This window comes from Lacerta agilis, chromosome 12 (genome assembly GCF_009819535.1).
Source record: "Lacerta agilis isolate rLacAgi1 chromosome 12, rLacAgi1.pri, whole genome shotgun sequence".
Classification (NCBI taxonomy): domain Eukaryota; kingdom Metazoa; phylum Chordata; class Lepidosauria; order Squamata; family Lacertidae; genus Lacerta; species Lacerta agilis.
In genome coordinates this window covers 13,721,257-13,824,968 of record NC_046323.1, presented here as the reverse complement: position 1 = coordinate 13,824,968, position 103,712 = coordinate 13,721,257, and the positions used below count along the sequence as shown (strand labels likewise).

Genomic DNA, 103,712 nt, shown 5'->3' with positions numbered 1-103,712 from the left:
CCTACCTGTAACTGAGACTAGATCTGGTTATTCAAGAACAGTTACATATGTTGTAGTGGAATTAAGGAATCCTTGAATTTCAAACTTTGGTTCATGCAGGAGTGTGGCATTGTGGGAGAGTTAACACTGTGGCCTTCTGGGGAATGGGTGTCTGGTCCCTTCAAATAAACCTCTCTGTCTCTAAGGGTGTGAGCTAATTGCTTCCTAACTTGGGAGTAGGAAAAGATGTTATCTGATTTACAATGCAAAGTGAGAACCTGGTGCAGCTGGGAGGCTATCAGGCAATTCACGACTAGGGGCCTGTTATGTGTCAAAAGAAAACGAAAAGAGCTGATTGGTTCCTGGCTCGTCCCAAGGTGGGGCTGTCAAGGATAAAGGATTTGGGAATTCAGATGTAAATGGCAGAACATCAGCCAAACTTCTTGCTATGGTACTTCGTCTGCAGGGTTTTGCCAGAGAAGCATCTCTTGATTACCTGCTGTGCTTTAAGCTATTGTTGTGTGAGTATATTTTAGTTAGTTATATTTTACAATTTTTTATTTTCTTGTTTGTACCTCCTAAGAAATGTGCACCCTTTTGAGTTGTCTTTTCAATAAATTCTGAAAAGGATTTTTTGCCTTTTGTGTTTCTGTGCCTTTGACTGGGGAAGCTTAAACTGGTGCCTGACCACTTGGACACTCTACCTGTTGGGTCTCTATTGAGACTCTGTGTAAGTCTGTGTCACGGTATAGTGACTCAGGGCTGAACGAGCCCGGTATTAGAGGGGGGGTTCTCCTCCTTGTACCCCTCGCTCAAGGGTCGCTTAGGTAAAGGAGGTGGTGGCAGTTCTACCTGTTGGCTTGTGTTTCGCGACCGAAAGCGAACTCTTCCCCTTCTTGGGCCAGTTCCTGCCAGTGTCTAGGGGGAATGGATGGGTGGGGTGGAGAATAAGCTTTCACTACATATGTACTATATCTTGATTACCAAATTGACCGTGGAATTGACTACTGACTTTGAATCATAAAATTGCAGAGTTGGAATGGTTATTTAGTCCAACCCCTCTGTGATGCGGGAATCTTTTGTTCAGGGCATGCACACATGTGAGTGCAGTTCTGGAGCTTTTTTTTCACAGTTAGAACACAGGCATTATCTGCTGGAGCGGTATTTGCCAGTGGCGTAAATTTGGAGGGTGAAGGAAGTTCAGGTCCAGCACATGATCTTTTTGTTAGGCTAAGACAGTGGCTGGTTCAAGCTGATCAGCAATATGAACCCAGGTCCCCTCAGCCAAAGTCCAACAAACTAACTAGTACCCCGCACTAAAGCAGGAGTGGGTCAACACAACTGTCTCCATTCTTTCACTGTGCTTGGGGGCATAACTATAAACTCTATGGTGGTGTGACTATGGGGCTGTCATGATGAGCTCCTGTACTTTAAAATGCACCACTCTGCCTCTGGGGATGTATATACATTAATATATCTATTGCCACAGAGAGAACCTTCCTGTCATGTTGAACACAGTACCATTGCACATATATAGCTTGTGCCGCACTGCAAGTTTTAAACTATTCCTTTATTAAAATTGTATTTGTTTAATTAAATTTATATCCCACCCTTCCTTCCAGAGGAGCCTAGGGTAGCAATCTCAAATGGGAACCCCATGTTACTACTTTCAGCAGATAAAAATGACACGGAGAGATGCACAATAAATTTAATCCTCAGTCTGCTCAGGATTGGCCAAAGCAACTCTGTCTGACTTCATGCATAGACAAAGTATTGGAGGGTGAAAGCTGAAAATAATTAGGGATTTGAGAGCAGGGATCCTATTCTCACACATTTTGAAATATGCTGTGATTGTGCACGCTTCAGTATGCTGACTCAGGATTGTCAAGAGATATTATTATTTTTTGGACACATTCCAAAATATGCCAACAAGTTAAGAAATTTATAGTCTCAGCAGCCATTCTGTCCTTCATTATGGAATTGCAACATTGCTAATCCATATTGTAAGATGTTCTTTATATGGTCTTCCCTAAATGAATGTGCATCACAGAAGACTTCTGTGTTTTCAGCTCTAGTTTGAAAATGGTAAGCAATGTTACACATTATTGTAGAGTTTTATAGTTAAAAGCCTCTAATCAAATGGCAGCTCACTATTTCATTCTTTCAATGTATATAAACTGCATGTTATTTCATATACTCTAATCTGGGGGTGGGTGAAAAAATTATACTGAGGGCCACATTCCCTTGGGTAATTTTTCAGGGACCGCATGCTGCCGCTGTGTGATGCCAGAAGTCCACCCCTGCTCTAATCTGAAGCTTATCCTTATTTGTAATGTTTAAAGATAAAATTTCCAGAGGGGTTGCATGTTTGTAGCATGGATAGCTCAGTTGGTTAGAGCGTGGTGCTGACAACGCCAAGGTTGCAGGTGTGATCCCCGTAAGGGACAGCTGCCTATTCCTGCATTGCAGGGAGTTGGACTAGATGGTCCTCAGAGTCCCTTCCAATTCTATGAGTATTCTTCACATCTTAAAGACTAACACATTTATTGTGGGCATAAGGTTTTGTGGATTAGAAACCACTGCATCGGAAGCATTTAAGTCTTAAACTTGATTTACCAGTATATATGCACATGTATGCGTAGTAAAAAAAATGTAAACAACGAGGTGACTAGATGGAAAGGCAGTGCAAAAAATACAGTGACAATTATGCTAATACTTAAAGTACATGCAACATTAATACAGTGACCACTCACAACGGAAGTACAGTGGTACCTCTTGTTAAAAACTTAATACATTCTGGAGGTCCGTTCTTAACCTGAGGTACCACTTTAGCTAATGGGGCCTCCTGCTGCCGCCTTGCGATTTCTGTTCTCATCCTGAAGCAAAGTTCTTAACCCGAGGTACTATTTCTGGGTTAGCGGAGTCTGTAACCTGAAGCGTCTGTAACCCAAGGTACCACTGTAATTGAGGGTAACTGCCTTGCCAAAGGCAAGGTGGTTCTTTTAAAATGAGATTCAGAAGCAATACAAAACACACAAGTGAGAAGATTAAAGATTTTATTCTAAAACAGCAAGCAATGTATACATACCAAGCAAGCATTTCAATCTGCCACTTGGGAGTCCTCAAGAAGCCCTCTAGAAGTGGTGAAGAGACTTCCCCAGGTAGCCTCAGTTTGCACAGCCCTGCAACCAATTAGTCCATGCATGAGCTTCAAAGAAACTCTGCCCAAACTGTCCAATTTTATAGATAGCCTGTGTGGCTTCCAAGACTGGCTACATGCAGATCATCCATTAGCCAAGAATCAAGTCTTCAAAAAAGTTATATGATCTAAGAAAGTCTTTAAAAAGAACTTGAATCCTTCCTTTTGGATTTTTTTCAAAGTTCATTTTAAAGACTTTCTTAGATCATATGACTTTTTTGAAGACTTGATTCTTTTAAGGGAGTTTTTAGGTTTTAAAGAAGAGTCTTTTAAACTATCCTTTTAAAGAATTGTTCCAATTGATTTTGTCTACGGCAGACCAACACAAATTAAAATTAATCACATTTAATTTAATAATGCTACTGCTTCTATTTAAACTGAGCACCCTGACACAGAATGCTGGCAGAAGTGGCCCAGGTCAATATTTATTTGCATCTGTAGTGTTTATTATTTGCAGCATAGTGAGGCCACTATAAGAAGCAACTTTAAAAATAAATGACTAACTAAATCAGGGTGGAGGGAAAGTGTGAGGGATGTAGAAATCTTTGGCAGCCTGAAGTAAACACATATAAATATGCCTGGAACAGCAGATGATGATAATAAAAGAATCACTGGAGGAAAGAGCTGTGCAGAGAAATGCTGTTTCTAGACTCTGTTGTATCTTTACAGGCCATTATTCCTTCCTGAAAATGTATAGCTAGTGACAGACCTGCCAGATTTCATTCGTTTTGCTGGAGGCATCATCCCTATTCTCGCCTTTCCTTCTGCATCTATTTATGCTGTATTTTAAAAGTTATTTTTAATTGCTTGGCCTTTTTGCAATGGAGGATTTTGCTGCGGTTATCACCGATTCCTCTTGGCTATTTATATATCCTGTCACACTGTTGTTCAGATGGTCATAGCCTTGAAATGTCACTGTTTGCCATTAATGCTTCAGCTTCCCACACACAATCTACTCCCAGCAGAAGCCAAAAAGGGAGAAGGTTCGGTCATTTGTGCTGATTTAGGAACCAGCGCACAGGCTCAGAATCAGCAGAAAGCAGTAGAGGAAAGCAGTGCCTTTGCTGCACATACATTTGTGTCAGAGAGAAAAATGATAACAGTACTCATAATCAAAACAAAATAAAATAAAAAATTCCTTCCAGTAGCACTTTAGAGACCAACTAAGTTTGTTCTTGGTGTGAGCTTTCGTGTGCATGCACACTTCTTCAGATACCTTCAGATACTCATGTTTCTTCTTTGTGGTACGGGAGTGCTATACTAAAAAAGCAATGGTGGAGGAGGGCAACCACACTTGGAAAAAAGGCAGGCAACTACATACAGTTTAATCCTTACCTATTCAGCATGTCCACATTTAAAAGAGACCTATTAACCAAGCAATTACATATGTACTTTCCTAAGAGTAACCCCACTGAATACAAGGGGATTTATTTTGAATAAGCATACATAGGATTTTTTCCTTAACAGCACCATCATATATATGCCTACCCAAAGTAAGTGTAAATTGAGCAGGATTGTAGCCTGGTAGTCATTGCATCTCTCTAGAGGCTTTTGGAAACTATAGTTATGTGAGGCGAGGCGTGTCTTCTTTTTTTGTAAGGATCTCTCAAAGAATATATATACTGTATATACTGGTGTATAAGTCTCACAACTCCACAATCTTTCCATGTCCAAGGCTCTGTGTTCAGTCCTTGAACACTCCCAATTGAATCGGGGATTGATGGATTGAGTTTACTTATATGCCACTTTCCCACAAAAGGCTGTGCCCAAAGCGGCTTAAAGCAAACGTTCAAAACTTTGAAATAAAGAGCATTGGAAATACAAATATACAAAATACATAATATGTCAGTAAATTCAGAAATGACAAAAACCAACAATTTGGCAAACACAAAATTCAATATTACTAAAAAAAAGAAAAAAAAGAATCTATGCTTAATTACATAAATACAAAGCAAAACAAGAGTTAGCCAACAACATTTTTGGATGTTGAGCCGCCGGCCCAACCAGGCCTCCCAATTTGGCCTGCAAAGCCATTTCGTCCAAGCCACAGCCACCTGCCTCACACCTCATATGACATCAGATGTTGGGCAGGTAAAGACCTGGCTCAGCCAACTGGTGGCACCTGCAAAACCCTGTACAAAGTGCTTTGCAAAGCCCAGTGATCAGCTGATTGTTGGGTCTTACAATTCCCCTTGCAATGCATCAGTCTCCTGTGTTTTGAAAGGTGCTTCCCAGGCTGCGCCTTCAACCGCAGTGTTTGGTTCCTGTTCATACTAGGGGGCAGGAGGATTACTAGACATCATTGTGACATCAGGTGATGGACAAGTGGCAGCCCCACCCACCTGTCAAATTAGGCTCACGGGGTAGAGTTGGTAAGATAAATGATCTGGTGTGCTGGCCAGATCTAGTTCTCCAGCCCTGAATTAGATCCTGGGTAGCTGTGATGGAAAATACATTGAAAGGCTGTTTCTAGTCAGGAGGAGCCAATATGCTGCTCTCCAGTTGCTGTTGGACTCTGGTTCTGATCAGCCCCAGGCAACATGGTTAATGAGTAGGAATTATGGGAGTTGGAGTCCAGCAGTATTTGGAGGCACCATGTAAACTGCTCTAATGCTAAACTGTACTGGGCTAGGTAGGACCATCTGACTCTGCAAGTGGTTGCTTGCCACCAATTTAATTTAATCAAGAAATATTTATTTTATGGTTTAGTATTGTTTTTATTTAGAGCTACATATGTCGGGGGCACGGCACCACGATATTTTCAGTGCTTAGGGCCTCTAAAGGTCCTAAGATGGCTTTGGGCTAAACAACTACCAGTGGACCAGCCTATCATATGTGTGCCTATCAACTGCAGTCTTCTAATACAGAATATGTGGAAGTGTCTCAGAGACAGCACTATATGAGCACATATAGTGAGTTGGTGTTTCCTGAATCTTTTGATCCTCCCCACCCCTCCCGAGCTTAATCAGAGAATCATAGAGAAGCTTATTTACTAAAGTGCCCTGTAAATAGAGAAGTAAAAGCACAACTCAAGTTTCAGAATCCTACATAAAAGCAAACATTTTAGAAAATTGAGTTATAAATGTGTGTGGCTGACAGCCTTCATAGCTGTCAACTTTTCCCTTTTTTAAGGGAAATTCCCTTATTCTGTGTAGGATTCCTTGCAAGAAAAGGGAAAAGTTGACAGCTATGAGCCTAATACAGAATTTACCCAGGTGATCAGTGCATTCCGCAGTCACATTTTACTACTAGTGCAATATTTCCCAATGTCTTCTATAACAGTGGTGGGCAAATTTTGACCCTGGGGCTGCCACTGCCCAGTTAATGTGGCCCGTTGCCTAATTTCATATGACTACAAGGGGGACGGGACAGCACAGGAAAATGTAGGTGGCAGAAAGAAAATGAGTGAGAAAGATTTTATTTGAGATATATAGCCCACTGTGGGGAAAATAGGTGTTTTGTTAAAATAAAAATAATCAAATTTAAACAACACAACACAGAACAACATAGCAAAATCAGCAACAGTCAACATGTTTTGACAAAATTAGAATTAAGAAATTACAATCAATAAAATCAAGGAAGTCATTGAAACGATTATTGAGTTTCAAATTAGCAACTAATACTCTTCCAAGCAAATAATATCTACTGAAAACCTAAAACAATAGGAAACAATAGGTGGACATTGACTGGTGCCTAAAATAGAGGTGAAACTTGAAAAATTAGAACATCGTGGAAAGGTTCATTTCTTTCAGTAATTCAACTTAAAAGGTGAAACTAATATATGAGATAGACTCATGACATGCAAAGCGAGATATGTCAAGCCTTTATTTGTTATAATTGTGATGATTATGGCGTACAGCTGATGAGAACCCCAAATTAACAATCTCAACTTTGAGGTTTTCATCAGCTGTACACCACAATCATCACAATTATAACAAGCATATCTCGCTTTGCATGTCATGAGTCTATCTCATATTAGCTCCAGTAGCTAATGAAAACAATTGCTTACAAAAATGGACTTTTCCACGATATTCTAATTTTTCAAGTTTCAACTGTATAGTAGCGGGTGGCATCAGGCACATACTACCGAGGGCATCCTAGTATTTGGGTGTCACCACTGAAAAGACCCTTTCTCTGGTTGCCAGAAAATGGATGTACAAAGGAGGTGGATGTACCTCAATAAGTTCACTACATCCCTTCGAGATATAAAATGATATGCATGCTTGCATTGATCAGTCCTAACAGTCCAGTGATTTATTTGCATAGATGAAGAGGTAAATTAACTACTAGACAATACAAAAGCTCAACTTATAAACATGAAGAGTTAAATCAAGGATAAACACATTGAATTTGCACTCTGTCCAGTCTGAATAACTGGTTGTCAGTTAGCTCTTTATAACTTCATATGGTTATATGCCAGTGCAATTAGTCCTCTGTGTTGAGAGCTTTGCTATGTTACACCAATAAGCTCATTCACACACCTCATCCTTAACCTCTCTTATACAAAGCAAGTTCCTAGCCAAAATCAATGACCGAAGGAGCACCAGTTCTATCAGTGTCAGGACACCTGAGGCATATTCTCAGTGCGTTGTAAATAGCATCATGTGCTTGTGTAACACACTCAAGACACACAGCATTGATGAGAAACAGCTTTCCTGACTGCATCAGGATTTTAAAAAGGAAGTGTGAATGACGGTAGCTAAAAGTTGTGTATAAAGAAGGAAGTAACTGAGAAATCTGTTTTATAACAACAGAAACCAAGAGGTTGTGGATGTTAGCTCTTCCTTGCTTGCTCTTCCTCATCCTTTAGTTAGACTAAGGTATTTGAAGCTGAACACAATTACAATAAATTCGCCCAAAGTACTGAAATATCATCCCCACCAACTAGTAGACACCAGCCAAACGTGTTGCGCAAAACATAGACAATTATTTTCTGCTTCAGTCAGCTTTTCTTTCATGACCTCACCTTTTAAAATCCTGACTCCACCCTTGAAAAAAATAGCACTTCTAATTCTATAACTGTGTTTCTGCATGTTACTATTTAATTGGCTGGAAGTACAAAACTGTTTGCAAATCCCAGCTCTTGCTCTTAGGCGTTTTCTCTCTCTCTTCATTTTCTTCTGCACAAACCACATTTGTACAGGACACACACATACACACAAAATGAGATTGTTCAAATGTGCTTCAAAGTGCCACGTATGAAAGTAGCTTTGGAGACTTTGGTCCTAGAGTTCTGTGAGGAGCTCAGAATCCAGGGCCAGTCCACCCATGAGGCTGAGTGAGGCAGTCGCCTTGGGCGGCAGGCTGGGGACAGCTGGGAGAGCTGGTAGATCTGGGGTCCCCAGGAGAACACCCCTCCCTGTCTCCTGCACTTGTCGTTCCCTGCTGCACCATTGTGAAAACAGGATGCTAGACTAGATGGGCCATTGGCCTGATGCAGCATGCTCTTCTTAAATAAATTATTCAGACCAGAAAGGATGCTTCATGTATATTATTTGCATTTTTGCAAATAGATTATTTTCACTCCACTTGTCATTTTACCTACCATTAAAGCATGGCATGTATTTATTAGCCCAGCCGGTTCAGTTTTAGTGAGGGGCAACTTAACAATTGGTGGCGCTGGCATCCCTGTTTGTGTCAAACGATATAGTCAGACATCGGCAGGGATGAGCATCGCAGTGCAAAACGGATGCTCGTGGAGAAGGATGTCTGCCTTCACAGCACACGTTGGAGGCCAGTGACGCACACAGATTTCTCTTGTTTGGTCTGGGTCACTAGGTGTCTGCTGCCAAGAGGACAAAAAAAAAGGCTAAGATAGTTTCGATGGCGTTTGCTCCTGAAGAACGTTTCTTGGAAATGTGAAGAAGATGCAAGTGGAATTGCCTGCTCAAAAAGATAAAAAACATCAAGTGTGTTCGTGTTTTGTTTTGTTTTTAATGTAGAGCAGGCTTCTTTTAAAAGTGTGTCAGTAGAATCAGTCTCCAGCTATTTTTAACAGCCTCTGAAAGCTTATCAGGCAGATACGGTTAATCCATTAAAGGATTTCCAGGTATTCATAGCTTAATAAGTGAGCATGGTGGAATTTAACCAATAGAAGATTGCTTTTACTTTGTGTACACTATAGCAAAAACCTCCATATTTTAATGACTTCTGACAATCAGGTTCATGTCATGGGTGACAACTTAATATTAAAGTGTTATGATTAAATAGGTTTACTATACTTAAGATGTATTTTTAACTGAAAACATTGTCTTCAGTACTAAAATACATTTTATTCCCTCCCCCCCACCAGCTACTTTCCATTCTCCCAAGATGCTAAATGGGGTCTAACTAACAGGAAGAAAAGAAGATTGTAAATAAGTTGAATGGATACTTTGCATCTGTCTTCATTCACTATGGAAGAGGTAGGGCAAGATACCTTTTCCTGAGCAAACTCCCTCAGGAAGGGAGCCTGACAAATGGAAGCAGACAGGGGTGACTGTTTGTTTATAAGTATTTTCCAGGCTTTGACATGCACGCTGCACTTTAGTGTGTTTAACTGAGTAAAACTGTTCTGTATATTTGCAAGCTGGTTTGGTGTTTTGGTTTTGTTGTATTTGATCCTCAAGCAACAGCAATGGATCACTTCAGGTCCAATTCCCTGCATGTAGGAAACATTATTATTATTATTATTATTTGCAGCTGAATCCTTTGTGATGCGATAGTGATTTCTGATTAGTAGTCCCATTTCACGTGGAGATATTATTTCCCTGTTGCCTCACTGTTACAATGAGCCCCAACACGGTGGAGATCATGCTTGGGGAGAGGATAAAGGAACAACTATTTCAGGGCTCCAGATCCTAAGCTGGATGCCATTTTAATGTTATTCTTAAACTCGTGATACAGTACTTGCTATTTTATAGAACAGTCATGCCCCTTAGCATGATAGCCCTAAAACGTTATAAAAGTAGTGTTGTTGAGAGAGAAGAAGCCTTATTTATTTTTAGCCTAAGGATAAAATACCACCATTTGGTAAATCTTATGAATATTTTGTTTGATGACATATGTACAATGCAACAAGGAATGAAAAATTTTACTATCTGAATATCTTTGGATTCTTAACTAGGGTAGAGCGGGGGGTGGGGGAAGAGAAATCTCTGGCTGGACTCTCGTGGTCATAGCTGATGCCCAACAGGTTCTCCTTGTGACTAGAGCTTCTATTAAAAGTTGTTGACTCCTCCGGCCAGAAGCTACCAGCTTAGTCATAATGATTGTGTTCCGTAATTTGATTAACCATTATTGAGAAAGAGGTATTTGTTATTTCTTATGGCATGAAAATACAACTGAGGAAGCCAGTTTGATATTTAATATTGTAAATTTGTGGGTAGCTCTACAATCCCATAATCAAATCACACTGGCTGATGAGCTATACTATAGGATTTGCACCAGCAGCTACACCCTCACTATAATGACCTATAGGGAGCAAGTTCAGGATTCTCCAAATGGTGTGTTTCTTCTCCCATCCTGGGCTGAGGGAGCATAGGATATGGCAGCCATTCTGCTGGTGTAGAGGTATTATGTCTCCCAACCTGCTCCCAGTGTAACTGGTGTATAGGGTCTTCTGTAACCCTTTTATTGGAATAAGTGGAACACAAGCATGCTTAATGGGGTGGGATTGTGCTGTTTGTCTTTTTTATATATGTTAGCAAGTTTATTTTAGAGCCGTATAAAATTTTACACTCATATAAATATAGTTTTATAGGGCTACATTTATTAATATGGGCTGGAGCAGAACAACTTTAGGCTTTTATATCCAGGTTTTTCATTACATTTCTGTCCAGTGTTATTCGAGCAATAAACAGCCTGTTTTGTAGGCTTTTCAAATAAGGTGAGCAGAAGGGTCTCTCTCTCTCTCTCTCTCTCACACACACACACACACACACACACACAAACACACAAACACGCACACACACGTGCCCCAATACATTACTTCTCAATTTCTACATTTATTTGCTTGCCCCTTCAGCAGGCCTGCAAGTACTGAATAAAGTCACATTTTGTCCTACAACATTTCCAGTATTTATCGCTGACATTTCCAGAAGAGTGTTGAAAGCTGATACCCGTATTATACCATTGGGCAGGGGGCAGCAAACTTTTTCAGCAGGGGGCCGGTCCACTGTCCCTCAGACCTTGTGGGGGCCGGACTATATTTTGAAGGAAAAAAAATGAACGAATTCCTATGCCCCACAAATAACCCAGAGATGCATTTTAAATAAAAACACACATTCTACTCATGTAAAAATACCAGGCAGGCCCCACAAATAACCCAGAGATCCATTTTAAATAAAAGGACACATTCTACTCATGTAAAAACAGGCTGATTCCCGGACCCAGGGCCGTCTCATCCATAGGGGCTAGTGGCGCGGCGTGCCAGGGTGCCGCCCCCCCCGGGGCGCCCCCGCGAGCCCGCCGGCATACCGGGCGCCCCCCTCCCCAACCTGCCCCTTTTTTCATTTCTGCATGCTGATATCACGAATTTTATGGTCTGTTTTAGCGCTGTGTGATTTTCAATATATTGGCCAAAATCGGTTTTGAAATCACACCACGATAACGATTTAGACCTGGCAATATGCAGCAATATATCACTCCTCTTGTGAGGGAGAACAGGGCAGCCGATTTCAAGGCACCGCTAATATCAGCTGATAACGCTGCTGATCTGAGCTGCCTTCCCTTGTGCTGAGGGAGACCAGGGTAGCTGATTGTTCTCACTTCAAAGCACTGTGGCAGTACCTTCCCTTGGCACTGAGGCAGAGCAGCTTTTCCTCTCCTCCCTCCACCCATCCGATCTCTGATCTCTGTGGATGCTTCTTCCCTCATCCCTACACCTGATCTCCATGGTGAGGGGAAGTGGGCATAGCTAAGCCTGGCAGGACAGCTTACTCTATAGTATTAAACCCTTCATGTGTTAATTAGACTTAAGCATGTTGTTTATATGAGGCGGGTTATTCCACATTCTCCAGCTGAACAACTTTGACAGTGCCACTGAGCATGTGCAGAGAGACTTTTACTCACCACTGGTGATTTTGAAACCAAACACATCTGGGATTAAGAGATCACAGTGTTCCGCTGTCTGGAGCTTCAGTATATCAAGCAAAAGCTCATGAGCAAAATTTAATTGTCCATTATACCGAAACCTAACCCACATTCTACTCTACTGGCATGCACTGAAAACTTACCATTCAGAAAGTTACTGTGAGGCTTTTTTTTTTTTTTTTTACTCCTTGCTCCAGCTTGCAATGCTTATAAAAAATTAAGGAATTTCATGATTCTGGTGCCTTGTTTCCATCAGTCCTGACATAAGACATCTTTGGGAAAAGGAAGAGGGAAGCTTCTTGGTTGTCTGGTTTTCTGAATCAGACACAGAGCCCAGGAGAATCGCTTCTTCAAGAGCTATTAACTGAGCTTTGCTTAAAGCTGCCTTAAAGCTTTGCTTAGAGCTGTCGTGGTTACTGTTGACTACTACTCAAATGCTAATTGTGCTTTCTGGCTTTTTTGCAACTTGAATAGGTATTTTGCATTTTTGTGATGGCTAGAATTTCCTGCTCTGAAACAGCACCTGAACTGGCAAACTGGTGTCCCAGGCTTCCTATAAAGGGAACCCTGATAAGGAACAGTAAACCAAACAATCTGGTGACCCTCTCTCTTTGTTCAGGTGGTCTCCTGCCTCCTCTTGTGAACTTTGAAGCACAAAGCTGCTTTCAGGCAACATGGCTCAGTAGCTCACTTGACTTTACTACCCTTGTCACAGTTAATGGGATGTTTATTTCTTGACTCCTCTTTCCCGACCCCACCCTTCTGTAATTCAGGAAACCCAGGAGCCTGACACCTCAACACAGGTCTTCTAAGACAACCTACACATGCCACACACAAATATGTGCGAACGAGCAATCAAAATACAAGTACAGCTAGCTGCATATTTGATATGTTATGTTCAGCTATAATACTTAGAGGCTTTTATTTACCTACTGATTGTTATAATTTAAATGGTATGTTAGTTATTTTGCAGTCCGAAGCATGCACCTTGACAAAAAAGATTGGAATAAATATGTAAGGGGTAGATATTACATTTTAAGGATATAAAGGTAAAGGTAAAGATACCCCTGACCATTGGGTCCAGTCCAGTCGCGGACGACTTTGGGGTTGCGCACAGTATATATAAAACAGAGGCTTGGCTCACACGCACACACCATCCATTTAAAGCATTTGGCTGTTCCCAGTGAATCCTGGGAATGAATCTTTACTCCTTTCAAAGTTACAGTTCCCAGCACCCTTAACAAATTACTGTTCCAATTATTTTGGGGGAGCCATGTGTGTTAAATGTGCGCTAAATGTATGGTTTAGATGGGAGAGGCGCCATGAGAAAGTGAGAGGAAGGGTAAGGTGGTAAGCCAAAGAGTGACGGTTACTTTAGCACCCTATTCATGCTGGTTATGCACCTCTGTGTTCGGTATGGAGCTAGGAACCAATAACTAGCATTGCATTACAGACTGTGTTTGGTGGAACTGTTGTAAGAATTTTAAGGTATTTTATTTTTATATATAATTGTTATTAATGTACCAAAACAAATAAGGCCACATGTCTGAAAACCAGCACAGACAGGCCTCACTCCATTTTGACTCCCAACTGACCAAGTATTTCTTTGTCTCAGGAACAAAGGGGGGGGGGTTGCCCCTCCAGCTACTCAGCAGCCCTCTGCCTGAGTGATAATCTCTGGCATCCTGATATCTGAGCGTCAGACAAAAAGGTGTGATTAACTTGGCTGGGATATAGGGAAATGTAAATATTTTTTGTTTCACTTGATGGGTTTTTGGTGCACTGCTACCAGACCCTCCCAATTTGTGATGTAATTCTAATGTATGGAGGGGTGGTCTTGAGCTGGAGGGGGGCAATTTCAAAGTCTATATAGGAGCTTGCGCGCCTCTGTTCGGGGTCTTTTGCTTGCAAAACACCCTGCTGCAGCAGTTCTAATAAAGGGCTACCGCCTTGCTTTGGGAGATTTTGTATTGTCTCTATTTATTCAGAACCAATAACTAGCATTGCATTACAGACTGTGTTTGGTGGAACATATCTCCCCTCCCCCATATATTTTACTGTTCACACGGGTGGACTATAAACATGGATTATGACTGATAATCCATTTGGGAGTGGGAAGAAAGATTAGCTACTGGGACCCTGTTGTATAAGTGGTTCTTCACGAATGAGTGGTTCTTCCAGTGTTGGATTGCCAAAACATGTTATGCTCCCACTCTTGCTTAGGTGGCATGGTTTCTATATTGGAAGTGAATTCTGTGTCTACACATGCATGATTTTTCATCAGTCACATGGTATGGGATCTCAACTCTGCAGCAGCCTAGACACCAGTGATCCTGCTCAATTTTATAGACACCAGTTGCTATTGGACACAGAGGGTTGGAGGTTTTTTTGTGCACCTACCCATGTATGTCTTTTAAGACAAGCAGATAAATGTCATTGGCTACAAATAACGTTCCGATAACACTAACATTCAAATAACATTCAAATTCATACGGATGTTAACATTAAAAAGGGTTGTTGAAGTGCATTAAGCTGCAGCACAATGCCACCTAGTGGCAATAGTCTTTAATAAAACATTGCAAATGGACAGTTCAATAATTTATTCATGGTTTTGTAAGCCATGAAGATACAGTGGTACCTCAGGTTACAGACTCCGCTAACCCAGAAATAACGCTTCAGGTTAAGAACTTTGCTTCAGGATAAGAACAGAAATCATGCTCTGGTGGCGCAGTGGCAGCGGGAGATCCCATTAGCTAAAGTGGTGCTTCAGGTTAAGAACAATTTCAGGTTAAGAACAGACCTCCGGAACAAATTAAGTACGTAACCAGAGGTACCACTGTACACTGTACACAGTTTTAGTGTACCAGGCAACACACACTGAGACCATCTCAATGTTGGGGCTCAAACCTGCCTTAAAAGCTATATGCTCTGTTTGGGGTCAGGACTAATACTAATAGTGGGAGGCATCTAAATAAACCGGTGTGGCTGCATAAGGAGCTTAAAGATGAGCCGAGATGTAAGAAGGGTGTGTATAAGAAATGGAAGGGGAAATCACAAAGGAAGAGTATACACGAGTAGCCAACAGTTGCAGGGTGAATGTGAGGTGGACTAAAGCTCAGAATGAGCTCAGGCTTGCAAGAGAGGTTAAAAATAATAAATGTTTCTTTGGCTATGTTCGAGGCAAGAGGAAGAACAAGCAAATCATCTGCATGGAGTAGAGAAATGCTGTTGGATAGAATTGCTCAACACCCACTTTGCCTCTGTCTTCACCCAAAATGAAAGCAACGCCCAATCTGGTGATAACATAATAAAATATGTAAGTTGGGAGCTGCAGCCCAAGGTAGGAAAAGAGGTAGTAAGGTAACACCTAACTACTTTAAATGAATTCAGATCTCCCAAGGCCTGATGAGCTGCACCCAAGGGTGCACTAAAGGAGCTTGTGGATGTAATCTCAGAGCCTGTGTCTATAATCTTTGAGAATTCTAGAACAGGTGACGTCCCTGCAGACTGGGGGCAGACACAATGTCCCCATCTTTTAAGGGGGGGGGAATCGGATGACTACTTGGCATCGATACCAGGAAAGGTCTTAGAACAGATAATTCAACAGTCAGTCTGTGAGCACTTAGAAAAGGATGCTGCGATTACTAAAACCCAGCATCACTGGGCTTCACTGGATGTGCTTGGTCTCACTTGTCCTCTTCTGTCCCAGGTAGGGTTGCCACTTGCCACCTTTGTTCTGGCAAGATACAGGGCAGGGTGGGGCAGTTGGTGGACATTTTTTACCCATCCAGTGCTGAAGTGACTTCAAAGCAACTCATTACAATCTATTGCAGCCTAACAGGATGGTCCCTCCGGAATTTGCTAAGCAAGCACACATACACGACTTGAATTTGTAAATCTGTCTATGCTTGGCCACCCAGAGCTTACCATAAATACCCTTTCAAACACATGCATTTGGAAAGGGTCCCTAACGGACGGCAACCCTAGCTCAGGCGTGAAGAAGTCAGGCTACAATTGTGTGATTGTTACAGGGGAAGAGAGTGAGCTTTTAACGGAAACTCGCGCCTGCCAATGCGTCCCATAGAATCGGGAGGGACCCCAAGAGTCATCTAGTCCATCCCCTTGCCATGGAGGAATCCTGCCCACAGCTGTCCAGGGGTGGACTTGAACTACCACCAACTTCCTGGTTGTGACCCACTGCGTCACAGATGGAGTAATTTAAAGCAAAAGAGAGGCAGTAAGTAGGGCTAAATTCTGGTTTGAATTGCCTGGACACGGCCGCCATATTGACTCTTCCGCGCCCACAACCAGATTAGTCACCGCCCCTCCTCCTCCCGCCCCTCGGCCCCACCCACTTAAGCTCCTGCCCGCCAGGAGACGTCGGAGGCGTGCGTGTCGCCACTAAGCCGCGGCAAACGAGAAGACGCCAACGGCCTAGAAAGGCCTCCCCCTCTGCCTCACCCGGAAGCGGAGAGGAAGAAAGCGAGCGCTGCTCGGCGGAACCTGAGGTGGGGGGTATAAAATCGAGTCGCGCCCTTCCCCCCTCCCCTCCGCTCCTCTTCTTCTATTCCGGCGGTGCTGTCGCAGGAGGCGGTCGCGTCCACCTGAGACCGCGGGGGTGGTGAGAGAGAAAAAAGAGAGAGACACGGCGTCTTTTTTTTTTTTCCTTCCCCGCCTTTTTAATAAGCCGCGCGCGAGTCTTGAGCGACATCCATGGCAGCGGACAAAGGCGGAGGTGAGGACAAAGCGGGCGCTGGCTGCCTCGGCTGTTTGCGGGGCTACTTGTTCTTCCTCAGGCGGAGGGAGGGGGGAGAGAATAACCTCCTTTGGGTGGTCGTGGCGGAATGATCCCCCTTTCAGCCGCGTTTCCCCTGTCTCCATTGGATGGGTCGGGAGGGGTGCCGTGTATACCTCCGCGCGGTTCTGGAATGTAGGGCCGGCGGGCGGGGTGAGGCGTCGCCTTCTCTCAGGAGCGGGGATGCGAGGGGCAGCTTCGCCTAGTGGTCGCTGCAGCCTGGGGAAGAGGCTCAAGTTGCGGCTTATATCCCGCCTTCTCATCCCCAGCCCACAAGGGGAGTAAACAACAACAAAAACATTAGGGTGCCCAACCTGACAGTTGAGGTTCCTGCATTGCGGGGGGGGGGTGGACTAGGCGACCCTCGGGGGTCCCTCTGTGGTTCTGTACTGTTACAGAGGGTCCCTGCTGTGTGGCCTAATGGTTAGAGTGTTGGACTACAGCCTTGGGGGAGGACAAATGCCACACTCTGGGTGAGGTTGGTGGCCTGGCCTACCTGGCAGGGTTGTTGAGAGGATGAAATGGGGAACTGAGGATGAAACGCAGAGGAGGAGCACCGTGCACACCACCTTGAGGTCCTTGGAGGGTAAAGGTGGGGTGTAAACGTAGTAAATAAAACAAAAATAAATGAAAGAGCTCCTTGTGAGAGGGTGGTGGCAGGTGCACTTAATTTCATTTATATTCTGCTTTTCTTCCACTATGGATGTTCAAGGGGCAACTAATAGGGCTTCTCAGGCTCATACTCTGAAAGAACCTGCTGCTACACTGCTGCCCCTTCCCAGTCAGCTGTTGGTCAACAGCTATGTATTTCTGATACATACATACATATATGTGTGTGTGTATAAAACATGTTTGTTTTGAACTGCATTGCGTATCGAATTATGGTTTGTTTTTTCTGCTTCATATGCTCTTGTGTTTTGTATATATTGTATCAGTAGAAATCTTGTCTGCTCATTTTTAATTATTATCATGAGCTGCTTTGAGCTAATGTTGCTGGAAAAGCAGCATGCCGTCATTCCATCAAATCAAATCAAAACATGCCCTGGGAGTCTCCCTGTACATCCTCTGTGCAGTGCGGCATTCTTATACCTTGGAGGGCATAATGTAAGGGACACAAGGAATTAGCCTGGGCTCCCATGCTGATTCTCTTGTGGCTAGCCAGCTCTATCTGAACTGATAAACGTGCCTGAGAATCCTCTGACAGTGCAGTGAGGTCAGTCCCTAGACGCAGTTTGAGGACTCGGTTGAGGTAGTGACAAGATGCAATAGGGAACAGGGTATTCTGGCAGGTGCCACCTTCCAGAGCTATTGTGCCATAATAAAACAATCATTTTTTTTCTAAAAAATCATTGAAAGCATAACAGCCTCTGGGAAACCAGTGCATTGGCATCAAAACCAGTGAAATGGCATCAGCAGCATGGGTTGCTGTATTTTATTTATACCCCAGGTTTCATCACCAAAAGATCCACGAAAAGGTACAATAAGAGGAGGCTTGGGATTCAAGCTTTTTTCCTGCAGGTGAAAGAGATAAAGCTGCAGATAGAATGGGACTGGCCAATATACAGAAGCAGCTGTTTCAATTATCTATAACGGGATGGCCAACTCCCAAGAGACTGCGATCTACTCACAGAGTTAAAAACTGGCAGTGATCTACCCCCTTTTGGGGGGTTCAGGAAGGCCCATTTGGGGGGGGGTTGGGTCAAAGTTGTTGAGTTTTTTTTCAGGGAGGAGGTAAAATGTTGAGCATTTTTTAGGGGAGTCACAGTTGTCCAGCTTCTTTGGGGGGTGTCAGTGATCTACCAGTGATCTACCAGAGATGTCCAGTGATCTACTGGTAGATCACGATCTACCTGTTGGACATGCCTGATCTATAATAAAGAGGGAAGAGTTCTCGGTCACCACACAGTTCAAACAACTTTCAAAACAATAACATATTGATCTGGCACCTACAGGCTGGCATAAGAGGAATCTAGCCAAGTTTTCTTAAAGCCTGGATTGAACCACTGTTACACCACTTTTTATTATTATTAAAGATTTTCTTGGTTTACAAAGTGTGTGTAATGTCTCTCGTATTTTTCTATAAAACATTTTTACAGATCAATTTTAGTTGTTGAGACGTTAGGGAGAGGCGGGGAAGGAAGTGGGTGGGATGGTGGGGTGGGGAGATGATGTTTCTATTTTCCTTAATATATGTAGGATTTGGTATCAGCATCGCTTGTGTTGGTTCTCTGTTGTTTGCTTGTGTTTCTTTGGCGGTGAGAGGTTGCGAGTTACACCACTATTTGAGATGCAATGTGGTAACACAGAGCAGAGCCTCAGCTGAAGACTTAAGTATGCAAGTAGGTCCCAACTAGGATTTGGGAAGATGTGGTCCCTTAGGTATTCATGTCCTAAAACTTGTAGGACTGTAAAGGTCAAAACCAGGGTTTTGTATTGGAAGCTAATGAAGCTGGTATAATATCAGTAAAAAATTTTTTTTTAAAAAAAACAATTGCTAATATGCTTTCCATCAGTTGGAAGTGTCAGAACACTTCAAATGCAGCCCCATATCGAACACATTTAAGTAATCTTACCTGGTTGTAACCAAGGAATGTGTAATAGAGGCCAGAATGGCCTTTTTCATCAGAGTTCAGCCTAAACTGGGCAAAAACGCTTTAAAGGTGAACTTGGATTTTCTTGTGGTCTTTGTAAGGAAAGAAATGTCAGACTTCACTTTTTATTACAACCCTGAGCTCCACGAATTGGAGTCATTTGCGAAATACAGGCTCAGGTGTATGCATGTGTGCTAGGAATTAAGACACAGGGTGCCTCTTTGCACATGCTTACTCCAGAAATTTATTATCCCTACCAGAACCAAGCTGACAAGTGCTTTCACTTCGGGGAAACCAGGAGTGTATTTCTAAGTTTTCATTTTCAGCTGTCTAATGCTGTATGGCAAATAGCTTTTTAGTTGTTTCGGCTGCTAATGTGTTGGGAGTTTGATATGCTTCCCAGCTTAACTGCAAATCACCCAGACATCTCCCAGCAAATCTGATCTTGTTGTTTTGTCGTGTCCGACTCCTCATGACCCCATGGATCAGAGCACGCCAGGCACTCCTGTCTTCCACTGCCTCCCGCAGTTTGGTAAAACTCATGTTACAGTAATACCTCGGGTTCGTTCGCTGTGGGTTGTGTTCGCTACGGGTTATGAACGCGCCGAACCCGGAAGTACTGGAAAGGGTTAATTCCGGGTTTCGGCACATGCGCAGAAGCACAAAATCGCACTGCACACATGTGCAGAAGCAGTGTTTCAGGTTGCGCTCTGCTCATGTTGCGAATGGGCCTCCAGAACGAATCCCGTTTGCAACCAGAGGCACCACTGTAGTAGCTTTGAGAACACTGTCCAACCATCTCGTCCTCTGTCGTCCCCTTCTCCTTGTGCCCTCCATCTTTCCCAGCATCAGGGTCTTTTCCAGGGAATCTTCTCTTCTCATGAGGTGGCCCAAAGTACTGGAGCCTCAGCTTCAGGATCTGTCCTTCCAGTGAGCACTCAGGGCTGATTTCCTTCAGAATGGATAGGTTTGATCTCCTTGCAGTCCATGGGACTCTCAAGAGTCTCCTCCAGCACCATAATTCAAAAGCATCAATTCTTTGGCGATCAGCCTTCTTTATGGTCCAGCTCTCACTTCCATACATCACTAATCTGATCTACATTCCACCAAACTGTTTACCCAAATACTTAAGTTTCGCATTGATTTATTTATTTCAACCTGCTGTTCTTATTGACATATACCTGAACCTTTAAAAGCAAGGATTCAAAATTACAGAATTCAGTATTCTCTCAGAAAAAAATATGCTTGGGGCATGAGCAAGAAGAACACAATATGATTTAAGCAATATGAAACTATGCTTGGAGTTGAACTGTTGTTTGAAACACTTGTGTTGCAGATCAGGGAGCAGAAAAACATGAAGCAGCAGGCACATCATCTGGGATTACTGATCAAGAGAAGGAGCTCTCAAACAGTGCTCTGCAAGCATTCATGGTAAGGCAGTTCTTGAGATAGCAAATACGTATGTCATACACATGTAGTGTGATAGCTAGTTTTTGGAAGCACAATGTTTCCCATAGCAAGCAGAGTGTGGAGCTGATAGGATTTTGAGGAGCCGCTTATTTCATATCATAGGCACTGCTTTTTGTAAAGAATAAAGTCAGACATCCCAATACCTCCAGCCTTTAGTCTGATGTTTTTGTAGGGAAAATGCAATTTGATCTTTCCACTCTAGCAATCCTTTTAATATTTTGGTTTCTGCGAAGTTCAGGCTGCTAGCTAGACAGATATTTCCCACCGAGATAGGAAAAAAAGGGCGGAGGGATTGCACACGTGACTTGTTCCAGATTGGAAAATGTGACATCTGCCTGTGCACCTCTGTAAATTAGAAGCAGTGTTTTGGAATTCTAAGCTGGTTTTTTATTTTAAAAGCGTGTCTATTTAAACATTGCCTTTTCAACTGTGATACTTGCAGGCTGGCAACTATGAATCTTGTCTGCAACACCTTAGCTGCTTGCAAGAAATTAACAAGGATGATTACAAAATAGTTTTGAACATGGCAGTAGCAGAGTTCTGTAAAAGTAATCAGACGACAACTGACAACTTGAAACAAACACTTAATCAGCTGAAAAACCAGGTATTGCTTGTTTGTTGTTTCTGCCCTCCTTTTTGTAAAGAGTTCCTTGTGATTTGCGCAAATATTTCTCATCCCTCCATAATCCTGCAAAAAGTCATTTCCAAAAGGCAATGGAATCTTGAAGACAAAGTAGATATTGCAGGAAGTTCTTTCTGTTCATAAGTAAACTATCTTCTTGTATATGGTACACTCTGGGGTGCTTTGGGAAATGGCAATAGCAAGCTACATTTTCACAAAGACCAGTCAGTAGCACATACTGATTTAATAGTGCTTTTTTATTTGGTCACAATGTAGGAGTGGGTTAAAAAAGTGGGGCTGTGTTTTTATCCCCCAGGTTCATTCAGCTGTTGAGGAAATGGATGGATTAGATGATGTTGAAAACAGCATGCTTTACTACAATCAGGCTGTTATTTTGTACCATCTTCGGCAGTATACTGAAGCAATAATAGTTGGAGAGAAGCTTTATCAATTCATAGAACCTTTTGGTAAGTTGACAAAGGTAAAAGGCTCCTGGTCCTCGTCTCCCCTACCTCAGATTTCATGCAACTTTTGCTTGATAAAGCTAATTTGTATTCATTATATTTAAAATTCCATATCTAGTCAAGATAAATAGTTCAAAAACAATTGAACATATTTTTTCTCTTATGCATATAACAATACTATAATCACAGGAGCAAATATGTAGCTGCCTGTGTTCATATACCTCTTCATATGCACAATTTCAGAAGTTTGCAGAAGCTATTGTCTAATTATGTGCACTTGTATGACTAGCCTTAAACTGAAAGCCTTAACAAAGTCAGCATTTAAATCAGAAAAGTATTGTGGTGGTTGGTTTTCACAAGTAATCCTTAATGTAAGTGTGAAAATCACCTGCATTTGCGACAGAAATTTTGTATCACCTTGAACTAGTTTTAGCGAACACTTATCAAGGAAAGGACTCAATGTTTTTTTTTTTTTTTTAAGAATTTTATTATTTTTCCATAAAACAAAGAAAAAACATAGCATAAACATAAACACCATAAAAACATAATGTATGACACAATAGAAACAATAACAATATAAACAAACATAAAGAAAAAACATATACTAACCTTAACTAACACTTATCTTTGTACTTCTCTTATTACATTCTTCTCCATTCAGGGGACTTCCCCTGTTCCCTCCACTGTCTTCCAAATCATATATACGTTATAGGTAGCTTTGTATCTTATTCTATTAACATTTGCCATGTTTCTTAATATCCTTAACCTTGTTTAAACAAAAATAAATCGTAACTTAGACATAAAAATCTTATAATACTTTCTAACAATTGAATCCTTCATTCAAAAAGAACTTTCTTCTAAACAATTTTAGTTAACATAGTCTTACTAAAGCCATTCTTCTGCTTAACTCTGCTCAAATATTCAATTTTACAGATTTAACTAAATAGTCTTTGAATTTTTTCCAATCCTGTGACACCTTCTCCTCCCTCTGGTCTCGGATTCTGGCGGTCAGTTCTGCGAGTTCCATGTAATCCATTAAGCCAATGTTTGTTATTTTGTCTTCTAGAGGAGAGATTTGCCCAGGCAGTGTGCTTCCTGCTTGTTGACTTGTACCTGCTGACTTGCCAAGCTGAAAAAGCCTTGCATCTGCTTGCTGTATTGGAAAAAATGATTTTACAAGGCGGCAACAACAAAAATGGGAAAAATGAGGTAGGTCTAGGAGAATATAGAGGAAATGTAGTAATTTAAGAATATTTGTCAAGCTAAACACTAAATGGCCTTTTGAAATGATGGTGGAATTTCATATAGTTTGGATTTGGAACTGTTCACTTCACATTAATAAATAAACTTATTTTTAACAGCATAGGTATCCTTTATTGTAGCCAAACTGCTTTCTGGTGGCCTCTTAACAACTGGTGTTGTGTTTTGTTTTATTTTCACACAGGTGTTGCTTTTGAGAGTCACAGCTGCCATTTCATGTGCTTCTTTGTGACTGTTTTTGTGGCAATGCCTTCATTAGGTTGATTAGGGTTGGAGGGCTACTCCTTCATGAGATGCTTCAGAAATTATGAAGTAACACAATCACAATCATCTGCTTTAAAATCTGACAATTGTTTCATCTCTCAATTTGTGATCAGACAGGTAATAACACTAGTAAGGACGCTTCCAATCACAAAGCTGAAAGTGGAATGCTGACAGAAGCTGCTAAGTCTAAAATACATCAGGTAAGACTAAATATAGGGCTTTTTTATTTTATATGACACTTTAGAAGGTACTACATGCTGTTTTTGCATTTTTCAAGTGACCCAAGGTTAGGACATATGTGTAATTATTTCGATTGCACAGTCATTCCAATGTATATACAGTCATACCTCATGTGACAGATGCTTCATGTTACATGTTTTCGGGTTGTGGACCGCGGGAAACCCAGAAGTACCGGAACGGGTTACTTCCGAGTTTTGCCGCTCTGTGCATGCGCAGAAGCACCAAATCACGCAGACGCAGCACTTCAGAATGCGAACGCTGTGGGTTGCAGACGTACCTCTGTCACGGATTACGTCCACAACCCGAGGTTCCACTGTAACTGTAAGAGTAGCTTTGTTGTGTACTGGCCTGTGTTAGATACAGCTCACAGCAACTATTTTTTTCTGGCAAACGTGCTCAATCTAGTCACTCTGATTGTGGAAATAGTTGCTGTCCTTTGTTATCAGTATCCATGTGCCGGGTCAGTTCACAGCAAGTTTCTCCACATAATTATGTACCCAGAAGGTATTATTACGTGGACATAACAGGCAGCCACCTAGATGTGTGAATTAGTCTTTAGTTTCAATATTTCAAATCGTTACCCATATTTTGCAAGCATATAATACAGTTCCTCTAACCTTTTGCTTTGCACATCCTTTACTAATGAAATATACTAAAGTGTAGTATGGATTTTCAGATGACCCTTAAAACAATGTTAGTGTGCTATTTTAATTAGCAACTTAGTTTAGTACACAATTCCTCAACTGTGGTAAGGCTTCAATTTATCTTCAAAGATTCAATTTTGAACATATACATGTTTTAACCTTCGTTCAGCAAATTGTGTAATCGTGGCATGTAACTGTATATTGTTCCCCAAATGCAATAATTAATTGCTGAGTAGCTGTTGTAGTTTTATTTCAGTTTCATGAGATCGCTTATTAATTAACAGTATAAGGTGCGAGCCTATATTCAGATGAAGTCTCTGAAAGCATGCAAGAGGGAGATAAAGTCCGTTATGAACACAGCTGGAAATGTAAGTAACCATAACTGCTGGTTTAAGTCACATGTTTGCATTTAAAAAAAAATAATTTATTCATCATAGCATTCGATGGACAAATCGTAATGTGGAAGGGAGAAATTGAAAATAAAGCTTCTCTTTTAGGATTTGAGAAAAATTGACATACTGTAGTTGGGACTTCTTGAGTCCCAACCTGATTCTGGATTGTTAGATATAAATATTCATCTAGTTTATACATCTGTGATAGGACTTGGCAGTTTAAGGTAGCTTTCTAGGTGATGATTGATTTTGTAGATTCTAATGTTTCATTTTAACATTGGAACTTATACTCAGTTGGGTTTTAGCAGCAGAATAAGAGTTCTAAAAGTCCCCCCCCCCATCACATTTCTTCAAAGAGGTCAGTGCCCCAAATACCTTCCCTGCCAGTTCTTCCATTACTACCAGCCAAGAAGGGGGTGGGGCACCAATACAGGACTGGTCTCCTGGTGGCATTGTCACTGCCGCTTAGCAGGGCACAACAGCAACAAGGTTGGGTGGTATGAGTAAACGAATGAGAGCACCTGATTGGCTCAGCTGGTCCCCCTTCCCTTGCAGCCTCCCTGCCTTGCACCCATAGTGGTGCTGCTTGGGGGATATGGCCTTGCCGCTGTCTCTCCCCACTGGCTGCTCTTGCTTCCAGCTTCACTTCCCTGCACTTCTGAATTCCTTTAGAGTAAGTTTCTCTTTTGTAGCTATTTCTCTTAGGCAGCCTCTCAATTTCATGACCCCCTGCTTATGTCAGCAGTCCTTCAGGCCACACTGCAAGTCCTGCTTGGACTGGTAAGTGATGGCTTTCTGGCTGATGGATGTGTAGTCACTTCTGAGCCTGCTGTTTCTCTCGTGTAGATAACTGCAGTATCCCAACCACACTAAATTTCTCCTTCAAAGTACGAGTAACCATAGATATTGTTTTCTTTACAGTCTGCTCCTTCTCTCTTTCTGAAAAGCAATTTTGAGTATTTAAGAGGCAATTATCGGAAAGCAGTCAAGCTGCTGAACAGCTCAAACATCGCAGAACATCCGGGATTTATGAAAACAGGTACCCTAAACTTGTATGTTTGAAAAAACAGGGCTTCGTTTCACATTTTAATTTCCCTTTCCTTGAATTGGTGTAAAATGCTTGTGTGGACCGGAGAGTCTCTAGTAGATTTCTTTCTATATACATAAAAATGTAAGGCTGTCATCACACAGCTCCCATTGGAAAATTTGCATGAACTCAGAGGGGAGCAAAAGAGAATGAGGGTTTTAAAATGGTAGTTTTGAACAACAGCAGAGGCTTCAATAAAGCAGGAATGGAAGGATACAAAGGAGCTGTGAGGAAAGGAGGGCATTGGCGAGCAAAACGAGCAGGGGTGGCAATCCCTGTGGGCCTTAAAAAAAAAAAGGTCCAGAATTTCATTTATTTATTTTTTTCTTAGGTGAATGCTTACGGTGCATGTTCTGGAATAACCTTGGGTGCATCCATTTTGCTATGGGGAAACACAACTTGGGAATTTTCTATTTCAAAAAGGCTTTGCAGGAGAATGACAATGCCTGTGCACAGCTTGGAACAGGTGGCTCTGACACAGGTAAGATAGACTAGTAATAAAACATGCTGCAGCATTAGAAAATTGTATTTTATGGACCTATAATATAAGCATGAAATGGCTTCCTCCCACAATTGAAATACATCAAGTATCGAAAAACTACTTAATATGTGACTTCTTAATATGTAGGATTGTATTTTCCAACCTATTTTTCCAGCTAGACCACATAATGCAAAAAGTAGAGCCTCAGTTCTTCCAAATGTTTAAATAATAATCAACTTAGTGCATCACCTAAATTTATAAAGGAGGTAGCCAGACTTTACAGGTGAAGCTCGAAAAATTAGAATATCGTGGAACGGTTCATTTCTTTCAGTAATTCAACTTAAAAGGTAAAACTCCGTATTTTTTGCTCCATAAGACGCACTTTTTTCCTCCTAAAAAGTAAGGGGAAATGCCTGTGCGTCTTATGGAGCGAATGGTGGTCCCTGGAGCTGAATTGCCCAGGGGCCAAAAGAGGATCATGCTTTTTATTTTACAAAGGAAAAGGGAGTGTTGAAAGGACCCTGCTCAGCAGCTGATCAGCAAGAGATCGGGAGAGAGATAAGAGTCCCGGCTCCCTTTCAGCCCCGCCCTCCTTTGTTGAATGTGCTGCAGAGGGAGGTTGTTTGTTTCCCCAGGACATGTGACTGGCTGATTAGATTATCTGTCTGGAAACTGTAGAAATGGCTCCCTTAAGATTTTTCAGAAATGTGAGTTAAACCTCATAAAAATGGGGCTTTTCCTCTTTGCTTTTCCCCCTTTGCAAAAGGAGCTTTGCTTTTCCCCCTTTGCAAAAAAAGCTGCAAAACCTTTAGCTGATCCTCGAAAAAAAACCCCAGGGCTTTTCCCTTTGCAAAAAAAGCTGCAAAACTTTTAGCTGATCCTAAAAAAAGCCTTTTGCCTTTGCAAAAACAGCTGCAAAACTTTTAGCTGATCCTCAAAAAAGCCAGGGCTTTTCCCTTTGCAAAAAAAGCTGCAAAACTTTTAGCTGATCCTCAAAAACACACACACACAAGGGCTTTTAGAGGAGGAAAATCAGAAAAATATTTTTTCCCCTTGTTTCCTCCTCTAAAAATGAGGTGCACCCTATGGTCCGGTGCGTTCTATGGAGCGAAAAATACGGTAATATATGAGATAGACCCATGACATGCAAAGCGAGATACGTCAAGCCTTTATTTGTTATAATTGTGATGATTATGGTGTACAGCTGATGAGAACCCCAAATTAACAATTTCAACTTTGGGGTTTTCATCAGCTGCACGCCATAACCATCACAATTATAACAAACAAAGGCTTGACATATCTCGCTTTGCCTGTCATGAGTCTATCTCATATATTAAACTCCAGTAGCTAATGAAAACAATTGCTTACATAAATGAACCTTTCCATGATACTCTAATTTTTCGAGTTTCACCTGTATATGTATTTTAAGTACCAGATAGACTCCTTACAAGAACTGCATGAGAAGGAAAGTGGGAGGGTGCCCTCATTGGCCTTTCCTTCTTTCATATCTCTCTTGCTTGGTTCTATTGCCCTTATCATACAGAGTGAGCCTGGGCTGCACATGGAAGCAGCCCCGTTATTTGTGATCACAAACTCAAGTATGAAATACGCACCGTGTGAAATGATGAGGTTCATATATAGAGCATGTTCTCTGAATGGACTAATTTAGAATAATGCCTCCAGTACCATGGTAGTCTTGGTAGTGCTGCCCGCCCTGTGGAACACCCTCCCATCAGATGTCAAGGAAATACACAACTATTTGACTTTTAGAAGACATCTGAAGGCAACCTTGTATCGGGATATTTTTAATGTCTAATGTTTTACAATTTTCTATGCTCTGTAAGTTGGCCAGAGTGGCTGGGAAAGTCCAGCCAGATGGGCGTGGTATAAATAATAATTTAATTATTATCATTATTTAAGACAAATTGGAAACCATTAGTCCATGCAGATGTTGCTATAACCAGCTGGCCTTCATAAGTAAACTACTTGTGAATACAGTGGTACCTTGGTTCCCGAACGGCTTAGTTGTTGAACAAATTGGCTCCCAAACGCTGCAAACCCGGAAGTGAGTGTTCTGCTTTGCAAACGTTTTTCGGAAGCCAAACATCCGATGCGGCTTCCGCTTGAGTGCAGGAAGCTCCTGCAGCCAATCGGAAGCCACGCCTTGGTATTTGAACCGTTTTGGGAGTCGAACAGACTCCCGGAACGGATTAAGTTCGAGAACCAAGGTACCACTGTAGTCTGCTTCCATGAATGGCTTTTGGAAGGTTACAGGAGGATTGGGATCTATTTCTATGATTCGAAAAGTCAGGAGACAATATTTGAGTATAGCTATTCCAGTATACCATTATAGCCATTCTATTTTCCTTCATGCACTGGAGATATTGTTCTGCAAAGGGCAAGAGAGTGCTATTGCTGCTACTCAAAAACTGGCAAAAAAATGATTCCTTTCCTTCCTTGTTCCCTATCCCCCTTTCTCTGACTTAAGAAATCTGTGCATAATATTTAAAACTCAGAAGGCAATGCAAAAACAGGATGGGAAATGAGGAGTAAAGCACCAATGAGGGGGAGGTAGGAGACATTTGCTCTCCTCCCTTTAATTTTCTTTGCCAGTTTCAGGAGAAATGAACAAATCTCACCCTCCCGTATGTAGATCTGTCTTGACACTTGGGCTGTTACTTCTTTGTTTTTATTGGGAGGGGTCACCAGCAGTATTGGGCACACAGTGCGCTAGAGAGAGGCAAAGTGCTTCAGAGACTGGTGGTCATGCTGCTGTTGCACATGCAAGCTGCTCCCTAACATTTTGAGCCCTTGTCTAAAGTTCTCCCTCCAGCAATCCTGCTTACCATAAGACTTTGAGAGACGCAAAGCTAGTATGTATGGAGTGCACAAGATATTTTGGGTTCCTTGAATTGGAAAATAGTCACGGCATGAAGAATTGACCACATTAGTGCAGCCTCAACTCAAATAAAAAAGAGGGTTTCTTTTTTGGGGTGGGGGGGTGGGGGGAGAATTTGACTTGGTCTTAAGTGACAGGATTCACTATGAAGTAATTTGTGCGTTCAAGTGCAAGTCACTCGTTAAAATATGATTATCTATGTCATGAACAGGTTAGTCCGAACAAAATGGCCGTGGTAAAGCAGTGATTATATCAATTCTAGTTTTGGTTAGCTCCAGTGTGACTTGTCTTTGGATACAGGTTAATTTAACCTATTCCTTTTCCAGCAGTGTCCTTTTTGCACTTAATGTTATCTGATTCTTTTTCGCAGGTAAAAAGTTCTCAGGACGACCAATGTGCACCTTGTTGACTAACAAGCGTTATGAGTTGCTGTATAACTGCGGCATTCAGCTCTTGCACATTGGGAGACCGCTAGCTGCTTTTGAATGCCTGATAGAAGCCGTCCAAGTTTATCATTCGAACCCTCGTCTCTGGTTGAGGATAGCCGAATGCTGTATAGCTGCCAATAAAGGAGTAAGATGAACCCCACAGATATTTTATTTTCTAATCAGAAATAGTTTAATAGCACATACATACAAAAATGCAGTTCTGGGAGTTTAGTTTAGTTTAGTTTTTTTTTAACCCTGCAGTCTTTTGTCACGTTCACAGTATTTTCAGCTGCTTCAATACCTGAAAATTCTAGTGAGGAACCAGGTCTTTAAATGCTCTGGGAAACTATTAAAGAGAGTTATTGCCATTTTCTTCAGATTGTTGAAAGGAGCCATTTTTGATTATAGGAAAACAACTGTACTTCCGTTTTGTTTCTTGTGAGCCTCTTTGGTTGATTTGCATCACCTGCATATTTCAGTTTCTGGTTTTAGAAATAGCTACTGTGTTGTGTTGTATGGTATGCTAGGCTTGGTTTGGACATAATTCTGGACAACTGCTTACCATTACATCCATGAGCAGCAGCAGAGTTTAGTATCGCATGGTTCTCTCTTCCCCTTGCATACCCATGAAGAGATTATAAGCATCCACTTTTAAGCTGACCAGAGTTACTCTTTACATCTGAACTATGGGAATGATGGTTTGGTAACATGCAAGGATAATGGGCTAAGGTTTGGTGTGTTTGAAGAAACCATACTTTAACCTAGTTTGAGTTTCCAAAACTTAGTTTAAATGCAGAAATGTAAGCATTTAATATTGCAACAGTGGTGGAAGAGAGGGAAGTAGAAAGTTCATGAGCCAGCTTGTGCCCACAACACTGAAACGTAGTTTAACATGATGTCGGAAAAGGATGTTGGTGTTAATGCCTAATTAGGTGGGTGTTTAAATCAGAGTGATTGAATTTGGTCAGTGAGCTAGCGATCAATCCTGGAATAATCTTTGTATTCAGGTTTAGATTCTGTGTCTGCAGAGTTAGCTTTCTGAAAGTGGGTGGAGAGCACCTACTGAGATGCAGCCTGACATAAATTGGTTCACAACAGCAGTACTACCATCATACAGTAGCAAATAATAATTGAGAGCAGGGGGTTGAACACTTTTGGTTTTGAGAGATGGAGTGGTGTTCATGCTGTCTTTGAAATGTAGCATGAGGTCAGGGAGAAACAGGGAGTGCCTTTGCCATATCCTCCAGCTGAAAGCTTGTGAGCGTAATAGTGGTGTGCTGGTCCCCCCCCCCCCAGCTCTGGTTTCTGTTGGCTGCCTGCTTTCATTCAACAAGCACAGAGCTAAAACAAATCACAGGCTCCCTCCCATGGCCAGCTCATGTGGAAGGTGGCGATCATGACTGTCGAACCCTGATTAAGGTGGGACCCCAAATATATGTTGAGACTAAAAGTGGCTAGCTGGTGTATATCATACTACCACTTAAGTTAATAGTGTTTCAGGCCCATTAAACACAAAAATATTCTAATAACGCGATGAAACGATTCAGCATGCTCAAAAGAGCCTGGTATAATGATGGCGATATAGGAATACAACTTACAACTTGAGTTGAATCAGGCTGGTGGTGCAAGTGCAAACCAGAGTTTTATGGGCTTAGATTTCCAGGCAGGAAAGGACATTGTTTGCTCTTCCTGGGACAATGTTAAATTGGGTTGGAACTGATTGCTTTTAATGCCAGCGTAGATTCCTGCAGTGAATTCCTGAGTTGAGGTCTGACCTTGGAATTGGCAGTCTTTTTTGTGGCTGTAGTCTGCATATAAACTGGCTTGTAATAAGTATAATTGAAATTGCTACTGTGCCCAGAAAAATGGGAATATAATGCAGAGTATAAAGATGCTGTGGAAAGAAGGAACAGAATACTGAATAGTAGCAGCTACAGAAAATGCCAGCCTTTATCTAATAAATATTCCTCTTGCTGCCTTAAATGTTTGTTCCCTAGAGTTCAGAACAAGAAACAAAAGGACTTCCAAGCAAAAAGGGCATCGTACAGTCCATTGTAGGTCAAGGATATCATCGTAAAATAGTATTGGCATCCCAGTCTGTACAGAACATTGTTTATAAGTAAGTTGTGCAATTTTACGTTGCTGTTATCTGAAAGGGAAGTTGCTGGTTGGCTGAAAACATTTCCAGAGTGCCCTTTCTTGGAGCTCTTCTTTTATTTCTTTAAGTATTAATTTTCAGCCAATCATGTGAATGGAAATGCTTTGCGTTGCAACGTTTACAAGGCTGCTTTGTGTATGAGAAAATATGTCCAGCAGTTATGTTGGCTGGCCCTCTTTGCATGTCACAGGAAACCGCAGTTAATGGTTTCCCATGAATACGCTGGTCCCTCCTACTTCGCTCCCGTAGGGTGAGTGAGAGCAACAAGCAGCGATACCTGTGTTTTGTCCAAACTGGGGGTTGTGATTGAACACTATTGTGTTTTGCTGCTCCCACTTCTTGTGCAGCATGGGTGAAGCAGGAGTTATCTGCATGCTCATGAGAAACCATGAACTATGGTTTGCTGTAGTGTGCAAATGCTGTGCCTCAAGTTTGAGTTCCTCTAGCTTACAGAACACACTTCTTTATAATTGGCTATGTGGCATGAAGTGGGACCTGGACATGGAATCCAGTCAGATGGGTTTAGCAAACACTTTAGCACAATCTGTATAGCTTTGTTCTCAAAGGGCGCAGAAAAAGCAAAATTGCTACTTTGCTAGGTTATGGGATTTAAGGGACCATCTTCTTAAATTTAGTGGTAATATTCCTGTACACCTGTACTGTAAACCTTCCAAAAATGAGCTTGATGCTTTCTTTCTTGACTTTAAAATCATCTGGGAGTTTATTTACACAGGATTCTTGAAACTTCTCTTAAGACAAAATTGTGTTTATTTCTTTATAATATAGTTTATTCAGAAACAACTTAAAACAGGAATACAGTATTTCATGTAAACCAAAGCTGCTGTAGATTAAGAAAAAGATTTTGACTTCCTGACTTATAATCCTTGCCTATATTAATGTAGTACAATATACTTTTTTCTGTTTTCAAGTGATGGCCAGTCTTCAGCTATTCCTGTAGCTAGTATGGAGTTTGCAGCAATTTGTCTAAGAAATGCCTTGCTGCTGCTTCCTGAAGACCAGCAGGAGCCAAAGCAGGAAAATGGATCTAAAATTGGCAACCAGTTGGGAGGGAATAATGAGAACAGCGAGAACAATGAAGCTTGCAGGTGAGTGCTGCGTTAGATGTTTCTATTGCTTGCTTCACTAAATGTCTTGCCCACAACTCTAAAAATAAATTTTGTGGCTGCTAACACGAGTTAGGATAATTGAATACGGAGAAAATTGGGGGTAGTGAAAAGTGGTTTGAAAACGAATGTGTTGCACGTAAATAAAATCTAGCAAACCTAAGGTGCTGCTGAAGGTGTTGTAACTATACCATTACTCTACCTTTTTTAATGTTTCTATTGGTGTGTATTCCAGATATTGGCCTTTTCCCCCTTGGCGGCAGCAACAGCAGCCCCTTTCCTGTTCCTCTTTTTTCCTAAGCAAATGTTACTGGTTGTTAACCTTCCAAGCCTCTCATCATTGCACTTCTCTCAAGCTGTTAACATTGCCACTCACTCTCTGTCTTTGTTTCAGTAGCAAAAGCCACGAAGGAGACAAATTTGTTCCTGCTCCACCATCTTCTCCACTGAAGAAGCAAGAACTAGAAAATTTAAGGTAGGTCCTAAGGTTTCTGGATGTGCTACCAGATACCACAGTTACAGTATTCTGAGGACTTTGTTTCTGAAAGAAAGCAATCTAAGTTTGCTATCCCTAATATAAGAGAAATCTCCAGTACGAATTATTTTAATGACATTTTATATGAACATATGCTAATGATACCTTAATGGAGGTTCTATACTGAATGTAGACCCTTTGTACAGATTCCTAGCTCCACATACATCCACCGTAGAAGTTTTTTCATGTAGCTATTACTAAGCAGGAAGTTGATGAGGGCAGCCTCAGCCTAACTTCATGCTGTGGAAAAGAGGGGGAAGCCTGGGGTGGCCCCCACTATGGACTCTGGCCCGCCAGTATGTGGCCTCTCAACAGATAATCCCACTCTAAAGGAAAAAGCTCAGTAAGTTGTGTCACCTCCTAGAAGTTGGACAGCGCTAATTAAATTTAAACTAATTATAATTGGAAAAAATGTCCTTTTTCTTAGCATGTTCCTATAATGCAGGCATAGGCAAGCTCGGCCCTCCAGATGTTTTGAGACTACAGTTCCCATCATCCCTGACCACTGGTCCTGTTAGCTAGGGATGCAACTGCAGAAACTCCCCTTCTCATTTTGTAATGGGTGTTTGGCAGTATTGATAAAGATGTTAAACCTGGGTCTCCTCCCAACACTAGCATCCTCTCCACTTTCTCCCCAAAATATTTTCATTGTGGTGGGCATGCATCCAGGTGGAATCTAGTAATGTGGAGTACTAGTTTGAATGCTCAGACCCAGATAGTCATTGGGACAAAACTTCTGCATTGCAGGATAATTGGTGACACAAGATTCGCAGGAAAGCAAACGTAGGTTTCCACTGGTGTTCACATGCAGTTAACTATTTCACTGGAAATTGTGATTATCTGAGAGGCGCAAGAGAGAGAGAGTTAAAATTTCATTATGCAATGTAGTACTCCTTTTGTCCTAGATTATTATATAGGCGCAAGTTTCATCAGTATTAATAATGAGCACCCATATATAGGGGAATCATGTATATGCTGTGTTTCCTTCCAAAGAGGTACATCCTCCTACATAAATCCATGCACTTTCCTAAATGTGGGAATAGCTGCATTAGTGTGTTTCAGGTTTGTTTTTTGTTTTGATCCATGCATTTTGGGTACATTTATGGGAATTAACGTCTGCATGTAAATCCCAGGCATGGCCATTCTCACACTACAGCGGATGTGTGCCCTTGAATGAGAATTCAGACTGGCATATCTAGAAATGTAATGTGCATATGAATCCCTATTGCAGCATTTAAAGGAAACTGTATTTGGACTAAGTTTTCTCTCAGTTACTTAAATCAGGGGCGAAACTAGGCTTTATTTGACCCATTTTGGCACCCCCTGGAGGTTTCACCCAGGGCAGAAAAACAGGTTAACCCCCCCCCCTCCTTTGTAGCTACAGCTCTGCTTAAACATTAGTAATTATGGGTGGCATTAAACCAAGTTTTACTCAAGAGTAGGCCTATGGAAATCAGTGAGCCTAGCATAGACGTGTCCATTAATTTTAGTGGGCCCCTGTGAGTGAAACTTAATTGAATCCCACCCCACAATCCCGCAAGTGGAAGGTTTTGGTGTAAAGGAAGTACACAGTGCCAAGGCTGTGAAAACAATCTCACATTTGACATTTCTTGTGCTGTAAAGGAAGGAAAATAATCTTTCACAATCCACTGTTGTTCTCAATTGATGAAACTTGACAGCCTGTCAAGAAAATCCTGTCATTATAACAAAAATGATTGTATTCCTACCAGAAAGGGGGTGGGGAGCATGACAGGAGGGAAGAGAAACATTGATTTTAGCTTCTGTAAGGCTAGCTCCAAATAGCTAGGCTCCCTCTGTTTTGTCTTTATGTCTCACTATTTTTAATCTTCTGCACAAGATGACTGAAAATAGAAGTGTGTTGTTGTTTCATGGGAAATACGAATTTTGTCACTCATGCAGGCTATCCATGTCCTTGGCTACTGAGGGATGGAGCTTTGGCAGAAAGGAGTTTTATCCAAACGTGACCTGTGAACCAAATTTTACCTTCAGTTGCTGCATAGCTGTCAACTTTTCCCTTATTCCGAATAGGATTCCTCGCAAGAAAAGGGAAAAGTTGACAGCTATGAGTTGATGCTGTCAGCGAGTTAAAAATTCTATACAGAGTGGTTGTCATGGCCATACATCAAAAACCTGTAATGGCAGAGAGTAGCAGTCCCCAGTTTAATGGATTCTCTTGTTCCGTATCTTTGAACCCAGCTTAGTGGCTCACCTGCCCTGCCCCATACTTCTCCTAGTCTCTATCCTCAGCAAGTGTCCTTGGAGGGATGGCTGGCAGTCTTATCCCGCGTGAGCAGCATTGCTGGCAAATTATACATTATTATCAGTCATCACTTGCACTTGGGAGTTCTGTTTTGAGCTGTTTTGAAAGCACATTGTTTCGTGGACGGAATATAGGTCATGAAAAATGTTTCGAGTACCCCTTTAGGCTCCTGCAAAGTTTTGATGCATAGTAAAGGGTGCCAATTCTTTGCTTAGTTTATATCTTCAACAGCTGCCAGTCATGCTGAAGTATAGCAACTGTAAAGATTCCCTTGCTGGAAAAGTTTCTCTTAATCCTAGTACACTGGGCTTTCTTATCGCCTCTCCCTTCCTCCTGCAATTGCTGCCCCTGTGGCAACCGTTCCTTGTGCTTTATTGGAGACTACTTCTAATCCAAATTTCTAGAGCTCATAGTTTCTGCTCAGCTGCGTGTGGAATTATAGAAAACACTAGAACTGCAAAGGGCGGGCATTAGAACTGTGAATTTAATTAAGAGTTTAGGTCACATCGAAGTATTCAAACATTTCCCCCCTTTGGTTTTGTTCCTGTTAATTGCCAGAAAAGAATACTTCTATTTTTTTAAAAATAATTTTTATTCATTTTAAAGAAAGCCAAAAAAGACATAACAAAAAAATACAAAAAAGAAATTCTTCTTACAATAACGTAACTTTCTCTATACGATCCCCCCCTTCTGAATTTCAATTCTCTAATCTTCTTTGGCAATTTCAACTGATTTCTTTTTGCCCAATTTAAATTTTAACCTAATTCCTAGGTAAATACTGAAAAAACCTATAGTTACTTCCCTAAGCTTTAAAAACAGAAAAGAATACTTCTAAGGAAAATTGCAGCTTGGTTTCAAAGCTTTATGATAAAACTATTAAACCCCCCCCCCCCGCCGAGCTACTTCAAATTCACAACTGAACTAAATTCACTTTCAGTCTTCCACAGAAAATTGTCAGCTTGGGGGTGCCATTCATTTGCTTTAGGTACCTGCTGCATTTAAAGTTGTACCACAGTGAAACAAAGTGTTACTTCTTAGTAATCGATTACACTGAAAAGTTTCATGTGGTGCAAGCTTAATTCGTTGTCTAGATGAGCGTGAGTAAACTTTGTGGACTAATAGATTTTGTAAGAAAACTGAACTGGCTGGTTGATATAAAATGGCAGCTTTTTCTTTTAAAAGAAAAGCTTTTTCAGACAAAAGGGAGGAAAAGAAGCTCAAGAATAGAGAGTCTCTCTGAAGTCATTAAAGGCAGTCACTGGAGATGTGTCAAAATTCAAGAGTGGGGTTGGGGACAGTTATCTTTCCTTGGGTTTAACTGCAGATTGTCTGAGTAGTTGGCAGCCTTGACAGTGTTTGGAGCAATATTGTAAGCTGGGGGCAACCTACTTGAGTTCAAGTTGCCTATAAGCATATTCTCTTGGTTGCATTAGCATGCAACACTAAGCCTAGTTATGCCTGGGCATGAATGAGCAATGTATAGAGGGAAATGGGGGCTGCTTATCTCCCCCCCCCCCAAAAAAAAATCTGTTCCTGCTGCTGTGGTACCAGGAGCTAAGCCACAGTTTGGTTTGGCTTAGCATTACATCCCAACTCAGGCTCATGGTTTGTGTCCAGCTCCAAACCAGCAGTAAGCAAAAACAAACTTGTGATAAGCATGAGCCCAGGTTCAGATGTAACATGAACACGTGACTTGGGTCACTGGTAGTGCTGCTGCAGCAGCAGGAGAGGGGGGAAGAGGAAAAGTGACTAGTCACAGGAGTGCGAATGGATTTCAGAATGCTTGTAGACATCAAAGCCTTGCTTGTATACTGGGAAATGCGGGCATGATCTCTTTTGCATCAATTAGCAGTGCTTCCCCACTATAAATAAGATAGTGGCAGTGTGATTTGACTGCCCTTGATATGCAGCACCACCCTAACAGTTGCAACTGCAAATGGTGTTTTTTTAAAAAAGCAAAATAGATTTTTGGGCTTGAAAGGATTCCTGCTTTCCTTGGCAAGCTTCCCCCCCTCCCCGTGTGTTGGGATTTGATGTGACATCTGGGCACGGAACAGAGGAAATGGGGAGGGAGCAGCACAGCGATGTCTTACCCTGCTTGTGTGCAATTAAAGGGCATGCCTCCTGGGACACAGGCATAAAGGAACCCCAGGCCCTGCCATGAATTAACGTGGCTTACTGCTGAACCAAAAGTGGGCTTGACAGTTGCCAGAAGGCTGCAGCCGTAATAGCCCACCTACTGGCTAGAGAGTTTAATGGACTCCTCTTGCAGCTCTCAAACACCAGATCTGTCCAAGACAATCCACTCACCCCTCCTTTTCTCTGCCATGCAACAGGGTTGGATCTGTTCTTGTATCAAGGCAAGCAAAGCCTTCTCCTGCCCTGAAGCCAGGAGAGCCTGCCTTGAACTCTGCTTTGTGAAGTGGAAAATATCCCAAAGTGCTGTGTTAAGAAGGGAGGGAGGGGTGGAATTACAAGCTGTAAAAGCCTGACCTAATACTGACATCCTGATGCTGGCCTTTTGTTTGAAGCTGTGGAATGCTTGGCTCAAATTTCAGGGAAAGAATTTCAGGACCTACTTGTGCTTTATTGAGAGGCTGGGGGGACAGGCAAGGCCAAAAAAGCGTTTTTGCTGAGGTGCCCCGAGTGCCAATTGCGCAGAACCCATTTCTCTCTTTAGAGATGCTGGAAAAGCTTGTTTTCAATATTTCCATTTACTGCACATAGTAAAGTATGTAACAACTTTATTTTATGTTCTTTTAAATTTATTTATTAAATTTGTATACCATCCTTCACAGGTGGTTCACAGCATAAAAATGCAAGATTAAAAACACAAAAGAACTACTAAACAATAATCCCCCCCATTTAATAGGATAGTTTGTCTTTCAGCCAAAGGTCTGCTTATGTGGATTTTCTGCATGTATCAACTTACTATGTGTGTTTTCGTTTTTGTTTTCTAGGTGTTCAATACTTGCTTGCAGTGCTTATGTGGCCCTGGCCCTGGGGGACAACCTTATGGCTTTGAATCATGCAGACAAGCTTCTTCAGCAGCCCAAACTGTCTGGATCACTTAAGTAAGATTGTCCTAGTCTTTCTTTTACATTTAATTTCTGTCTATAGAGTGTAGGCATGTATGGCCTCAAGTTACGCCGTAACTGCTCACATAGTATTTGGGATTCTTTTCATCTATGAAGTGCCCAAAAAAATTATTCTCCCCTGATCAGTGGAAAAAATAAAACCACCACATGATAAAGCAAGAGACAATTTATATTTACACCTGGCTTTGAAGATGTTTTGCAATTCTGTATATTATTATAATACTAAATTGATGAAACAGGATCTCAATCCCTTCAGTTTGTCATCTTGCCCCTTCAGATTCCAAGGAGTATGGAATGGCTTTGGAAGTTGGAGAGCTGGAATTAGGCACCTCTAGCTCTAAATGGTCCAAACAATTACTATTTTATACAAGTATCCTCTTAAACTTAATTTTTAATGTGGGGTTTCTTAGCTGCAGTAGGGCAGTCACTCAGAGGGAGACATCCATGTGCTCTGCTCTCCAGCGGGTAGCTTGATGTGACTTGTTGCCAGATTGACCTTTGCAACTGTGCGTGCTCTTGCTTTCTGCAGGTTCCTTGGCCATTTGTATGCTGCAGAGGCTCTCATCTCTCTAGACAGAATCTCTGATGCCATTACTCACTTGAACCCGGAGAATGTCACTGATGTGTCCCTGGGGATTTCTTCAAACGAGCAGGATCAAGGTTAATGAGTCCATACTTGATTAGAACCGGTCATGCTTTCAACTGCCTTCCTGCTGTAACTTGTAACAGCTCTACATTTTAATGCATTGTTATAAAGGCCATAGCCGCTTTATATTTCAGTTTAAGTGCCCCTAGAATGCTGCTTCCTTTTTCTCTAATCTTAATATTGCTAACTTTAATTTGGACTGTGAACTCTTAAAAACATTGGAATCCCCAGCTATGCCTTAATATTTATGCACTGTCCGTAGTGCAAAAACAGATTTCAAAGTATGCCTGTATCTGTATTAGTCATATTTGCACTGTTATTGAATATTTCATCAACATTCATATAACCAGATTGATTGGAATAGGGGTCATGAATGATCTTTAAATTGTTTGTCTGAAGCATATATTGTGTTAAAATGTTGATTTCACTAAACGATGCATTCCTGCTTGTATTCTCCACAGGATCTGAGAAAGGAGAAAATGAAGCAATGGAATCCTGTAAGTACCCACCTCCCTGTTTACTCTGTGTAATTACATATGTGAAATTATGCACTTCCTTTACTGAGGAGCAGGGTGGGCTATAAATCCAGTAAATGCTCATGTGTCCTTTCTGCAGTGTGTTGCATGAACCAGTCAACATCGCTGCTCAAGTCCCTTACCAAATAAAGCAGCTGTTGTACCTAAGAAATAAATTTCGTATTAGAGTGAGAGGGGAACCCTTCCTAGGGCTCCCTTTTTATTTCTGGCATCACCTGATTTGTTACATATTTTAGCCTAAAGATCTTTTATTCCAAATAAGGAGCTACTTTTAAATTAAAACCATGGGGACCATCACTCAGGGCCCATGACTCATGGAAGGGCTTGTATAATGAATGGGAAGTTCATAAATTCAGCTCTGCCACAAAGGAGAAACCATGCATCCATTAGCTCACCATATAACCACCTTCCTCCTTCCGGCCTTTATTATATATTGCAGAAAATGTTTTCAGAGCAGAGTAGCTCCAGCTGTTGCAAGCAAGTGATCCAAACTCCATACCAAAGGAAATGGCTTTGACACACTGCTGCTGAAAATACTGATGGGGCACTGGTGTGCAAACACCTAAACACAATTTTCCTTTCTGCACCGTAAATATGCATCTTGGGTTGGTAATATAGGCTCCACAGACAAGTGGCTGTAAAAATTTGAAGATGCATATCCCCCCATTTCTAGCTTAAGTTTAAAGTTGTACTTGATACACTAAGCATTGTTTTTAGCTAGTTACGTGGTAAGCCAGTGTTGGCTTCCCCCAAAAGTGTAAGCACACAGGCTCCAGTAAAGGAGATTGTAGCAGTTTTACTTCTCCCCAATAGTTCTGCTGTGCTGCAACTTGTCGTCCAAACCCAGACTTGAGGTTTAGCTCCTGGCATGCCAGTCACATGCTATATAACAAAGGTGCATTTGTGCTAAGCCATGTGCAGACTGGGCCATTGGTTAATGGCTAACAATCTTAAATTTAATTATTCATCTTGACAAGTAATGTGTTTTTGCATCTTTTGTAAGCTGGCAAGCAAACCCCACAATGTTACCCCAGTTCTGTCACATCTGCACGGACCATGATGCTGTTCAACCTTGGAAGCGCCTACTGCTTGAGAAGCGAGTATGACAAAGCACGGAAGTGTCTGCACCAGGTGAGTCTTGTGGCATTTTCACTAGGGGAAACCACGGTCCCACAAGTTGTTCTGATAATTTTCCTTGTCGAAGCACAAGGTTTTCTCACCTACGGTGAACAAGCGTTAAGCTGTGACGGACTGGGTGGAAAAACAACACTTTTAATCAGAAAAAAGTATCTGCACCAGGGATTTTAAAGTTGGAAATATCCTTTGTCTCCCAAATGCCAAAGCAATGCTTTGTTCAGAAGATGGGCAGCCACTGCCTCTGGCGAAGTGTTTTTTTTTGCAATACATTTAAGGCACAATCTGAAGTTGAGGGACTCCTTTCATACATTAATTCAACTCTGTTTTTATTTTGGTATAAGGCTGCCTCACTGATTCATCCGAAAGAGATCCCACCCGAGGCCATCTTGCTGGCTGTGTACCTTGAACTTCAGAATGGTAAGTTGCAAACCCAAATCTTCCTGAACATACATTGCTGTTTCTTGATATGTTTTACAGACTTTCTTCCACATGAAGCCATAAGGTTTAGGAGTCTTGTGTGACTTTCAGAACCCCTACCACAGCCTGAGCACCTTGGATTATATTCGCCTGACAGAAAGGCTAGTCTCTGGAAAAGGGAGGGTTGTTTTTGGCACTCGCTCCCCTAACTTTGTGGAAGGCTGTTACCGTATTTTTCGGTCCATAAGGCGCTCTGGACCACAAAACGCACCTGTTTTTTAAAGGGGAAAAACCAGGAAAAAATTTCCTGGTTTTCCTCCTCTAAAAGGCAGGGAGGAGGGCGTACCTCCATTCACAGCGGCTCATCCCTGCTTGCTTTAAAGGGACATGGGGACGAGGGGAGAACGCTCCGTTTCTCCCCTCCTCCCCATGTCCCTTTAAAGCAAGCAGGGATAAGCCTGCTTTTGGCAACGGCGCGCAGGGTGGTGGAGAAAGCAGCAGCATCCCCTACTGTTTTCTCCACCACCCCGTGCCTTGCACCGATCCCAAAAGCCCGCTTTTGGGATCAGCGGGCAGCGCGTGGGGTGGTGGAGGAAATCCTCCACCACCAACCAATCCCAAAAGCAGGCATTGCAGCTGCCTCCCACCTCCCGCCGAATGCGGCGGGGGATGGGGGGAGGCAGCAGGAAGCAAAGGGGATGTTGCTGGATCATGCCAGCAGCTGCTGCCGGCACAATCCAGCAACATCCCCTTCGCTTCCCGCGAATGGGATGAAGGGGATGAAGCTTCTTTCGGCGAACGGAGGTGCTGACACGATCCAGCAACATCACCACTGCCTCCTCCCGCTGAACGTGGCGGGGCATGGGAGGCCGCGGGAGCGAAGCCTTCGCTCCATAAGGCGCACAGGGATTTTCCCTTCCTTTTTAGGAGGGAAAAAGTGCATCTTATGGAGCGTAAAATACAGTATCTATAGATTTTAACACAAAATATATATTTTAAGTCTGCAATTGTTTTCTAGGAAACACACAGCTGGCACTGCAGATCATCAAAAGAAACCAGCTTCTTCCTACAGTGAAAATGCTCTCTGAGATGCGGAAGAAGCCTGTGTTTCAGCCGACACACCTGGTCCAGCCTATTCAGATGCCTGCATTCAGCTCTGCTCAGAGGAAGTGAAGAAGCCGTGGTGAAAATTGACCCTTTGAGGGACCACATGGTCCATTTTGTACTTATATATATATATAAACCTTTGTGGTACCTGCATATGATGTACTGAAGTGTGTTGGTTTGAATTTTTTAATTAAAACAAACAAAAAAAATCATACTAGTAGATTCATTTTATCCCTTTCTCCAGCATTCCTTCTGCTTGTCTGTGAAGGTGCCTGGCTTGGCACTTGTGATGCTGTATAATTAAAAGATACAGAGCAAACATACAGATCTCAAAAGATTTGGCTGCGCTGTATGTATAGAGTCCTTTGGACCTTCTTCATCTACTTAGGAGGTATGAAATGCACCTTTTCATGCTTTTGCTGCATACCTAAGTAGGTTTACCTTGTATATATGGTATGAGCCCACGCAGATCAAGGTGTTAGCATTTGCCTTGTTGCATTCAGGAGGATTAAGTTATGGTATGACCAAACTGTACCTGGATACCCCACCACATTGGTGTCTCTGCTGATAAAACACTTTCCATCATAGAAGTGCAGGGCTTTTCCTGTACAGGATGCATTAAAAGCATATTAACTGGAAGAAAAACATCAGTTCTTCAAGAGTAGGCTGTTAGCAAGAGGTAGCAAGTAATAGGCTAACCTGCTTTCCAGCGTTGAGTCCCTATGAATTTCAGGAGTTAAGAGGGCTGTTGTGAAGCTAACGCTATCCTTGTTGGTTTTTGGTATACATGCATTTGAAAGAGGGGTGGGGAGAAATGGAAGACAAACCACAATTGAAGTGAAACTCACATTTATTTGATTAAACAAAAATAAAATAAACTGCATAGAAACATTTTAAAGTCCAGAGAGAGAATGACTTTGTTTTAAGGCTGCCAGTAGCTGATACATTGTCCCCTTGCTACATCCTTCAGCCTTCTCCATGGACCACAAAGATACATTCAGAAGCCTCCATTAAAAACACGCAGGTTCTAACTTTATTTTTAAGCCCGTTTAAACAAAGCTTGTGCCTCACCTGTTCTGCTGTGCTCTGCAACTTTGGCGTGCAGAACACCGGCTGACCGAATCTTAAAAAGATACGGGGCTTCAGCTGAAGGAAGGAAATAATTATCTCAACCAAATCAAGCTATACACAACGTCCGTATTTGTATTGTGGGACTTTAGCTAGGCTGCTTACCTGGAAGTGGACAGCAGAGATTTATTAAAAAGCAACTGGCTCTAGGACTGGTGTACTTCCCTGCTCTCATTCGGGGGGGGGGTGTTGTTGAATCCCATGTATCCAAAGCCACCTACAGTATGTAATAGCACCGGTGGTTTTTGCACCCACAAAAGGAGATTTTGCAATTCAAAGGTAAGGCCTCCTTCTCGAGCTGAGAGTGAAATCTCTATCCTATGGACCCTGGGGTGCCCTTTAAAGGGACCATAGGACTATTCTAAAATTAAATTTCTTGCTTGAGTAACTTTGATTCACAAAGATCAAGTTGTACTATGCAGCCAATGGAGGAATTTAGTCTGCAGAGGGTGTGTGTCCCTCCCCCCTTCATACTGATTTGTTTTTTAACATGTTCTCTTTGGTCTTAGACCACCCACTTTGTGTTTAGGAATAGAAAAAAAACGGACATGCTTTAATTTTTTTTTTTTATCAAGGACCATTGCCTTAACTGTTTAGAAATGTACCACCATCTAAATAGATGCACAACAGGTGAGGCACAATACAAGAAATATCACATACAGTAAGAAAAGTCACCCCCACAAGCTTCAGTGACTTTGCGCACATTAACTATTTTTTAAAAATGTCGTAAGGGGGAAGAGACTAAAACCAAGAAGCTCTTCCTGGGAAAGAATCTACATAGACTTGAGAAATATTCTGTAACGCTACAAAAGAATTTTTCTACTTTGGCGGCTTAAAGAACGCCATCTATTCTACTACATACACTTAACATTCAGTCACCAAAGCTCTCTTGACAAAGGAGCTACAAACAAAATTAAAAGGCAACCTGAGTTTGTACGTTGATACAATCATTGAAGAGGTCTAAGACCATGCAGGTACAACAAAGCTTTCTTTTTTTAAAAAAAAATTCTTCCTGAAGAACCATTACTGGTTAAACAATGATGGGGAAGGGGTTGGGAGAGAGGAGAGAACCAATGCCATCCCAATCTTACCAAGGTCAACATAGCATGATCTCTAGTAGCGTTCTGTACCCACTGGAGTCATTATCCAATTCTCATTTCTCCAATCCCACTTATAAGAAAGACAGAGGAAGAGGCAAAGATTTAGGAGATACGATCACAGCAATCCATCGTGTGCTTCTATTCTAGCTTTGCTGTTATATGCGGAAAACAATGGAGGAGACAGTCCAGTCTATACTGCTTTTGGTGTGAGCATCTTAACACTGCCAAAATGTCCTGTTCCAAAAAGTAACAGAATAACCCACAATCTCATTCCCGTCCGTCACATACAATCATTTTGAAATGTGGGAGAGTTATTACTTCCTTTCATATATTCTCAATGGATAATGACTGTTTTCATGGCAGGCATATCAGGTCTCCACAAGATTGTTTTCTAACAAACTAACCAGTAGATGTGAGCAAACAGGGTTTTTTCCTCTAGCAAGAGACCTGTAATCACAAGAACTACGCAAGACCCAATTTACTGACCAGTCCGCTGTGTCTTAATACTGAAAGAGATGGAGAGGGAATGTGACTTTAAAAGACCAGCTAATGGTGAAGGGTTATCGGTTTGTTTGCCTGAGATTTCGAAAGTGTCTCTTACACTTTTAAGTGTGGCCATGGGGGGGGGCACCCTGGTTTAATGCTATTTGTGGTCAATCCCTTTTCTCCTCGTAGAAAACTATTTTCTTCTATGACATTCTGGTGCTAAATTTGAGGTAGATACTGTGCTTCTTTCATCAAAGTGAGGTAGAACTTTAAATTCTACTTTTTTAGGCATCTAGTACCACAGCAAACGGGGTTCTGCTGGTTTCCTGAGGACTCAAGGACCAAAAACAGTGTTTGTCTAACGCAAGTACCAGTGTTAACTTTTTACACAGTCCAAACTGTGTGTATGTCTAAACATCATCTTTTCTTACTTTTTAATACCCTATTACCTTTTGGCACCTTTGGATATACTTACGTAAAAAACAACAAACCACACACAAACACACAAAAAACAAACTCCACACAAAAAAATGCTTTGGCACTTCTTAATTTAAATCAGAACTAAACAGGAATCTCCTGATCTTCAAAATAAATCTTGCGATATGGCTAAAATCAACCAGAGACCTCTCTTTAATAAATTAATATTGGCTTAACTAACTAAAACAGGCCACACCAATCTCTTGCAATGCCATAAGGAAATGCCCCCCCTTGATCCCAGATCTCATTAGGTTTAGGGAGAACATATTTTTTTAATATATTTTAGGTCTCCATGGCAACCTCCACTTACTAGTATTCCTTTGATGGTTTCCCCAAATAAGTTATACTTAAGGGTACCAAAGTTTGCCACCCGAAGTACTGCTGCTCAGCACCATCACTTCCTACTGGGCTTTCAGCAACAACAACAAAAGACTATTTAGCAGAATATTTGATTCGTAAAGCTTAATCAGGAGCATAGCGATAATTTGATGGAGAATGCATTTGGGACGGGGGGGGGAGAGTTACAATTTATAACAGCTCAAATTCAAGTGTTTAGTGCACAAAATTTAGAAAGCATTTAAAAAACATTTTTGCCTAAACCAGGTCTATTAGCTCAGAAGACTTATACAAAGCACATGTTTGTAGCTTGTAGCTTACGCACTTTTTGGTAGTCCTGCTTTGTACAGTACATGAGTCCTGTGTCTGGATTGCTGTATAAAGCCCATGAACATGCAAACAGATGGAGTTTAAATCCTGTCACTTATATACCCAATAAAAACCCAAACCCCTAAGGGGCATTTTATGTTGGCATTAAATGTTTCCTGTATTATTACACTACTTAGCTTCATAGCATTATAAACACTCCTATGTCAGAAGTACACTAATACTTTAGGTGAGATAACATGTGCTTAGCACTACACCAACTGCAGTTACTGACAGGAGTCACCCAGGGTAGCCAAACAGCAGCATTTTAAAAATAAAACATTTCAATATGCAAGCTGAATGTGTTTTTCAGATGCTCTCCCCCCCCCCCCCCGTTTTCTTTGTGCCAAACTGCGGATATCTAGATCCACCAGTAGAAGTAGTGTATCTATGGAAGAACGACAGGCACCATTTCTTTCCTACAAGTAAAGAGATTTCTGGCTTCTCCAAGCTTGTGCAGCGAATACATACAAAAGTCACGAAGCTCAAAACACTATTCCGCTACCAGTTTTACACAGCAAAATGGGATGGCACAGCACAGAGAACATTTACTCAACAAAAAAGTAGCTTATTTTAAGAGAAGCCCATCCAAAAGCAAATAGGGTACTGTAACATCAATAGAAGAAGACAAACACTTGCCTTACAGACACACACACACACGGGATTCTGCCAACTCTAAAATTAAAGCTTTTTAACCAGTTATCTTTGGTAGCTAGATCAGGAAGGCTAACCTTACTTCTCAACTTGAGTCCCAAGTAAAATGCTCTAATCTGCAATGCCTTAGAACGCCATACGCCGACCTCATGATAAGCACGAAATCAAGCATGAAATCTCCAGCGACACTGCATGGAACTAACACACCTCCAATTTAGACAACAATTTCTGACATAATGTGATGAGCAGTTAAATGGCAAGTCTTCTATTAAAAGCACACAGATTACCTTTTCCAGAAGAAAACATGGCATTTTGGCGTACAGAGAAGGGGCAGAAAACCTTCCAAGCATGATGCAAGAGATTCTTGAAGAGTTGTGGTTACAGCGCCACTGACAGATTGCTTAGTCCATGCCCCATCTCCACTAAACTATGCTTTGCAACTAACCAGCTACGTAGTGTGTGGACATCCTCAGACGTCACAACATCAGGCCCAATAAAAACGAGGAGGGGAGGAAATGAGAACCAAAGTGAATTTCACTGCCAAGGATGCGATGGTTCTCAGTGACTGTAGAGAACAGTTTCCCACTTTATAAACTATCTCAGCTCTTTAAAAAACAACAACCCAGTATCCTAACAGGCTTTGATGCACTCTCTTCAGAGATGCTGGTATCGGCTAAAAGGAAAGGCAATGTTTCGAACCAACCTGATTAAACCTATTCAGACACTCACCAATTCTACATTCTTCCTGGACCATCCAAATTTGCTGGGGGAAGGGATGCAAATTTTCTGCATTCTGTGGGCTACGGTTCAATGGAAAGACAAAACTCAAGCTTCCCGTTTCTAAAAGTTAGTTTCTAAGAAAATACGCAAAGTGCAACTCACAACATCTTTGTTAGTATTGAAATCCCTAGAATTTTTTTTTCCTTTCCCCCCAGTAACGGGCATATGGTAGAACATTCGTATACATTAACTGAACCACATTTTAGCCTTCATGTGACATCAGTACAGCTTATTTCTTCCTCAGTAATAATGAAGGATAGATACAAAAAAACCTACAAAGTCTCGTCACTATGCCGGAAACATCCACCTTATCAATATTTTGGATTTCCAACTAGGATTCTAGTCGAGACACATAAACGAAACAGGACAAATATGTCTCCTGAGATAACCTTAGCAAAGGGAATAGCTACAATCCCACCACACACTTGCTCAAGAGTAAACCCCACGGTGGCCAATGAGGCTTGCTCCTAAATATCTGTATAGAAGAACGTATAGTGTTATAAGATGTGAACTAGAAAGTTTAACAGGACAACATGGAGGAATTGCATTCCTATGGTTCGGTACAAAACTTGAAATCTGGAGCTTACTGGAGAAGTCTAATAATCTCACCTCTCTCAGTGCTAAATTTTGTGGCTGATTAAATTCAAGGAACTTGTAGTTTTGGTTTAAGATACTGCACCCCCATTTCACACGGCATTCTTTGGCGCTGGAGCAAATGAGGTAGGTTTTTAGGGTGGTTCTCTTTCTGCACACTATCTTGTCCCTAAGAGAGAGCGCTACACGGCTGTCCTGGCAAGATGAATTTCCCATGTAGACCATTAAAAAAAAGAGAGAGAAAGCAGGGGAACTTTATGAAAAGCTCAGATTCCTTTACTAGAGTCTCTCTTCCTTCACCCAGGTGCGACTGAAACACCCTGAATCTCCAAATTTCCATTGTTCATATTTGAACAATTATAAATGTCTCTAGGCACGAACTAGGCTTCATTTCTAAAAAGTCAATTCTTCCAACGCATGCCTTCAAAACAGTTTGCCTCTTCAGAACAAACAGAACATTCGGCCCAAGCATCTGACTCAATTGCCTTTCCGTGTGTATTGTAACAGAGAGCTATGTCTATATCTAGAGAGAGAGAGCGCACAGACAAAAATATCTATTTTTATAAAGAACCAGGGGGTAAAGGCTATGAGAGAAACACACAGTCAAAAGGAAGCCCTTGCACACCTTTCGAGAACAAGTGGCACCAAAGCTACCATCCAGAGATCGCCTTTTGACAGAAGCCACTTTCTCTCAAGGCTTCCGCCGCACACAATCACCCGCACACCCAGGCCGCACCTCATGCTGCACTGGAGGCAAAACTTCTAAACGCTTCCAAGTCTGGAGAGCAGCTTCCCCAGCAGGGAGGAGGAAAAGGAGGGCTGCTCCCAGAGGTTCCACATACAGGGAGGACATTTACCACCAGTGTCCAAAGCCACCAAATAAAGAGAAGCTAAACATATTCATAACGTCTTGTGCATTTTCCTAAACAGCTTCCTTTTGTGTTGTGGGGTTACTGCATTTTTCTTTTACAAAAAAATATATATATACATGCAAAACAGCAAATACCAATGAAGAAGAACCTGGGCTTCCCTCCCTGGCCCAGGGAATCCCATCCCACTTGCAAAAAAAGGACCAAAGCCTTTTGGAAACGACAACTTTTAACGCTGAACAGTATGTCAAATGCACTGAGGTATTAAAAAGAAAATAAAGGAGAACAAGGAACACGTTCTCTGCTGCAGCAGCATCTAAAAACAGGACCCCTTCACCGCCGCCATAAAACAAAACAACTCCCCACAGTACGATCAGAACAACAAAATTAAAAATACCTAAAAACTACTGATTCCCCCCCCCTTTCTTCTTTTTAAAGATGAGAGTGTGCGCCTTTTTGGCAGAGTCTACAGGATTTGCTGCCCAAACCAGCTAGCGTGCACAAAACCATGAACGTCCCCACATCCGGGGGGGAGAGAGTAGTAGTAGTTTACTTTTATGCTGCACTGTGTATACTGTGGAGGTAAAAGGAACACAAATATAATGAGGTAGATAAAAGTACATTCATCTATAAAAAAAAAATTAAAGATGAGGTAGGTTTGAAACTAACGTTGCAATTTGTGTGTGTGTGTGTGTGTGTGTGTGTGTGTGTGTTTTCTTAAAAGGATTTTCCCTGAGACAGTTTTCTTCTTAAGTATAGATTAGAGACAGATCAGAAGACGAGTATGCGATTGTTTCCAAAGTCAACCACAACAATCATGCCATCTGGGGTGACTGTTATACCTGAAGGACGGTCCATCTGACCAAAGCCACTTCCCTGAGTGCCAAATTTGCATAAAAAGCTGCCATTCGGCTCAAATATCTGCACGCGGTGGTTCCTGGAATCTGCCACAATGATTCGGCCTTCCTGGTCCACAGCCACACCTTGTGGGCGCAGAAACTGGCCATTGCTTGTGCCTTCGGATCCAAGGAAGCGGGCCGACTGACAGTCGGGGTGTATGACCAGGAGACGGTGATTGTTGAAATCCGTCACAACCAGGTGGCCTTCGTGATTGAACGTCACTCCTCTCGGGGAATCAAAGTGCTTCCAGAGTGCCCCTTCAAAACCGTACTTGTTCAGGAACACTCCGTCTGGCCCAAAGAGCTGAACCCGATGGTTCCTTGTGTCGGACACCAGGATTTTGCCCTCGGAGTTCACCGCCACATCCCACGGGTAATTGAACTGCCCGTTCTTGGTTCCTTTCTCCCCGAACTTCAGAATGAACTGGCCGTCGAAGGTGAATATCTGGATGCGATGATTGTCCTTGTCGGCCACGACAATCCGCCGCGAGGAGTCGGAGGCCACGCCGGCAGGCCTGTCGAACTGGCCGGGCCTGGAGCCCAAGGTGCCAAACTTGTGGTGGAAGGCGCCGCAAGGCTTAAAGACCTGGATGCGGTTGTTGCTGCGGTCGGCGACGATGATGTAGCCTTCCTTATCTACGCTGACGCCCCAGGGGCGGCACAGCTTGCCCTCGCTATCCCCCTCGCTGGCGAAACAGAGCCCCGGGAGCCCAATGCCAACATAGCTGCGCCCTGACTTGACGGTGACTTTGAACGGGCTGTTTTCTATGTGCTGGTTGCACATCATGACCGAAATCAGGTGCTCCCCTTCCATCTGCGGCCTGTAATTGACGATATAGGTTCCGTTCTGCTGGTCGCTAATATCTGCCCCAAAGAGATTTCCATCGGGCCCCATGACCACGGCAGAGATCATGTCTCCCCCAGAAAGACGAGTCTCCCCGTCGTGGTCATAGCCTATCACTGTGAAAGAGGCCACTTTGCCCTGCAGCGCACGCTTGAGACCTTCCCCAGTGGCTTTGGTCAGAGGAGCGAAGGCCCCGCTGCTGACAAACCCCATAGACTTGATGGCCATATACAATGCCTGGTCAGGAGGAGTGAACATGACCCTGTCGTCCTCTTGGGGCTGCAGGAAGCCTCGGACGTTCTTCAGCTCCTGCACCTGAGCGAGCATCCGGTCGCGAGCCAGGAGGATATCAATGCTCCGACCTTCCTCAAGCACCTGCTGCACTGCGCTGATGGTGTTGTCCAACTTGTTTAGATTCTGGCGCAGTTTCTCAACCTGCAGGTAGAGGGACTTGGCTTTCACTTGGCGGATTTTCTCCACCTAAAATGAAGGTAAGACAGAGAAACAATTCGTACACTGTTTGAGAAGTAGCTGTTAAGTTTGTTAGAAAGCATGTCAAATTTCTGCGCAAATATAGAGATAGGGCTGCACTTTGGTCCAAGGCCAGGGCCTGCCTTATTTTATTAATGTACTCATCTGAGCCTCTGTCCTCCTCCATTATGGCAGCCACTTTCCCACCTTTGGGGGTTTTCATATTGCCTTTGGTCGTGTTGGGTGTCTGAGGCCTCCTCTGAAGCCTCCAAAAGGGCTCCATCTATTTCCTCCTGAAGAACTAAACTTGCAGATTTACTTTTTGGTCCCCATATTCCTTGGATCATCACCTTGTCTAGGCTGTATAAAACTTTTTGATTAGATGTCAACAGGATCCACTCTGCTTAGATTTTGTCTCGGGGCAATTGGAGACACAGAATTACAGTGGTACCTCTGGATGCGAACGGGATCTGTTCCGGAGCCCCGTTCACATCATGAGCAGTCCGCAACCCGCAGTGCCGCTTCTGCGCACATGCACGGGTCACGATTCGGTGCTTCTGCGCATGACGTCATTTGACACATCTGCGCATGCGTGAACCGCCAAACCCGGAAGTAAACCGTTCCAGTACTTCCGGGTTTGGCACGTTTCCAGCAGCAAACGCAACACAAGGTACGACTGTATGCCACCATTTCTTTTTCCAGCTAGCTATGCCCCCCCCCGACAATTATGCATCCTGTGTCTCTAGGATATCATAAATGGTGTTGGCAGCTTGAGCTGTGTATTTAAGATGTTAAAGGAAAGAAGAATTCTGAAGCGTTGACAAATGCACATCAGTTAACAAAAACCCTCTCTTTCTCTGCAATAATGGTAGATATGACGGTGAGGAAAATGTTGTTTAGGGGGGTTGCTGAATGTTTGTGGCATTCCCGCCCCCCAGGCAATCAAAAATATCTATATTGTCCCATTAAAACTACCCCCTCATGTAGATGTGAAAGCTCAGGTACTTGAGAGAAAAAGACGAGATGGGCACGCTCTCAGATTACATTTATGCCTATTATGTGTAACATCTTAACATATTAGATGTTGCCCCAGTTAAGACATAACATGTTAAGATATGTTACCACAAAGATATACCTAGCATGCTGTGTATTTAGGGAAAGAGGAAGACATTCTAAAGTTGGGTTGGGATAAAATTACTCTCCTACCTGGCTGAAGTCACTGTAATCAGGAAAATCACCTATATACAGCCCAGGGGCGGCAACTATAGGGGGCTCTGGGTGCCTGAGCACCCACAAAGATTTGTTGTGGGTGCTCAGCCTCTCAAAAAACCGGAAGTCATATCTGAGGCTCAGAGATGCCATTTGAGGCCTTGTGAGACCTCGGAACCTGACATCCAGTGCCACCAGAATTCAAGTTCTGAGGCAGGGGTGGCATGTGTGACATTGTGATGTCATGACGTCACACGCACTGGGCACGCATAACCTGGGGCCCAAGTCGGTTCCCCTGATACAGCCTAAAATGATAGCCCCAAAAAGAATTTATTTTCCAGCCCTGCTAGTTTTATTTAAAAGCCACGCAAGGGGCTTAAAAGGAAAGTTAATTACACAGGGTTTCACACTCAAAGAACAGAGAAGTATTTTGTCTGTGGCAAGAATGCGTGGTTTTGTAGTGTTCAGAATTTGATGTAAAAACTAAAGTACATTTCACCATTGGGGGGGTGGGGGGGTTATAGCTCTATACATTTTCCATGTTTAATTTATCAAGGACTGGATGATAGCCAGTTTGGTCTAGCAGAGAATAGGCTGGTTCAGATGGAACATTATAACCATAGTTTAGCTTTGCATGAATGAATGAACACAGCTTCTCCCAGGCCCCCTCTCCTCCTTCAGCACACCCACACAAGAGTTCAGAAAGTTTCACTTCCATCTGAAATCACCCACAACTTGATGGGTCATCCAAACCTTAACAAATCAGAGTTGCATCTAAATTATTGTTAGTGGAAACAAGACAGCGTCAAACTATGGTTTATGCAGCTGTCTGGTTTCCATGAACAGTTGAGATGAGTCAGAGTTTGCCAAGATTTGGACGACAGAAGAGAGGAAAGTATACCAGCTCATTCACCAGGTCAAGGCTAGCATCATTCCTACAATACTAACCCATGTTTAATACAGGTGCAGGCAACATGGTGCCCCTCCAGAAGTTGATTTGGACCACAACTCCCACCAGCCCCAGCAAGCACAGGCAATGCTCAGGAATGATGGAATCTGTAGTCCAGCAATGTTGACATGGCACCAAAGTTTAGTGCTTTGTCTGAATTCAGCTACTCTTTCACAGAACTTTTTTTTTCTTGTTCCTTTTATAGATGGGTAACCATAGCACGTGTTTATTGTGAAGACAAACAAGAGAACCATCTGTTTAAACAAGACACAGTTCAGCAGGGAATGCCCCGTCCCATTTGCCAGGGGACAATAAAGTGTGCCATTGTGGTTCATGAACCAGATGGCATGCCCTGCGTCTTTTTTTACCTTCCATAGCAGCTCACACTCCCTTTCTTCTAGGGCCTTCTTGTGTCTAGATGTCACCGCTTTCACTTCAGATTGTACCATTTTTGCCTTCATCTCAACTTGTTCTGCTACAGCTTGGGCCTGCTCAATGCTGAGCTAAGAAGCAAGAGGGAGAGAAAGAAAATAATAAATTAAACAGTAGCACACGGTGGATTTCTCATGCAATACAACTCTTCTAGAACTGAAGCAGAAAGTGACCAATACATCACCAATTCCCACAGCATGGGGCAAAAAGTTCAAGGTTAGTGTGTTCAAGACTTGGCCAAGATAACCATCAGGTTTTTTGATGGAAGAGGGAGGGAACGCCTACCCATGACCAGGCCAGGCTAGCTCTCTCCAATTCAACACACACACACACACACACACACACACACACACAGCAAGCAGCTACACACACAATTTGTCAGCAAGAAGCTAGTAGAAAACGCACTGTCAAAAGTCTCATTTCTTTGGGATGTTTGTAGATTCTTCTTCGCTTTTCAAACTTTTTAAAAGGCATTGTAGAAAGGGAGGGGGAGTATGAATAGGGCACCATTAGTCTAATTCAGTGGGGGGGGGGGGGGGTTAGACCCAGGCTTTAACATGTCTTGCAGCCCCCTTGCTCCTGCTGTCATCCTCCTCTTCACCCTCCAACTCAAAGCAGCAAGGTGTTTAAAATTGAGAATTGGCTCTTCAATATTTCTTAAGGAACACCCCATGTCCAATACTGTATCAGCTTACAAGACCACCACTTTTCCTCGATTTCCAGAAATGACTTGAAAACAAGTAAAGTGGTTCGGGTGCCAGAATAGGGCTGCGGAAAGAACTGGGTTCAAACCCCACCCCCTTAGACATGAAACTCTCTCTGGGTGACCTTGGTCCAGTCATTACTTCTCAGCCTAGCCTACTTCACAGGGCTTCCCCCCCCCAAAGTAATAGCCATCACTCAGCAATGCTCCAAGTGCATTGAACAACTTAAGCAACAAAGAGAGCACGAGCTCAGGGCAATGTTTGCCTCCCTCTGCCCCCTGTCCAAAAGAGACAATAATAAAGTAATAATAATAATAATAATAATAATAATAATAATAATAATAATAATTTTATTATTTATACCCCACCCACCTAGCTGAGTTTCCCCAGCCACTCTGGGTGGCTTACAGCACAGCAAGCAAACCGTGTGCTTATATAGTGCATTGTTAAGTCAGGCATCTAAAATTAACCTTATAAGAAGAGATTGGTGGTTTCAGGTTAATTAGGTGCTACCGCTAATTTGAACATTCACAAACTTAAACCTGATGCTGCCTTCAGCAAAAAAGATTATATTTGCATGCTCCTTTTTAGCAGCTTCAGGATCGGGGGAATTAGCCCTAGTCACTTTACTACCAACACCAGTGCTGAAGATGGAGCTACGCTGACATTTGTTCCTTTGATTATTATAAATTTAAAGCTTTAGATTTATGAGCAACGCATGATGAACAAAGGTAGATAAGTAGAATTCACGGGGGGGGGGGGTTGAAAACCTACAAGTTCATACCCTTGAGGCTTCTATTGTTTAAGGGGAGAATTCTTTCCAAAGAGAGTGATTTACTGGGGGAGCAACATATCTATTTACATTGAGATAGCTGTAGTTTTGCAACAAAAGAGAGAGATAAGATCGCTGCATGAAAACTTCCCAGTTGCAGAGAGTTGGTGCGTGTAAGCCTCCAGCAGCAGCAGCAGCAGCATTCGGTATGCTCTTCCCCCTTGCAGATGTTTCTTTACAAAAATGGAAATTCCGCATGTTCATTTAATTTCTCTTATCCAGAGGGCCCATTGAGCAACTAAGCGCCGGCCTTTGTTGCAAAAGTGAAGCAGAAGGATCAAGGCTTTCTTTTAAAAGGCTCCATCAGGGGGAGAGTTATGGGGTTTTCCAAGAAGCCTTTTTCAGACCCCCTTCCCCCTGAAGTCTCCTCATTGATATACAGTGACTACCAGCAGTGCTTAAGTACAAAGGGCTGACCACTTGCAACCAACGTGCCAGATCTCTTTCCCTCTAGCCTATTTTTCAAATACAAGCAATCTATAAATGCAGCAAGAGGTTTCCTGTGCATACCATGTCAAGCTGAAAAGCAAGAAGGCGCATATTTAAATGTTGCCTTGCAGTGTGAATGAATGAATAATAAAGGGCAGCTTCCAGGAGACTTGCAATAACGTTTAAATAGCATACAGAATTGCTTAAAAACTGCCAACAATTTAGCAACAAATCAAACACATTAAATAGCAGCCTTCGCAGGAAAAGCAAAACCTTACCTACAGCACACCAACATAAAACCTTGACCCAACTGGATCATATTCTATCAAATGTCTGGAAGAGGAGGGAATTCTTAACCTCACACTTAAAAGATGTCAAGTGTCGACACCAGTCTGGCTTCACTTTGGAGAGCATTACATGGGGAGTGGAGGGCAAAGATTCTTGCATGTAGAAAGCTAGGCTGAACCATTCCCTTGGCATGCTAACCTTCTCCCTTGCATGCCTTAGTTATGCATGTGGAGTAGTGTTTAAACATGTAAATCTTTATCTCCAGCCTGGCACAACCCCTGGCACAAATCATAGAATTATAGGCTGAAAGGACGCAGAGGATCGTCTAAGTGAAGCCGCCCGCAGTGCAGGAATATGCAACTGTCCCATGTAGGAATCGAACCTGCAACCTTGGCATTATCAGCACCATACTCTAACCAGCTGAGCTATCCATCTGCTGCATATATAAAGCAAGTCACTGTGACTTAGAGAAGAAGAGGAGGAGGAGGGGGAGGAGGAGGAGGAATAGTAGTTTGGATTTGATATCCCGCTTTTCACTACCCGAAGGAGTCTCAAAGCGGCTAACATTCTCCTTTCCCTTCCTCGCCCACAACAAACACTCTGTGAGGTGAGTGGGGCTGAGAGACTTCAGAGAAGTGTGACTAGCTCAAGGTCACCCAGCAGCTGCATGTGGAAGAGCGGGGATGCAAACCTGGTTCACCAGATTACGAGTCTACCGCTCTTAACCACGACACCACACACATTAAAACACACAAAGTTGGGGGCAAATCAGCCACAGATCAACCTCCAGGCCAGGTTTGATGTTTATTTCACATTGAGGTTAGAGCTTGCCGATGGAATACAATGGGCTGGTTGCTCAAGTGAAAAAAAAGCCTTAAAATAACTTCTCTCAATAGGAACTGACACAATAGCTGCTGTCATAGCCTCTCCTGGATGCACAGATTCTTCTCTTGTCTACTCACTGTCCCAGTTGAGCATTATGGGAATGCGCCATGGCAAACCTTAGACTTATTCCTCCCCCTCCCTACTTCCTCAGTACTTGAGGGAAAGAAGTAGAAAACATCCGCTTCTTCAGTTTTGAATAAAGCACAGCACAGTTTCCTGTTATACTCAAACTTGGGAAACTCTGGTTTACTCTTAACTGTGGTTAGTTCAAGCAAAATAGTACCAAGCCATTGTTTAGCATATCAGAACTGGGCCAGTTAGTATCAAGCTTAATTTATAAGCATTTGAGGTTTCCCAAGTGATGCTGGGATAATTTGTAACTAGGTTTCTGCAAGTTAATGCCATTCATTGTTTTAAACCATTCTTCTCTGAAAATGCAGCACCACGATTAAAGGAAAGGTCTTCTCTCCATTACATTTTGTTTAAAAATAAATGGAACCTTCACATTCCCATAACTTTTAAATCAGCAAAAAGCAATTTAAAAATGGGTTCCTATGAGCTCTGGTGCCACCAGGTGGCGCTATTTAGTGAGACTGCCTTTTCCTAGTGAAGACAGCTTGAAATACAGTACAGTACATATCATTCCAAGTCATTTATAGTGCTTCTTTGAATACTAAAGATCCAGGAAATAATGCCCCTTGCATTCCAGATGGAAGAACCAGAGCAATACCACCCATATAAAGTAAGAAAGTGTTTCTGGAGAGGTGAGCTATACCTGTTAAACCAGTTTTGTGGCATCAGTTTATAGCAGAAAGAGGAGTGCCCAGAAACACTACTCCCCATACCTTGTAACATAATATAAAGCTTTGTGCCATTTTTCAGATGGAAAAGGAGTTATGGCATACCAGACCTTGAGGCCTCAATCCTGATATTTATTTATTGTATTTATATTTGGCCCTTCTTCCCTAATGATTAGCCCAGTGGTTTTCAAGCAGTGTGCCATGGCACCCTGGGGTGCTTTGAATGATGGCCGGGTTGCCCTGGGCGACACTGGCCTCTGGCCTTCCTTCTTTCCTTCCCTCCTCTGATGTCTTCTCACACCTCTTCCTCCCAATGGCTTGCACAACTGTTTGTTGCAGCAGCCCTGGCTACAAGCTTTGCAAGCGAAGGGTGCCTCTGGGGCTGGCCAGGGGGTGCTGGTTGCCAGGAGCTGAGGCGGCCTCAGAGTAAGCAAGCAAGCAAGCGGACAAGGGAGCCCAGCCAGCCAGTCCACCAGCCCTTGCTGTTGGGAATGGACAGACAAGTCCCAGGCCCCTGTGGGGCAGTGTGAGGAGGCACCTCTCTTTGGGGCAGGGGGGCAGCTCAGAGACCATGGGCAGCAGCAGCAGGTGCCTGGAGGACTCCCAAGGAGAAGGGAAAGGAGAGGAGGCCATGGGAGGACTCCGCAATAGAATGTGTTCGAAAAAGGGTGAGAGGCTGCCAGCTCTGCAGGTATAAGTGGGCTCCTGAGCCCCACAGGGGTGCCGCAGAAAGAATGCAGTCGGTCAAAGAAGCCGTGGGCTCAAAAGGGTTGATAAGCTCTCGATTAGACAACTATTACTTGCAGTTGATTATATAAATTGGCCGATGGGTGTTCAAGGTGAACAGCCACAATATCTGCAGCCTGCCATGCGGCTTGTACATTTACCTGAATGGCCTGGCGGCCCTGCTGAGCATCGGCTAGTAGCTGGATGGTAAGAGTTCTGGAGTCCTGCAGAGCATCTTGGAGGTAGATTAGACTGTGGCCCACATGGCGCCCCATGCTGCACTCCCGGCAGATGGGGACAGAGCAGGTGTCACAGTAGAAATGCAGCACCTGAAAGAGAGGTGGTCCAAGGAGAGATGGGTGAATAAGAGCTAGCCCAGAAGTGGGTTTTAAAAAACAATGGTTAGCAATGGTCACCTGTAAAATTAGTGGACAATCACAGGGGTTCCTCTGATGTCAACAATACGATGCCATCTAAGGCACTCAGATGCAGAAACTCAGATATATAAGCTGATCGCCAAATGGCCCCTTAAACCTGGTCGCCACAATGTAATGTCCAGGTGCCCTTTTCTCCCCTCTGTGGTGGGAACTGTTATTATTGTTATTGATTTCATTTCTAGACTGCTTTATATTTTAAAGGGGAAAAAATCTCAAATCCGTTTATAGCACGTTAAAACTTCAAATATAACCATCTAGAATAAAATGAATTCAAGCTTCAAACTGAAAATTCAAGCTAAAAATATTTCATATCCTTCTCTGACATTTTGCTTCCCCCGTATATTTACCTACTCAATTCATAGAGCTGCCACCCCATAGCAGAAGTACTGTAGGAAGCCAGTGTGGTGTAGTGGTTAGAGCAGGGGGGGGTCAGCAACCTAAGGCCCATGGGCCGGAAGCGGCCTGCGGAGGTTGTTTGAGCAGCCCACAAGCCGCCCCCCCCCCGAATTGAGCTACCGGCACAGCGCGGCACAGGAACTTGCTTCCGCGGTGCTGAAAATAGCATCTGTGCATGTGCAGGCACTGAAAATCGTGGGCACCACGCATGATCCGGCCCACAGAGGGATCTCCGCAGGAGCCATCTGGCCCAGGCAAGATAAACCTTGCTGACCCCTGGGTTAGAGTGTCAGACTAGAACCTGGCAGATCAGGGTTCAAATCCCCACTCAGTCGTGAAGCGCACTGGGTGACCTTGGGCCAGTCACATCCTCTAAACATACCTCACAGGGTTGTTGTAGGGATTAATTGAGGAGGGGGTGAACCATGTGGGGTATAGATGCAATAAACAGGCTCTTCAGAAAGCTAGAAGGGCCAGTCAAATGCAGGTGTCAGTAGCCAACCTGGCATCCAGAGATCTCCATATGGTCTCAATTGGACCCGCACGAGTCACAAAACACACCTGGAGAATTTCTTGCACTGCTCAGATGGTACATGTGTGTGTGTGTGTGTGTGTGTGTGTGTGTGTGTGTGTGTAGATTCCCCCCCCCCAATTTTAAAAACATTTTCTTCAACTTTTCAAAAAACTGCCAATTCTGTCATCAAAGCAGCTTACAGTGAACTTCCTCAAAACAAAGCATCAAGAGGGTTAGTTGCATTGTCCATCAGTAAACCAGAAAGCTATTTTCACATTCCATCCAGCAGAGGGAATTAACAAGAGACCCTTGTGGCATGGTAGCAAACTTTTAACAATTCCATTCAAGAGAAAATGGCAAAAGCCATTCCAAGCACCATCCCGTTGCTATTTCAAAACACCCTCTAAGAACTCAAGTCAGATTGAATGCATAATCCCTGGACCTATGTATCAGCTTCAAATTTACCTCTTGGAAACACATGAAGTTCAAACAGCACAAATTACACTCAAACAATGGGTAACAGTCAATCAGCAAAAGGGATGGGCAAGTGATAACAGGATCAGACATTCCTGTGTGCCACTCTCAACATTTAAGTTCACACAAATCCAGGTGGTCAAGATGCTTTCTTCAACACTACAGGGCCAAGAGGGATAATTTTATTTAGGGATTCATTCACCTTTATTTACACCAACATTGCAGTCTAATCCCTATTGCTTTCCCTAAATGCCTGGACCACAATCCTTTAAAATAAAATAAAAACACACACGTGAATATTTCTGTCTAACAAATCTCTTGTTATACTTGGGCTTATGTAAAAGTTCAGTACTATTCTTTTGGCAAAACGGTCTCTCATCAGGATTTATCATAGTGTTGCACAGAAAAACCCTCTTCTACTACTGTAGTTTTAAAGCAATAAGAAAGCAAAAAAAAAAACTCGAGGCAGGCCAACTAGTGTGTCACATGAATATCACAATTCGCCTGCTTGTTAAAAGTATCCTCCCTCCCCCCCCCACCCTTTCTACTCAAAGGGGCCATCTGAAGAGAAAATGGCGTCAATATGAGCAAGGGTACAGCTTCAAGCTAAACCTACTATTAACCCTCTGAAACAGTTAATGCCAGAAGCAAAGCTAGGTCAAAGGCCAGAGAGCAGTCCTGTCATGCAGATCCAGATGCTACTTTCTGCAAGAATACAAGGCACAGTGTAGGAGTCATTCAGGCACACAAACTACAGAAGAGAGGGGAAAGCAATCAAAACAATTAACAGATTTTTTTAAATTTTATTTTAAAGAAGCCTCTAGTCCGCTAGCATATCAAGAAATGCTAGCTCGGTAACAATAGTTCTCCCAACGTTTTGTTCCATGCCAAACAGGTTCCCTTTTTAAAATAAATAAATAAATGGCCTTGTATATAAAGAAAAATGTTTTTTTTTTAAAGTCTTCAGTACAAAACTGGTTTTTCAAGTTAGCCTATGGAGACTGTGGCAGTCCTGAGCCTAGCTACTGGAAGAGTCTCAAGCAATAATTCACATTTTCTTTCTTTCCTCTCATCACAGAAGGTGGTAATGTGTCAGAATACTGCAGGAGTGCTTGGGGGTGTGGGGTGTGGGGAGAAGAATTGTCCCAAATTGGCAATTTACAGATTTTGGCGTTTACCAAACCGGCTCAAAACACAAGTTTTGGAGCAGTAACTGCTTTGAGCCCTGCTCTCTCGCTCTGCACAAAGGCTACAATATACCAACTCAACTGCTTGAATGGAGTTTCTTTGCAAAGGCTGTGTTTGTGCCTTTCCAAGCGAAACAACAACAAAATTGCACCTACCGCCTTCTTTAAAAGGTCCCCCAAGAGCGGTTGGAATACCATGCAACTTTCTGCTTCTGGCGCAAAAGTGCATGGAAACATTTGCCAACAAGTGCCCAAACAAATATACATTCATTTGTCTATAAAAAGTTTCCAAATTCTACAGCAAAGAAAGGTGAATTGAAAGAGCACACTCAAGAGGCATGAAATCGCTCAAGCTGTGTGTACACACTTCAGTCTTGATCTTACATTAGCCAGTAAATGAAAATCTTTTTAGTGAGGGGTGAAAACAAATTAACTGATCCATTTCTCATTCCCTGATAGGCTTCCTCAGAATTCAACACACATGGAGACTTTTGTTTTATCTTCCTCCCCCTCCACCGATAAGGTAGTGGGTAGGAGATCGGCCTCCCCACCCTTATTCCATGCAAATGCAACAGGAGCAAGATCAGCCCAAATCTTTCTTGCATAAGGCTGGGGGGGGGCGTCCATCGGAGGAAACTAAAAACTCAACAATAATGAGCACAGACTCATGAAGCTCAGAGCATGCAAGGATTTCAGATGCCAGCTATATTTAACATGATACCAATAAGAAAACTTTGGTAGATCTTCAATCTGCAGGCAAAGATTTAACAAAATATACCATGAAATCGAAATGGTACCTTTAGCAACTGCATTTCACTGGGCTCTTAACAGCTGGGTTTTCATCTTTCATAGATACCAATAGGAGGAGGGGCTGAAACAGGTTTAATTGACCATTACTCGAAGTGACTGGGGCCTATATTAATTATGTTTATGTGTGGAAATGCCAAGGCTTAATATGCCCTCAAGCATTGTAAACACAAGTGCCTCTCCATTCAAAGTCCATGGACACCCTTTTTGAAAGAAAAATTGTGTGTGTGTGTGTGTGTTGTCAGGAAGGGGACACTGGTAAGATGGATACAAATTCATGAGGGTAACTCAAGAGGAAGTAATATAATTCATATAAACAACAACAACAACAACCCAAAACTTAAGGCAACATAATGAAGTTATTTTTGACCACAGGAATTTCAGATTATTAAAACATGATAAGTGTAGGTTTCAAGGCGGCCTGCAACCCTCCACACTTTTCGTGGAGGTTTCGCTCAAATGGGCGAGTTAGAAAGGTTGGCAGTAAGGACTAAATCATGTCAAGCAGTGGGCCTCAAGCACAGGTTGGGGTGGTGGGCAAAGAGAGGCCTGGGCTTGAGCCTTAAAGGTAAAGGGGTAAAGGGACCCTGACCATTAGGTCCAGTCGCGCACGACCCTGGGGTTGTGGCGCTCATCTTGCTTTACTGGCCAAGGGAGCCAGCGTACAGCTTCCGGGTCATGTGGCCAGCATGACTAAGGCACTTCTGGCGAACCAGAGCAGCGTACGGAAATGCCATTTACCTTCCCGCCGGAGCGGTACCTATTTATCTACTTGCACTTTGATGTGCTTTTGAACTGCTAGGTTGGCAGGAGCAGGGACCAAGCAACGGGAGCTCACCCCGTCACGGGGATTCGAACCGCTGAACTTCTGATCGGCAAGCCCTAGGCTCTGTGGTTTAACCCATAGCGCCACCCACGTCCCATAGTTTAGGGTTAATAATAATAATAATAAGAAGAAGAAGATATAATTTTATTCTTTGTGCCACCCTTGCCCATCTGCCCGAGTTACATCTACACCAGTGTTATGGGTAGCGTCAGTTACTTTGCATGGCAAAGGGCAGGGCTTAGGGCTCAGTCTATGACAGTGTGGGCTCCACGACTTGCTACTAGACCAGCAGAGTAAGCTGCCAGGACCATCCACCACTCATCTAGCTTCACCCAGTGGCAAAAGGCCAAAATTAATATGGGAGAGGAGAGAAAGAGAAAGAGAAAGAGAAAGAGAAAGAGAAAGAGAGAAAGAGAAAGAGAAAGAGAAAGAGAAAGAGAAAGAGAAAGAGAAAGAGAAAGGAAGGAAGGGGCAGGACGGCAGGGTTTTTACAACTGTAATCTAGCATCCCAATCCCAAAGAAGGGCAGTGCCAAAGAATGCTCCAACTACCGCACAATTGCACTCATTTCACACGCTAGCAAGGTTATGCTTAAAATTCTACAAGGCAGGCTTAAGCAGTATGTGGACCGAGAACTCCCAGAAGTGCAAGCTGGATTTCGAAGGGGCAGAGGAACCAGAGACCAAATTGCAAACATGCGCTGGATTATGGAGAAAGCCAGAGAGTTCCAGAAAAACATCTACTTCTGCTTCATTGATTATGCAAAAGCATTTGACTGTGTCGACCACAGCAAACTATGGCAAGTTCTTAAAGAAATGGGAGTGCCGGATCACCTCATTTGCCTCCTGAGAAATCTCTATGTGGGACAAGAAGCTACAGTTAGAACTGGATATGGAACAACTGATTGGTTCAAAATTGGGAAAGGAGTACGACAAGGCTGTATATTGTCTCCCTGCTTATTTAACTTATATGCAGAATACATCATGCGAAAGGCTGGACTGGATGAATCCCCAACCGGAATTAAGATTGCCGGAAAAAATATCAACAACCTCAGATATGCTGATGATACTACCTTGATGGCAGAAAGTGAGGAAGAATTGAAGAACCTTTTAATGAGGGTGAAAGAAGAGAGCGCAAAATATGGTCTGAAGCTCAACATCAAAAAAACTAAGATCATGGCCACTGGTCCCATCACCTCCTGGCAAATAGAAGGGGAAGAAATGGAGGCAGTGAGAGATTTCACTTTCTTGGGTTCCATGATCACTGCAGATGGTGACAGCAGTCACGAAATCAGAAGACGCCTGCTTCTTGGGAGAAAAGCAATGACAAACCTAGACAGCATCTTAAAAAGCAAAGACATCACCTTGCCGACAAAAGTCCGTATAGTTAAAGCTATGGTTTTCCCAGTAGTAATGTACGGAAGTGAGAGCTGGACCATAAAGAAGGCTGATCGCCGTAGAATTGATGCTTTTGAATTATGGTGCTGGAGGAGACTCTTGAGAGTCCCGTGGACTGCAAGAAGATCAAACCTTTCCATTCTCAAAGAAATCAGCCCTGAGTACTCACTAGAAGGACAGATCCTGAAGTTGAGGCTCCAGTACTTTGGCCACCTCATGAGAAGAGAAGAATCCCTAGAAAAGACCCTGATGTTGGGAAAGATGGAGGGCACAAGGAGAAGGGGACGACAGAGGATGAGATGGTTGGACAGTGTTCTTGAAGCTACTAACATGAGTTTGGCCAAACTGCGAGAGGCAGTGAAGGATAGGCGTGCCTGGCGTACTCTGGTCCATGGGGTCATGAAGAGTCGGACACGACTGAACGACTGAACAACAACAATCTAGCATGAAGTGTGGTGTAGTGGTTAAGAGCGGTGGACTTGTAGTCTGGTGAACCGGGTTTGCTTCCCCGCTCCTCCACATGCAGCTGATGGGTGACCTTGGGCTAGTCACACTTCTCTGAAGTCTCTCACCCCCCCACTCACCTCACACAGTGTTTGTTGTGGGGGAGGAAGAGAAAGGAGAATGTTAGCCGCTTTGAGACTCCTTTGGGTAGTGATAAAGCGGGATATCAAATCCAAACTCTTCTTCTTCTTTTAGGCAATGGTTGTCCAACTTGCCGCCCCTCCCCCCGAAGCAACAATCTCATCAATTCTATATACAGGGACAAAATGCCACCCCTGCATACACACAAATGCACAATAAAGATTATCGCATCGTATTGTAATTCGGGGATCACGTTATGAGCCAAATCCTGGCATGGCAGTGGCAGACCCGATTGTCAGGATTGCTTCACCACTGCTGAATACTTACAAAGCATGATGCATATGGTGTAGCATTTTAAAAGCATAGCATGAATGGGTGGAACTGAACCAATCCCCAACCTCACACCTACCTACCCCCCCCGCCTGAAATTTCATCACAATTACTGCCCCGCCCCAGGCTATTTTCTATCTAGCACAGCATCAAATGAAACCCTAAGAGGGGGTTGGAGAGAGAGCAAGCTAGGGAGAAAACCATAGGGTAGTGTTGAAAGGCACGGCACCCCATCTTCTGGCAACTTAGTTCGTTCTGCTCCCAAAACAGGAATTTAAGGTAACCAGGACTCAGTTGTGCTCCCCAGACTGGCATCCTCCAGATATAGTCAGGAACTGAAAGGCACCAGTTACACGTAGGTAGCCGTGTTGGTCTGCCATAGTCAAAACAAAATAAAATAAAAAATTCCTTCCAGAAGTGTGCATGCACACGAAAGCTCATACCAAGAACAAACTTAGTTGGCCTCTAAGGTGCTACTGGAAGGAATTTTGTTTGTTTGTTTGTTTTGAAAGGCACCAGTTTGTTTTGTCTCTTATGTTTCTCTGTTGAGAATTATGGTGTTTGATATATATCATACCTTTGGAAAAAGTGGAAAACAAAACTCTCCAACGTTTAGGAACATTTGTAAAAGAGGCAGCTAAACAGATTCTGGAGGCTCCGTGAATCCAACACTTTCATGTACAGCATCTAGCTTTTGGCTTCCTCCAGCTTCGGCTGGTCTTGGGCTTTGTCAGTCATGCATGCCCTGGTGACCTCTAGATTACTTAAATGCACTCTATGTGGGGCTGCCCTTGAAGAGCATTTGGAACTTACAACAATGCAATAAGCAAGAGAGACCCTGCGTCTTATTCAGGCCAGTTTTGTGTGACATGCACTGGTTGTCAGTTCAGTTTCTGGGCTCAATTAAAAGTGTTGGTGTTAACCTTTAAAACTCTAAACAGCTTGGGACCCAAGGATCCCTTTCTTCCGTATAAGCCTCACTCTGTATTCCAATAACCATTCAAGGACTTGCTCAAAAGAGTGAGGCACACTTAGCAGACACCAGGTGTAGGGCCTTTTCTGTAGCGACTCCGAACCAAGTGAGCTGCATCAGGCTTCTTCCCTACTGTTTTCCACAGCTATTGTTAAGAGTCATGACTGTTTCAAAAGGCATCAGGCTGAATATTTCCTCATTTTGGTATGCTGTTATTTTAACTCAGCTGGCTCCTTTGCAACTGTCATTGTGGTCTTGGTTTTTACACTAATGTTTTTATTTATGATGTGGTTCTCAACTGTGGATTGCTGTATATTGTGTTGCAATGGTTCCGAACTGTTAGCAACCTTGACTTCTGAAGCACAGGTGGGGTGTAAAAAATTTTTTAACAAAAGAAGGTGGAATTCTACTTTAATATTATGTTGAGAATGAGAGAAAACTAGAGCATAAAACATAGAGCAGCACAAGTTTGAAAGCATTTTCGGTTTGTTTCTGGCACTACAGAATAGTTTCAAAATATTGCAAGATTATATAAGGCATATATTCCAGAGGAGGGCACAGCTATGCTTGTTGATGGTTATTAAGCTAAACCAAGCTCAGTTATTAAGCTTTATCAGTATTCCAAACCAGCCGTAATGAAGTTCTTTTGGGAACATCTGAAAAAGCAACATGGCACTTTTACAGGGAACTGCAAGACACAGGGAAATTTGGGGGGGGGGGTTGGAGAGAGAATGGGTTAGGAGTGCTCAATAGCAGTTACCATTCAAGAGAGGCACTGAACGCAAATGAATTGATAATTTCCTTTAAAAAGGGAAACATTTCCTGATCACACACACTTTGAAAAATTTCAATGCATATACATGCACGCGCACACACACAAAATCCGAAGCCCGGACACACAACAGGAACCTTCCACAAGTTTCAGAAGCTGGCGAAGAACATCACAGGGCCATTCATCTTTTATAGGCACGATGGGCCAAAGAGTACCAGAGCAAGGTCATAAACCTGATTGCTCTAGGAAAGGGCTTTACAGTGCACTGTAAAAAATAAATAAAAAATAAAACATTTTACAACCCCAAGAATTCCTGGGTGTCATTCTTCCCCCCCTCCTCCTCCCCCCCTTTTTGGTCCATTTGTTTTCAAAGAGCACAGTGGAGGATGGGCAGGGATTCGGTTATATGTCTCCTGGGATTCCATAGAAAACCAACCAACATCTGATGAATGGCTGCTAAAGTTAAACTCTGACCTGACCGGACAATTCCTACAACCAGCTCCCCTCCCCCCCCCACACCCCTCTCTGTTGGTCCGTTCTCCAGTATGCCCGCCCCACCCACCGGCCTCCTCTCTCCCAAAAAGTTTCAAGCGCCAGGCAGAGTTAACAAAAGCAAAGGAATGCGGGGGTCTCCTTGCCGCAGCTTCCAGTGAGAGCAGTGATGCAAAAGGGGCTTAGGTTCTCTGGGGAGTGGGTGGCAATTTGGCATTCAGCTTATGCTCATCACCCTTTGCCTAGTTATTCAGGTATGGGTCCAGGAGATAATGTGTTTGACCAGTGACCATTAACGCCATCTGCAGGCTTGACTCTAAAATGGAATATTGGGGGGGGGGGAGAGAAGAGATCTCATAACTGTAAAGACGAAAGGAACACCCAGGGTCATCTAGTCTAACCCGCTGGCAAGGCAAGGCAGCGCAAGGGATGTGGAGTGGAGAAGTTTAGTACACACACTCTGGTTACAGTGGTACCTCGAGTTACAAACGCTTCAGGTTACAAACTGCGCTAACCTGGAAGAGTTACCTTGAGTTGAGAACTTTGCCCCAGGATGAGAACGGAAATAATGTGCTGGCGATGCAGCGGCAGCAAGAGGCCCCATTAGCGAAAGCACGCCTCTAGTTAAGAACAGTTTCAGGTTAAGAACAGACTTCTGGAACAAAGTGAATTCGTAACTAGAGTTGCCACTGTATTTGCTCATTGTCGTGCAGCTCAGTGTCCTGCTCTGCTCCAACATTTGAAGGGATGCAGGTGGTGCTGTGGTCTAAACCACTGAGCCTCTTGGGCTTGCCGATCAGAAGGTCAGCGGTTTGAATCCCCGCGATGAGGTGAGCTCCGGTTGCTCTGTCCCAGCTCCTGCCAACCTAGCAGTTTGAAAGCACGCCAGTGCAAGTACATAAATAGGTAACACTGCAGCGGGACGGTAACAGTGTTTCCGTGAGCTCTGGCTTCCGTCGTGGTGTCCCCAGAAGCGGTTTAGTTATGTTGGCCACAAGACCCAGAAAGCTGTCTGTGGACAAATGCCAGCTCCCTCGGTCTGTAAAGCGAGATGAGCGCTGCACCCCAAAGTTGAATTCAACTAGAATTAACCATCCAGGGGTCCTTTACCTTTACCATACCAATATTTGCAAACCAGAAAAACTTTGGTTGCCAACACACGGCACAGAGGGGAACCTATTCTACAGCTACAATAAACCGCTTCTTTCAGATCCAATTTCAGCAGCGGGAGGGGACCCTGTTGATGCCGCTGAATGCTTTTTTGGTGCATGTGGAGCTGCAGACACCACATTAGAAACCTCATTTTGAGGGAAAGAATTTAGACTTATAAAACTCAATACTCCTACCTTGCCTACAATACTGATATCCAGGTCATTGTAAACCCTGCCTGAGATTTTTCGGGTAAAGAGTGGTATACAAATTTAATCAATCAATTAATTAATTATATTTCTCCACCAACGCATGATCCCTACCAGGGAGCTTCTATTACTGAAAAGGAAGAAGACACATTGGCACATACACAAAAAAACATTGTGAGTGAAAACCAGAATTGTGGGTAGTTTCTGTGAACATAAAATGGTTTCATAAGCTATTTTTTGACATACAATAGTATTAGCTTTCTTAGGGAACTGTATTCCTTTTTTATTCTTTTTCTGCATATGCAACAGTGACCTTTCCTACCCTTGAGTTGTGGGGGGGGGGGAGCCATTTCTCCTACTGGGCCCTCGGCCCTCGGTATTTTATTCTCAGGTCCCAGTCGCCATATATGGCGACGACTTCTCAGAGTACTCACATTCTGGCTAATTTTGAATGCTGCTTCGAATGATGGGTTTGAGGTATAACCAATGAGACTGGATTGCTCATATGCGGGGGGGGGGGGGAGCTCAGTCTTTTAGAAACTGGAAAATTAAGTGAGTAAGGTGCTAATTATAAAGAGTTCCCAACCTTTCCCTACCTGACAGAATACCTCAATGCAGGGCTCATGCTATGTATGCCAAGGGGCAAGAAGAATGTGAGTTGGGATAGCTTAGTTGGTAGAGCATGAGACTCAATCTCAGGGTTGTGGGTTCGAGCCTAATGTTGGGCAAAAGATCCCTGAATTGCAGGGGGTTGGAATAGATTACCATTGTGTTCCCTTCTAACTCTACAATTCTATGTAGGCATAGCTTGGCCAGGCCAGATCGTCATGTATATAATGTGCATTCATGTACATTCATGTCCCAGTATCAAAAGCTTGTTGTACGAAAATTCACTTATCCAAACAAGAGGAATTAGTACTCAAATCTCACTATACACACCAGAGATTCAAATATCCAAACAGCCAGGCCTGCATGTAGTGCTGTAAACAAAGGCCTTAAACAAGCCTTTGCATTTTGCTGGTCCACAGCAGCTGTTTCACCAGAAACTATGGTAGAACGAAGGGGGAGAGATCGGACCAATATAATCAAGCTGGTTTACATTTGACCATACATCACTGGTAAACCTCACTTCAACTGTTAATGTTAAATTATATTCAGACAGAAAACTGCCTCTGTCCTAATGAATGGTTTCAGGGTTAAGCACCCATGCTCCCAGGACTGCTATGTTTCTCAGATAGTCACTCAGGAGATGGTCATGGCGGAAATACAGTCCTTGTTGGCAGGCAATTAATTGATTCTTAAAGCTCGTATTTTGAAACTGGCCAAGGACTGAAAATCTGGCAACATGGGGTCCACGTAATGACTCATTTCTCACATAACCTAAGGCTCAAGGCAAAAGACTCTTCCAATATCTTGTCCTTCTCAAGAGGAACCATAAACGAAAGGCCTTGGGCAGAGTTCTCTCCTTAGACATCTGGATGACCAATTCCTAGGAACAGAGCTAAGGCACATAGCATGGGAAGAACTCGGCTCAAAAGCTCTGCTTCCAATCCACACCTTTTGCACGTCAGCTCGCATTGGAAAAGGCTGTTCAGATGCGCTATAAAACATGCAGATTTTTGGCACGTGTGTTTTCCTGCATGCATGTGAGTGCTCATCTTTAATGCTGTGCACTCTATAGAGATGCTTCCATTGGCTCCAACAGAGTCATCAGTCTTAAGTTTAATTCTGTCTTGCGGTCAAGAAAAGTCAATTATTAACAAAACACAACTACCTGAAAATTGTCCTCTCTATTAGCATATGCATGCATTCATAGAAGTGTATTTTCAGTATCTTCTAGCAAGGATCTTGCTCTGGATATATATAATTTGACTTCATTCAGCAGAAGAAAAGCCATTTGATAATTACTTAGCAAGGGAGAAACGATACACTTATTTCTTCTCAAAATAATTGCTACATGTCTGTCCATCACAACATACACTGCTATAGCAGCAGAATAATTAAAGAGATTAACGTTAAAGCGAGCGTGTGTTAAAGGACCGAACATCTTACACATGCACAATGTTGGAGATCAGGTAACCAGTGTTTGTATTCCGTGCTACGCTAGCAGACAAAAAACTAGGTTAAGCACCTTCTGTTACAGGGGGTCAGAAGAACTTGCAGGTGACTCTTTAGAAAAACTTTATTTTTCCTAATTTGCGATTTGGGACCATTTTACAGTGGGCGCAATATAATGTACTCTTTAGAACAAATAATTCAAAACTAACAAAAGGTCGATTTGCTTTTATTCGTGCATTCTTTTGCCTGGGCACACAATTTGTTTTCCGTCTAGCAAAATATTATCACAAAACTCATGTTGTGTGTACAATTAAAAATATGCAAAATGAGAATTCTATTATTTTATTAACAGAATTCAGCAGGGAAGAACATTTCACTGTTTCGGTAACAGTGATGATTATTTCCCTCCAACATGCAAACCCGTTTTAAGTATGGCATGCTTTTTAGTTCTATTGTCCATAGCTTTGGGAGTACAATAGACTTTGACTCAAGTTAATTTTTCTTTCCTTATGGAAAAAAACATGGCTTAGAGCCCTGTCTCCACCTGTATTTTAAGATACACTTTCCCTCCCCAACCCACCTCACTGGGTGGCAACACCTTTGTGATCCTAAATCATTCAAAGACTCACTCTTTGAAAACCTTCTGAGTTGCAACCAACACCACTTTTCTTTCATCAACCCTTTAGAAATGTCTGGTGTAATTAGGCCGCTACCATAACTGAGGCTAACAGACTTGAGAGTCATGTGTACCCTCTTTCCAGTTCCTGGGCAAATCATCCTCTCCCCCCCCCTCCAGTTGGTGAGGGGAGAGACTCCATCAGGCAAGACCTCTTTCCACCTGCCTTGCCTTACCCTCTAGTCTTTGCCTCTCAATTTGTATTGTATTATTTTATGTACCGTGGCTTGCCGTTGCTTTATTGATTAGTTTAGAAATTGTTTATTGCAAATATTGAGTGGATTTCTGTTTAACTTTTATATGTTGGTATTATTTTATATTACCCTAATAATTGTTGAATGTTACTTTTTGATGTAGGTTGCTTATTTTAAAGTTTTGTTTTTTTATTATCACATTTTTGTATTGCATTAGATTGTTATAAGATGTACATTTTTTTGTTTCTTCTGCTTGTAAACCGCCTTGAGTATCGTAAGATAGAAAGGAGGTATACAAATAAAAAATTATTATTATTATTATTAATCATGATGCACTTTTCTGTTAGTACACCAAATCTAGCTTGTGGCGAATGTCAACAAGGGAAGGAAGAAGGATGGATTTGTATAGAAGAAAGATGGAGAAAAGGGAGCATTTGAACCATGGGCCTTTCCACAGCTTTAGAAAGCAGAGTCCACAGTTCTTCTTCCTCCGTGGTTCCAAACAAATACGCTTTGCTTGATTTGCAAAACCTAGAGAATCCAGTTATGTGAAAGATTTTCCATTTTAGAAATGGCTCCCATATAGCAGAAGTCATAGACAACACCAGAAAATTAAGATATTAAATTATAATGAAGTAGAAGGGAAGTTAATTCTCAGTAGGTGTGTTCTCGCCACAAGATACACTAACTTTCTTCACTCCACTTATTCTCTTATCGCCGCTCTTCACACACCGGTGTTAGGAATTCAGATATATAAGCTAGGCACCAAATGGCTCCTCCAACACAGGTTACAGTCGCCAAAACAGAATGTCTAGTTGCCATTTGGGGGCAAGACGGCTCTAACGTCTTTTTTTTCAAGTGATGCACTGACTGTGATGGATTATCAGTTAAACATCTGGCTAGTTCAGATGACAACCTTGAGCTAGGTTAAGAACTTTTTGAGAACTTAAAGAAAAGTCACTTGATATGTGGAAGACAGTCCACATACGTATTGGCCTACTCCTACCTGTTTCTTAATGGTGATATGGACCATTTATAACGGTAAGAATATGTTTCACAACTGTGAGCAGGGCTGTGGGATGGGGTAAGTGAAGACAAGATACAACCATTAGCTATAACGTTCACTGCTCCTGCTCAGGCTGCAAATAAAAAGTATTTTGGTTGCCGAGATTCATTCTGGTCGTGCAGATAAAATATAACTGATAGAATTCTACAGGACGTGGTATTAGTAGGGCGCTAGGCACAATTTTGCGTCTGAAGATTCTCCATTTGCGAGTACCTCAGAAGGTCTGGGCGCCATTTTCTGTGCCTGGCTGACACTCAAGGATTACTGAAATGTATGTGCTTTGCAGCCTCAAAGTATATGTTAAGGATACACAATATGTTAAAGGCTTATACAAGAAAGGGTAGAATGTTTTGAAAACTGAAGCATAGTACCAATATTTTCACTGGAAACACCAAATTAAACATGTATTTTTATTTATTTATGTCACAAGATATATACACCACTTGACTGTAATAAAACCTCAAAGCAGAAAGAAAGAAAGAAAGAAAGAAAGAAAGAAAGAAAGAAAGAAAGAAAGAAAGAAATACAGAGGGAAGGAAGGAAGGAAGGAAGGAAGGAAGGAAAGAAAGAAAGAAAGAAAGAAAGAAAGAAAGAAAGAAAGAAAGAAAGAAAGAAAGAAAGAAAGAAATACAGACAGAAGGAAGGAAGGAAGGAAGGAAGGAAGGAAGGAAGGAAGGAAGGAAGGAAGGAACTTCTTACACAAGGTACAGGCACAAGGTATTCTTCCATATATTTTCTTTACCAGTGTGGAACAAAAATGAAAAGCCTCGAAAGGGTCCTCTCCTGAGGCACACCTCAACTACCAATCCCTGTATGTACAGCTAAGGTATACATAGGTCAACTCTGCCCAAACGTTCTGTGTTTGTGCTCCATACCCATTCACCATGCCAGATGGAAAAAGCTGTTCAGATGCACTGTGAAACAAGTAGCCTCTGACATGCATGTTTCTGGCAAGCATTCTTGTGCAGAGTGTGTTACCCACAGTATTGTTCAACTGTAGCTTCCCCCTTCCTTCCTCACAACAGAATTAATTCAGCAGCAGGCATTACAGAATAAGAGTGCATCTACCTCACAGGATAAAGCCCCAATGCCTTCATCTTTTCTTTTCTGTTTTAAAGAGGAAAAGAAAACACTGGCCCTGCCTCCATTGACATACCGTACTTTTCCGTCTATAAGACGCCCCCCATGAATTAAACTCAAATTTAAGAAAATGGGGGTAGATGGCACAGTTGTTGAGTTTTTAGGGGCGATTGCCGAATATCGCTCACCCACACACGTCGCTAAATCCGCCTCACGTCTGTCCCATCGCCAGCAGAGGCTGCCAATCGCCTGCCAAACTGCCGGAGTGTCAGCCAATCAACACCACCCATCGATGCAGCAACCAATAACACGCACAATAGCCGCTGACAGCCTCGGCAGCAACCAATCAAACGTCCACCTTATGCACTACCCCATGTATAAGAACGACCTCCACTTTTTTGCATGATTTTTAAAGAAAAAAACATAGTCTTATACATGGAAAAGTATGGTAAACTGCAACCAGAGTACACAAATATTGTGACAATCCACATTAACTATATATTTTGATTTCCCATTCATTTCTCCTCCATTTGCACTTAACAAAATATGTAATGTACAACTCTTCTTTATCCATGTTGTAGGAAATCTCCCTCCCTCCTTCCCCCCCCCCCAAATATGCAGATTGCTCTTCCTCGGCAACCTTCTTCCTAACACACACTTAGAATTCAGGAGCAGGTTCCCTCCTGTATAGTTTATATCTACAGCCACTGAATTATGACATATATACTTCCCACCACCCTTCTATTTCCCCTCCTCACTCTCTCACTATATATAAGGGTCTGGTGACTTCTGTTTCAGTGTATCTGAAGAAGTGTGCATGCACACGAACGCTCATACCAAGAACAAACTTAGTTGGTCTCTAAGGTGCTACTGGAAGGATTTTTTTGATTTTTTGAATTTATATTTTGTTTTGACATATATAAAGTCACATTCCTTCCATCCAGCCTTACGGGTCAGAATTCCAGTAAAAATCAAACTCAAACGATAACCAGTATCTCCCACACAACATTTTCAAGTGAAATAGCCCTGCTCCAGCATGGAACAAATGGGATACTCTGCGTCAGCAAAGTCCCACTTGATGCGATTGCCCCCAGCATGATAAGTTTTTGACATTTCACATGCCCCTATGGTGGCAACTGGTCTTGCTCCCGTTAAGATCTTGTCTACAATTACGTATTAAGAGTGTCCCAAATGTCACATACCCAAGCAAAACAAATATGCCCTGAGGCTTTCAGTACAGTTGTCAAGATGTCTATAATATGCACAACCTCCAAGCTGAGATGCAGCATGGCTTAAAATTAACAGCTGCCAGGAACAGTTACAGGTAGGTAGCTGTGTTGGTCTGCCATAGTCAAAACAAAATAAAAATTTTTGAAAATTCCTTCCAGTAGCACCTTAGAGACCAACTAAGTTTGTTCTTCGTATGCACTTTCGTGTGCATGCACACTTCTCTGCCGGGAACAGAGAGGGAGAGGGGCGGCCACTGCCCTTGTATCCTGCATTTGGGCCTTCCATTCGCCACTGTGTGGAACATAATACTAGACTGCCCTTTGGGCTTTATCCTGCAAGGCTCACCTATGTGTTTTTGAGCTAAAGAGAATTTTCCTTCTTACACCTACCTATCCACACACAACTCCCATGTCTGGTTTTCTATGTCCTTTGAATTTCCATCCCTTCATAAACTAGATTAACAAATATTCTCTCTCTCTCTTTTATTCAAAGTTACTTATAGATTGGAAAGCAGCACATTCTCCTCTCCGAAAGCCAATGTTCGAAACGCCCATTGTTCCAGGCACATTATGCGACAGGGAATTTCATAACCGCAAGCCATTTCTGAGCTCCGGGTTCAGGTTAAAACTGCAGAGTGGAAGGAAAGGAGGACCTTTTTCTCTTGCCTCCTCACTTCCAGCTACTCTTTGAAGACTGGAGAAGAGACCCTCTTAAGAATATTAGAGGGGTGGGCAGGGGAAGGACTAGACCAGGGGTAGGCAACCTAAGGCCCGTGGGCTGGATGCACCCCAATCGCCTTCTAAATCCAGTCCACGGATGGTCCGGGAATCAGCATGTTTTTACATGAGTAGAATGTGTCCTTTTATTTAAAATGCATCTCTGGGTTATTTGTGGGCCCTGCCTGGTGTTTTTACATGAGTAGAATGTGTCCTTTTATTTAAAACGCATCTCTGGGTTATTTGTTGGGCATAGGAATTCGTTCATTTGTTTTTTTTCAAAATACAGTGCGGCCCACCCCACGGTCTGAGGGTTGCTGGACCGGCGCACGGCTGAAAAGGTTTGCTGATCCCTGGTCTAGACCATGTGAAAAATGAACATAATGTTTTAGCTGCAGTTCATTTTCAGCTTTGTATTACTGTTATATTTAAAAAGCGCCTAGACATTCCATTGTTGTGCCAATAACCTCGGTTTAAGGTCCCATTTAGCTCCTAGCTTTTCATATCTCTGTTTCTAACACTGCCGAAAGCTAAGCTTCCCTTAGTTTAGGGGGAACTAAGCAGAAATAAAAGAATCTAATTTGCATTTACCACTCAGAGTTTAGGGAGGGAAATTCATAAGGGGGTGGTATCCATATTTTAATTTAAAATAACCATGCCATTATTATTTTTTTGCTTTGTCTTGCTTCATTGAGAATTTAATTGTATGATCAACAGAAGATAAAGAATACCAGCAATATAGAGATTTATATACAATAATACTATGATGGGTGGCTTCTTTTTGATGTACACTTCCAGGATTTCTACCTTGGGAGTCTTCTGGAATTGTGTCCGAGGAAAGGGCATGGTGGTACATGCGTTAGCCCCACCTGTGCACATTCTGGGTCTAGGTCTTCAGGTGTTCCACTGCAATGTGGGGAATTTTGAGGTAAAGGGACCCTTGGACGGTTAAGTCCAGTCAAAGGCAACTATGGGGTTGCGGTGCTCATCTCGCTTTCAGGCTGAGGGAGCCGGCGCTTGTCCACAGACAGCTTTCTGGGTCATGTGGCCAGCTTGACTAAAACGTGATGGAACACCGTGACAGAAACCAAAACGCATGGAAATGCCATTTACCTTCCCACCACAGCAGTACCTATTTATCTACTTGCACTGGCATGCTTTCAAATTGTTAGGCTGGCAGGAGCTGATTCAAACCGCCCACCTTCTGATCGGCAAGCCCAAGAGGCTCAGTGGTTTAGACCACAGCGCCACCCGCGTCCCATAAGGAAGATGACGACGTAAGGAAGGGGAGAATGCTGCTTCTTTAAAATTGGATTGATTGGAGAGCAGAATCAGGACTTTTGAGGATATGTTCTGGCTTGCTAGTAACCTTAGACCTTTGTTGCTGTGGCGGTTGTTGCTGTGAACATTGTGTGTATAAAGTGCCACGATTCTTTCTCAGCTAGCGAGTGGTCTGGAAAAGCCCGACATTGCATATTTCTGAAGATAAGCTGGTGTGGAACCCTTTTGACTGCCCACGGTAGGAATCTGGATAATGAGTAATTTGAACAATGCCAGCAAGTTAAGGAAACTGTCAGCAAAAGAGGTTGGATTAATTTGGGAGATGTGGTAGTGCAAGATCTCTGAAGATATTCTAAGGAAAGTAGTGTCTGTAACTTTCATATGAGAGATGCACATGCCATACATTTAAATCACAAGTTGTTGTCGTCGTCCCCAAGAGAATCCTGGGAACTGTAGTTTGTTACGGCTGTATAGCACCATAGCTCTGTGAGAGGCAAACTACAGTTCCCATGGTTATTTGGAGGTGCGTGCGGTGTGTTTGAATTCAAGCTGGCTGGCTGGAAGGAGCTGCTGGAATCTGCCCCTTATGGTGAGTGACTGAGCTGTAATACCTTTGCACTTAGGAATCCTTCAAACTCAACTACTGAATCCTTCTATGCAGGAAGAAGTTTAAAGGGCTTCCTTTCCTGGCTGGCCCTTGCCTGAGCAACCAAGTCCTCTTGAGCTCTCGCATGTTCCTGCACCTTTGTTTCCAACCTCTTCCCCCTTGACTCTGGCTTTTGGTTTGTCCTTTGATCCTAAGGAGCTCTTTGGTCTTGCTTGGCTCCCCAAAGTTGCCACAATAATTTCCATTTATCTCTTACTCTTCTTCATTCATAAATCAAAACAGCAAGGTGCTGACATAATACACGAAATACAAATTAATACAATCCAAGGCACCGTTCAAAACACAGAGATACAGTTAAGAACAAAGCTCGATGAGTAATCTTAGGCTGAAAAGATAGGGATTGGCCCAATCTTCCTACTTTTTGTTGCGAAATGGGGAAAATTTTGTACACAACCACCCTGGGATAAAAGTGTAATAATAACTAACATTTTATTCAATAGAAAACCTCTCTCTCACTTTCCTTGAAGAGCTTCTACCTGAAAGTGAAGTTTGTTGGGAAATTTAAAATGAGAAACGTGGATGTTTTGGTTGCAAGTTTCATACTGCCTAGAATAAAACACTTAAAATCTCAAAATTAAATTAAAAAAACCCAGACTGTCTAGGAGTACCCGATATCTGTGGTCATTAGTCAAGACTGCCTAGTCACGAGTTTTGTATATTGCATCAAGGCTGTGTGTTTATTATTGCTATCTATCATCCCTAGTGAACAAAAACACAGAACACCCAATCTGTTTGTCCCTTTCAAGTTTAAAGGTTTTACTGGCATGGGGTGGGGCATCTTTAATTTAGTAACAAGCCTCGAGGTGCAAGATACATCTGGAAAGAAACAAAAGCCCAGGGCCCAGCAGTACTGGGAAATTAAAACATTGGGTCATATTCAAACGGACTAGGAAGTCAAAGGTCAAGGCAGCATTAAATCATTAGTTTCCCAGCTGCCACCATGGCGTGGTGTTGACCTTTGATTTTGCAAGAAGTGGCCCATGCAATTTTCTGGTGGCAATCTGGCAAGAGTTGAATTTTCTACTCACACCGTAGCATTTCCTGCTGTGGAGTAACAATCAAAGCATCCAGAAACATCCAAGCACCAACAATTCCAAGAGGGTTAAATTAAATTTGTTTAACTTTTGAATTTGTGAATAAAATATATTGATAATTATGTTATCGCTGGTATGCTGGAGGTTTTACAAAAACACACACACAGCTGAAATTTGCTGGCACTGGAATTGTGGAAGTGGGGCACCACTGCTAGTTCAGCAGCAAGAGACGTTGAGTTCTGAAGCTATGAACTTCATATGTTGAGTTCCACTTTGTACAATATTATGAACCATATGCAGCAGGTTGCCTGAACTGAGCTCAAAACAGATCAAGCTAGAATGCTATTATTCAAAATGCCTTCAGGGCCAGTTATACATTTCTCCCCGCTTACTAAAATAAAGCTCTTCAAATGGAAAACATTATCATGTGCAAAAATTTAAAATCATGCTAGATTGCAACAATCTTCAAAGAGTTTAATCCCTCTGTGTCTTGCTAAATAGCAATGTTGCTTTACCAGCTTTGCCTCTTATCAACAGCGACAGGTAGCCTATCTCGGTGTCAACCGAGCAAAAATACGCAACTTTTAAAATATTGAGATTTTAAGATGAGAATTATTCAATGTTGGAATTTAAGGGAAGCATCCTCCCGAGAAGCAACTCGAACATTTGGGATGCAAAAGGTGAGGCAGAGTAGCCAAAAAGTATTTCGCTACAAATATCTGAGGTAGACAATGAAGGGTACTAAATAATTTCTCCAGTCCCCTCCACAAAGGGAAAGCAGGCAGAAAGCCGGAGTACTAAACAACAATGATCAATGCAACAGCTAGAAAAGGGAGCAGAAGGTCAAAGGAAATGATTAATTCTGTGTAGATCATCAACAGGATGGGTCCTGGGCTGGCTCACAAGACCCAGCTACCCTAATAAGTGCATGTGTTGACTGTCTTGGGAATACAAGACTGTGTTAGAGAGGACTCCCCCCCCCCAGCTATACTCACTCACGAGGGCCAGGTCCCATTTTGTTTCAGTGAGTAAAAAGTAAAATATTCCAGGATTAGGTCTTACAATTTAACCAACATCAGTAAAAGTAAAGGGACCCCTGACCGTTAGGTCCAGTCGCGGACGACTCTGGCATCTCACTTTACTGGCCGAGGGAGCCGGCGTACAGCTTCCGGGTCATATGGCCAGCATGACTAAGCCACTTCTGGCAAAACAGAAACGCTGTTTTCCTTCCTGCCGGAGCGGTACCTATTTATCTACTTGCACTTTGACGTGCTTTCGAACTGCTAGGTTGGCAGGAGCTGGGACCGAGCAACAGGAGCTCACCCCGTCATAGAGATTCGAACCGCCGACCTTCTGATCAGCAAGCCCTAGGCACTGTGGCTTAACCCACAGCGCCACCCGCGTCCCTCCAACATCAGTACTCGTTTGTTATAATAATTCTTGAACTCATGGAGCCCATCATTATCCTATTTGCTCTCTCATTTTACACATATATTACTGCACTCCTGAACTTCTAACATTGGAACAACATGTCCTTGCTTTTCACAGCTTCTTGTTTGAATATCTACTGCAGAGAGGAGACTGTGCTGGCCCTGAAAGTTCAATTTTTGTACCCCAAAGGTTTCTAATGTTGGGTGTGGTCCCTCTTCTGTTGCCCGTTTTCTTAGAGATGCACATATACTGTTTAGCTATACGCTGTGATTATTGTAAGTTGTTGGTTTTTGGAGTGGGGAGATTTAAAAAGCACACAAAACTGGATCAAGCTAAGAATGTCACCTGACTTCTCCAAACAAGTTTCTCTGCTAATGTAATGAAGCATAATCTTGAATGCCAATAGCCTATGTTATATGACCTTAAGATCTCTCTAGTATCTAGCAATTCTTAATCTAGCTTCAGATAACATGAATGCAATTTTTAGCACAGAGATCTGCAGCTTTCCAAAACACACTTTTTTGGGGACAAATCTAAAGTTGGATTTATTGCTCTTGTTTTATCAGCACTCATTCCTCATTAAAGCAAAACACCTATGTTCTACTTGTAACCACTACTTCCACAGTGTAGTCAAATTTGCTTATGATTTAGCCACGGTATGGCTCTGCTGTAACTAAAGGTATCTTGACCCACGGCAACTCTTCGCTAATAATGGTTTGCCTAGCAACCAACCCTACTAGGAAAAAGAAATAGATGTACAAACTGAGAACTGCTAGAGGTAAAAAAAAAAAGGGGGAAGGACAAATTACTTTTTGGTTGGTTATGTTCATTGTTAACATAAACAATGAAATCATACCAATCTCCACCCGCCCCCTGGACTTATAAATGGTTGTGGATAAAAAAAAGTAGAATACATGCAGAGCTTCATGAACTAATGTTTGCTGGAAATGCCACTCATCTCTCTGGAAAATAAGGGATAATCCATGTCAAATGTGTTGTTTTATAGCCTTGCTATAATTTCTATTATATCAAAAATCAGGAATGTATTGCTGATGTCTCTGGCCCCCCCTTTGTCTCTGCTTCAATATTTCATGCCCATTTTCTGTGATGTTTTTGTTCTACACTTGATTCTGCCTTTTTAATTAAAAAATGGTAGCGATAATTGTTTCCTTAGCTTTATCCAAAGCAACCTCCTAACTCAAGAATGTTTAGCAAAGGGCCAATTCATATGTGAACTGCCATGCAAGTGGCCAGGTATTTATTTGATTTTTAAGCCATGTGCATCTGAATACATGGGCACACTGAATTCTAAGGGTGCCAGAAGCATCCTTGGTAGGGATGCAGGAAAGAGCTACAGGAAGAGGCCTTCTCTGTGGCTGTGCCCAAACACTGGAATTCCCTTCACCTGAAAGCTTGTTTGGCATCCTCTTGACCTTCCATTGTCTGAACAAGATATTTTTGTTGCAGCAGACATTGGGCCTGTTGGGTTGAGTAGTTTTTAATAGGCCAATTTCCTGCTTAGGTGTTTTATAAGCATCTCTGCGGCTGTTGAAAGCTTTACAGTAGCAATTTTTGATGCTATTTTTGAAATAGAATAGGAGACCCCCTCAAAAGCACACTGAAGAGCTGTTATCACTACTGAAACTGATGACTTATGAAGATGGTACATATGAACCATTTTGTAGAACGTAGGGACTTGTGACAATATTTGCCGGTTTAAAATTTTAAAACATAACAAATATACCATGTAGCATTCAGTACAATTACTGGATTGAAGATAGTTGCTAAATAAGTGTTTGTACAAGTTTCCTATAAAATATTTAGTATAGATCCTTACAATATGTGTATTCCTGTATGAAACAGTTGTGTATATTTGCAGTATGGCAAGTATTTTTAAAGTTTTCCTTTGCGTTTTTGGTGAAAATTTGTGTTAAGCCACACGAGCCTTCTGGCTACAGTGGAAGGGTGGAGTGAAGGTTTACTAAATAAATGGCCATGCAGAGAAACAGTGTTAACCATTGGTGTTCAGAGACACTGCCATTTCTGTGATCGTGGCTGTACACGACATATGGTCATGTACCCATATACACAATAATTCTGTTGGTTAATATATTAGCCCCAGGATTCTCTTTGAGTAGATAATAAACAACAACAACAACAACATTATTATTATTATTATTATTATTATTATTATTATTATTATTATTATTATTTGTACCCCACCCATCTGGCTGGATTTCCCCAGCCACTCTGGGCGGCTTCCAACAAAAATCAAATACATTAAAATATCACACATTAAAAGCTTCCTTAAACAGGGCTGCCTTCAGATGCCCTCTAAATGTCTGGTAGTTGTCTATCTCTTGGACATCTGAAGGGAGGGAGTTCCACAGGGCGGGCGCCACTACCGAGAAGGCCCTCTGCCTGGTTCCCTGTAGCTTTGCTGCTCGCAGTGAGGGAACCGCCAGAAGGCCCTTGGCGCTGGATCTCAGTTTCCGGGCTGAATGATGGGGGTGGAGATGCTCCTTCAGGTATACAGGACCAAGGCCGTTTAGGGCTTTAAAGGTCAGCACCAACACTTTGAATTGTGCTCGGAAACGTACTGGGAGCCAATGTAGATCTCTCAGGACCGGTGTTATGTGGTCCCGGCGGCCACTCCCATTCACCAGTCTAGCTGCCGCATTGTGGATTAATTGCAGTTTCCGGGTCACCTTCAAAGGTAGCCCCACGTAGAGCGCATCCAGTAGTCCAAGCGGGAGATAACCAGAGCATGCACCACTGGTGAGACAGTCTGCGGGCAGGTAGGGTCTCAGCCTGCGTACTAGATGGAGCTGGTAGACAGCTGCCCTGGACACAGAATTAACCTGCGCCTCCATGGACAGCCGTGAGTCCTAAATGACTCCCAGGCTGTGCACCTGGTCCTTCAGTGGCACAGTTACCCCATTCAGGACCAGGGAGTCCTCCACACCTGCCCGCCTCCTGTCCCCCAAGAACGGTACTTCTGTCTTGTCAGGATTCAACCTCAATCTGTTAGCCGCCATCCATCCTCCAACCGCCTCCAGGCACTCACACAGGACCTTCACGGCCTTCACTGGTTCTGATTTGAAAGAGAGGTAGAGCTGGGTATCATCTGCATACTGATGAACACCCAGCCCAAACTGATTGGCAAAAGCTAAAAATTGGCACATGTGTGTGTGGTTCTATTTAATAGAAAAGTCAGTAAAGCACTTGGATTGCTTCCTAACAGAGGCCAGAACTCCAGCGAAAAGCAAGGTAAAGCCACAGCGAGACACAATACTGTGCGCTGTGGGAATTCACTGTATTCCTCACACCAGAGTCTTGGGAGGGAACTTTAGTAGCTAACAGAAACATGCAATTTTGCTCCTAGAAGGCTGGTGATTTTTACTAGAGTATAATGAAAGCTAGTTTAACTGTATTATCACTGCATCCAACCATGTGCCACCCAAGAAGCTTATCCTGAAGTGTAGTTTATATAGATTTTATAAGTTTCCTAAATAAATGCTTATGCACACAGTCTACCATTAGAAAATGCACACCTTTCTGAAGAGCTTACTTCTTCTTCATGTCAACACACATGCCGAACACTGACTAAACGGCAACAAAAACTTCTTTAAAAATGATCACAAATTGCTTCTCTTCTTCAGGCAGCCAAGTAGGCAAGATCAGGTCCGTATTCAGAGTGTGATGAGGAAGGATGTTGCATTCCCAGTTAGAAACTGGTATCAAGAATAATAAAGGCTCATAAATATCTGAACTTACCGGTAACCAGTCTGAGTTTGCATAGTCTTCACGGTAAATGCAAAGAGGGTGGGGGGTAGGAATAATAATCCATTCAGATGAGTCGCCTCCCAAGCAAGCAAGCCAGCAGAACTCAAATCTACAGGTCTCAAACTGTCAATACTTGTTAACACTATCAGTTTGTTCCCTTTTTTAAGGGGGGCAGGGGGGGTACTCACCCTGTGTAATTCTAGGAGGGGGATAATTAACTTTTAAATCTAATGTAGGCAAGATCAGCATTTGCTTCAAAAGGCACATGTGAGAGAAAATAAGTGTCCTTCACAGATTACTTGAAAGGAAGGTGGTATCTCTCAATAAGCCCAATCGATGGCTTTCTATCCCAGGCATTTATATTGGTCATTTCCCGCTTGTACTATATCTGTGTAAATCAAAAGTTGTAGCTTGGAAAAGGGGCGGGGTGGCGGGGCGGGAGTGAACCTGGAATTTCTTGTGTGCTTGTAAAAAGGCACAAGAACCATTGTGGAGAGCACCAGGGCTTCAAGTTGCCCCATATATGAGGCTCCACTATCTCACTACGTAAAAAAGTTTCCAAAATAGTGCAGTAACAGAATTTAGAACATGCCAGGTCCACAACAGCCTAACGAAGACTGCATTGGGAATGCAGCATTCACTGTTCTCAATATGGAGTGACAGGAAAGGAGGAGCCAAAAGTGATTAGAAGCCAACACAAAGTTCATCTCCTCAAATATTCATCTCCATTCTAAGATGCAGCTGAGAAGAGACCTTCAGGTTAATCAACAAATCTGCAACAACACAGAAAAGACAAAGAGGAGGATTCAATCCAGGAGTTGCTGCCAGTACTCCATGAGTAGGCAAAGTAAGGCCCGTGGGCCGGATCCAGCCCAATCGCCTTCTAAATCTGGCCCGCCGACAGTCCAGGAATCAGCATGTTTTTACATGAGTCCTTTTATTTAAAATGCATCTCTGGGTTATTTGTGGTGCCTGCCTGGTGTTTATACCTGTACATGAGTAGAATGTGTGCTTTTATTTAAAATGCATCGCTGGGTTATTTGTGTGGCATAGGAATTCGTTCGGTCCCCCATATATATATATATATAAATAATCTGGCCTCCCATAAGGTCTGAGGGACAGTAGACCGCCCCCCCCCACTGAAAAAGTTTGCTGACCCCTGCAGTACACACTTCTCCAATATAGTGTTTATTGGTTGAGCGATGGCAGCCTCAACACTAACACAACTTTCATTGAAAGTGTCTCCCCTCTTTCCTACATGAAAGCTTTGATAACAGGGAGGAAATGCATCTCCACCTATTTGGCTCAATTTTTCACACAGTCCACAGAGGGCAACAGAACCAAATCCACTTCCTTCCCCTTAAGCTTGAGTGGCAGAGTACATGCTCAATTACAGACTTCACCGAAAATTTTCAAAGTTTCTGGCACGGAATATCCTTCTGACTGAATTGCTTCTACAAGAGAAGCACCCACTGCACATTACTGAACATTTTGGTTGCTGTTGCCAACACAAAACTGATTGGCACACAGTATTTCATTTTAACGCAATATTGACAAGGGATCCCACTCTAGAAATGCAATGCTCCTGATATATAGATATTTTAATGGAATGATACTTTGCATAATGAAAGATACTTTTTATTGGTTTTTCTATTCCTCGCCCTACGTTAAAAGTTAGAAATCTTACCATCTGCTAAGGTCAAATAACCAACCTACAACAGGACTAGGGGTGGGGAGGGAAATCTAACCAGCATGTGCAAGCTTAGAATTAGAATTGGTTCTACCAGAGCTACATACATCTCGATCATGGGTAGGCAAACTAAGGCCCAGGGGCCGGATCCAGCCCAATCGCCTTATAAATCCAGCCCACGGACAGTCTGGGAATCAGCGTGTTTTTACATGAGTAGAATGTGCCCTTTTATTTAAAATGCATCTCTGGGTTGTTTGTGGGGCCTGCCTGGTGTTTTTACATGAGCAGAATGTGTGCTTTTGTTTAAAATGCATCTCTGTTATTTGTGGGGCATAGGAATTTGTTGATTTTTTCCCCCTTCAAAATATAGTCCGGCCCCCCACGAGGTATGAGGGACAGTGGACCGGCCCCCTGCTGAAAGTTTGCTGACCCCTGATCTAGATCCATGTTTCCTTCCTCTTCTGTTCTACTCCCTAAGAAGAACTACAGCTTTTTTAAAATCTCATTGCCCCGCCCCCACCTCAAAATTCACATAGGCAACATAACTGGATGCACTTGACAACCACTGGTATTCATCATTGCCACTACTTAACTTTCTAAGGAAATGCAGCTTCCGGGTTTCCACTTAGGACACAGTTAAGATGGCAGACATTTAGATTATGGAAGTATACATAAGATACCAAGGTGACACAGCAGCAAACTTAACTCACAATTTCAAGCTTTTTTTTTTGTTTGTTTCTTCAGGAACTAAGCTCTCTTGCTGTGTCTTGACTTACAGTGTTGCATGAGGCAGGATCAGAATACAGTACAAGGTAGCATTAAAGCCAGCTACACATCAAAAGTTGCAGGGAGCTGGGAGCCAACCCATCGCAATACTTGTTTTAGTGCAATTAGCATACATTCAAGAGGCACAAATTTCAGCGAAGATGCTGGAGCCAGTCCATTCATAAGTTTAAAAGGTCACAACAGCTCTGGTCCAAGCAGGGATATATACATTCCAGGAAGTACGCAAAGAGGGGAGTTTCCATTGTTTTAAAAAAGCACACAGAGAGAACTCACTTCTGTTTCTCATTTTTAAGGGAAGGCTAGAAGAACGAAAATCCATGTCATCCTGACAGTACAAATGTATCTAATCATGCTGGCTTCTAGAGCACAGTGTTTTCTCTGCTTTTATCAAGAATTGGCACACAACAGGGGTTTTGCGCAAGATATTTGATGAAATGCATGGAACACAGCTGAAATGGGTATCTGACATAGATAAAATTAAACAGGTTGCAAAATCCAAGCAATACACAATATTTTGCCCTAATCCCTGCTGCCATCAGGACTTTTATATGTTTCTGACGGATTGCTCCTTTATACCTCAGAAAACATGCCAGCTTTTTTACCCCATGAATAGCTGCATGTAAAGCTAATGCATATATGGGACATTTGAGAGCCTGGCCATCTGAAAAATTATTGTGAGTTCACACTGCAATCTAAAGCAACACAATGAAGAGGATGGGGAAAGCAAAAGAAGGAAAAAGTGGCATACAGCCAAGACTAACGGAGCATCCCACAATAAAAATGATACTAACTCACTTCCAATACAATCGTACCTCTGAAGTCGAATGAAATCCGTTCCGGAAGTCCATTCGACTTCCAAAATGTTCAGAAACCAAAGCGCGGCTTTTGATGGACTGCAGGAAGCTCTGCAGCCAAACGGAAGCTGCAGAAGCCCCATCGGAAGTTCAGGTTCCAAAAGCAGTTCGCAAAGCGGAAAGTCACTTCCGGGTTTGCGACGTTCGGGAGCCAAAACGTTCGAGAACTAAGCTGTTCGAAAACCAAGGTACGAATGTATTTAACACAATGGGCCATGTTCAAATGAGATCCCCTTCTTTTATGAAGCTAGACGGCAAACTTTGCTAGCATGCATCTTTGAAAATACATCCATCCTCCTTAATGCAGCCTACTCCATTTCTCCCAGAACGCTCTGCCTCTTTCCAACTAAAAGCACCATTTATATGCAGAACCTGCAAAATATTCTCCTGGTGCTCTGCAGCTGTTTTGAACTGCACTTCCATCAGCCCCAGCCAGCACACATGTCAGCTGGGAGATGATGGGAGTTGTAGTCCAAAAAAGCTGGGAGCCCACCAGGCTGCCCAAGGATATACAAGCAGTGTAAACTTTTTAATCTTCTCTTTCACAGTTCAACCAACTTTTCTCCAGAAATCAAGTTCTGCATCCAATCTAGTACCCCTCTAAAAAGAGGATTAAAAAGAGAAATAGCCTAACCGAGAGTTAAGTAGAAATATCACGATGGGTGTTAAATTCACAAAGGACAGGCCCTGGCACCCCGGCAAAAGAAAACCTTTTTTGGAAAGGGTGCAAATTTCCAGTGGGAAGATCCTTCCACATTGCAATGTTATTGTTAGATGCCTTGATTATGCGTTTGAAAGGCAGGGTATAAATCTAAGCAATTTTTTAAAAAATGATCGTGAGGGATAAATCAACAGAGAAACCATAAAAAACAAGGCTTGGGGTGCATATGAAAAACCGACCCTGTGAATACAGGGCCAAAACTGGTTACTAGTTCCCAGTTACTAATCTGAAATAAAGGTAGGAGCACAGGAAAGTTAATTCACCTTAATAAATTTATGTGTCTCTGAACTCCAAAATAAGATTTGGTCTACATCATAGCTCCATGATACAGGGTAGGAACGTGCAGATACAGGCTGCAGTCGCTTATTCAATTTGCTGATTAAGCTCCATTTTAAAACTTTCAGGCAAATAAGGAACTGGAAACTATGAGCCAACTTTAGCTACATGTTGTCGCTGGAAGAACCTCACTCAGATATCTGATTTACCAAGACAGATATGAGGCTTACTCTTTGAGCCCGAGGGAAATGTTTAACTCTCTCGTTTTACACTCTATATAATCAAATTGTTACTTTTTCACTAGCTCTTGTCTTGATGCGGCTCTTGGGGTCACTTGCTATGATAGCTGGCACCATGCAGTCTGTTGTTTACCTAAAAGACTGGCGTGTTTCTGGGGGGAAAGTTTGAACAATTCTTAAATTCTAGTGTCACGGTTTTATGGCAAGCTGTTTCAGGAGGCAACAGTACTGGGTAGGCATCCTTGCTAAACACAGTTGACCAAAACGGAGGTGGCACACAAGTTATCATAGCAAAACTGAAAAATAAAAATCCATGCTCATGGATTCGAACTCTGCAAATGGCGCACAACAAATTCTGCATGGGACTTCTGACATGTGTGTCCCCCCAAAATAATGTGAAAACCGGGGTTCAAAACAGGGACACAGTAACTCCATCATGCAACACCTCCATCAGAGGGTGGGTACAAGAGAGCAAGCCAGAAAGAAATTTATTCCTCCTCCCTCTCCCCACCTTCACTGTTCAAGCTCCCTTTTAACTTACCCAAGGCAATCAGCACAACTTGAGATAACTATGTTTGTCCCTTGGATTAAAGGTATCCTGTTAAAGGATACTTATTCAGTACCCACTCGGCAAGCACAAAAATGGAAACACTGTTGAAAACAGTCACGTACTACAGACAGAAGCTCTAGCAGACTAGCCAGGCTTTCTTATTACATTTACATCCCATCTTTCCTCCAGTGACCTCTCTTCTCCCCACTATTTTCTCCTTACAACAACAGAGGAAGAGAAATTAGAATGAGGGCTAAATCATGCACACCTGGCCTAAGATTGCCTGATGAGCTTCACAGCTGTGTGGACATTCGCACCTGGGTCATGCAGGTCCTAGTCCAGCACTCTCTAACCACTATACCACACACCAGTGTAAAGAAGAGTTGCAGAAGAGCAAACATTGTACAGAGACTAACAAAAGTCGCAAACCTAGAGGAAATGGAAAGTATTCCTGGTCCTTTTGTGCTAGTATCAATTTTTTTTGTTACCTTCTCTGACAGACTTACTAGGGAAGAAGCCTTCAACAGACTTACATCTTGAGTAGACACTGACAGAATTACAGTGTTAAGTAAGGAATATTTCAAACTCAGGCATTTAGTTGTGGTATTTTGAAGAATTGCCTTAGCATGTTTGGGTTTTCTTCTTCTCTATATTGCAAACATAAATGGCTGAATTCTGCAACACAATTGCACAGTCTCCCAGATCAGGGACACCTTTCTCTTATTATTTTTAATTCTAATCAAAATTTTCTCCACAATTGTTCATTTGGTACAATGAAAACAAGCTGTGAATTTACTGTAATCTTTCTCAATAATATTAAGAATTCTCTAGGGTTTCTGTTTTGGTATTCAGAGGCATCTCTCTCTCAAAAAAACGTTTAAGATAGACGGGATGCTTCCTTCCCCCATTGCTGTTTTGATTCCCCAAGTATTCCAAGTTTTAGCTCACCCCTTGAGCTCTGGATAAGGAAAGTCCATCAGGATAAGCAAAGTATTTTAACTGATCAATGCGGATCACCAAACACAGATCAAGCAATTTCTCTCTATGCCACTTGAAGACATGGCAACAAATGGTCAGCGTTAAGAATTGTCAGCTCCATGCAGTGAACAGCTGCCAGTGAACAGATTCTAAAAACTGGCCTCCACATGGCAGCTGTGATGGGAGCACTGGCCCATCACAGGTTGTTTGAACATTAGATGGGGAAGGTAAACCTTAAAAATTAAAGGAAGAATGTTAATATCAGATTTGTATTGTGTTCAATATGCAACACAGCACATTCAAGTGCATTTTTTCCAACTACAGAGTTAAAACCTTCTTTTAAAAATAGAATTCTCTACATTTTTACCTGCAAAAATCTAACTGCATTTGTGGGTGGGTGAGCATAGCCTTCAGAAAGTGTGTTTAGGACTGCAACTTAAAAATATTACAGTGACAAGAGTTTACATCACTTATTCACCAATTATCTACTGCAATTATTCCAGACAGGGTGAATATACATCTGAAAATCCAGAAATGGGACTTTTGCAGGAAGCAGGCAACAGAAGCATGAACGCAAAGCAAGATGCAATGCAACTTAATTTTTCAGCATGGTACAAGATCTCAGTATCATTTGGAACCTAAGCTTCCAACCTAAGATTCAGTTACAACTTCACATTCAAGAAACATACCCAATGCAGCTATAGCAACAAGTATTTCCAGTTTCTTCCTGTGTGCCCTTTTTAAGGTAAACCAGATTAAACCATAACTGAGAAGTTACTGAAAATATTTGCTGGGAAGAAGGGGGAAGAAGACATCAACAACTATCAGCAGAAATATTCCAAGTACTTACAGCAGTAAGGAATGTTATTCTTGGTTCAGCTTTGCAGGCTTAAAATTTTGCATTTAAGAGTTCCAAATGCCCTTCAGAGGCCCACAAAGAGACAGGAGTATTTGTTAAACATTAGAAAGCTCTGTGGGAGAACCAAGTGCTAATGAGGAGATTTTTGCATTTCCTCAAACCCTTCCTGAAAAAAGCCTTCCTAAACATTCCCTTTATTTACCAAATCCAGGCATTCTTTCTCCTTTTTTTCCTAAATAACCACACATAGAAATGGTAAAAGGTCACCCAGTTTCTTGGTATGAACAGGGGAAATTTTGCCCACTCAGTCCTCCTAAGTCATGACTCTTATCTCTAAAGTAGTCAGGACCAGCTAAGAACTTTGCTGGGAAGCAAGCTATCTTCTTAACAATGAAGCCAATGGAAAATTCCACTGTGGCACTACCGCCAAGAGGAATGTCGCAATGAGGAATGTCGGCTCACAAATTGAACTTCCAGTTCATGCAGTTGCTGCTAGATTTTATTATTTGGGGATCAGAGTGCCTAGTTAATTACTACAGTAACAAATGGTTAGAATATAGATTTATGCCAAGTACGAGTCTGTTCTTTTAAATAAATAAATAAAAATGCTAGTACTTGGAAAAATTGCACTAAATTGAGATTATCAATGCGCTGCAGCCTTTTATTTATACATTTAATGCAATGTGATTATATGCCTATCCTTGTTTACAGCATACAGGTGTAATTTTAAAGCATTATAAGAATAAACTGATAGCAATTTGCTCTTGCTTTCTTATTGTTTCTACACTGCTCCAACTATTTCTATTTTATGTTATGTGACTAATGGGAACCTTGCCAGAATTCAAATTTAAGGGCATTTGGGTCTAGCTTTTGGTTTAAATGATTAGTTTATTAGGAGTGCAATTCTAAACGTTATTTTTCCCCTTTCATTTTATTACATGTTTTATCCTTCTAATGAAAAGCTTCTTCATTGGCAGCATAAAAAGTCTGTCCTCTCACCAATATAGGAACTTCCAAAACAGCACTTGAAGTCCTCACAGCATGTTGCTTTTCAACATCAGAACTTGGGACACTACATAGCATATTTTTATAATAGGAAACTGATTTTTTTTTTTTTGTATTACCCAATGCTTAAGGTTTAGGAGACAACAAGCTCAAAAGGACCTCTCCAGTTATGCAATATCTCAGGATCAGCAGCTCATTTCATTTTCACGTTTCCTTCCCAATCAAATAAACTCGACAATAGTGACTGCATTTTTTTGTTATTTTTTGTTCCTGCCCAGAGACAACCTCTAGACAACGGTGACAGGAATATTTTTGGAAATTGAACACTCTATAAGTAGCATGATGTATTATTTTTTTTGCAGGGGTGGGCTGCAACACAACATACACATCCAAAGAAACTCACATGAGTTATATTTTCTTTAACTAAAGAAAAGTTCAAACGGTGAAGATTCTTGTTTAAAAATGAAAAAGAGCAAATGTGAATCACCATATGAGAGAGACACAGACAGAGAGACTGGTCTTCAAAGCCATCTTGAAACCACATCCTCTGACCATGTAAGCCTTTGTCTATCCCACATGTGCAAGCTCTAGCTGTTACTCAGCATTGAGAGAAAGATACTTTACATATGCTCAGAGGCATTTGGTTCCATAGGTCAGCCTTGAGTCATATTACACCCTGGGAAACTTCTAGAAGCTACACATTTGTAGATTTACTTGCCTGCCACAATCCTCCACAAAATTCACAAGCCAAGAGATGGTGATCCTTAATTCCTATTTCCATAAAGGGACTTGTAGCATTTCCATTTTAAGAACCCACAGTCTAAACTGCAGAGCTTAGACTGGCAAAGTTAAGCAATCTGCTCATGTAAACCACTATTTTCAAGAAAACAAATGGGTAAGGGAATCCTGAAGGAGCAGCTTCAGTCCATCTCAGGAGACAACCCTGCAATGCTGGGAAGAGACATGGAAGTCACAAAAAGGAACTTGCAACAAAGTGAAAAGTGCAGAGTTCACAGGGCTTCAATTGTCGGCTCTCTGCACTTCATTCATTCTTATTTCAGTACTGTATGTTATACTTGTTAAATTCATGCCCCCCCCAACCAGAACACACACAACAATTGTTCTTCAGCATCCCGCTCTTGAGATCGAACCATCCTCTCTTGCCTGCAGCACACAGCCGCCCCCCCCCCAGCAGCTCTACTGCTTTGTACAGCATTATGGAGATTTACTCCAGTTAAGCGTGGACAGCTCCACGTGAACAAAGCATGCAAGACGCAGGAACAGGGAAGTAAAGGGCTGGAAGCAGCAAGCACACCATGTAGGTGTAAAAAGGGGGAGAATTAAAGGAAATTAAGGTTGCCAGATGTCCTGGAAAGGAAGGGCAAAGCTCTTTTAAAAGGCGCGGGGGGATGGAGGGGAGGAACTTGACAGCCCCATAGAAAAATATATCCATTTCAGTACAGCTACAAGACAATATTATGAGGAATAAACGAAGCTATACAATAAGGGGAATTGCCAAATGCACGACAAAGTATACACTTCCTGCAAAAGACAAGCAGAACTTGTAAGAACCGCTATAAATTCTTAACAGAGCAACGATTTGCACAGGAGGGACCCCTTATTTCACAGCATTCCTCTTGAGGCTGTTAAGGGCACAGATTCAAAAATAATTCCAATTAACACAAATCGGTTACACCTAGCATCTTGGAACCACCTTCCTGGAAATCACAAGGCAGATCAGAGGGAACAGTACAGTGGATAACTTGTCTCCTTTGATTTTCTCAGTGCACACTTGTGAACAAAATCCGGGTTAATAGTAAGTACAGAAGCAGGGTCCTATATGGTAATAGCTGTGAATTTAAGTCATGCAACCTAGTGCTGTTAACCAGCAAAACCAAAACTGTGTTCAAATATGCCTCTTCTGTAGGTGCTCTTTAATTCAGATCGCTCCACCCAGGGTGCACAGCCGCACATGATCTAAGCAAAGAGTAACACGTTTCCACCTTACATTATCTTCCTTCCCCCCCCCAAAAAAAGCCCTCAAAAAAACAACAACCCCAGAACAAAGCAAGCAGCCATCTGAAGTTGATTTGGGGCAGGACTCCGGAGAGGGTTCTCATATCAAGCAGCTGAATACACGCGGTTCAGAGACTTTATTGCTTAATTTAACCCAACACGGTTAATGCAAGCTGCTCTCTATCCAGTCCAAATTACAAACCCCCAAACATCAGGGCAGCCGAGGCCAGTTTGCAGGGCCCCCTTGAGTTCCCTCCCTGTTGAACTTCGGAGGCGGCTTCTCTCCCCGCCTCCCCACCCGGTTCAACATCACTTCCACAAGACGCAAGGCGATTCGGATCAAGGCACAGGAGCCAACTCCTAGCCCCCCCCCCCAATAAAATATTTGCGAGTCCCAACCTAACCCCAAAAAGTTCATATGCACTGCGATTCAAGTGGTGTGCGTGTGCCACGTCTTGGGGTCGATCAGGCAAGGCGAGAATTCCCTCCCCCCCTCCCCCAAATGCTCGATTCCAGTTGGCAACCCTGATTCGGACCAAGGAGCCACTCACCTCGTCGTCGTGGTGCTGGCAGTAGTTGACCCGGTCCGAGAAAACGGAGGAGAGGATGGTGTAAGGCGCGGCGGAGTAGGGCTGGCTGAGGGCGAGCTGCGCGGCCGCCGAGGCGGACCCGGCGCCGGTAGAGGCGGGCGGACCCGGGCCGAAGCGCTCGATGAAGTGGTCCTTGGTGAGGCGGACGCGCTGGTGGGCGCGCACGCAGTTGTCGCACAGGTGCTCCTGGCAGTCGAGGCAGCGCGAGCTGGCGGTATTGCCTTCGTCGCAGGAGCTGCAGCGAGGCTCGCCCTGGCGGCTGTGCGGCCGTCGGAGCAGCAGCGACGAGCCTCCGCCGCCCCCCGACGACGCCGAGCCAGCAACGGAGCCCGGCGACGAGCCGCCGCCGGCCGAGGCGCGGTGTTGTTGTTGCTGCTGCTGCTGCTGCTGAGGCGCCGACTGCTGTCGAGGGTGGTGGTGGTGCCGGTTGTTGGTGCTGCTGTTGCTCCCTCCGACGACGCCTCCGCCTCCGCCGGGTCCGCCAGGGCGCCCGTTGTTCTTCTGGTCCTCGGCGGCGGCCGCCACGACGACCACGTCGAGCAGGTTGCTGAGGAGGAAGTTGGACGAGGGCAGCGCGTCCATGCCCGACGGCTCCGAGATCACCACCTTCTGGTCGCAGATGGGGCAGCGCAGCTTGAGAGAGTCCCCCGCGGCAGGGTGGCGCTGCGCCTCCAGGCACTGGCGGCAGAAGGCGTGCAGGCAGGGCAGGACGTGCAGGCGCCTCGACGGGGCGCACGAGGAGGAGGACGAAGACCCCCCGCCGCCTCCGCCACCACCCCCTCCTCCAGACGAGGTGGAAGTCTGCGAGGACGACGACGAGGTGGACGAATTGGACGAGACCGGAGCCGGCGAGCCGCACATCTCTTTGCACAGCGGGCAGATCTGGAAATCCGACTCGGGGAACGAAGCCATTGGGGATTGCAGGGGAGGGGGTTTGGGGGAGGAGAGAAGGGGGAGGGGCACGGGGCTAGCAAGGAGGCACCATGAACCCCGGTGAGCGGCGGAGACCCGCTTGGCGAGCCCCGGTGGGTGGCATCAAGGAGGCGCGGTGTGAGGGCGCTGCTCCGAGCTTCCTCCTTGCAGGCTTGGCGGGCCGGTTGGTCTGGCCTCTCCTCCCTCCTCGCTTTCCCGTCCGCCGCCCTCTTTTAAGCTCCTTCAGGGCCCGGGTCTCTCGCGCTGCCGCGCCTCGCGAGTGACTGCGCGCTGCTGCGTCTTAAGCCGTTTCCGAGCCGCCGTCGCGCCTTCCTCCTTCCCTCCCGGCGCAGCGCTTCTGGGACGGCGGGGCGGGCGACCGAAGCTTTCCTGGTCTGGAAAGTGCATCGGCGCCCTCGCGTTGAAATCCAGCGCGGAGTGCACGTCGCCGGGGGATGATTATTCCTCCTCCTCCTCCTCTTTCTTTGACCAGGAAAAAAAAAACTAAATAATGGGGAGGGGGGGGGAGAAGTCTCTGAACCCAGAACCCCTTTCCGCCGGGCTCAGAAGATGGGGAAGAGTTGGGCCGAGGGGGAGGGGGAAATGTCGATGGAGAAGAGGGAGGTCGGTCTTTGGGTTCACTTCTTTCTTGAGAGACTCCGGGAAAGGCGCAAGTTGTTGCCCAGGCAGGCTTCTCCGGCCCCGACCCTCGCACGCCGGCCCCGCCACCGCATGTTGGGAGAAGCTGGAAGGAGAGAGATGGCGATCCCGCTGGCGCAGCAGCTTCTGGGCAGGCGGGCTTCCCAAAAGAGAAATGGTGTGTGCGCGCGCGCGCGGAGAGGAGGGGTGGGGAGGTTGCGAATGAATGAATGAATGGAGTGGAGCGCGCGATCTTACGCTAACGAGCTTGGCGTCTTGCCTTTGGTCCACGCCTTCCGCAGGTCTCGGGGGAGATCGGGCGATCGCATCGATCAGGTCCTCGCCTAAGATCTCCCGGGAAAAGAAAAGAAAAAAACCAGCAACCACCCACGCGGTCTCGCTCGGTCCTCTCGGGCGCACACGCGCTCAGACCGGCGAAAGCCTGGGAGAAGAGCAGTAGTAGCGGCAGGTCCCGGCCGGCCGGCCTGAATTATTCATGGGGGGCGTATTATATTCACTCGCGCAAATTGGAGCTGCGCTGCAATGCTATCCGAGTAGCCCACGCTCACCCAACAGGATCCACCCACCCCCTTCTTCGTCTCCACTCTCGTGTGTGGTTTTTTTTTTTACCCGCCCGAGCCTCGTCAGTGTCCAAGATCACATTTCCTTTGTCATTGCGCTCCTTCGCGTGGTCTTCTGAGGAGTGTGTGTGTGTTTGTGTGTGCTTAAAATAAAAATAAAATAAAATGGTGCTTTCTGTCCTCACAAACTCAGAAAACAGAAAGGGAGAGCCGGCAGCGGGTTTGAATTAGCAGCAGTTACGCAGCAGCATGGAGGTCCCGCGAATGAAAGTGCAAACGCATTTGATTCCAACCGAGCCCAGCGCGCTGGAGAATGGGTGGTTTCTCCCTCCTCCTGTGTTGTTCTGGCTTTTTTTATTATTTTTATTACAGTAGTATTGTTATCTCCACCACCCGGTGGATTTATGGGAGCAACGTGGTTCTCTGCCGGGCGCCGATCTGCTCGCATTCCTGGTCCGCCTCTTTCAGGATGCGTGTTATTGAAACTGATCCAGAGTTCGGAATCCTTTTAATCTCCAAAGGAGCGAACTCACTTCCGCCTGAGCGCAGAGGGGGTGGGCTAGAGGGAAAGGAGGGGTGGGGGTCTCAAAAGCAAACAGGAAACATTAACCCTCTTACTACCGCTGCCTTTTGTGTGCGGTTGGCTATTTCCAGGGCAAACGGGGAGGTTCTTGAAGCTTCTAGTAGCGAGGCGTTGCTTCTCGACTGGAATAAAACTTGCCTTGTTTTAATTCTCTTTTCCCTAATTTATTTATTTTTAAACTGAGATAGCCGGGATGGGAGAATTAGGAGCTGCTGGCATAAAGGTGTTAGGCTAAATTAGCTCTCCCCTTCCCCGCCTAGTTTTAAATTTTTGTTCTCTATTTTTCACACACCCACACTTTTATTTTGTTAAAAGTTGACACCACCCTCATTGTTTACTCAGAAGTAAATCTTGTTAGTTTTCTAGTCAACTTAGCCTCAAGTAACAGTGCACAGGCTGCAGCTTAAAGGCACCAAGGAACCAGTTTTATAGAGGATTTTGTTTTAAATTGAAAACAACACCTTTCATGGATAACCTCAGATCCCTCGATGAAAAAAAGCACATGATTCTGTGCTTTCCAGTAATCTATAGATAAAAGTTTCTGAGGAAACTCCTAATAGCTACAAAATAGCTAGCATTTAAGAAATGCATCAGTAAGATCTCATATTTGGCGGGGGAAGGGGGGGAATAATTCAGTCAATTCCATGCAAGAAGGCTTCTGCAAATTTGTGTTCTTCTGAAAATGAGGTCTGTCATCTGATTAAAATAAATCTTACTGGGTTGATTGAGGAATTTCTGCAATTATTAATACAATGAATTTGCTTGTGAATAAAAAACATTATTCTGAAAGAGGGAGAAGCATTTCCTGACATGATATGTACACATATCACAACCACCATCTTAGAAGAGGTATTCCCTTCTCTATGAGAGTAAATGAGGAAGTCTTCTTTCTAAAATGGTGCCTGCCAACTATGACGTTTATAAGCACAGTACTTGTGTTAAAAATAAATAACTTTTTCTTTTAAAAAAACACAAAAAACAAAACCAGTGAGTCATTAAGGGTACATCTTAAAGTATTTTCAGTTCATTAATTGACAACATTGTACCAAACCAATAATATTTGAGGGTTTAGGTGTGCTTTACCAAACAAAGTAGCATATATTAATATTTACTTTTAGTACAAGAAATTAAGTTGTTTGACAGGAATTGCAAAAAACAGAATTCTTCCTTTCATAAAATGTTGACAAGCAAAAATTACAACCACTAATTAAAAAAGACCGGGACATTAAACGAAAACACTTTCAGTATCATTCTATACATGTTTACTCATAAGTAACCCCCACTGATTTCACTAGGGCTTTCTCCCAGGGAACTGGTGTTAGATTTGCAGCTAAGTGTATATAGGATTGCAGGGTTAGGTCCCAAGCCTGAAAGAATTCAAGGCTCCAATCCTGCACATAATCTAAAAGTAAGCACCAATGAAGTCTTCTTCTGAGTAGATATGAATCTTTGGTGATCAGTTGTAGCCAAGTAAGATGGTCTTCCGTGAACACGGTCTTAACAGTGAGTCCGTAAGTGACTGTGGAGGCCAATTCTGGATCCACACGTCCTTCCACAATGGGTACATAGGGGTGAGGGTTTGTCAAGCATGCCTTCCTCTTAGCTTGTTTCTCTTTTTCGTCCTGAGTTCGAGTGTCTTCAAAGTCGACAGCACCTTTGGTAAAGGCTGTTCTCCAACTGGAGCACTCGCAGGCCAGTGTTTCCCAGTTATCAGTGCTTATACTACATTTTTGTAGATTTGCCTTGAGAGTGTCTTTAAACCTCGTTTGTTGTCCACAGGTATTTCGTTTTCCATTCTTAAGTTCGGAATAGAGTGGTTGCTTTGGAAGACGATCATCAGGCATCCGCACAACATGGCCAGTCCAACGAAGTTGATGTTGAATAATCATTGTTTCGACACTGATGATCTTTGCTTCTGGCAGTAAACTGGCATTAGTTCGCCTGTCTTCCCAAGTGATGTGTAACAATTTTCAGAGACACTGTTGATGGAATCTTTTGAAGAGTTGGAGATGAAGTTTATAAGTAGTCCATGTTTCACAAAGTTTATAAGTAGTCCATGTACAGTAAAGTTGGTAGTACAATAGCTTTGTAAATGAGCATTTTGGTTTCCCTGTGAATGTACCGGTCCTCAAACACACTGCGCTTCAATCAGGAGAAAGCTGCACTCGCAGAGCTCAGACGATGCTGGATTTCTTATTCTCATTTATATGAATAAGATGGTGCTGTGGTTTCAAATGCACATATATGTAACTCTCCATTAATTTTCATTATTGTAATTTTCATTATGTCTTTAGAATTGATGTACTGGTGCCCTGTGGCACAAAGTAACGTCTTTGCTGTCATGTCGGACTTGGCATACAAGACAGCTCCCTAGGCTCCTATTTTCGGCATCAAAATACAAAAGAAAATAAGGGAGTCATTTTATTATTTTTCATAAAATCAATACTTCATTTAGTCACTAATTTCGGAGCTCGGAATATAAGCTTGCAAATTGCACCTATGCTACAGGTTTCACAGTACAGAATTCTATTGAATTAGCATTAACTTTTATTTGAAATCTATACTTTGATGACATGGGCAAGTGTGTTTGAGTTGCCGTTACTGGATTGCTTATGTATATAGCATATATACCTCTCAGAGGTTCAGCCAGGAGGTTGTTGTCCTGCATGATTGTCACCTGAATGATTGTAAATGCTGTTCAGTGGCAAGAGTTATATTAACTTGCTCCAAACTCAGCAGTTCCTCAGCTTCGCTACTTGCTTATTCTACAGCAAATGGAGAACTTGCATTACGATATTCAAAACTGTATCGTTTTCTCACCTCGGAACTTCAGGCAAGATGACGACCCTAAAACTTTGAATTCTGGAATTTAAATTGCACCTTTATTCATTAAAGCTTTTCTTTTTCTTTTCTTATTTCTTTCACTTTTTGATCGGGCTAAAATGTGAACCCTAACACCAAAGCAATATACATTTGAAATCTGGCTCTCAAATGAGAAGGGTGTCAGTAACACAAAATCTCAAAGCTGAAGATGCCTATAAAAAGCAGAGGAAGTTGTTTCGGTCTGTCAGGAAAAATTCAAAACAGGCAGATTTTTTTTTTATTAAGACCAAAAATAAGTCACAAAATAGCCTGATGAAGAGCTCTGTGAGCTCCAAAGCTTGCTCATTTTTTGTGATATTCTGGTTGCTTGCTTCTATGTTATCCTCGTGCACTTGTCATCCTCGGCTTCATTGCTAGTTGCTTGATTAATTTGTAAGCCAAATTTTCCTCTTTCCTTCCTCAATAACCGTTTAATCATAACCCCGTGATCTTTACACACAAGGGGGGTTGCGATAGGTAGAGGTGACGGACCAGGCCACTGCAGAGGACCCTGTAGTGCCCAACTAGGTAATAAGCTATTACAACTCACAGGTGTCTGCTAAAAGTAAAAGCATGCACAAAATATGGTCTGACTGAAGCTCAACAACAACAACAAAAACTAAGATCATGGCCACTGGTCCCATCACCTCCTGGCAAATAGAAGGGGAAGAAATTGAGGAAGTGAGAGATCTTACTTTCTTGGGTTCCATGATCACTGCAGATGGTGACAGCAGTCACGAAATTAAAAGACGCCTGCTTTTTGGGAGAAAAGCAATGACAAACCTTGGCAGCATCTTAAAAAGCAGAGACATCACCGTGCCGACAAAGGTCCGTATAGTTAAAGCTATGGTTTTCCCAGTAGTAATGTACGGAAGTGAGAGCTGGACCATAAAGAAGGCTGATCGCCGAAGAATTGATGCTTTTGAATTACCTATGGTGCTGGAGGAGACTCTTGAGAGTCCCATGGACTGCAGGAAGATCAAAGCTATGCATTTTTATGGAAATCAGCCCTGAGTGCTCCATGGAAGGAAAGATCCTGAAGCTGAGGCAATACTTTGGCCACCTCATGAGAAGAGAGGACTCCCTGGAAAAGACCCTGATGTTGGGAAAGATGGCGGGCACAAGAAAAAGGGGACAACAGAGGACAAGATGGTTGGACAGTGTTCTCGAAGCTAACAACAACAACAACAACAACAACAACAACAACAACAACAACAACAACAAATCTTACCATGTAGGGAAGATACCAAGGTGGAGATAGGGGTGAGAAAGAGCTCTTTTGCAACTGACAAGTCTAGCTTGTAACCACAGGGAATGGTTTCACCAGGGGAAGGATGCTGAAGAAAATCAAATTGCCTTCTCTCCCTTGTTTCTTGCTGTTTGCTAGTTCTGTCTCCCAGAGGCAGGATTGAAATATTTTTGATGGAGTTAGTTGGAGGCTTTTTCTTTTTCTGTGGTTGCTAAACCTGCATCGTTTAGCTCATTCTGATCCTTCAAATACTCATTCCCTTATTTACTCATCATTTCTTCCTAACGGTCTGTTTACATCTGTCCCTTAAACACTACTGTTTTAATCTATCTCAAGTTGTTATTATTATTTGGTCATAATTTGAGTATAATATAATTTCTTAACTTCTCTGTGTGTCTTTCACACACTCCCTATTGCCAGTTCGTGCTGTAGTATATTGTAGTGTGCATTGCAATTGTGATATCTTTTTTACCTTTTATTCTGTCTCAAGTAATTTTTAAATGTTTCTATTAATAAACTTTTTGTCTGTGTCACTGTTTTTTCACACCTTATTGCCTGGTATTTCACTGTGTGTGAGGATTCACAGCTGTAAGTAGCAAAGCAGCACAATACTGTATATAGATCCTGCATTTATTATAATATTAAGCACACAGTCATAACCTTAACTCTCTTGCATTGTTTCTGAGGCATGTACATTTTGCTGGGTTGTCCAGTGAAACCAGCTCTGGATTTCTCTTGTGACCTGTTCTGAAGACTACACTTGGCCAAACCAGTTTTAAACTGAGCTTGTTCTTCCGCTATTCCGTGGACACCTACCACATTTTTGTGAGATTCTATCAGCTGAACAAAATTCCGAGCTTATGGCTTTAGCAGAGAGTACAAAGTTTCCTCCTACATGGTAAAATGGATAACCACACACCCGTCATTTAACAAGTGAAATAAATACCAACCAAGTGCCTGTCTCAATACTCTCATTTCTTAAGACTTAGTCACTTTCAATGTGTGGTTGCCCTAACTGTTCACCCATAAAAGTACTTTTTCCTCCAGGGGATGGTAACAACCACAATCCATAGATTTTTTTGTATGGGCAATCTTCACCATTAAATTAGGTTGCTATGAGAAAGCCATAGACTTTCTTTGGATATTATCATGATTGTGGTCAGACGTATAATTAGAACAGGGTTTCCCAAACTTGGGTCTCCAGCTGTTGTTGGACTACAACTCCCATCATCCCTAGCTAGCAGGACCAGTGGTCAGGGATGGTGGGAATTGTAGTCCAAAAGCAGCTGGAGACCCAAGTTTGGGGGAAACCCGAATTAGAACATGCTTTAGACATGACCTTGAATGGTTTCAATAAACCTCATGGGCCAC

The 103,712-nt window shown here is 42.9% G+C and overlaps 2 protein-coding genes across 4 annotated transcripts; one reads left to right on the top strand and one right to left on the bottom strand.

The window, feature by feature from the left end:
- Nucleotides 1–16,907: 16,907 nt before the first annotated feature.
- On the top strand, nucleotides 16,908–43,134 carry CNOT10 (CCR4-NOT transcription complex subunit 10). 3 transcript variants are annotated; one of them, XM_033165162.1, is made up of 19 exons: nucleotides 16,908–16,985; nucleotides 20,973–21,067; nucleotides 21,549–21,710; nucleotides 22,045–22,195; nucleotides 23,259–23,401; nucleotides 23,830–23,916; nucleotides 24,885–24,968; nucleotides 25,914–26,031; nucleotides 26,411–26,560; nucleotides 29,830–30,032; nucleotides 31,885–32,006; nucleotides 32,975–33,151; nucleotides 33,564–33,644; nucleotides 38,946–39,059; nucleotides 39,613–39,743; nucleotides 40,191–40,226; nucleotides 41,269–41,396; nucleotides 41,744–41,819; nucleotides 42,838–43,134. In XM_033165162.1, the coding sequence occupies exons 1-19, from the start codon at nucleotides 16,964–16,966 to the stop codon at nucleotides 42,990–42,992; spliced, it is 2,235 nt and encodes a 744-aa protein (XP_033021053.1). In that variant the 5' UTR covers nucleotides 16,908–16,963; the 3' UTR covers nucleotides 42,993–43,134. The 3 variants fall into 3 exon arrangements, with proteins under 3 accessions (XP_033021053.1, XP_033021052.1, XP_033021051.1); XM_033165161.1 differs by lacking the exon at nucleotides 16,908–16,985 and adding an exon at nucleotides 17,547–17,640 and having other exon boundaries at nucleotides 33,567–33,644; XM_033165160.1 differs by lacking the exon at nucleotides 16,908–16,985 and adding an exon at nucleotides 17,547–17,640.
- Nucleotides 43,135–50,137: 7,003 nt separating this feature from the next.
- TRIM71 (tripartite motif containing 71) lies at nucleotides 50,138–96,897 on the bottom strand. Its single transcript, XM_033164925.1, has 4 exons — nucleotides 95,477–96,897; nucleotides 59,346–59,513; nucleotides 54,457–54,591; nucleotides 50,138–51,939 (listed from the first exon to the last, which is right to left on the bottom strand). Exons 1-4 carry the CDS (start codon nucleotides 96,425–96,427, stop codon nucleotides 50,488–50,490), a joined length of 2,706 nt encoding a protein of 901 aa, XP_033020816.1. The 5' UTR covers nucleotides 96,428–96,897; the 3' UTR covers nucleotides 50,138–50,487.
- Nucleotides 96,898–103,712: the final 6,815 nt, after the last annotated feature.

What these genes read in the sequence shown, in the direction of transcription:
- CNOT10 (XM_033165160.1), top strand. Translation starts at nt 17,562, where the DNA reads ATGAAATGGGGAACTGAGGATGAAACGCAGAGGAGGAGCACCGTGCAC. An exon ending in TCCGGGATTTATGAAAACAG is followed by an intron (nt 26,032 to 26,410) that starts GTACCCTAAACT and finishes TTTTTTTCTTAG; the next exon opens with GTGAATGCTTACGGTGCATG. An exon ending in AACAGGTGGCTCTGACACAG is followed by an intron (nt 26,561 to 29,829) that starts GTAAGATAGACT and finishes TCTTTTTCGCAG; the next exon opens with GTAAAAAGTTCTCAGGACGA.
- TRIM71 (XM_033164925.1), bottom strand. Translation starts at nt 96,427, where the DNA reads ATGGCTTCGTTCCCCGAGTCGGATTTCCAGATCTGCCCGCTGTGCAAA. An exon ending in AGGGCCGCCAGGCCATTCAG is followed by an intron (nt 54,592 to 59,345) that starts GTAAATGTACAA and finishes CTTGCTTCTTAG; the next exon opens with CTCAGCATTGAGCAGGCCCA. An exon ending in AGTGTGAGCTGCTATGGAAG is followed by an intron (nt 51,940 to 54,456) that starts GTAAAAAAAGAC and finishes CCTTCATTTTAG; the next exon opens with GTGGAGAAAATCCGCCAAGT.